Genomic DNA, 109,339 nt, shown 5'->3' on the forward strand with positions numbered 1-109,339 from the left:
AGGAAATATTCCAGAATAATTGGGTCAAGATTAGGGACCCAATTATTATTTTCCCTCCCAATTTGTCCAAAAGTTTTTCTGGGTTTTCCGTTTTGTTTTTGTTTGTTTTTTCCAGGCTTTCCCATCTTTAGCCAAGATGAATTGAAAATGAGAGCTGTTAAACTGCCAATGTTAAAATTCTCAAGCAAAAGTTTTTAAAAGTATAGGTGTGTGGACAGTCTCATTGTCAAAACATACCTTTGCAAGGTGGAACCAGATACCAATAACTGCTAAACAAGTCAATCAAAATATTGATGTGAGCCAAGAAATGGTTGAGTTCTCTGAATCAGAATATGACAATGGTATGTTTAAGCAGGAAAAAAACATTTTGAAGAGTGAAGTTTGAATCAGGAAATATTCAACTATTTATGAAATGACAATGGAAATGTTGTGGTGGACCTTTTTTGCATTTGGTCAGAATTTCAAAGTCAGAAGGTATTTTTCAGTAGATGGAAGTGCAGATGCAGAAGTTTATTATACACTATTGGTAGATTGGCTGGGAGTTCTTTTGTATAGGTTTCCTCGGCTTGTAGTAAAGCAGAGGGTACTCATGAAAATCAGAATGGAAAAGGCAGAAGTAATCTTGATTGCTTTGTACTGGTTATGCAGACTATCATACTCTTGTTAAATATCTCAGTGGAAAGGCCATATTGTCAACCAGAACAGACCTATTGAGTCATGCAAACCATCACACTCTTGTTAAATTTCTCAGTGAAAAGTCCATATTGTTAACCAGAACAGATCTATTGACTCAGCGTCCAGTTTATTACCTCAGTTCACAGTGGGCAAGTCTAATGATGTGAAAATAGAGTGGTCAGAATCAGTGATGAGTACCTTTTTAGCATCAATTCAATGTGCATGGGAGACCACTTAGAAGGCCTTGTCGAAGTGGTGTGAACAACATTCAGTGTGAATGAAAGAGGTACAGACAAGTGATACCTTGTCCTTTCTACAGAGCAGATTAAATAAAAGACTGAGGGCCAAGTCCTTGAAGAGGCAGGTAGCAACCTTGTCTTCTGTATTGTTGGTTAATGAGAAGCCTGGATCAGATAATCCTCCTGTCAAACTGTTTTTGGAGAGGAGGGTGATTTTGCAAGCCCATTCAACCATTCATAGATTCCTTACTTCAGATTTGAATTTGGTAATAAATACAAGACCATCTTTTGAGCCAATTTGTGAAGCATCGCTAAGATCAATTACTTTCAAAATGACATTCCTAGCAGTGATTACTTCAGTAAGAAAAGTGTCAGACATTGTGTCGCTTTCAGTAAACCTTATCCTATGCAGATTTGGCAGAGATAAATAGTCTTTTACTATTGCTCCATCCTTTCTTCCAAAGCCACGTTGTGCTTTTGCATCATTCCAACATTAGAACTTCAAAATTTGTCCAAATCTGACACATTCATTAGGAAAAAGGTGTTGGGGGGAGGGGTGGTGTGAAGATTTATGTTGAAAGGCCAAGATCAATTAGGTGTATAGATGCATTATTTATTTTGTTAATTCAGGAACATTGGGATTCAAGGTCACCAAAGCAATTATTTCAATATGGTTGTAAGGTTGCATTCATTTATGCTGTGATTATGCACACAAGACCGCAACAAGTGTAGGCACATTCGACAAGATTGATGCCAACTGCAATAGCATTCAGAGTGATGTCTTCCATTGAAGAAGTGTGTAAAGCCATCAATATTTATTACACGAATTTAAATTGGGTCACACGGCTTTTGAGTGAACTGTATTACAAGCAGTACTTCCAACAACCAGCGGCTACCACCACCCTTGAAGTGTTTGCATTGTGTATATCCTAATGCTCATGGATTGCTCCTTCAGCCCCCCTGAGATTGAGAGGCTAACACATACCATGAATAACCATGGTAGAAAAGCTGAAAGAGCAATCCACCCTCACTTGTAGTTGCATTTAAATACTTTTAAAAGAGAACATTCTGTCAGTTTGTATCTTTTAAAATCTTTGAGTAACTTTTAAAACTAACAGCGCGCAAGGCTACATAACAAAACGGAAAGGAAACATAACAGAGCAAACCTCAAAATGGTTTTGAACTTTGATCTCCTGTCTTGATCAGATGATATAATCCTTCAACCTTTCTAGAATGATCCTTCACAGTAGGTATTGATCTCTCATTTTCCACCTAGAGAATGCGATATTCCATTGAACATAAGATGGAATACACCACTTTTCCAGTTGCAAAATATCAGAAACCTTCAGCTGAGAAGGGATTTATTTCCATCTTCCTTTGCCTTATTCATTTCTTTGGAGATAGGGCATAAGGGGAGCCTGGACCACTAAGGTCTAGATTGTTCTGAAACCATGCTCTACGCAGGCACAGACCTATATATGCACAGATGCCTACTATACTTAGAAAATATACAGCTCTAATATCTAAGAAAGTATTCATCTTTTAGCCAGTTTAGGATCCTGCAATACTATAGACTACCTGAAGGAAGAAACCTGCTTCATTGGATACTTCTGTGAAAACTGTATTGGCCTCAAATTTTAGTCTGTGTATATTTTATATAGAATAATCTGTCTATATTTTATAAGAAATTCCATAGCTGCTTATAAATGATATTGTGCCAGTAACTTTTAGCACTGCAAGTGAAAATATTAAGTACTTAGAGCTAGCTTGTAGACAATGGAGTTTCTGGTTTATCTTAATTATACAATGGATTTTCCCCTTTCTCTCTCCCTCTCTTGCTGTAGGTCGTAGAATTCCATCAACAGATACCAACCCTCCATCTAGTGGTAAGGGCTTCAAACTTAGAAGACAGCCTTCGGTGACAAAGCGTAGCTGCTGCTGACTGATACCATATTATATCAGATTAGCTTTTATAAATTACTTGGCCTTGGAAGTTAAGGGTTTGTTTTATCTTACTGGTTTCCGAATCCTGTCTGCCTGATGTTCATAGACCCTAAAACGGACTGATCCTGGCATATTTGTACATGCTGAGGAGACGGCAATGTTTATGCTGTCAGACTGTTTGCTTGTGGACTATCTCTTGTATTCAAAGGGAATCATCTTTAATTTCTGCTTTAGCCTTGTGGGAAAGACTCCAACGTACAGATTGTAAGACCTGATATTTCATAGTTTTTTGTAAGCAAAACTTTGCTATGTTTTTGTAAGGGGGGGAGGGAAACAAGCACTTTGTGGATTTTGGTGGGAGTGGGCAAGCTTTGTGCATTCAAATGTGAACTCTGATCTTAATGCAGCTCTGCACTCCACATTTTTGTTCCTGCAAGCCTTACTGTTTTCATTTCATTGTTGTATTTCCAAAGTACAGACTGAACAACTGATTCATAGATGGCTGCAAAATAATGATATTTTAAATGACCAAATTCAACCTGTGTTGTCCCCAAATCTTAATTGCACTTTTATTATGTACTAATGGTAGTGTAGAAATACAAGGTGTCCTTTAGGGAGGAAAGAAGTTCAGAACATAGCCTTAGACAATCTTACATTGTTATGCAGAATTATTTCAAACATAAATAGACACACTTCTTAGAAACCTCTCAGTGGGGTTCTCATTAAGGTAGTAAAAATCCTAATCGAAGCTGACCAAAATTAACTTGACCACAGCTGACAGACATCAGTTGCTGTCAGTAGTTTTAGAATTAGCATGTTGGATGGGGAACATTTTTAATTGCTTAGCATGAGCAATTTTATACTCTTATTTATGAGACTAATGCCTGAAGTATTATAAATTATGTAAGTGCCATAGATTGAGAATCAATTTCCTTTTGTCTCTCCATCCCTTAATTCCATGATGGGAGTATAACAGAGTCCTAAGGTCAGGACTGTTGTGGACTCATCCTGTGAGCATGAGGCCTTGCATCAACTAGCAGCTCTAGTTAGTACAGTGCTGGAAGACACTCCTCTATCTGTCCAGTAGAGGTTGCTGCTAGTGTACCTTGAAGCTTGTGTGTGGAATAAATCACCTCTGCATGTGGAAAGCGAAACAGGGATTCGGATCCAAGGTGTGTGGCAGCGTAGAGCGTTGTCTCCTCACTCTTGGTCCTATCCTAAAGATGTTTTTTAAAAAATCTTGTTTTTAAACAGACCAGTTCTCGGCTTTGTATTGTGTTTTCATTTTATATTAAACTATAAATTAATCTTGCCCAATTATACTATTTCTCATTATTTATTTTTGTTGCAAACTGCTCATACAAAAATAGACTTGGGGCGGTGCTTACGTGTGTTTCTCTCATAAGAATATAACCACTTAATAAACTCACAATGTGTAAAGTAAGTTATAATGCTTTGATATTCACAGAAACATGTCTGTGGTGGCTTTTCCCCAAGCAGTTGCTTGGCATTTGACCATCTTAAGTAAGTGTTTTCAGCTGAGAAGGAAATTTCAAAGGATACATAGGAAATGAAACAGCTTGTGCTTCAAAAATACTAGACTGTATTATTTCAGCGCACTTCTCAACACAAATGAATTACTATAACTAAAAAGTGTGGTTGAAATTATTCAAAATAAATAGGGGTTTTTTCTTCTTCTCCCTTTTATTTCAAATCAAGGGTAAAACTTCTCTAAGGCACTCAAAGATCTAAGGTTATCTTGCCATGCATAAACAGCTGCATGCCTGGTGCTAGCAAATAATATCAAGTGGCAAATTTCTTGTTTAAAATAAACAATAGAACACAACATCTACTCAGCATGAATTGTAAACATTGTTAACAAAGACATTTGCAATGCTTTTCATGCATCTTTTAATTTGTGACATCAGTCTTCTGTGAAATTTTACTTCAAGAACTGTGTGTATACCTGTTACTTGGTCCAAAGAGTGCTTTGCTGCCAATATATATATTTAGGATTGGGAACAAAAATGTTGCCTGTTGTAGTGTTGTGACCTAGGGCAGATTGCCATCACAAGATGCTGGCACTGTAGCCCAGATTGGTTAGTGCTTTGGCCAGGTCCATCACTCTGCTTGTAACTCGGTTTTATAGCAGAAATTGGACTGAAATTAAGTATAATGAGCACAATGATAACAAACTTCCTATCAGGCATTTCCAAGGTATTTGAATCACAAATGTGCTAGATAAGCCTAAACAACATCATGGCCTCATTTCAAAGAGGTATAGTAGGCTCCAGCTTTATAGTCCCTTGCTCTTATGACAGTGTCCTATCTGTATTGCATGATGATTTCCCCTTGATATGTTGCTCTCTTTTGGAAGATTTCCTTGAGTGTAGATCAGAGGGAAAGGAAAAAATCTGCAGCCTTTGAGTGCTTGGAATAACTGTCTAGATCTCTGTTAGTTCAGATTGAGTATCCCTTATCTAAAAGGTTTAGGGTCAGAAGTGTTTCGAAATTTGGGGACAATAGGGTTTGAAATACCTGGATTTACATTACTTAAAGGGATATCTTTGAGATGGGACTCAAGTTTAAATAGGGCATCAATTTATATTTCATAAATATACCTTGTACACATTAACTGAAGAAAATTTTGTACATTTTAATTGTGTGCCTAAACTAAAGGCTGTATACATTGAGCCATTAAAAAGAAAGAGTGCCACTATCTTAGCCACCGATGTGGAGAATTTTGGAGTATTTCAGATTTTGGAATTTCAGATAAGGTGTGTTCAACCTGTATAAGTTTGGTTTTACAAAACTGACTGACAGGTTAGAGAGCCAGTGCCTAGCTGTATATATGCTTATCCAAATGGATTATTATTAACACTTTACCTAGTTCATGTGGTCTCTATCTAACCCAGTATTTGACAAATAAATATACAGTCTCCATAATTTAAAGGAAGTTTCAAACATATTGCAGTTTCATGCTTAGCAAGCAAGTCAAGCAGTGAGCTTCATTTTGTAATCTTGCACATAGCAGTCTAGTTTATTTTTGCACAGTAGCAGCGTCATGTCTGCATCATGCAGTGTGGCTTTCACAGATCAGTGGTGTCATTATGATGCCAATTAGCTCCCTTCTTTCTATAATGTATAATTAGAAGAATTTTTTTGTAAATAGAATATCTTTGTATATATCCAGTAGCATCTTTTAAAGCTGTTACTATATCCTTGCCTTCTGTTACCACATGGGTTATGCAACATAACACTTCAGCTCACAAGCTGTTGTTCTTGGCACCATTTCAAAAGCTTCTCTCGCTATCCAAGCTAGCAGGTACATTGCAAGTGTTTCAACTTGCCTTAGAGTTCACTGGACGTCCTTAATCAAATATTTGCAGAAAAATAATTTAAGCCGAAATCCTGCCAGATATCTGACAAAGGGCTTGCCTGCAATGCATTACTGCACCGCTATTGTCTGCTTATCTCAAATTACATGAATTAATAGATGATTAAGTTTCACATCTGCTCTGTAAACATTGGAGAAACGTTTCAACCTCCCGCTTACTGTGCCTAGAACTGTTTCTGGTTAAAAACAATTCATTTTGCATCACTCCATTATCTGAAATGAAATGGATCTCAAAGTAATTCTTGCTTTAGTGGTTGTCCTGCGTGGGCAATACCAGTGATCTTTGTGCCCTGCGGGTTACGGTCTCTCATCCTTTGAATGCTGAGAAGTATAAGTGTCAATACTGTCTTCTATGAGTTAAAACATAAATGGTATGTAGTATTTGCTGTTTTTTTGTGCCTTCAGTTCATTTTCTGACTTATAGAGCTTGTAAGGCAAACCTATCACAGTGGTTTGTTCAGAAAGGCCTTTGCCTTCCTCTGATTATGAGGAAGTGAGGCTTGCCCAAGGTCATCCAGTGGATTTCTATGGCTAGCAGGGATTCAAACCTGGTCTCCGAAGTTGTTGTCCAACACTCAAAACAATTACACCATACCGACTTTCAAGAACATATTGTATGACTTTCTTACTATTACCTGAATGCCAACCCACTTATCTCAGTGTAATTTGACATGCATAGCCAAAAATATAAGATATAAATTAAGAGTGGAAGATGGGGAATGAGATGTGGAACCATAGAATCATAGAGTTGGAAGAGACCTAGTGGGCCATCCAGTCCAACCCCCTGCCAAGAAGCAGGAAAATCATATTCAAAGCATCCCCGAGGCTGCATGGCCATCCAGCCTCGGCTTAAAAGCCTCCAAAGAAGAAGCCTCCACCACACTTCAGGTTAGGGAGTTCCACTGCTGAACAGCTCTCACAGTTAAAAAGTTTTTCCTAATGTTTAGGTGGAATCTCCTTTCCTGTAGTTTGAAGCCATTGCTCTGTGTTGTAGTCTCTGGAGCAACAGAAAACAAGTTTGCTCCGTCCTCCCTATGACTTCCTTCCACATATTTATACATGGCTATCATGTCTTCTCTCAGCCTTCTCTTCAGGCTAAACATGCCCAGCTCTTTAAGCTGCTCCTCATAGGGCTTGCTCTCCAGACCCTTGATCATTTTAATTGCCCTCCTCTGGACACATTCCAGCTTGACAATATCTCTCTTCAATTGTGGTGCCCAGAATTGGACACAGTATTCGAGGTGTGGTCTAACCAAGGCAGAATAGAGGGGTAGCATGACTTCCCTGGATCCAGACACTTTACTCCTTATTTATGCAGGCTAAAATCCCATTGGCTTTACAGGACAGTAATGTACAGTAAATTGCCAGTTGAAATGTCTGCCTGGGAAGAAATCAAGAGTTTGTTTTCCATCTAAGGCTGATACGATGGATTTTTACATCGGAAAAATAACATGAAAGCCTAAACCAAATTGCAAGTCTCAACTAGAGTACCAAAGCAATTGCTGAATAATAATCAACATTTGTATAGAGCTTTGTCAACTGAAGAATCTATTCTGGTTGGGACTAACAATTTAATTTAAATCTAACAGTGTAAGCCTTTGAATGTCATCTGGGTGTGAATCATACAATGGAACTTGTGAATGGTTTTTGTAGTGTTGTTGAATAAGAAAAACACAGTTTCTAACATTTCTTTTGAGTATTTCCACTTTTATTCAAAATGACACTTGGATATTGCAGCAAAAGTTGGATTTGCAGAGTCATTGTGGGAGGTTATTGTTCAATAGAGCACTTAAAATCAATGTAGATTAATTCAAAAAGCCATGCCCCTTGATATATTCTGGGCTCACAAAGCAAATAGGAATAGAGAACAGATTGTTACAAATCAAGGCCAAGACATAAAGTTGACTTGTTGGCTGGAAATGATAATTTAGTATTGGGATTTAAGAGGAGCATCTTTATGAAAAGGCACCTCTTAAATGTTTTAAAAGTTGGATATAAATATACATTTTTCTGATCAAGTATAGAAGTCATTTTTTAAAATAAAATGACAGCTGTACCTTGAAACATTGCCACATAGTTCCCTGTCCAAGCCTGGCTCTGTCAAAGATCATTCAGGTTCCTTCTCTGAATATTGGCCTTCAAAATTAAGTCACTTTCGTCATCTAGCCCTTTTAGACTATAGTCTTCCCTGAGGCTTATCTCTGAATAAACTCATAAACATGGTGCAGGAGTGATAAGGCAAAAAAATCCAAGCAATATTTTACACAATTGTTTGATAAGAAGTAAGGCCATTCCCAATTTGCAGTGTTTTGTCCAGTGGGTACAAAGAGACGAGAATGATTGGCCTTGGCCTTGAACATTTGTAAAAATGCAATATGTTTTTGAAGACCCTTGAACTAAAGGATGACTATTTGTGCCTCCAAACTGAAATTAAAATATTAAGGACAAAATATTAAATGTTTTTGCAAACTATTGATATTAAAATGTATTCTGTGGGTGGAGGCTGGAAAGCACTTTACAAAGTGCCTTTTAATGGCCTTAATGTTGATATGCAGAAGTACTAATGCTTAGAAATGCTTACAATTTGTTAAAACTGGTACATTTTCAAAGGAAACCAGTTTTCCTGTGTTGGAACTGGGTCTGTGTATTTTAGTTTAACGGTTTGGGGTATATAAGGTTAATATGCATCCTATCAAACACCATTACTACTTTGTCAAATTACATAAACAGCCTTGAGTCCCCTTCAGCTGAATGGAAGTAGAAGAGATATGTCTACCTCTTCCCTCTGTGAAAGAAGGTGTTGTTGGGATCGATCAAGATCATTCTGCATCATTTGTGTTCTGCCTTGTGTTCTTTGTATGCTCCTTCTCAACAGACTCCCTAGACAAATTGTCATTTCTGACAAGCTACCCTTAACATTGCTTTTTTTTTTGTTTGATACTAGATGTGAAGCCGGCCGTGTGAGCATCTTTTCATGTTGCACTCCAGGCATTAGATATGTTTTCAGTGCAATGCCACTGCCTTACCTAAGGCTGTTGCATTGATTCCACCTGTAGAAATTCTAGCCTCATTCTGACCTTGACTGTAGCAAACAGAAAGACCAACAGGAAACTACCCAAAGGTGATACTTGTTAAATGAAGTATTATCTTGGACTCCATGTCTTTAATGTGGATCACTGTTCCGAACAGGGCGTGTTTGAAATAAGGTCTTTTACTGGTGTGGGAGTTTGATGTGTTAAGCACTCCTGCTCTAGCTGTGTTGCTTCTTCTGATCTTTCAGATTGGTAGGATTAATTGTGATTGACACCCACACACGGTGAAACTTGAATGTATCAGATATACATTCAATACAGTGCTCAGAATCATTTTCCATGCCATTTGGAAAAATCCTAAAGCTGAGTCACCCTTTTGTTTATAATCCAAATGAGCCCTTGGCCTTTAGACTGTTACTGCATTCCCTCCCTCTCCAGTCGTTTGAGAACTCAAATCTCAGACACATTTTTGTTGCTGCATTCACTCAGAGGATTGCTGATTTGTCTCTTATCTGCAAACCTCATTTAATCTTGTGTGTGAATTAAAGCTCCAAACAATATCCCAGATATTTGAAAAATAGAAGCTATGCTATTTGGCAAAAGTGATGTGATTCAGATTCAGTCCTGATCATGAATACTATTCTGTTGCATTTGTATTAGTGATGCAAGCTTAATATAAAGAAAAAGAGATAATTGAACCAGATCGTTTGGTCTATCGGCTTTTGAAAGAACTCAGAAATCTTTTGAGAGTTGTATTACACAAAAGTAACTTTTTAAAGCTCTGTATTTAGGGAGTGACGTCCCATCTATCGAGTCATTATTAAGGAGAAGAGATATTATTTTTAGCATCTTGGGTAAGCAGATCTTTCTGTAGATAATCTTCAAATTGCTAATTTATAGCTGGCATGCTGCCATTTGAACTGTGTAACCTGTCACTCCTTGTCTACAATTTCGCTTTATAAATAGCAGCAAGCAAGGCTCAACAATATTGGAAAACATCCCAGGAAATAATATCTGAAGTCACCAGATCATGGGCTAAGAAAGGGCATTCCGAACAAACAGGTATTCTTGAACAGAAAAGAGCTCTTACTGTTGCACTTTGAAACGTGCAAAAATTGATCAAAATTCTTTATCTTTCTTCAGAGTCGCAGATGAGTACTAAATAAATGCCTGCTATTGATTTTTCTCCTCCTGTGAAATTGCCGATAGGATATACTTAATTCAGTCTCTTCCTGGATCCATATATAACTGCATTCACTTTCTTATGTTATGAGAACCATGCATCCGGAACCAAGCTACTTAACAGCTCAGCACAAAGCATTCTGAACAAAGCAGAATGATATTGATGTTTGCATTGCTTTCCTAGGTGTGTGTATGTGCATAGAGTGGTAGGCAGGAGTTATGTGCGAAATATTATGTAGACCATATTTGTACTGACAATTTTTAAATATTTCCTTTTTACATATATATGTGGAAGGAGATGCAGGGCACAGCTTGAAATATTGTTCAAGGAAATAATTCTTCTAGCTTAATGTTCGATAAAGTGACAGATTAATGAATTGCCTTTTGAAGATTTGTGTGCCTTTTAAAAATACAAAAAATTTCGCCATCCCCCAAAAATAACATTTTAAGTGTAATGAGTAAATTTAGTTGTTACAATCATTTTTATATTACTTTTTAAAGATAATGCTGAGAACAGCAATGCTATCTATCTATCTATCTATATATACACACACATACACATACACACACACACACACACACACACATACATACATGCTACCTGTAACATTGCTTTGAAGTTCTGCTGGGTAGTGTAGGCTTAATATAGGAAAGTACAGGGTTGCTGTGAGTTTTCCAGGCAGTATGGCCATGTTCCAGAAGCATTCTCTTCTGACTTTCTGCCCACATCTATGGCAGGCATCCTCAGAGGTTGTGAAGTCTGTTGGAAACTAGACAAGTGAGTCTTATATATATGTATCCAGGGTTTTTAATACCAGTATTAGAAAAACTTTAAAATTAGGACAGTAAAAAATGAGGAACACTAAAGAAAATAAAAAACGGGAATTCCTGACATGAAACAACCAGGGTCAGCTAGCAGTTCTCAACAAAGGATTCCCCCAGGCAAAAAGCAGCCAGGCTTTGAAGCTACAAGGACATTCAATGCTAATCAAGGTGGCCAAATGCTAAATTCACACTTCTACGTCTGAAGTAGCAGGTAGAGCCACTACCAAAATGGGACCTTCATTTTTCTCTCCACCAAACCCTTCCCTTCCTTCCTCATCCTCCCCAGCCATTTGCCAAAGTTTGGAGTGTATTGTTTGCTGATAACTTTTGAAGTTGGGCCAAAAGCTGCATGAAATTAGCCCGTTGTTGCTGTAAAATAAATGAGTTCCATTGTTTTTATTTCTAGTGAAGGAAGCTGATGTACTGTTCTGTGTAGCAGACAGCAACTTTATGAATAAAGTTAGGGAATTTCCAAATGAGATGGTTTCTCAGGTATCAGGAATGCATGAGTCACTAGTCCAAATGGCAATTCAGGGATTAGTGGGAATTGACATGGACTGCATTATACAAATGATAGAAGGAAGAGAGGCTTGCTGAACTTCAGGTCACTGTTCTATGACTGCTTCTTCTGATTCCAATATTGTAGCTGTGCAGTTATCTAGATGGTTGGCTGCTGTCTGGATGGAGCCTTCGAAATTTGATCTCCAGCATAAGGAAAACAGTGGCAATTTTTAAATTTTCTCTCCTCACTCTAAAACAGTGGTTCTCAACCTGTGGGTCCCCAGATGTTTTGGCCTACAAATCTCAGAAATCCCAGCCTGTTTACCAGCTGTTAGGATTTCTGGGAGTTGAAGGCCTAAACATCTGGGGACCCACAGGTTGAGAACCACTGCTATAGAAGCACACTTGCTTCAATGTGGCTTGAAATAATGTTGATGTGTGTGCTACATGAACACGCCAAAAACACAAGTGCTAACTCTGGTGAACTAAATTACACTGATTTCATAATAGTACAGTATATCCATAAATAGGCCTTTAAAAGTATTACTTGGAATCGTGCTCCATCCACTGTGGAAATAAATATTCCTGTACTGCCTACTTCAAACTGCAAGAAATTGCACCATCTATCTTTATAATTACACATGTAATTTGTAATTTTATGATGAGGAGCCCCCAGTGGCGCAGTGGGTTAAACCGCTGAGCTGCTCAGCTTGTTGACTGAAAGGTCCAGGTTCGAATCCAGGGAGTGGTGTGAGCTTCTGCTGTCAGCCTCAGCTTCTGCCAACCTAGCAGTTCGAAAAGATGCAAATGTGAGTAGATCAATAGGGCGGGAAGGTAACGGTGCTCCATGCAGTCATGCTGGCCACATGAACTTGGAGGTGTCTATGGAGGTGTCTTTGGCTTAGAAATGGAGGTGAGCACCCACAGAGTCGGACACAACTGGACTTAATGTCAGGGGAAAACTTTTACCTTTACTCATTTTAAGTTGAAGGGCAAATAAGAATAAAGCAGTTTTGTTAAGCATATGTCTTAAAATTAATTGTGATTCAAGTTCTGTTAACAGATCAGCACTGAGCCAGAAGAAGATATTTAGGAGTAAGGTAAAGGTAAAGGATTTCCCCTGACAGTACCTATTGATCTCGCATTTGCATGTTTTTGAACTGCTAGGCTGCCAGCAAATCTCCAAGGGATTTCTTTTTTGGGAATTTGGGCAAACAGTATTAAAATACAATTCCAGAAGGTCAATCACTTTAAAAAAAGAAAAATGAATTGTAAGTATATAAAGAACAAGACTTCAAACTGAGATTGCAGGCCTGTACTGAACATCAAATACAACATTTCTCAGTGCGATGCTGTCGCATTAAAATAAGTTCAACTATGGTTTTCACTAACAAAAGCTCATCAAATAATCAGGAAGTCCTTGATATTGGTGTCAGATTTTATCACAACTGGAATTCCATATTTGGTTTTTAGTACTATAGTTACTAGTAAACTGGAAAGACATCCAGAAGGGAGATAAGAAAGATGGAAAAACATCTAGGAAAGAATATTGGATTGTGTAAGTTTTGAGCATTTTCTAAGCCTAATGAGGAGTAATACATTAAAAATGCCCCGTTTCTGAAGGGAAGTTTTTGTCTCTAGAATCAAAGCAAACATCTTGATTAGAAAATCCAGGAGGCTGACACTTGTATAGAAACAAACAATGGACAACCAGGGCATGGCAACTTGAGGTCTGCAGTATGATTACATGTTTTTTAAAAATGTCAGGGGACTTATTTTTTGTGCCATACATTACACCAGGGATTTTCAAACTTTGGTCTTCCAGGTGTTTTGATTCCTCATCTGGAAGCCTCGATCACCTTGGGATTTGGGGAGCTTAGGTTCAAAACACATGACAGACCAAAGTTTGAGAGCCACTGTTTGGTCCAAAAATATTACCTCAATGGCAAAAATCAATATATTTGTGGGAAATTGTTAGTCCCACGTGTTTGTGACCGAGTTGCCTTTGGACTGAGAGGGGCGGTATATAAATATGTTAAATAAATAAATAAATATTTGGTAAGCATCTGGATTCAAATTCTCCACTATGTCTAGAATTGCCTATATTGTCAATCTGGTTCTGCAAGGACTATTGGATATTGTGCTGAAAGTCAGATTAATCCCAGTAAATCTTGCACAAGTGATTTTGCAACAGGTTGTACTCATTTTTTTTCTTTGCTTGAAAAGTAGCCTGATAGGGAATTTGTAAAACATTAACTATGATTTGCAGTGTGTATGAAAGTCTGAAGACTTTTCTGATTTTTTTTAATGTTCTTGGGCTGGTCCTAAGTCATGTGTCGTGTACATTTGCATTGTTAGTGTGTAGTGGCTAATGGTAAAGGGTTTGGGGACTATATCTAAACTCTTAGACTCACGTCATTTATACAGATTATTTGTTGTTACTCCTTTTGTAATTATGATTTTGTTAAAGAATCCTTCATGTAACATGTTTAAATGCCTTGTGTCTGTTTAGGCAGATGTATACTTATGCCATAACAATATGTTAACTCACAACCTGGATGTATTGTGCGGAATAAAATTGTCAATGTTTTAATTAAAAATGTTGTTTGTAACACATGCTTCTCAATGGGTTTTTTTTTTAGTTCCACATGCCTGAAAGTACAGTTTCTCTTTTCAGAACTGTTATATTAACATTTCCCTTGAAGGTAAAGTGAATGAACAAGCATTCCATTATTTGCGTAAAGTGTCTCTTTTCGGCTTTGTTTTTCTTTATCACAATAACTTTTCATCCATGTGTTATCTAGCTAATCCATTAAGACCCAGTCCAAATACCCTTATCAAATTAAGTGAACTACTACACAAAGGCTAGAACCACCTTCATATACAGATTCATTTGGGACATTTTCTCTTTGTTTTGTTTTGTTTGGAGTTCTCTTTCATACTTTATTGTGATATTGTACAGGTTTCGTTAGCTGCCCAGAGAACATGGCTTATGAAGTACCTACAGTATATAATAGGCCCTTGATATCCACTTGCTTCCAGCATCTCCCATAGATACCCAAAGCCTTGGAGTGTGTGTGTGTCAGGAACGACTTGAGAAACTTCCTTCTGGTGTGAGAGAATTGGCCATCTGCAAAGATGTTGCAGAAGACAGGAAAACTTGAATAAGGTAATGACACTGGGGAAAATGGAAGAAAAAAGGGAAGAGGGGCCAATCAAGGGCAAGATTGATGGATGGTATCCTTGAAGTGACTTGCTTGACCTTGAAGGAGCTGGGGGTGGCCACAGCTGACAGGGAGCTCTGGCATCGACTGGTCCATGAGGTCACAAGTCAGAAGCGACTGAATGAATAAACAACAACAAAAAATTGTCCAGGGGACATTTGGATGTTTGATGTTTTACCATCTTTGTGAGAGGCTTCTCTCATGTCCCCGCATGGGGAGCTGGAGCTGACAGAGGGAGCTCAACCTTCTCTCCCCAGATTCGAATCGCAATCCATTGATGCTCAAGTCTCATTATGTGATGATGGTATGGTAAAGGCCTTATATAAAATGGCAAAATCAAAGTACCTTATTTATTTATTTATTTTTAAAATTTCAAGCCATGGATGACTGAATTTATGGGCCAAATGTATCAATACAGCTTTAAACTTGATTGGACTGGAAGTCCCAGCAGTTCTAGTCAACATTAACCGTGAGGAATGCTTTTGGTTGGAATCCAGCAACCTCTGAATGGACACATGATTCCAACGCATCCTTAAAGTAAATCTTTTTTAGAAGTAAATATCTAACTTAATTTGAGATCCTTGTATCCTCCAAGCACTGGCTTCATCTGATGCCTGCACAGCGTTATTATAATTGCTTTTATTTTACAGCTACGCAATGCTTTAACCTTTCAGACAGAAGTCAAATGAAGCCATATAAAGATGTCTGTGATTCACAGTGTGTCAGTTGGTAGAATATGATGCTTTACGGCTGGTGCCAGCAGATGTGTTCATTACAGCCAAGTATTTTGGAACATTAGTTTCATGCTGTGATTTACTCAGTTTTATAGACCTTTAACCTACTCCATTTTGTTCTGGGTGCCTTTGCCCTGATATAGTACCATATCAGACAGGACATACCAAGTACATCCAATTCCACATACTGTTCCACGTCTTAAGCAAATACTTATGTACTTTTAGTCTAAGGCCGTAAAAAATAAATTCATTCAAGCAGATACTTAAGAAGGAAAATAGAAGGTGGCACTTTTGAGACATTTCGGAAAGCATGCAGTAAGCAATTTTACTTTGACCCATGAACATACATCACATTCATCCTAGAGATGGTGAAGGTGAGAACACTAATGCTTAAGGCCACACAAACCACACTTTGTTGAGACTAGCAACTGAGTAAGTAGATTCTATTACTGTGCATGATTTGTATATATTTTTATGTTTATAATATAATTAACAAACTCAGTGCCATCTAAGCCATTGTATTTCTAATTTGTATGCATATTTGTAAAAGTTATACAGATACCATGGACTGCTAAAAACACAAATGAAAGGATCTGAGTGCAAATCAAGCCAGAAATCTCTCTAGAAACAAAAAATTTAAAAAAAAAGACTAAACTAAGGGCATTGTCCTTTGAACATATTATGAAATGACATGACTCACTGGAAAAGATAATGCTTTGCAAAGTGGGAAAAGAAGGAAACTTACATGGTCTTGATTTTGCAAAATTAAATATGGCAGTTGATGTTTAGGGATCTTAGATGCCTCTCATTCTTTAGGTTGCTATATGTCAAAATCAATTTTATGGCAACCCCCCCCCCCCCCCAAAAAAAAAAACTAACTCTGAAAATCTTTTTTGTTTTGCTTGAAGGTGGCAGGGAGAAAAATTGAATAGGTAAAGAAATGTTGCTAACTATTACCCATCATGGCCTTCTGTAGTTATCTGTGCTAGTCCAATAGATGTTCCCATGAACCAGATATGCTTTAGAGCGTCATCAATTGAACCAATGGTTTTGCCTTAAGTTTTGCATCTGGCACCGTATTTGTAGGACGTAAATCTGAGCTAAAGGCTAATTTGAGAAAAGCTGGAGTTCAGTTAGACCCACTCAATCGATCAATGGTAAGTCCCCATTTAAGTAAATCCTGGTGTATTGTCGAAGGCTTTCATGGCTGGAATCACTGGGTTGCTGTAGGTCTTTTCTGGCTATATGGCCATATTCTAGAGCAGTGGTTCTCAACCTGTGGGTCCCCAGATGTTTTGGCCTTCAACTCCCAGAAATCCTAACAGCTGGTAAACTGGCTGGGATTTCTGGGAATTGTAAGCCAAAACACCTGGGGACCCACAGGTTGAGAACCACTGTTCTAGAGGCATTCTCTCCTAGCATTTTGCTTGCACCTATGGCAGGCATCCTCAGAGGTAGTGAGGTCCTATGAGGACCTCACTACCTCTAAATCCTGATGATTTGATATATTCTACTTGTGAGCAAAAATAAGATTCAGGCTAGAATCAGAGGCCCCCTGGGAATAAATCTGATTCCAGGATCAAGGATCATAATCTTCTGAGCCAAGCAAACTCATTTGAACTACATTTCTACACCCCTTTAGTCTTTTGCCTTCTTGTTGCTCCGGTGGATTATTCTGCTAGTTTCTGGCCTTTAGGAACTTCAGCTGCTCATTTTGGAACATGTCCAACTTATGTTTCCCAGTCTTTGCTTGCTGCATGTGAAAAGAAAGTCTTACCTGTCTTGAACCATACTACTCAACTTTTGAAATGCTATTAGCCAGACAGCTGGCTCCTCATGCATCCCAAATCCTGACCACATGGGGCTCAACCCCTAGGCAACGTTGACATACTGCAAGACTTCTGTGGATGCACAGAACGCTGTTCTTGAACTGGTCGCGATATTTCCAAGTTCTACTCTACGTGTTACTGGAACATAGTTTCCATTAGCCCTAGCCATAATAGCTAATGATAAAGAATACAAAAACAAAGGGTGAGTCACAACAACAACAAAACTTTATTTATATATCGCTCTGTCTCCCCAAAGGGACTCAGAGCGGTTTCCAAGTAACATCATCAATACATACAAAGAAAAACAGCATAAACGTAAAATTAACAAGACAATATAAGCATAAAAAATCACAATAGCACATATATATTTAAAATAATCCTGCCTGTTCAAGGCAATTTGAAAGGCCAGGCCAAGGCTAGTGCAATTTGTTAGAGGGCCCGGGAAATTAGGTAGAGTCTATGGCTGTTCATTTCCGGGGCCTAATAGGACGAAGTTATCTGGGTAATTTTATTTTACTATTTAGTGAATTTTATCTATGTTAACTGTTTTAACTGTTTGTATATTATTGTGGGCATTAAATTGTGCCATTCTGTAAACTGCCAGGAGTCACCCTTGGGCTGAGAATGTGGTATAGAGATATAGTAAATAAATAAATGGTTGAAAAAGATATGGCCATGTTCAACAGTATCTGGGGCTGAGCTAGAACTAGTCGTTCTCAAAGGCTTGTGTAAACCACCAGCTCTTCAAGCTCTTACAAAAGGAGGGGAGGGAGGGGGCCTGTCTTATTTCTCTAGGAAGGGCGTTCCACATCTAGTCTAATCCATTTTGGGTTATTTCTGCCCTAAAATCAATTTATCTGCTATTTCTCTATTCCACAAAAACCTGGTGTTTTCATTTTTACTAGATGCTTTGGCCTCTATTCTGAAAGGCTATAGTGTCTGGTACTGTAAGTAGGTGGCTTTAAAAAAACAGTATCTGTCTCAGTGGTTCATTTCCAAAATTCGTCTTGATAGCACACTTTCAGCCTTTCCTGTAACCACTTATTTATAAACACATCGATTTTATCAGGAAAACAGTGCAACGTTTCCTTGGCCTTTTTCAGTGTCATGCCAACCCCATGTGCATACCGCTTGCCAGGTCACTAAGTTGTACAAGTGTGTATGCAACTCCAAAAGTCAATATGATTATATTTCAAACATGGGAAGGAGGGGATGGAAATTTGAAAGGAGAATTTATTGAAAATCCAAACACTAAATCGAAGATCCGAAAGGAGTACACCCACAAAATCAATGAAAGCTTGGTAAATCAACATGTGTCATTGATTTAATGTCCATCCACTATAGCTGGGACTAATAATTGGATGTCAGCCAATGCTGTGGTTACAACTTGGTTATAATGCAATCTTGCAATTAACTAACAACAGTATGATCTAACTGTTCAGTTTAGACTTGTGATTTTTCATTTTTTGCAGAGAAAATCAACATATAATTGCCAAAAACAATGGGAACTGGGAATCTCAGAATGTTGGTTCCTTCTTTGAAGTTTTGATTTTCTTCTGTGCTTCTTTTGCCTCTACTTTTCTTCTGTCCTCAGCCACTGGCCAAGGGGTGTGCTGCAGGAAGGGATGATAAGGTCTTTTTGGTTGTGACACTTTTGGAAAATGGCTTTCATAGCCTTTTGGAAAAATTTGATCTTTCAGAGAAGAGCCAAACACCCATTTGAGTAGAATCTTCTCATATGGTATAGAACCAAATGTAATATGCAAAGTAGTTGGATTCAGTTTTTAGAGTGAACCTATTGTCTCCAATCTGTTAAGAAAACAGAGCATATGGCAGTGCATAAAAACAGCAAAGTTTCAGAAGTGTTTTTCAGTGCCCAAAATATATCTGCACTCCCATAAAACAACTAGCTTTATATCATGCACTCAAGAGGCAAAAATGAAGTAGGCTTTGGTAAAATAACATATTTTGTTTACTCACAACTTTATGTGTTCATCCTAACACAGCTTATCAGTCCAGTTTCAGATATGTTTACAGATGACACAAGGCATCTTTCTCACAACAGCAGGCATGTGCTTGCTGTTAGCAGTCAAAGTCTAATGGAATCTGAGCTCTGTGCTCATCTCAGAGCTGATCACATGGTCTACAGCCCTTCTCACAACCTCTCAGGAAACATAGAGCAAAATTAGCTGCATATCAGAACATACATACCAAACAGTAAGCAAACAGAATCACAGGTTAACAAATTACAAGAGAAGACTTGGAGAAGGTTGTAATTCCCAACAGGCATCCACTATGTGCAACAACATCCAAAAAAGGTAAGTGAGCAAAAAAGTAATGCACATAGAGAACAGATAGCAAGGCTGCTTGATTAAAGAAAATGAGAAAAACCCACTCACAATATTATGTTGCATTTGTGTTGCCTGAATAGATTTTTTGGTTGCTTTGTATGTGTGTGTGTTGCACTGGCATTGTATTCACAAAGACACAAAAATCATGGATGATAAAACAATATTAATTAAACAATATTAATTAAACACCTGCCACATGAGTAATATCAGGTGATCTCCACAGGACAAGTCCCAGCAATACACTACTTTTAAAAAACACAAAATTGTCTCTTATCAATAATATATATACTTGCAACACTAGAATGTGTGTGCTTTCAAGTTGCCTGTTGATTTATTATGGCCTCATGAATGTAGTTTGTTAGGAATTATGTGAACTGCAAATCCACAACTCTTCGGGACTCGAATTTTGAAACGCTTGTCACGACTCTATATGCTTAATTATTGTTTCAACCCACCCACTCATGAGAGTCTGAAATCTTATAGGTGTTGTGGTTGTAAAAAATAGCCTCTAAAAACACACAATTATATACTTCAGTAATGAGAAGACAGGAAAGCTTAGGGAAGATAATGATACTGGGGAAAATTGAAGGAAAAGAGAAGAGGGGCCGACCAAGAGGAAGATGGATGGATGTTATCCTTGAAGTTCCTAGCTTGACCTTGAAGGAGCTGAGGGTAGTCACGGCCAACAGGGAGTGACTGGACGAATAAACAACAACAAATATTTCAGTATACTTTGTGATTTGTCTGAGAATCTGCAATTCACTACCATGGTTCGCTTTTATTGAAGGGATGTGGTAGATCTGTTTCCAAACTGGTAAGCAATAATTTCAAACTTCTGAGCATGTTATTAGAAAAAATGGTGAAAAGACACTGAAATTAAACAGATGAGCAATGACATATCTCATGAAAACAAAAAAACCCGAATCATTCGGAAAATCTGGTTTTGCAACCACTCCTTTGCAACATTGGGCAGGAAAATAAATGGGTGTAACAAAACTGCCATGAGACAGAAGTAAAAATATATATGATATTTCTCCTGAACGGAACAGGAATTGGGTATTTTGGTAGCAATTGTATTTTCTATTCCATTTAGATATTATGATTTAAATCTCAAGTTCACAAATAGTTCTACCAGCCAGGGCCTGTTATTTAAAGGTGGATTTTGGGTAGAAGGATAGCTGAACAATTTTATAACAGGTTGTTGTTGTTCATTCGTTCAGTCGTCTCCGACTCTTCGTGACCTCATGGACCAGCCTACGCCAGAGCTCCCTGTCGGCCGTCACCACCCCCAGCTCCCTCAAGGTCAGTCCTGTCACTTCAAGGATGCCATCCATCCATCTTGCCCTTGGTCGGCCCCTCTTCCTTTTGCCTTCCACTTTCCCCAGCATAATTGTCTTCTCTAGGCTTTCCTGTCTCCTCATGATGTGGCCAAAGTACTTCAACTTTGTCTCTAGTATCTTTCCCTCCAGTGAGCAGTTGGGCTTTATTTCCTGGAGGATGGACTGGTTGGATCTTCTCGCAGTCCAAGGCACTCTCAGAACTTTCCTCCAACACCACAGCTCAAAAGCATCGATCTTCCTTCGCTCAGCCTTCCCTAAGGTCCAGCTCTCACATCCGTAGGTGACTACAGGGAATACCATGGCTTTGACTAGGCGGATCTTTGTTGCCAGTCTGATGTCTCTACTCTTCACTATTTTATCGAGACTGGACATTGCTCTCCTCCCAAGAAGTAAGCGTCTTCTGATTTCCTGGCTACAGTCTGCATATAACAGGTATATTGTAGCAATTTTCAGCACAATACTTTGCAGATTACTTTACAAAATAACAAAAGGGGAGGGGGGGGGCAGGTCTCTGTCCCCGATACACACAATCAATATTATGAGAGTAGGGAGAACAAAGAGGACAAAAGAAAATGAAAGTGAAAGAAGGGGATAACGTGGGATTAATGAACTAATTAAATTACACATGCCTAATAACATAAGGTCCTCAGGAGTATGTCTACTGTACAGTTGCTCAGTAGTATGTCTGCTGTATGTTAAGGATTTTCCAGAAGATGATTTATACTTCAATTCCTAAAGACTCTGACCCTTGGCAACACTGGCTGCGCTTGAGACTATTTATTTATTTATTTATTTATTTATTTCTGGTATTTCTACCCTGTCTCTTCTCTACCCCAGAAAGGGGATTCAGGACGGCTTACATTTTGGCAGCGATTTGATGCCGCTACATATAAACAATTACAATAATGCAACAACCATTAAAATGTATAAAGCATTAATTAAAAACAGTACATAAAGCATTAATTAAAACAATAAACAGTAACATCAGCTGTAACACCATTCCAGTCAATTTCCAATCAAAGTGCTAATTATGTCTGCTGTCCAAAAGCCTGGTCCCAAAACCACGATTTCAATTTCCTCCTGAAAGCCAGGAGGGATGAAGCTGATCTTATCTCATTTGGAAGCGCATTTCACAGGCACGGGGCCACAGCCAAGAAGGCCCTGTCTCCTGTCCCCACCAGGTGCATTTGCGATGTTGACAGGAGCGAGAGCAAGGCCTCCCCGGATGATCTTAAATTACGAGGTGGGGTGTAGAGGCAGATGAGTTCGGACAAGTAAGCTGGGCCAGAACTGTCTAGAGCAGGGATCCACAAACTTTTTAAACAGAGGGCCAGGTCACAGACCCTCAAACTGTTGGAGGGCCAGATTATAATTTGTAAAAAGCATGAATGAATTCCTATGCACACTGCACATTTGTAGTGCAAAACAAAACCCACTTAAAAACAATATAATAATCAAAATGAAGTACCATTTTAACAAATATAAACTTATTAGTATTTCATTGGGAAGTGTGGGCCTGCTTTTGGCTGATGAGATAGGGTTGTTGTTATTGTTGTTGTTGTTGTGTGATTTCAAGTCATTTCAGACTTAGGTTGACCCTGAGCGAGGGATGGGTAAATGACCTTGAAGGGCCATATCTGGCCCTCAGGCCATAGTTTGAGGACCTCTGATCTAGAGCTTTATAGGTCAAGACCAGCACTTTGAATTGAGCTTGGAAGTGGACCGGCAGCCAGTGGAGCTGACATAATAGGCGAGTGGTATGCTCCCTGTATGTTGCTCCAGTTAGTAATCTGGCTGCCACCCGTTGGACTAGCTGGAGTTTCCGAACCATCTTCAAAGGCAGCCCCACGTAGAGTGCATTGCAGTAATCTATCTGTGATGTAACTGGAACGTGGACAACTGTAGCCAGATCAGACTTCCCAAGGTGCGGGCACAGCTGTCGCGCAAGTTTTAACTGTGTAAAAGCTCCCCTAGCCACTGCCGAAACCTGGGGTCCCAGGCTCAGCAATGAATCCAGGATCACTCCCAAGCTTGTAAAGTATACAGTTCTTATTTGAAGGAATGCCCTAATTCTTGTGCCCACCCTGACTTCTGGGGGAGTCTATGCCTTGTGTAATTCCTGCCTACACACATTCTTCTGTAACGTTTACATCCCTGCCTATATATTTCAAGCCAAGTGTTATTCTTTTGGCAGGGGATTGGCAGGGGGTGGCTTAGAATGATTTAAAACTGACACCTCTGAGCATATTTCCTAACACTCAGTCATGTGAAAAAGGGAGCTACTAATCCTCTCATCTTTCAAGTGTAAAGATATATCATGGGATACCAAAGTTAGGACTGTCCATGTGATCATATTTCCTATTTCTATGTATGGCTGTGAAAGTGGACAGTGAAGAAAGCTGAGAAAAAGGAAGCAAATTTGGTATACGGATATTATGGATTGCCAATGCAGTTTTTTTTTTTCATGTCAGGAGTGAGTTGAGATTGTGGTGGGGTACAAATAAAGATTTTTTCAAATAATAATAATAATTTATTCTTCATTTATTCAGTCGCTTCCAACTCTTCGTGACCTCATGGACCAGCTCACGCCAGAGCTCCCTGTCAGCCATGGCCACCCCCAGCTCCTTCAAGGTCAAGCCAGTCACTTCAAGGATAACATCCATCCATCTTGCCCTTGGTCAGCCACTCTTCCTTTTTCCTTCCATTTTCCCCAGCATCACTGTCTTCTCCAAGCTTTCCTGTCTTATTACATGGCTAAGTACTTCATCTTTGCCTCTGATATCCTACCCTCCAATGAGCTGTCGGGCTTTATTTTCTTGAGTATGGACTGGTTGGATCTTCTCGTGGCACTCTCAGAATTTTCCTCCAACACCACAGTTCAAAAGTGTCAATCTTCTTTCCTTCAGCCTTCCTTATGGTCCAGCTCTCACATCCATAGGTTACTAAGGGGAATACCATTGCTTTTACTATGCGGATCTTCATTGCCAGCCTGATGTCTCTACTCTTCACTATTTTATTGAGATTTGTCATTGCTCTCCTCCCAAGAAGTAAATGTCTTCTGCAGTCTTCAGCCTGGAAATAAAAAGTCTGTCACTACCGCCATGTTTTCTCCCTCTATTTTCCAGCTATCAATCAGTCCAGTTGATATAATCTTTTATTTAAAAAAATGTTTAACTGCAACCCAGCTTTTGCACTTTCTTCTTTCACCTTGGTTAGAAGGCTCCTCAGCTCCTCCTTGCTTTTGGCCATCAAAGTGGTATCATCTGCATATCTAAGGTTGTTAATGTTTCTTCCAGCAATTTTAACTACAGCCTTGAATTCGTCAAGCCCCGCACATTTATTTATTTATTTACATTATTTCTATCCTGCCCATATCAGCCCGAAGGCGATTACACATTTGCGAGTAAGTCCCATAGAATTAAATGACATTTCCCTTCTTAGCAGAGATGTAAGGCTGCGGTTCTAAACATACTGAATAGTAGCTGTCAACCTTTGTTCATTAGATGTGTTCTGTATACAAGTTGAATAGGTTAGGTGAAAGTATACAGCCTTGACATATCCTTGTCCCGGAAAGGATCGTTACCTTGCCGTGATGCAGCAGCTTGAGCACTTAAATGATGCCACGAGTGAAACCGTGAAGGGACACCCAAGATGGAACAGTCATGGCAGAAAGGTCAGACCGAACACGATCTCTGGGGAAGGTAATGGCAACCCACCCCAGTATGCCAAGAAAACTAAATGGATCTATTATTATTATTATTATTTGAAACATAGCAAACAGAATCACTCTACTGGCTGTTGTATTTGGATCACACGTCGGACACTTCCCAAGTGTCTAAGACTGTGTGATGTGTTGGCGAATAATGCATGCAGATCTCAGTAAGGTGGCCTTCTGCAGCAGGCAGATGGTAATTTTCTCAGCCTCGATTGTGTTTAAGTGCAGGCCAAGGTCTTAAGGCACCGCACCCAATGTGCCGATCACCCCTGGGACCACCTTGACTGGCTTGTGCCAGAGTCTTTGCAGTTCGATTTTTAAATCCTCATATCATGTCAGCTTTTCCAGTTGTTTCTCTGCAATCCTGCTGTCACCTGGGATTGCGACACTGACAATCCATACTTTGTTTTTTAACACAATTGTGAGGTCAGGAGTATTATGCTCCAAAACTCTGTCTGTTTGAATCCGGAAGTCCCAGAGGAGTTTGGCGTGTTCTTTCTCTGTAACTTTTTCCGGCTTGTGATCCCACCAGTTCTTTGTCACAGGCAGATGGTATTTGTGGCAATGAATCATCTGAGCAACGGTGTTGTGCCTCTGCTTGTAGTCTGTCTGTGTGATCTTCTTGCAGCAGCTGAGGATGTGATCTATTGTTTCATCTTCTTCCTTGCAGAGTCTACATTTGGGATCTGTCGTCGACTTTTCAATTCTGGCTTTGATGGCATTTGTTCTAATGGCTTGTTCTTGGGCTGCCAGAATCAGTTCCAATTGTGAGCCACAGCCATGTTTTTTCTTTGTCAGTTTGGCTCTCAATTTTTCCCAGGAATTGTCCATAGAGAGCCTTCTTTTGCCAGTCTTCTCTTCTGCTCTGGATTGTGTTTTTATGATATTTACTCTTTGTCTTTTGCACTCAAAGCAGTTTACTACTATTGACTTCCCTCAATGTTGGTTCTTGACTGCCTTTCACATAATCTGCCAGTGCATGATTCTCTTCTTCTACCATTTGTTTCACTTGCAGAAGCCCTCTGCCTCCTGATTTTCTGGGCAGGTAAAGTCTGTCGACATCACTACACAGGTGTAATGCGTAGTGGATTGTCATGAGTTTTCTTGTTTTTCTGTCCAGATCACCCAGCTCTGCTTGTGTCCAGTTCACAATTCCAGCAGTGTATCTAATGACGGAGAAGGCCCAGGTGTTGATAGCCTTGATCATATTTCCGCCATTTAATTTGCTCTTCAAAACCTTTCTCTTTGGATATATTCTTTGCTGACCATTTTCTACATGCCCATGCTTGATAGTGTCCAACTGTAGCATGCCCAGATATTTATACATCTATTTATATTTATGTTGTTGTTCATTCGTTCAGTCGTCTCCAATTCTTCGTGACCTCATGAACCAGCCCACGCCAGAGCTCCCTGTCGGCCATCACCACCCCCAGCTCCTTCAAGGTCACTCCAGTCACTTCAAGGATGCCAGCCATCCATCTTGCCCTTGATCGGCCCCTCTTCCTTTTACCTTCCACTTTCCCCAGCATAATTGTCTTCTCTAGACTTTCCTGTCTCCTCATGATGTGGCCAAAGTACTTCAGCTTTGTCTCTAGTATCCTTCCCTCCAGTGAGCAGCCGGGCTTTATTTCCTGGAGGATGGACTGGTTGGATCTTCTCGCAGTCCAAGGCACTCTCAGCACTTTCCTCCAACACCACAGTTCAAAAGCATCGATCTTCCTTCGCTCAGCCTTCCCTAAGGTCCAGCTCTCACATCCGTAGGTTACTACAGGGAATACCATGGCTTTGACTAGGCGGATCTTTGTTGCCAGTCTGATGTCTCTACTCTTTACTATTTTATCGAGACTGGACATTGCTCTCCTCCCAAGAAGTAAGCGTCTTCTGATTTCCTGGCCACAGTCTGCATCTGCAGTAATCTCTGCACCTAGAAATACAAAGTCTGTCACGGCCTCCACATTTTCTCCCTCTATTTTCCAGTTGTCAATCATTCTTGTTGCCATAATCTTGGTTTTTTTGACGTTTAGCTGCAACCCAGTTTTTGCGCTTTCTTCTTTCACCTTGATTAGAAGGCTCCTCAGCTCCTCCTTGCTTTTGGCCATCAGAGTGGTGTCATCTGCATATCTGAGGTTGTTAATGTTTCTTCCAGCAATTTTTACCCCAGCTTTGCATTCATCCAGCCCCGCACATCGCATGATGTGTTCTGCATACAAGTTAAAAAGGTTGGGTGAGAGTATGCAGCCTTGCCGTACGCCTTTCCCAATCTTGAACCAGTCTGTTGTTCCGTGGTCAGTTCTTACTGTTGCGACTTGGTCCTTGTACAGATTCCTCAGGAGAGAGACAAGGTGGCTTGGGATGCCCATCCCACCAAGAACTTGCCACAATTTATTATGATCCACACAGTCAAAGGCTTTAGAAGAGTCAATGAAGCAGAAATAGATGTTTTTCTGAAACTCCCTGCCTTTCTCCATTATCCAGCATATATTGGCAACCTGGTCTCTCGTTCCTCTGCCTTTTCTAAACCCAGCTTGCACATCTGGTAACTCTCGCTCCATGTATTGCTGGAGTCTTCCTTGCAGGATCTTGAGCATTACCTTACTGGCATGAGAAGTAAGGGCCACTGTACGGAAGTTGGAGCAGTCTTTCGCATTTCCCTTTTTTGGTATGGGGATATAAGTTGATTTTTTCCAGTCTGATGGCCATTCTTGTGTTTTCCATATTTGCTGGCAAATGGCATGCATCACCTTGAAAGCATCATCTTTTAAGATTTTAAACAGTTCAGCTGGGATCCCGTCGTCTCCTGCTGCCTTGTTGTTAGCAATGCTTCTTAAGGCCCATTCAACCTCACTCCTCAGGATGTCTGGTTCTAATTCATTCACCACACTGTCAAAACTATCCTCGATATTATTATCCTTCCTATACAGATCTTCTGTATAATCTCGCCACCTTCTCTTGATCTCTTCAGCTTCTGTTAGGTCCCTGCCATCTTTGTTTCATTACATTTTTATTTATATAGATTATTATTATTATTATATTTTAGGTTAGCCCAGGCATGGGCACACTTGGGCCTTCCCTCCAGGTGTTTTGGACTTCAACTCCCACAATTCCTAGCCGGAATTGTGGGAATTGAAGTCCAAAATACCTAGAGGGCCCAAGTGTGCCTATGCCTGGTTATCACATCTTTAAATCACTTTTGTGATGGTTTGCTGGAGTCTCTCTATGGGGAGAAAGGCGGGTGAAAAATAAGGGCAATGAATAATTAAATAGATCCAATCAACGCGGCTTCTTCCTCCTCCTCCTGTCTTCCTGGGCAGCCTCCTTGGGGAGAAAAGGGAGGAGGTGGAGGTGGGCTTGGCTGCTTCTCCTCCTTCTCCTCCTCCTTCTCCGGAGACGTCAGCTTGCAGCTCCCCTTCGCCCCGCCTCTTTTTCCTCCTCCCTTCCTTCTCTCCTTGCTGCAGCGTCCTCCCTCCCTCCCATCCTCCTCTCCTCCTTTCCCTCCTTCCTTCCTTCCTTCTTTCCTTCCTGGGCCGGGCAACGCAGGACAGCAGCGCCTTTCCCTCTTTCCCTGGGAGCGCGCCCGGCTCAGCCTCTTTCTCTCTCCTTCCCTGCCCAAAAGAGAGAGAGTGAGAAAGAGAAGAGAAGAAGGAAAAGTCTCTCTCTTTTTCCTCCTTCCTTCCCCCCAAAAAAGAAGGGGGAAAGGGCGTCTTTCCTGCACAAAAAGGAGGGCGAAAACGCGCGCCCCTTTTGCATGCGCGCCTGTGTTCTGCTTCTCTCTCTGCGCGCGCAAAGGGGATTTACTCTTGCTTTTTTCCTATATATTATACATATATAATTAATAAAGACAGCTCTGCATATAGAGATCTTTTTTTTGGTTCCCGAGGAAGAGGAGGAGCAAAAGCAACAGCAGGAGGAAGGAACAGCAACAGCAGGAAAGGGGAGGAGGAGAAGAAACATGGCGAAAACCGAGCAGGTCCTGAGCCTGGAGCCGCAGCATGAGCTCAAATTCAAAGGTAACTTGGAGAGGGGCTGCTTCCTTCCTAACCTGAGCTGCTTCCTCGCCTTTTCCTCCTCCTTTTGGGCTTCTCCTTCGGCCGGGGGACAGCCTGGCTCCCCCTCTTGCCCCTTCCCTTGCTTCTCCCTCCCTTAAACCGAAAGATATCTGTCTAGATCGGCCAGGATATAATCCGATGCGCCGGGGTGGAGGCAGGAGAGGCAGCGGCGCGCTTTGCTGCGGTGCCAAAAAGGGCTCAGCTCCAGCGGCAGCCATTTTCCGGGGGCTCGCCCTCCTCCTCCTCCCCTCCCTCCTCCTAAAATGTCCTTAGTGGAAAAAGCACGGGGGGGACCTGAGCTACCTTTCCCTCCCTCCTTTCCCTCCTTTCCCAGCCCTCTTTCCTCTCCCTCTCTGCTTAAAGCCGCTGCGCAATCTCTCCTTCCTTTGGGTTGGTGCGGTGGCCAGGAGGGCGAGGATGGCACACAGCAGAAGCCTCCTTCTAGAGAACCAAAGCCTTGGGCCTCATCTCCACTGCCATACCACCATACCATACATTATATGGACTCTTGTGAATCTATACTCTCCATATAATGCAGTGTTTCTCAACCTGGGGGTCGGGACCCCTGGGAGAGGGTCGCAAGGGGGTGTCAGAGGGGTCGCCAAAGACCATCAGGAAACACAGTATTTTCTGTTTGTCATGGGGGTTCCCTATGGGAAGTTTGGCCCAATTCTATCATTGGTGGGGTTCAGAATTCTCTTTGGCTGTAGGTGAACTATAAATCCCAGCAAGTACAATTACCAAATGTCAAGTTATTTTCTCCAAACTCTACCAGTGTTCACATATGGGCATATTGAGTATTCATGCCAAATTTGGGCCTGATCCCATCATTGTTTGAGTCTACAGTGCTCTCTGGATGTAGCTGAACTATAACTCCAAAACTCAAGGACAATGCCCACCAAATCCTTCCAGTGTTTTCGGTTGGTTATGGGAGTTCAGTATATCAAGTTTAGTTCAATTCTATCATTGGTGGGGTTCGGAATTCTCTTTGATTGTAGGTGAACTATAAATCCCAGCAACTACAACTCCCAAATGTCACAGTCTTATTTTCCCCAAACTCCACCAGTGTCCACATTTGGGCATATTGAGTATTCGTGCCAAATTTGGTCCTGATCCATCATTGTTTGAGTCTACAGTGCTCTCTGGATGTAGGTGAACTACAACTCCCAAATGCAAGGTCAATGTTCACCAAACCCTTCCAGTATTTTCTGTTGGTCATGGGAGTTCAGTGTGTCAAGTTTGGTTCAATTCCATCGTTGATGGAGTTCAGAATGCTCTTTGATTGTAGGTGAACTATAAATCCCAGCAACTACATCTCCCATATGACAACATCAATCCCCCTTCCAATCCCACCAGTATTTAAATATGGGTGTAACGGGTATTTGTGCTCAATTTGGTTCAATGAATGGAAATACATCCCGCATATCAGATATTTACATGACGATTCATGACAGTAGCAAAATTACAGTTATGAAGTAGCTACGAAAATAATGTTATGGTTGAGGGTCACCACAACATGAGGAACTGTATTAAGGGGTTGTGACATTAGGATGGTTGAGAAACACTGCATTATATGGTCTCCTGTGAGTTTGTACTCTCCATATAATGCATCATAAACTTTGGAAAGGACCATAAGGGCCTTCCAGTCCAATCCCCCTTTCCTCTGAATCAAGGAGGTACTGTCTCTCCTTTGGGTTTGCACCTTCATCCTTCTCTTCAGTGTCTCTCCTTTGGATTTGCACCTTCATTCTTCTTTGGTGGGGAGGCAAAATCCTTCCTGGAAAAGCTCCCTTTCAGACGAAGCCTGGTTCTTTCTCCATCCCTTGTGTTTCTTGGTCTTAGTTTGTGGGCAGTCCTTTGAGGATTGAGGTGCCCAGGATCCCTTACGGTTGCAGGGTGGGTGGGTTGGGTTGCATAGGAATCTGCTGCGCTTGTGTGATGTTAGATACTATGAAGAAGCAGCCTCAGGGAAATCTTAAGGGCCTAAAATGCGTGATTATTTCCTTCATATTAAGGGGAAAACAATCAATGGACCCCAACCAAGCTATGTATTGCACAAACCATGTTTTGGTGGAGACGTGCTGCCAGGTCCATGTTATACAAGGAAAGAAGCCACCCACCCATGTTGCAATGACAATGTTTCCTGACAACTCTGTTCTCTCCCGTTGGTTGAGATAACAGGTCCAACCTCAGTTATGCTTATTTAGAAGTAAGCCCCAATATCTCCACTAAGGGTGTTTTCTACTCAAGTTTGCTAAAGGCTGCTGAAAGCATTTTGTTTGGTGCTCATTTAGGTATCTGATGGATATGGTGTCACATTATTAGACTTTCTATTTTGGCGTGGATTCTCCAAACGGAAATGGGTTAAATCCATTGGCCACTTTTTTTTCCATGTCAGGAGCGACTTGAGAAAGTTCAAGTCACTCCTGGTGTGAGAGAATTGGCCATTTGTTAGGACATTGCCCAGGGGACACCTGGATGTGTTACCATCCTTGGGAGGCTTCTCTTATGTTCTCACATGGAGAGCTGGAGCTGACAGACGAGAGCTCACCCTGTCTTGCAGATTCGAACCGTTGACATTCAAGTCAGAGAAGCACTATTTGGGGGACGGGGAAGAGTTGGTGTATTTCCATTTTTATTCTTCCAGGTTCATATTTTAACGATCCCATAATCTAGTTTTTTTATTTAAGGTAAAAAGGTAAATGAATATTTCCTTCATATTAAGGGGAAAACATATGACATTAAGTCTAGTTGAGTCCGACTCTGGGGGCGTGGAGGGTGATGCTCATCTCCATTGCTAAGCCAAAGAGTCAGCATTGTCCATAGACACCTCCAAGGTCATGTGGCCGGCATGACTGCGTGGCACACAGTTACCTTCCCGCAGAAGTGGTACTTAGTCATCTACTCACATTTGCATGTATTCAAACTGCTAGGTTGGCAGAAGCTGAGCCTAAAAGCGGGAGCTCACCCTGCTCCCCGGATTCAAACCACCAAACTTTCAGTCAGGAAGGTCAGTGGTTTAACCCACTGCATCACCAGGGCAGTAAATTTATTATTTACTGTATTGATATACCGCCTTTCTCAACCCTGGGGGGACTCAAGGCGGTTTACAACTTTCTAATGGCAAAAATTCAATGCCATCATACAGTACTCAAAGAAATCATAATAACTAATTACTACGAACTTAAAATAATTAAAACCATTAAACATAAGACATACATAAAATGTAAACATTCAGACAAAGCATAAAATAATTTTAGTATAAACATTGTTTATTGTTTGGAAATGGCATGTTCAATAAAAGTCATGTTTAGGAATTCTCTCATGTCCCCGCATGGGAAGCTGGAGCTGACAGGCGGGAGCTCACCCCGCTCCCTGGATTTGAACCGTCAACCTTTCGGTCAGCAGTCTTACTGGCACAAGGGTTAAACCCATTACACCATTTGCCAGAGTAGACCCACTTTATTGGGGGATTTAAAGAAATTCCGATGTAACAAGTCCTCATTGAGTTTCATGGATGAGTTGGAGTCAGGCCTAAGAAATCCCACAATATCCAGTGAAGTTTTCTCTTAGATAAGCCCGAATCTCAGCTGCCCTTTTGATTTTTGATGCTCCAAGCAGGAAAACAAAGCAGGCTTAATAGGAAGGAGATCCCATGGCACTTTTGTCTGGCAAGTTTTCAACCATGTTCCAGTTATTCCCTACTGCAGCTTGACAGTTATCCAGCAACCATCAGACATTGCATACATAGATTGTACTGTGGCCTGGAACATGTGGGACAGGTTTTTGCTGGTGATGCAACAGATTATGGGACCTTTGGCCCAGTGTGCAAAGTATACTGCTGGTTTTAAAAGAGAGAAAGAGAGCTTTAAAAAACAAAAACAAAACAGCATTGCTTAGACCAGAGAGGCCTGTATCTAGTCCAGTCCAAAATCCTTTACCTACCGTGGCCAACCATGTGTCTTTGGATAGACCACAAATAGGAGTAGCATTCCTTATATCTTTCAGAATTTAGTACTGAGAGGTACTTCCTCTGGTACTTTTTTTTCCATGTCAGAGGCAACTTGAGAAACTGCAAGTCGTTTCTGGTGTGAGAGAATTAGCCATCTGCAAGGACTTTGCTCAGTGGACGCCTGGATGTTTGATGTTTTACCATCCTTGTGGGAGGCTTCTCTCATGTCCCTGCATAGGGAGCAGGAGCTGACAGAGGGAGCTCAACCCGCTCTCCCCTGATTCGAACCGCTGACCTATTGGTCAGCAGTCCTGACAAGGGTTTAGCCCTTGATAGACAAGGGTTTAACCCAGGGCTCCTCAAACTACTTAAACAGAGGGCTATCTCACAGTCCCTCAAACTGTTGGAGGGCCGGATTATAATTTGAAAACAAACATGAATGAATTCCTATGCACACTGCACATATCTTATTTGTAGTGCAAAAACACTTAAAAACAATACAATAATTAAAATGAAGAACAATTTTAACAAATATAAACTTATTAGTATTTCAGTGGGAAGTGTGGGCTTGCTTTTGGCTGATGAGATAGGATTGTTGTTGTGTCCTTTCAAGTTGTTTCAGACTTAGATTGACCCTGAGCGAGGGCTGGGTAAATGACCTTGGAGGGCCGTATCCAGCCCCCGGGCCTTAGTTTGAGGACCCCTGGTTTAACCCATTGTGCCACTGGAGGCTCCTCCTCTGGTACTAGAAGTCATAAATAGCCATGGGGAGATAGACTGTAAATTGCTATGAATTGTTCTAACCAAGTGGTTCTCAATCTGTGGGTCCCCAGATGTTTTGGCCTTCAACTCCCAGAAATCCTAACAGCTGGTAAACTGGGGGTTGTTGTAGGTTTTTTCGGGCTATATGGCCATGTTCTAGAGCAGTGGTTCTCAACTTGGGGTCCCCAGATGTTCTTGGCTTTCAGCTCCCAGAAATCCTAACAGCTGATACATTGGCTGGGATTTCTGAGAGTTGTAGGACCCCAGGTTGAGAATCACTGTTCTAGAGGCATTCCCTCCTGACGTTTCGCCTGCATCTATGGCAAGCATCCTCAGAGGTAGTGACAGCTGGTAAACTGGCTGGAAATTCTGAGAGCTGTAGGCCCAAAACACCTGGGAACCCAAAGGCTGAGAACCACTGTTCTAACCCCCTTTTGGCCAAGTTGGTAGCCATCAGCACATCTTTGAAGAATTCTACTGTGAATAATCACTTATTTTTAGGTGACCTGCATCTCCCACCGTTTAGCTTTATTGGATGGCCCTGCTTTCTAGTATTAGAAAGGAGGAGGGAAAATTCCTATCTTCATTCTCCACCCCCCTGATCTTTCTTCCTTGTCTTGTTTTCTCACTATGGCTCCAAAATACATATTATTATATGTATATATATCCTATGTTGAGTCATCTTTGAGCAGGATACTACTACTCATCATAATAATAGGCAAAGCACAGCCCTCTACGTCAGTGGTTCTCAACTTGTGGGTCCCCAGATGTTTTGGCCTTCAACTCCCAGAAATCCTAACAGCTGGTAAACTGGCTGGGATTTCTGGTAGTTGTAGGCCCAAAACACCTGTGGACTCACAGGTGAGAACCTTTTTGGCCAAGTTGGTGGCCATCAGCACATCTTTGAAGAATTCTACTGTGAAGAATCACTTCTTTTTAGGTGTCCCACATCTCCTACCATTCAGCTTTATTGGATGACCCTGCTTTCTAGTATTAAAAAGGAGGAAGGAAAATTCCTACCTTGGTTCTCTACCCCACCTTCATACCTAATCTTTCTTCCTTGCCTTGTTTTCTCTCCATTGCTCCAAAATACATATTATTATTATATATTTATATCCTGTGTTGAGTCATCTTTGAGCAGGATACTACTACTACTACTACTACTAATAATAATAATAATAATAATAATAATAATAATAGGCAAAGCACAGCCCTCTAGGTCAGTGTATCTCAACCTGTGGGTCCCCAGATGTTTTGGCCTTCAACTCCCAGAAATCCTAAAACTCCCAGAAAACATAATAGCGGGTAAACGGACTGGGATTTCTGGGAGTTGTAGGCCAAAACATTTTGTGACCCACAAGTTGAGAACTACTGCTCTAGATATAACTAGACTGCACCTTCCAGCATTCGTCTCTATTCACTAATATGACCATAGAGACGAATGCTGGGAGGTGCAGTCTAGTTATATCTCTTTCTCTATTCACTAACATGACTGGAGCCCCCAGTGGCGCAGTGAGTTAAGCCCCTGTGCTGGCAGAACTGAAGACTGACAGGTCGCAGGTTCGAATCCGGGGAGAGGCGGATGAGCTCCCTCTATCAGCTCCAGCTCCTCATACGGGGACATGAGAGAAGCCTCCCACAAGGATGATAAAAACATCAAATCATCCGGGCATCCCCTGGGCAACGTCCTTGCAGACGGCCAATTCTCTCACACCAGAAGCAACTTGCAGTTTCTCAAGTCGCTCCTGACATGACAAAAAAACAACAACAAAACCTAACATGATTAGATCTGAGCGGTAATGACAGTCCAATAGCATTTGAAGGACTACACCAGGTATGGGCAAACTTCGGCCCTTCAGGTTTTTTGGACTTCAGCTCCAATAACTCCTAACAGCCTGTAGGCTGGGTTGTTGTAGGGTTTTTTCGGGCTATATGACCATGTTCTAGAGCAGTGGTTCTCAACCTGGGGTCCCCAGGTGTTTTTGACCTTCAACTCCCAGAGATTTTAACAGCTGTTAAACTGGCTGGGATTTCTGGGAGTTGTAGGCCAAAAACATCTGGGGACCCCAGGTTGAGAACCACTGTTCTAGAGGCATTCTCTCCTGGCGTTTTGCCCACATCTATGGCAAGCATCCTCAGAAGTAGTGAGGTCTCACTACTTCTGAGGATGCTTGCCATAGATGCAGGTGAAAGGTCAGGAGAGAATGCCTCTAGAACATGGCCATATAGCCCGAAAAAAACCTACAACAATTCAGTGATTCCAGCCATGAAAGCCTTCGACAATAGCCTGTAGGTTGTTAGGAATAGTGGGAGTTGAAGTCCAAAAGACCTGGAGGGCTAAAGTTTGTCCATGCTTGGGCTACACTGTGCCCATCTTTGCTTTAGAGCATTTTCCCAGTCCATTTGGATATCTCAGTAACCCTCTACTGCACTCTTTCATTTTGGCTGCCCTTCCTCTTTATGTGTTCTGGCAAAACCTGCTATTTTTAGACTGGAGTCTAAAGAGGGAGTTGCCTTGAACACATTCAGTGATTTTTTTGTGTGTATTAGGCTTATACTTGAGTAATCAAGTGTTGAGAAAGTGATAGAATTGTGCTGGACAGGGCTTCTGGTAATGTCACGTTGTCATAGTCGGCAGCAGCATCCCACCTATTTATTTACAATGGGTTGATCAGAAATATTCAGATTGCAGTGATGTTGCAGATATTGTGCTAGCAAACTTTGGTTTCAATGCTAATGCTGCATGCTTATTTGGGAGACAAATGAATTTAACATCTTATATTTTTGAGCAAAATGTGGATAAGATTATGCTGGAAGGCATGCACATATATACCCACATTTGATGGTTAGAAATAGATTTAAGAGTAGGAAAAGGTTCCAAATGGGCTCATTTATATGAGTCTGAACTAGAACCTTCTTCATCCATGGCCCCAGTGTATATGTGGGAGAGCTCTCAGTGTAACGTGAGATTATAAATAAATGTCACAAATTGAAATTGGATATATTGTCCATACATGACTCATCAGTCAGTCAATTGAAGTAAACAAGGTTTGCTCACAAGGGACCCTCGAACCCATTTGCGGATCCAGACACACCCAGCCTATCTTGGTCAGGGCTCGGTTTTCATGACAGTAAGTACACCTGAGAGTGCTGCTTTCTCTACCCTAAATTGCCATCAAGGCCTAGTGAAACCGAGAGAAGTCACTGGATGAGTTCTGGCCCTTTCTTCTATCCATTTTTCTGCCTGACCTTGACCGCAGAAATGCAATTTCCTAGGATATGAAATATTAATGTACTGGTTTTTCTGTGCTGCCATTGCTAATGCTTATTTGTGCCCATTCATGTAGCCACTTGGCCTGTTTGCTGAAACTGCCCTTCCGCTGTAACACAAGATCATGATGGATTTATTCATTTATATCCCCCCTTTCTCCTGATAATGGGACTCAATCAATAGCATTTACCATGTGAAGTACCAAGGTTTAAGCTAAAGAGAGAGTTGTTTGAAAATTTACTGATAACAACACAGTGTTTCTTTAAACCAGTGTTTCTCAACCTGGGGGTTGGGATCCCTGGGGTGGGGTCACCAAAGACCGTCAGAAAACACAGTACTTTCTGTTGGTCATGGGGGTTCTGCGTGGGTAGTTTGGCCCAATTCTATTGGGGTTCAAGGGGATCTTTGATTGTAGGTGAACTATACATCCCAGCAACTACAACTCCCAAATGTCAAGTCTATTTCCCACAAACTTCACTAGTGTTCACATCTGGGCATATTGAGTATTTGCGCCAAATTTAGTCCTGATCCATCATTGTTTAAGTCCACAGTGCTCTCTGGATGTAGGTGAACTACAACTCCAAAACTCAAGTTCAATGCCCACCAAAGCCTTCCAGTATTTTCTGTTGGTCTTGGGAGTCCTGTGTGCCAAGTTTGGTTCAATTCCACCATTGGTGGAATTTAGAATTTTCTTTGACTGTACATTGAGTTCTGTATTCAAACAGCTGTATTTTATGGAAGCTTTATCTTCTGCAGTAAGCTGCTCTAGAATAGGCCCATTAATTTGCATTTAAGCAAATTAGAGAAGATTTCCTTTATAGATACAGATGTGTGCTATATAGAAGAGTTCATATTTAACTGAATAACTGTTACACCTTTACATACAATGGAAATTTTACAATTTTTTCAAATTATTTTGTTTAAGATTAGAAGATGTTGGATGACATAAACACTAGATAAGCAAATATGGTTCCATAATATGTCAGATGTTTCCTTCATTTCATATAATATCATTTAGCTAGGGTTAAAAGAAGAAAGAAGCAAAAAGTGTCCAGTTCAGCTTCTGACCATGATCTTCCGAAGAGATCCACGAACATAACAGTTCCAAAGTAGCATTAATAATATAGTACAGGTTGAGTATCCCTTAACCAAAATGCTTGGCAGAAAGAGAGTTTTGAATTGTACCTGTCCCCCTATGTCCAAGAGATATCTTGGACATGGGACTCAAGTATAAACGGTAAATTCATTTATGTTTCTTATATATCAGTGGTTGTCAACCTTCCTAATGTCTCGACCCCTTAATACAGTTCCTCATGTTGTGGTGACCTCCAACCATAAAATTATTTTCGTAACTGTAATTTTGCTACTGTTACGAATCGTAATATAAATATCTGATATGCAGGATGTATTTTCATTCACTGGGCCAAATTTGGCATAAATACTCGATATGCCCAAATTTGAATACTGGGGGGGGGGGGCGGTTGGGGGGGGGTTGGTTTTGTCATTTGGGAGTTGTAGTTGCTGGGATTTATAGAATGTAAGCATTCCTTGGGTGTTTGGTGTTTGGGGAGGATATTGGAAGGAGTTAGGCTACATGTCCATGGCGTTCACTATAACCTGCAATGTCAGTTGAGGGAGTGCCTTTGGAGGCTTCTCAACACTTGGAACTATAGCCTGTTTGTGGAGGCCAGAGGCTATCTATGTAAGTGGACACCTCCACCACATACACACATTTTCACTTTTATTATGTGTAGAGATATTTATACCTTGCCCTTCTCACCCAGAAGGGGACTCAGAGCAGCTCACAAGTAGGCAATAATACAATCAAAGAACTCTGGATGGCCATCCAGCCTTTTTTTTTCAAAAACCTCCAGAGAAGATGACTCCACCACACTCAAGGGCTCTCAGCCTGAGATTTTTGCAAGCTCTTGCCATCCTTTCATGCTTTGTTCTGCTTTCAGAATAGCAGAGGCTGTGTTCTGCGCTGTGAGGCATTACTTAAGTGATAATGAGGTTATGACCGAATTTGTGCATTTGTATCTGTTTTGTATGCAGGGAGTGAAGGTGTTGCAAAACCAATAACACCGCTAGCATTCACTTGACATCCTAGTTTGTTTACTTTGGAGATTGTAGTTATTGAAAGAGGACAACCTCAGGCAAGGTTGAAGGCTTTTGACTTTTTTTCCAGGCAAGCAGTTATGTCAATTGTATCTGGATGTATTTCACAGATTGTTCCATAAGGAAGTATCATATCCTAATATTGAACTTTCCAATTTCTGTATATAGGTGTGTTTTACTGATCCCCACATGCTTTAGCAGACCTGCATAAGAAAAAATAAATAAATGAGAGATTTGTTGTAAACTGAGTTAAAAGTGAGTGGGAAAGCTTCCTCTATTTGATTTCAGCATGTCAAGAAGCTTGTGAAATAACAGGGGGAAATCTCAGTTTTAAAAAGGGTCAGCTTCACCTGCATGTGCCCAAAGCTTGCTTAAGGCATGTGCATAGTATCCTGTGACAGTGGATGCTTTTTTGGGGGGTTGGCTTTCTTCCAGACTGTCCATTTACTACAGACCAGCTTGCAACTATTGGTAAGTGAGGGCAGACTATTTAAAGAATTAATGGGCTCTTGACTCATTGTCATCATCCTATAAATGTTTGCAAAGTTGGTATGACCCAAGATGGGTCAGGACAGGTACACATGTTGTTAGGCGGCAGGTATTCACTAGTGTGAATAAAGTGGCGTGGAATTGTGATTATGCAAGTGAACTTTCAATTTATGTTTATGTTTTCTACTTTCTGGGTTGTCAGCCATCCAAATGTTTAACATGTAGTGTTACAGTGAATGCAAGATTTGCAAGGTCAGAATTATTGAAGTTATTGATTTGCAAATAAGATGATGACGATGGTAATGACATTTGCACACCTTCCCTATTTCTTTGGTGTTTATCTGGAATTCTTAATATGGTTGGGACAAGAGATGAATTATCTCAACTTCTATACACTGTCATGAGCTTAGAGTTGTATTATACTGTATTTTTGGCATAACTTGGCCTGTTTCAAGACCTCTTAGGATTGCAAAAGACCTATTACTGGTAAAGATGAAAAATTGTTAGCAGAGCTGCTGGCATTCACAGCATTGTCATGGTGAGTGCCTTGTTTGTATGTTTTGTGAATGCGAAACCTCCAGGAACCATAATGATCAGACCTTGCAAATTCAGGCTGTTGCTTTGTTTCCTAAGTCAGTTCATTTGTGTTGTGGTCTACTTGGTTTGCCATTTTCAGTGAGTCATATTGCTTATAAGGCAATATAGCAGTGGTTCTCAACCTGTGGGTCCCTAGATGTTTTGGCCTTCAACTCCCAGAAATCTGTAACAGCTGCTAAACTGGCTGGGATTTCTGGGATTTGTAGGCCAAAACACCTGGGGACCCACAGGTTGAGAACCACTGCATTATAGTGTTTTGAGTGTTGGATTCAGACATTGGGGCACCGGGGCTAGATTCCCCATTTGGCCATAGAAACCCATTGGGTGACCTTGTTCATGTGACATTGGAGGAAGGTAAAGGCAAACCCTCTTTGAATAAATTTTGCCAAGTAAACCCCATGACAGTCACACAAGAATAATACGTCTTGTGATGTGTCCAAAATATGATAGCCTTAGTTTAGTCATTTTGGCTTTAGTGAGAGTTCAGACTTTTTTGGCACTGTAGGAGCTACTCTTCATAAACTTCCATTACACCCCTTGTAACTTGGGATTACTTGTAAGTCAAATGCATCTCAGATCTTGTCTTTGCATAATGTTATGCAGAACATGAAAGAATGAAACATAACATGGGTAGGGAACCTCTATGCTTAGGATATTAGCTCCCACTTTCCCTTATCATTGGTCATGCTGGCTGTGCATTCCAGGAAATAATAATAAATAATAATAAAACTTTATTTATATACCATTCTATCTCCCCTAGGTGTGCAGAAGTTATTGATACTGTGTATATGTTTAACTGTTAGAATATGTTTGTGTTGGTAACAGTAGCTGAAGCTAGAGCTAACTGGTTGTATCCACAGTGGCGTTGCCAAGGAGACCAGGCAAGAGAGTGAGAAGTGGGCGGAGCCTAGCAAGAGAATGTTATCTGCGTCTTTGAAAAGAAGCAGTTCAGTTGGGAGTTAGGAGTTCGGAGTTAGCAGATGAGAGAGGAGAGTGGAGAGTGAAGAAGCAGTGTGTGTGAATAGCCAGAGGTTTCTTCAATCTAGGAAGGCTGAAGGGGGAAACCTAATTAGTTTCATTAGTCAGAGAGGACTAAGGGAAGTTTGTTTAGATCACTAGTTAGGAAAGAACTAGAGATCTAGGATTTGATCAAGAAAGGATCAAATAGGAAGGCTATTCACCTCAGGAAACATTGTTTATTAAAGTGCTTCACCACAGTAAAAGTCAATCACAAGTTGTGTCATCGAGAAGAGTGGACTGTATTGCAAACCAAGTTACATTCCAAGTTCTATAAGTTATTCCAAGTTATTTAACAGCCTGCAACCATACGCTTTGTACAAAATAAACTTATTAACTTTGAAGACCGTGTCATCTCCATTAATCTGCGTCTGGGGAACCAGTTCTCATCGGCAATACCTCACGTTGGTGGCAGTTACCTTAATTACATCCATATTCATCCACACCTGTATAATTGGTGGCAGAATTTAAGAACAGACAGTACAATTGGTGACAGAGGGTGGGTTCTTTAAAGTTAAAAACCCTATACCCTGTCTGTTGTTGGAATTGCAGCACCTTCGCAATTGGCACAATTGTACAACTGGTGCGTGCAGACTTCGGAACTCAGAGTGGTTTCCACATATGCAAAATAATACAAAAACATACAATATAAAAAAACATAGGCGTAAACTGTTAACACAACATATACATTAAAATCAATTTAAAATCAGTTAGCAAGGTAAGCTGCCGGGGCAAAGATTTCGATAAGAAGCCTGAACTATTTGGAACGGGCTGGGCCAAGGAGAAGGGGAAAAATGGTGCTGGCTGAATGCTACAGTGCAAGAATCGGTCTCAACATCTGAAAACATCTGAAAGATCAAAGCTTCCCACCTTTAGCAGTGTCAAGTTCCCTAGGCCTCCTGAAAATAAAAAACATAAGTATTACTAGTGGAAGCTCTTCCAATACAGGAAGTCCCTAAGTTACAATAGTTTTAATAATAATTTAAATGTTTATTTTAATTGTATGTTTTTAAGGCATCGAATAGTTGCCTATGTGTAATGCCGCCTTGAGTCTCCCTTGGGGTTGAGAAGGGTGGGGTATAAATATGGTAAATAAATAAATAAAATACAAACAATATAGGTTCTTTAGGTTTGTTCATAAGTTGAATTTGTATGTAAATTGGAACACGTCCATTTCTAAGAATAACTCTCTATGTGTGTGTGTGTGTAAGCTTTGGATAGCATAAGGAAGAGTTAACACCCCTGTGGTGTTTGTTTTGCTGTCTGTGCCCCTGTTCAGAAGATTTGAACTCATTTTCTCTCCCTGTGATAATTGGATTTTGAAAAAAAAATGTTTTGAAAACAAGGATTAGTGATAAAGCTTCAGTGGAGTCACTTTTTCCCCTTGATAACCCTTTCAGGAGTGAATTCCCCTTCCGGGGAGTAGATTTCTCTCATTTCGTGTTGTCTCACCCCCATTTTTAAATATGAGTCGTTTGTAAGTCAGATGTTTTTAACTTGGGGACTGCGTGTATATTATTTAATTATGGAGAGTTGATTTCCATATTGGAAATTGCCACATCTTAATTAGATAAATGTATTTATGGAAATCCTGAGCCCCTTGCCAAAGAAAGCAATATCTTGTAAGCTCTCTGTAAACATAGTAAATTATAAAAAATAAGATTGATTGGAAATTGCATGTGAGATGGAAGGTGCAGAAAGCGGAAATACAGTTGCATTTTCTAATTGTGGCCTTTTCTGGTTTTACCATACTGCAACTGCTAACACAAAAGTCACAGTGTAGTCTTACTGCACAGTTTTTTAATGGTAAGAGAAGATTCAGAACAATCAGGTACCATGGGAAAACAATGGTGTCTGGACTACCTCATCAATTGCCATGTTTGTGGCAAGGTGGTTGCACAATAAAAAGCCTTGTTTCAAAACAAGTGAATCTATCTGTGTATTGAAGGCTTTCATGGCCTCTAGAACATGGCCATATAGCCCGAAAAAACCTACAACAACCCAGAATCTATCTGTGTTTGTGTGTTCCTTTGCTTGTCAATACATGGTGTCTACATGAATTTCATAGGATTTTATTAGGCAAGGAATACTCAGAGGTGGGTTTGCCAATTCCTTATTCTCAGATACACCACTATTTATTGGCAGTCTCCTATCCAACCTCTTACCAGAATTGGCCCTGCTTAGTTTCCAAGATCACATAGGACAGTGATGGGAAACCTTTTGAGCTTGGGGTGTCAAAATTTGCCAAAAACCAGAGCATAACTTGGGTGGGGTTTCAACTTCGAGAGAGAAAAAAAATAATTTGCAATATTTATAGTTTAAATAAGAAAAATGTATATTCCAGGCTGAGTTATGGAGTGAACAATGCTCAAACGTGCAGATGTTAAATTTGTAGAGCCTTTTACAAATTTAAGGATGGAATTAGATTGGCTCTTATAAGGTGTATTTCTCTGTGTCTGCGTGTCATCAAAAATAGCCATGCGTGTGAGTGCTGACACGCGTGTCATAGGTTTACCATCATGGACATAGGATATGATGCTTCTTCAACTTTTTATGATCCTGCCAAAATGAGATTGATCGTAGGTTTGAAAAGAAGGCTGGATTAAGTTACTGCGTTTACTTATTTCGTATTAAATTACCTTATTTTTCTTTCTTCCTTTCCAACGGGAGAGTGAAACCAGAGTAAGATGAGAGTGGGCTGTGCAAACTGTGGGGATGGAGGGAGAATAAATTGAAAACCAGAGAGGGCTTGAATCTTGTTTGATTGCTAATTCATATGCTACAGCTATGACAGTAGCACTTCATCTTCTTCCTGTGTTGGTAGACAAAACATTGGAAATGGTATGGAGAGGCAGCAAGCATAGATCTCTTGTAACACTATTTTTAGCCCATTTTCTTTCCTGCATCTAAATCAGTTCAATGCGTTTTTCCAAACAGACATGGTTTACATGAGCCCATCTTTATTTTCACTGTATATTTCTTCACTCTTGTCTTATGATTCGGTTTGTATAGTTCAGTATCCAAAGACACAAAATCATACGTCTAGGCTAGGAATTTTAGTCCCACCAAACAGCCTGTTTTTGTTTTGGGTTTGTTTTCTTCCCAAATGGAGGGTGATGCTTCAGAAGTGCCTTGGGGCTTAGCAGTCCTGCCTCCTAGCTATCACTTATCACTGAGAGGAGAATTGAGCCCACAAGTTATGTCTAAAAGTGGCTACTGTTTTGCAGGGAAGGTGAGATTGACCCTCTCTGCCGCCATGCGGTTAAAGTCCATCAATTTCATAAAACTGACATGAATGTCAGCTTTTCTGGTTGCAGTGGGATCAGTCAGAGACTTGAGTGTTGGCAGTTTTTTAACAGGAGAATCGTTTAATCATAGCCTGGTCTGTCAAAATTGCTAACACTGAAGATGATTTGGAAAAGTGCTGTATTTGGTCCTGAGGACAAATGAGTTTTACTCTTCCTACTCTGTTGTTTTTATACCTTTGGGAAAATCAAACAGATAACTTCCTTTTGGATTGTGTCAGACAGCATATTTTGGGCTTAATTGAAGATGTTGGCTCAGAGATGTTAGAAATCTAGCATCTACATAATGTCTACATAACGTTCCTCCACATCCATGACAATTTGGTTCTGGAACCCCCACAAATGCCAAAAAAAAAGTGAATGATGATATCCCATATTATTAGTGGCAGCATTTATGTGAGTGTTCAGTGTATCCACATTCATGTTGCTGCCATCTTACAATGGGAAGTTAGACTTGGCCATGGTAGTTCAAGCTCTGGTTACATCCTGAATAGACTACTGCAACATACTCTACGTGGGGTTGCCTTTGAAGACTGTTCAGAAGTTCCAATTGGTCCAACGGGCAGCAGCCAGACTGCTCACTGGAGCAGGGTACAGGGAACACATGATTTTCTTGTTATGCCAGTTCCACTGGTTGCCAGTCTGCTTCCAAGCACAATTCAAAGTGTTGTCTTTAGCCTATAAAGCCCTAAATCAGTGGTTCTCAACCTGAGGTCCTCAGATGTTTTTGGCCTACAACTCCCAGAAATCCTAGCCAGTTTACCAGCTCTTAGGATTTCTGGGAGTTGAAGGCCAAAAACATCTGGGGACCCCAGGTTGAGAACCACTGCGGGTCTAAACGGTTCCGGCCCAGCTTACCTGTCCGAATGTATCTTCCTCTATGAACCATCTTGGAGGTTAAGATTATCCGGAGAGGCCCTGCTCTCGATCCCACCTCCCTTGCAGATGTGACTGGTGGGGATGAGATTCAGGGCCTTCTCGGTGGTGGCTCCTCAGCTATGGAACTCCCTCCCCAGTGAAATTAGATCAGTGCCCTCCCTCCTGGCCTTCAGAAAAAAAGTAAAAACTTGGTATGAGACTAGTAAGCAATACAAGGAATGATCAGGGATTATGTGCAATTGATATTTGACATTTGGAACGGCCATGGACCATGATTTCTGGATTATGTCATTTTAAGATTTATATTAATATATTTTTAACTCCAGGTTTCAATTGTCTAAATGTTTTTACGTTTCTATGATATAATTGATAGTTATATGTTATGGTTGCTCTATATTAGGTTTTATATATATGTGAGGCATTAAATTTTGCCATAAATATGAGTCTCCTCCCCCCCCCCCCTCTGGGTGAGAAAAGCGGTATACAAGTAAAGTAAATAAAATAAAATAATAATAAATACAGTAGTCAGTGGAAAATCGTGGATCTTGAACCCACTGATCCAGGGGGCGAAACTGTATTATTTGGGGGGGGGGGGATTAGGGTTAGGGTTAGCATATAATTCACACATGCAATCTGAAATGAAACAGTTTAGAGAAGGCTGTGTCACTTTGATTCTTGAAACACACTGTCCTTCAGCCTAGTGAATATAAGCTGGCGCAGCATTTATTTAAAGAAGATAACAGAATTATCAGGAACATTTACTGAATGTCAGAACTCATTATTGTAGCAATATTTCCATAACAATCATACCACTTATTTGGCAATTTGCTCTTTATACCATTGTTGATGCACATAGTGATTTGCAGGGAATCAAAGTGCCTTGCCTCAAGAGCCAGAAATCAATACGTTCGCATAAGGCAGTTTTCAGAAGAAAGGGAAGGAAATGGAGGCAGGGATAGACAGATTATAATATTTATATATCAGGAGAACCAGTGTGGTGTAGTGGTTTGAGCATTGGACTATGAAGGCCTGAGTTCAAATCCCTACTCACACATGGAAACTCACTGGGTGACTTTGGGAAAACGTCTCGTTCATTAGAAGGCAAAGGCTATCCAGCTCTGAGTAAATGTTGCCAAGAAAACCCCATAATAGGTCCAGATTAGGGTTTCCATAAACTGGAAATGATGTGAAGGCCCGTAACAACTACAAAAGTATTGGGATGTGTCAGAGGCACTATGGTGGGGATGGAGGTGTATTTACATTTTTATTCTTCTAGATTCATATTTTAACGATCCCATAATCTAATTTCTTTTATTGTTGGAAAATGGCATGTTCAATAAAAGATAGTCATGTTAGGAATTTCATCTTGGTGGTATCTTTCTGCAGTTAATATGATATAGAGCAATGGTTCCAAATATTGGTCCTCCAAAGGTATTTTGGATTTCACTTCCCAGAAGCTCCAGCCAACTTTTACAGTGGTCTGATAGACGCAAGATTGAGAACCAAGGTGATAGATACCTTTTTAGGGAAAATCGTAGAAAGGTATTCTCAAGCATGAAAAAGATTTTGGGCAGTAAACTAGACAGAAAATATAACCAAAACTGCCAATACCATTTTGACTACAGAGAAACATGTTGTTTCCAACATGTTAGTATGCTAGAAAGCAATGTCTAATAAGACCCCCATTTACAGTAGTGTTTTATTATAATAGATGAACCTCTCTTTTCTGAGATATCTGAATATTTACTCATGTCCAGTATATAAATTAAGGGAAAAGTGAGGTGTTCACTAGGCTTTCAGTTGCTCAAAATTCCAAGAGTCTCAAATTCTAAGATTGTGGTGGGAAAACATGAATCTGTGATACGGGTTATAATTTTATTACTTGCCATCAAGTTGACTGACTTAAGTTGAGTATGGCTCCATTTGCACTACCATATAATGCAATTTAATTGCATTGAACTGCACTACATAAGTCTGCACCAACCATATAATGCAGTTTCAGACTGCATTATATGTCAGTGTAGATGGGGCCTGTGGGCGAGAGACCTCCAAGACACCTTTTAGTAGCCTTTATCCAAAATATGTGAGACCAGAAGGGTTTGGAGGTTTTGGGAATTTGTATTGCATATAGATACATAATGAGAGTCTAAATATGAAATTCAATTGTGTCATATATACCTTATACACATAACCTGAATGTATTTTCATACAATATTTTTAGATAATTTTACTGCATGAAACAAAGTTTGGGCTCCTTGAAACATCAGAGAGATAATGTGTCACTATCTTAGTGTATTTTGGGTTTCAGAATTCCTGCTAGGGGATGTTCCACCTGTACTAACAGCCTGCTAAGATCTTGCAAACCTCTGACTTCGGTTTTCTTGCTGAAGTATGTCCACTTGTAATGATGTCTCACATTTCATAATCCTGTTGTACACCTTGAACATCTTGGGACTTTCACCTCTGAACTTAAAAGAGCAGGTAACCTCCTTTTGGCTAGAGTCCAGTTATATCTATTAGACACAGCGCTACTTATTCTTGACTTTTGTTCTTCGCTGGTAGTTGGTTCAGTGACTTCTGACAGGGAAATCCTAAATATATTTTTAAGCAGTTAAAAATATATATTTAGATATTTGTCAACATGTAAAAAGAGTTGCAGGGCAGACAGGGGTGCAAGTATAAGTACCTAAAAGTTGCATGTTATATTACAAGTGTAATCATTATTTGTGCTTGAAACTTCTTGTGCTTGCTCAGGAAGCATAATAATAATAATAATAATAATAATAATAATAATACACAAAAAGGCAAACATTCAATGCCTTGATAAGTGCAAACATATCAAAACAATACAGAATAGTGCAACAATAACGGCAGTAAACTTAAAATCAAAGAGTTAAACATTGAGATAAAAACAAAATACCAGTAATCCAATAAGATAATAAACTAAAACATGACTAAACATTAAAATATATATCCTAAAAAGCAGTTGCAGTACATTACATTAAAAATGACTAGCACAGTTGTTCATTTAAGATGTGTCATAGCAGCCATGTGGTACAAATTAGTTAGCCAGCATTCCAATGGATCAAAGCTTGTCCTAGTCCTCATCCTCTTCTTACACTAAAGTTCATAAGTACATTTTTAGACGTTTCTTAAAGGAGAGGAGTGTAGGGACCATTTTTATTTCTTTGGAGAGGGAATTCCAGAGATGGGGAGTGATCATGGAGAAGGTTCCCTCTCTCGTTCCCACCAGCTATGCTTGGGACGGGGGTGGGACCAAGAGCAGGGCCTCCTCTGTTGATTATTACAGTGCACGAGATGGTCTATATAGGGAGATGTGATTAGACAGAGTCCCTCTGAGGAGGTAGGGTGGCATATAAATAAAGTTTTATTTATGTATTTAGTTATTAGTATTAGTCTTTCGAGGCTGTGTGTCTGGATTTCATGTATTCAATGTGTTGTTCTGGAGTCAGAAACTCTGAAAAGGGGAAAGGTGAAAAGGACAGTGTGATGGCTTTAGCAGTCAGATGAAAGTACAAAGGTGCCTTGTTCCTGAAAAGCTTTGGGAATAATTATTTTCTTTTTTCTTTTCCTCTTTTTTGCTATTTACATCTGAAAATTTCATAAATAACTATTTGTTGTGTTATTTGTTAATTCATCTGTCTACATTTCATTTTAATTAGCTGATTACTGATGAGCCACCAGATATTTAAGTCATCCAATTATATTGGTTCAGCCTGTGTTTAATTTGCTGCACTGCTTAATGATAAAATTCAGGTGGTATGCCGCTGCAGAGTCTGAGCTTCCAGTTGTAGAAACAGCCAATCTTCATAGAGCAGTAGTTTTCAACCTGTGGGTCCCCAGGTGTTTTGGCCTACAACTCCAAGAAATCCCAGCCAGTTTACCATCACTTAGGATTTCTGGGAGTTGAAGGCCAAAACATATGGGGACCGACAGGTTGAGAACCACAGTTATAGAGCAACTCGCTTGCTTTTTCATGTAATTTCCAAACATAGAATCATAGAGTTGGAAGAGACCACAAGGACCATTCAATCTATCCCCATTCTGCCATGCAGGAACCCACAATGCAAGCACCCCTGATAGATGGCCATCCAGCTTCTGCTTCAAAACTCCAGAGAAGTCAGAGTTCTTCCTAATAATCAAGTGGGATCTCTTTTCCTGCAGTTTGAACCCATTGCTCCATGTCTTAGTCTCCAGAGCAGCCGAAAACAAGTTTGTTCCTCACCTGAGTGTGGCTTCCTTTTGGATATTTAAACATGGGTATCATGTCCCTTCTCAACCTTCTCTTCTCCAAGCTAAACATGCACAGCTCCATAAGCCGATCCTCATAGGGCTTTATTATTTTGGTTATTCTTGTCTAGACATATGCCAGATTTCGTGAAATTGTGGTGCCTAGAACTGGACACATTCTTGTGAGGTCTGACCAAAACAGAATAGAGTAGGACTATTTCTTTCCTTGATCTAGACCAGTAGGCTGTTAGGAATTGTGGGAGTTGAAGTTCAAAAGGCATGGACCGAAGTTTGCCCATGCCTGATCTAGACACTATGAATGCAGCCTAGTAACAGAACTGCTGGTCATGATCAGTGAAATCTTAGACAGTTTCAGTCCAGACTGTCTGAAAGACAATATCGACTCACATGAACCCACCAGAGTTTAAAGATCTGCTGCCCTAGAGACTAGGACGTGGAGCAATGGCTTCAAACTACAAGAAAGGAGATTCCATCTGAACATTAGGAAGAACTTCCTGACTGTGAGATCCACTCAGCAGTGGAACTCTCTGCCCCGTAGTGTGATGGAGGCTCCTTCTTTGGAAGCTTTTAAACAGAGGCTGGATGGCCATCTATCGGGGGTGCTTTGAATACAATTTTCCTTCTTCTTGGCAGGGGGTTGGACTGGATGGCCCATGAGGTCTCTTCCAACTCTATGATTCTATGAAAGGGTGTGGTGAGACTAGTCCTGAATAAAAAGACTTTGTAAAAAGGAGCTTCTTTGTCAGAGGCTTTGTTCACAGAGTTATGCCTGTGATAGACTTTGGGTTGATAGCTTAAGTCAAGAAAAAAAATCATCATGCTTCCAAGAAGTAGGGATGTAGTATTAACTACTAATTTTTCACCCAATAACACACTTGTAGACAAACAAAACAGCTTGAGAGAAGTATTTTTAGAAATGTGCACAAAAGTAAAGGGAATGTGCTGGCAAACTGTGTCCACCAGTAATGGTGTTTTTTCTTGTGTAATCTTGATGGCTCTTATAACTCATTATTATGTAAATGCATTAACTGCAGAATCATTTTTACATTACTGGCCTTTATAAATAGCTAATGCCGTCTTTCATAAATCGAACTGTGGAAAGCAAAGTGTTCTCACCAAATATATGGAGTATAATTTTTGCATGTTTGATGTATGTACTTATTGTCAATCTAGCACTTCAGTCTCAGCATGAATTTATGTTGCTTGCCATAGATTAGGAAAAAAGCATTTTTAAGGAGCTTTATGCAGTTCGTTCTGTCTTGAAAGTTAGCACTGTGCTGGAGGGCCATGTCTAACCCCTTGTGTTTTACTAATGGAAATGCAAAATATGTTCTGACTTGCAATTTAACTTTTATATGAGTCTTAACAGCCATTCAAGGTGATAATGTATTCTTGGGGGCTGTTTTATATGTCATACATTTCTACATCATGCTGTTCTATTTCCAATTCTTCTATCTCTACATGAAACCTTTTATATTGAGGGGGATCCTATCTGCTTACTCACTTCTTGTCATGCAAATTTGATCTCTCTCTTTGGCAGACATTGGTATCATCACAGAATAGTAATATGGTCGTGTTTAGGGTGTGTTTTTAGACTGTTAAGTAAATCTGAGTTCTTGTATCTTGGTTGTTTAGATAGTAAGGATATTTTTGTTCATGTAAACATTTTGCCAAAAAATGACATTAGATAACGCAGAGCTTTCCAAGGATTTCACGTTGGTGACACTTTTTAGACATGCATAATTTCACTTCACAACCATTCAGTTTAACTAGCAAAGTGGAGGTATTTATTTATTTATCGTGTCAGGTGCAAACCAAGCAGTTGTATTACATTAAAAACAAACAGACAGACAGACAGACAGACAGACAGACAGACAAAACACAACGTTTGCAAGCTTGGTAGTTGATTAAATGTCCTTTGACCAATAGCTGGCCACTTGGAGTGCCTCTAATGTTACTATAAGAAGGTCCTCCATTGTGCATGTAGCAGGGCTCAGGTTGCATTGCAGCAGGTGGTCTGTAATCTGCTCTTCTCCACACTCGCATGTCGTGGATTCCACTTTGTAGCCCCAACTGGAGGTTAAACCAACCTTTTATAAAAGATATGGACACATAAAATGTAATAAAGAAATATTTAGAGACACAACATAGCTTTTCATCAGTATTTATATATATATATATATATATATATATATATATATATATGATAACATACATTTCCAAGGTATGTTCCCGTGACACACCTACACACTAATGCTGACACAATAACTTGTTGCGAGACACAATTTGGAAAGCTCCTAAATAATGTTTTTGGCCCTGAGATATACCTCTGTGTGTGGGTGTGTGTACACGTGCATGCTTCTGTGACAAGTTGAAATGGTTTTTGGCAGGAAACCAGAATTCTGATGATGATTACACACAGATTTGTGAAACATGTTGTGAGAACCTGCCTACACAAGGTTGTGGTGCGGAGCCGCCATGAATCTGCTTGTCACAGAGAGATCCCTGTTCATATTTGTTGGGCTTTAAACCATGGAAGCAACATGGTGCCACAGGTAAAGATTAAACAAGAATCAAAATGTGAGGTTGCATTGTAGCATCAGGTTAGAACCTGATGGTTGGAGAAAGCCAAAAATGTATTTACCTTTCTTACTGGATGTCGATCACTTTATGATATGAATTATAGTCATACTATTCTCATATGGGACCCGTGGTGGTGCAGCAAATTAAACTGCTAAGCTGCTGAACTTAGTGACCAAAAGGTTGGTGGTTCGAATCCGGGGAGCGGGTTGAGCGCCTGTTGTTAGACCCAGTTTCTGCCAAGATAGCAGTTTGAAATCATGCAAATGTGAGTAGATCAGTAGGAAGGTAAGGTGCTCCATGCAGTCATGCTGGCCACATGACCTTGGAAGTGTCTACGGACAACGCTGGCTTTTCGGCTTAGAAATCGAGATGAACATCACGCCTCAGAGTCAGACACAACTAGACTTAATGTCAGGGGAAAGCTTTACCTTTACTATTCCCAATGAAGAAAACCCAGATTAACCAGTATTTTTTATGGAATGATGATGAGTTCCATTCTGTTCTGGTTGTTGGAAAAAATTATGAGTTCAGAATTCTTCAGCATGTACCTACCTATCTGGTTGGTGAGTCCTGGCATTGTAGTTGTTAAAAAAAGTGTTAAAATACACAGGTCTGGGCTCTCCTGATAATCATGTTTGTGTTGGTGACATAAAAAGTGACAATTTGTACGTGACAGTTTGGTGCTCATTGCTACTGGAATAATTCTCATCTTCTTTTTAGATAGTGCAGTAATGTCGACTAACCAGTACCCATTACAAAATAGTAGCTATGGGACTGAAACCAGCTGAACAGCCGGAGCCAGTTACCTATAACAAGTATTTGGAAAGAGCAGTATATACTCAGTCTACTGATCACATGTTTTAACAGCCTTTTGAGGAATGTTTTTGTTATTGTTAAGTTGTTGAACATCAGAAACAATTAATACATCTACTACAAAAAGTCCAGTAGACAAATTACCCGTAAATTCATATCTGTTTTCTTCCCACTGTTTCTTCGTTTACTTGTGACACAAACATGTGAAAATGACTAATAAATTCACTCCATTTCCTCCAGAACCACCTTGTGGTCCACCAGAAATGCTATAATGTTTTAATAAATGAATTTTCATTCGTTCTTGGTTTGTTTTGATTGGTTGTCTATTTCATCTATTTCAGAGGCTCTGATAGAAAGTTCTAGAACTTACCCTTGAACATTAATTGCGGTATCATTAATGCTGGCCCCTTCGTGGATCTGCACATTGGATATGGCAAGTTAGGAAAAGTTTGTTCCTAACGGTTTCCAGCCATCTGGAGTTAATGAGAGACCTTCTGTTGCTAATCAAAAATACTGTACTGAAAATCAAAACATATTATGAGATTATGGTTCTGATGCAGAAGTTAGGCACTTTTGAAAGTGATTTTTTGTAGGAGAAGCAACTGGACTTCTTCTTAACTTTGAGAGGTTAAGTGAGGACCATCTGGCCAGTTGTGCAGCAGTCCCACTTTCATTCCTATCAACAGTGAGAGGAGCGAGGCTGGATATGAGATGATGTGGTAGATAAAGTCAGTATGTATTTGAGAGCAGAAGAGGGTGGACAACTGTAATTTTTGAATGTATTTCCAAAGAAAACCTTCCTACTTTGACACCTCAACGGTAACAAGGCAGTGTAATAAACCCTACAACCATATAATCATGGTTTTGATATTGTACTTCAACAGGGCATTTGAAGATAGATGGAAATCCACAAAAGCCCCTGCTAAAATAAATCACATTGTTTCACAAGTACTGCTAGATCCTTTCTCCTTCCTCTTCATATGGATTGTGCTTGATCAGTAATGCGTGTCAGTTTATTTTTCCTACTAGCTGTTTTTTGAGACAAGTTGCCTATCTTTCAGTCTTCAGAAGATGAACTCTAGGATGGAAACCAAGTCTGGATTCAATTCAGACAAGAGGGTTGTGGTATGATCAGTTAGGTAGGAGGTCTTTTCAATTTGCCATCAATTTTGGGTAGTTGCCCATGTATGTTGTGAGCATGGTCACGTGGAAGACATTTTCTCACCGTAAAGGGAATGGAACAAGCCTTTTTAAAAAACTTATTAACTTATTTGTAACCTCTGTGGGTTTCCTGGAACAACTTGGTCAAGTACATGTGTTTTGTGTAAAAATTTGTCAGAAGATCCTAACATTGCTGCCATCAGTGAAACCTAGTTTAAGCATCTTGGAAACAATTAGCAGAGAATTGTTGGACTTTACTCCATTAACAGTGTGTTCCTGGTAATAGATGGGTCTTATTCAAGAGGGGAGGAATGTCAGATGGGGAGGCTGAAATGTACAGTCCTTGTAAAAACATTGTTCATAATTTCCACTTTCTGTAGGGCCTGAAAACTGGCTGTGCCAGCTCGGTGAGATCAGGGATCTTTTATAGCAACATCCTAAATGCTTTTCAAAGAAGGATTTATAGTGGAAAAAACCATGCACATTTCTTTTTAAGTGTGGCAGAATTAAAACTTAACAGACTAGGAGACACAGAGGTGCCATGTAGGTTATTTTCCTTTCCATGTTCATGTATTCCATTCAAAGGTATAAAGCAGCTTGCATACACAATGATCAGCATCATTGGTGTATGTTCTTTGGTTTTGTGTCCTCTGTGGTGGGGTTCACTCATCAATGCCTGGTCCTTGTATGCTCTTCTATTGTTCACTTTGCCTGGTTAGTTTTTAGTTGTAGTTAAATAATAAATAATAAATAAAAACTTTATTTATATTCCACTCTATCTCTCTAGGGGGGGCTCAGGGTGGACTTCTGGTCAGAACCCAATTACGGTGGTGATATGTGCCTTCAAGTTGACTTTGATGTGCGGTGGCCCTATTGTAGGACTTAGCAAGAATTATGTAGAAGTTTCCATTACCTTTCCCTAAGGCTATGAAAGTATGACTTGCCTAAGATCACCTGGTAGATTTCCATGGCAAAATTCATGTCAGTTGTGATAGGAGTGAGAATACAAACACTAACTGATGATGGACTGTCCTAGAATAGTGGGAAAATGCTTGCTGTTGTGTGGCTTCAGATCCTTCTGACTGTGTCCTTAACAACTGAGGTGAAGTGGGGAAATAGAAGACAGGGAATGTTCAGTTGTGGCTCCTCATTTGCAGGTTGTTGTTGTTGTGTGCCTTCGAGTTGTTTCCAACTTTTGGAGACCTTAAGACAGGGGTTCTCAAACGTTTTAAACAGAGGGCCAGGTCACAGTCCCTCAAACTGTTGGAGGGCCGGATTATAATTTGAAAAAAAATATATGAATGAATTCCTGTGCACACTGCACATATCTTATTTGTAGTGCAAAACACTTAAAAACAATACAGTAATTAAAATGAAAAACAATTTTAACAAATATAAACTTATTAGTATTTCAATGGGAAGTGGGCCTGCTTTTGGCTGATGAGATAGGATTATTGTTGTTGTTGTTGTGTGCTTTCAAGTAGTTTCAGACTTAGGTTGACCCTGAGTGAGGGCCGGGTAAATGACCTTGGAGGGCCGTATCTGGCCCCCGGGCCTTAGTTTGAGGACCCCTGCCCTAAGACAAGGGTCTCTTAACAAAGACCCGTGGACCAGTTTCAGCCCTCCAAGGTCATTTCCCCAGCCCTTGTTCTAAACACACACCCTGAGTCTGAAATGACTTGAAGCCATGCAACAACAACAGTCTAAATTAACTTAATTATCTCATCAGCCCACACTTCCCATTGAAATACTGGTAAACTTATATTGGTTAAAATTGATCTTTATTTTAAATATTGTATTGTGCTTTCTTTCATTCATACACACACACAACAAATAAGATATGTGCAGCATATGTAGACATTCGTTCATGGTTGTAGGTTTTAGTGATTTGACCCTTTCCCCCCTCATTTCCCAGTTCTGTGGCAAACACCATTCAACAAAGTCCCCCTATTCTTCATGGAATATTTTTGAGGAAGATGCATGTATCTGTCTCAGTGGTTCTCAACCTGTCCCCAGATGTTTTGGCCTTCAACTCCCAGAAATCCCAATATCTGGTGAACTGCCTGGGATTTCAGAGAGTTGTAGGCCAAAACAACTGGGGACCCACAGGTTGAGAACCACTGGTCTATCTGGATCTTGTATTGTCGAAGGCTTTCATGGCTGGAATCACTGGGTTCTTGTAGGTTTTTTCGGGCTATAGGGCCATGTTCTAGAGGCATTTCTCCTGACGTCAGGAGAAATGCCTCTAGAACATGGCCCTATAGCCCGAAAAAACCTACAAGAACCTATCTGGATCTTATTTATTAAATGTATGTGTTGCCCAACTGGCAAAAGCCAGTAGGCAATTTACAGTTAAAAAAACTTCTATCTTAGGTCCCTTCCACACTGCTCAATTTCCCAGGATCTGGTTTTAGATTATCTGATCATCCCAGATTATCTGGTAGTGGAGACTCGTATAATCCAGTTCAAAGCAGATAATCTGGAATCAGATCCTGGGATATAGGGCAGTGTAGAAGGGTCCTTGATGGAAAGACAGAGTGGACGTGTAATAAACGCAGAAGTCCAAGAGGAACAAAACATCAAAGTATTAGGATGCTGAGACACCCGAATGACTGTCAAGCAAACCTAATATAGTGATTTAAACGTTTCTGTCTAAGACAGTGGTTCCCAACCTGTGGTCCATGGACCGCCAGTGGTCCCCAAGAACTAAAATATGATTCACAGCCTCACTATTAACACACTGTTGCAACAAGAGTGACTGGTCTCGTGAAACCCTCTTATAGTGCCGAGGCAACAGAGATGTGTGGAGGGGAGAGGCTGAGTACACGAAAGGCATGACAAGCAAGCCTCTTGACTGCTGCTTCTCCCCTTCCCTCCCCCTGAGTGGCACATAGAAGTGGGGGCACCTTGTTATCTTTGTTTTTCGGCCTGTTACTGGGATTATTTGGGGTACTGATTCAGAAAATTGCATTGGATAGACCACATCAGCTCTAGATTATTAAATATGGTTTTCTGTGGCCGAGCAGATGGCAACTACTGGATGGCATATGCTCTGTATCAGAAACTAATGTGGTCTATCCAATGCAATTTTGTGAACCAGTACCCCAAATAACCAAACCAAATCTAAAGTTGACCAAAAACTGATTCGTAACCTTTTTCGTGCTAATGTTGGAGAGTGGTCCCTGGTCCATAAAGGTTGGGAACCACCGATCTAAGCCTATCTCAAAGAAATAGCTTCCATAAAGTTCTACAATTATTTTTCACACTTACTATTTTTTTAAAAATTGGCAGATTTTGAGTAATCAGAAGTGCTAATATTTTGCTTCCTTTCAGCAGCTTGCACTTCTGAAGATGTTTGTGGGGAAACCCTTCCTGATTCCTCTCTAAGATGATGTCCTCCTGTTTGTCTGGCTTGTTGCCATTTCAGCTTTGTGCTGGGAACGGCTAATAAGCAAGAGAAGCTACAGCAGAATGCTCCTTTCTTTGCTTTTTCCTGCCTTTGCACAGGGCTGTCTTTGAGCGCTTGTGGCAGATAAAGTTGTGAGCCACAACCAGAACTGTTAAAATCGTTGTCCTGAACAATGCCCTCCTTCTTATCTGGAGAGAATGGTACAGAACATGCCTGTAACCATTTTTGTGTGTTTCGCTCACTCTCTTCTTTGCATTGTAAGCTGTTTTCTGGGGCCTTGGAAGCCTTTGGTTGTGTGGGTTTTTGACAGGTACAAGTACAGAACTTGTAGATTTAAGAAGGAATCATCTTTGGTTCCTAGCAGAGATGAAGTATCCACAGTAAGCAGCCTCCCCTTCGGCAAGGACTGACAAATGTTGGCTAGCCTTGATAGGCTACTCATTTGGACAGGATATAGGAGTGGTTCTCAGCCTGTGGGTCCCCAGATGTTTGGGCCTTCAACTCCCATAAATCCCAACACCTGGTAAACTGGGATTTCTGGGAGTGTAGGCTAAAACACCTGGGGACCCACAGGTTGAGAACCACTGGGATATAGGAAAGAGGCAGAGCTCAGAGAAAGTTGCTTTATTGTTGTAGCTACCAGGATGCCTCAATCAACATAGTGATGAATTCTGAATGTTGGCTCAAAACTTTACATCCCCTAAAAAAGGTTCAAAATATAATGTGCAACCACAGTGTATCATTATGAGAATAAGTCAAAGTGAGTGTTTGGTTGACATGCTCTCCGCATTTCTTTGGTCACACCTGTAAAAATGGATTGGAAGTATTTTTCTGAACCTGAACAAGTTGTTCTTTAATCTCAACTATGATTAGGAATAAGCTCACTTCCAACCATGTTTTGTATTTTAGCATTTTTCACTAACAAAAATGTTTAAAGTTTTGGATAACATGTTAATTTGGAACGTTCACAACTGCATTTGAGAGGAACACTTGAATCTAGGAGGAGACTGGGCTTCCTTCGTATAATGTTGAAACAACAGAAGAGCTAGGTGCCTTCAGGCTGAAGAAGTGATTGATGTCACTTGTGAAGGTTGCATGACAGAGTCCTTACCCCATCTACAAGCCCTGAACTCCACCTGAAAGAGTGGGAAGAGCAATTGTTACACATAATAATGAGAGACTCCCACATTTCATTTCCGAATTGGAGCTTCTTCCAGAAATATCACTTCACTGTGGAAGGATGCTTCTTTACTTTGGAAAAAAGGTCTTCCAGTTAGTGCAGACACATCTTATAGGAGTTGGTTTTGTGGCTTGGTAACTCTCTAATTGTAGACCAGAGACGTCAGCTTAGATTAATATTTAGACCAGGCATGGGTAAACTTCAGCCCATCAGGTGTTTTGAACTTCAATTCCCACATCTGGGCTGTGGCGCAGCTAGTTTGTAGCCAGCTGCATTAAATCACGACTGACCAAGAGGTCATGAATTTGAAGGCAGCATAAGAATGAGGAAGTACTCCATGAAGGACTCAGTATCACAAGTGGATGGTGAAGTGGCAGCTCCCCCTGTGGCTGGAATCAAGCATGCCCTCATGAAGCCGGAAAGCTGGAATGTTAAATTGCCTCTGTCTGACTATATATGTTGTATATCTAATGGCATTGAATGTTTGCCATGTATATGAGCGTTGTAATCCACCCTGAGTCCCTTGCAGGGTGAGAAAGGTTGAATATAAATACTGTAAACAAATAAATAAATAATACTGGTTGTTAGGAATTGTGAGAGTTAAAATCCAAAACACCCGGGAGTCCGAAGTATGTCCATGCCTGGTTTAAACCCTCTACAGGCCCTGCTCCATACCCATAGTATTACCAATTTAAATGTTCTGTGAAAAAAATTGATTATATGGGGCTGTGGAGTATATAGGGCCTATGGGCTGCATTGTGTCTGCCTCCCAGTGCTGACTTATTTGCAAAGTTTTATGTTTATATTCTACATAGTGGTACACAAGGAGAAAATGAAATATATTCCAGGATTCCATGTGGATAACAAAATCTGTGGATGCTGAAGTCCCACTATATACTATGATGTAGTAAATATCCCTTATATAAAATTGCAAAAGAAACATTTGCTTTTTAGAGATCTAAATAGACAAACAAAATTTTAAGCTGTGATGGTTGAATCCACAGATATAGAACGTGAATTTGGAAGGTAGACTGAAGAATATAAGTCTATATTATGAAACGTTCTGGATCCTGTTTTGAAACAAAGGACTACATCTTAAACCCCTTTGCTTTGGTTTACATCTGCATTGTTCAGATGTCTTGCATTAAGCTGTCAGCACCACTGAGCTCCACCCTTTCTGGAAAAAACTGCAGTGTTGACTCTCCGAAAGTTGATGAGCTGATGGTCAAAATTACAAAGCTGCGACTCCAGGTTTATGCCATTTCACTGTTCTGCACTCTGGTTTTGCAAAACAACAACCTTTCTCAAATCTGTTCTTAAGGGTTTGGGCTGAAATATGCTCAGGTAGTCTTTTTTTCCCCTGCAGGTTAAGGGAATGGTGTATCTCTTAGACATTTCTTCCATTCTAAGACTGAGTATGATATTTAACTTTACTCTAGTTCCAATATTTATTTATTTATTTATTTATTTATTTACTGCATTTATATACCACTTTTCTCACCCCTCTGAGGGGACTCAAAGTGGTTTCCAATAATGGCAAAATTCAATGCTGGCATACATGTGAAAACCAAAGCATAATATTTAGACAATTACATATAACTATAAATTTAAACCATTAAACATATTAAAACATGAGGCATAAATGTTTGTGCGCTTGCTGCTGGAAGTCCAATTCTAAAAAATGTTATTCTTGTTAGAAGCCCTTGAGTCTCCTTCGGGCTGAGAAAGGCGGTATATAAATATAATGCAATACGATATAATGCTAATAATAATAAAACCCTATTATAATTATATATTTTATATTACATACAATATTACTAATAATATTACAATATAATGGAGTAGCATAATATAGTAATATATAATATTGATATTGTACTACGCTAATAATTTAATATATTGTATGTATATAATATATTGTATTGTATGTATAGGAGCCCCCGGTGGCGCAGTGGGTTAAAACCCTGTGCCTGCAGGACTGAAGACCGACAGGTCGCAGGTTTGAATCCGGGGAGAGGCGGATGAGCACCCTCTATCAGCTCCAGCTCCTCATACGGGGACATGACAGAAGCCTCCCACAAGGATGATAAAAACATCAAATCATCCGGGTGTCCCCTGGGCAACGTCCTTGCAGGCGGCCAATTCTCTCACACCAGAAGCGACTTGCAGTTTCTCAAGTTGCTCCTGACACGACAAAAAAAAATATTGTGTGTATATATCTTGTAAGCCACTCTGAGTCCCCTTCGGGTTGAGAAGGGTGGCATATAAATGTCGTTAAAATATATAAATAAATAAATAGAAAATAAAACCAATGCTTCTTTGAAATGAAGACCCGAGAAAGCAAAAGGCTCTCAGCCCTCTTAATTTCTGTGCTGGTCCCAAAGTCTGATAGTCACCAAAATGAACCAGATTATTAGTCTTGTTGGATAAATTATATTCATAGGATGAGTGAAGTCATGAATTCACATACCAAGAGGTTCTTCTGGACATTGGCTGTTTCTCATTTTTTTGAGGCCCAAACTGCACATATACCACATAAGCCATCATAGACTTTGTAAATTAGCCCTTTGCCTTAGGTGTGGTAGTGGACTCTTTACTCTTGAAACAAGGTTCAGCTGGCAGTTCAGCAGATCTTTGCATGTGGAAATGGTAAGAGGCTCCATATTGTCCTTAGCAAAATAGGTAGCAAAATACCTGTCTATGATATTGGATTCATGTTAACAGTTTACCATGGAGGTTGTTTCCACTTCTAACATCTCTTCTTTCATTTTGTATCTAAAACTGACTCACACTAAGCTTACAAAATGCTGTGAGCTCACAAATGATTTTGTTGTTCTGGGTATGTGGGGGGTGGGGAAAGATCTTCCAGCATTTACATTGTGTACTACAAGGGAAGATTATGAGTAGGGTGCTGGGCCAGTGGTGGGTGGAGATAGTGCTACAAATAGATGAATGGAACAGAATGAACCCATCTAGAGTAACAGCATTTCAGATTTGGCATCTGCACCTTTTTAATCGTGTTAGGCTTCTTTTGTTTCTCTTTCCTGTTTCAATGACGAAACTGTTGCTTAAGTTTTTAATTACAATTTCATCACATGCATTCTACTTGCGGAGTGGAACCAATTCTCCTTTCTTTTTGCTATCTTAAGTGAATTTAGTTGACATTTCTTTATAGTCTACAGGCCATAGATGCTGTCTTCAGGGAGACCTGGTTCATATATTGGTTGCTGTGGCAGTTCTTCATACCTCCAAGCTAATGTGAGCAAAATCAATGTGGCAACCAGTCATCCACCTGGTTGGAAGGTTGACATGTTATGACATATCTACCTATTCATATCTTATAACCCAGTGATTCCCAACCTTTCTTTGACCAGGAACCACTCTCCAACATTAGTACCAAAAGGGTTACAAATAAGCTTTTGGTCAACTTTAGATTTGGTTTGGTCATTTGGGATGCTGATTCACAAAATTGCATTGGATAGACCACATTAGTTTCTGATACAGAGCATATGCCATACAGTAGGCACCATCAGCTCTCCCACAGAAAACCATATTTAATAATCTAGAGCTGATGTTCTCTAAGTTTAAGGTAAAGGTTTTCTCTTGACATTAAGTCCAGTCGTGTCCAACTCTGTGGGTTGGTGCTCATCTCCATTTCTAAGCAAAAGATCTGGTGTTGTCCATAGACACCTCCAAGGTCATGTGGCCAGCATGACTGCATGTGCTCTATCCAATGCAATTTTCATAATCAGCACCCCAAATAATCCCAGGAACAGGCCTAAAAATGAACACTAAGAAATTGATTGATTGGTTGGGCTGTGTTATTATCCGTGGATTTTGTTAATGCTGGGGGGGGGGGGGAGTTGAAAAAATACAAAAAGCGGGGCACAAGATCCATAAAACCCAGCTTTCTCTCACCTCCTTGTCACAAACAAATGGCCACAAGGAAGGAGGTGTGGTGCGTGGGGCGTTGGCAACGGTGTAGTAACGGTGAGGCTGCAGACCATCTTTTAGTTCTTGTGGGTAACTGGTGGTCCACGGACCACAGGTTGGGAACCGCTGCTATAGCCTAAATCCAAGGAGAATATGGTTTAAAAAATATTTTGACATTTTGGGATTGTGACATGAGAATGACCATGGGCAGAAACTCACATTTACAAGCCAGATCATTAAAGCACACAATCTGTCTATTTTCTCCTTGAAATTATAAGCTTGTCATTTTTCAAAGGGCCATTTTCAAGGAAGAACTTCAGTCAACTTGTTTTTTTGTGTTATCTTCACTCATCATTCTTAATAATTCTTATGATTAAAAAGATGCTGATGCTGGCTCTGTTACAGAAGTCTCTAGAGATGCAAGTTGATGACTAAAACATGTCATGTACAGAGCTTAAGAAACACAAATACTGGCAAGATTCCTAATTATGGATATGAGTGAATATTGGTAGTATTGAAAAGCCATAGTTACAAAAGTGTATGATGGCTCTTTGAAGACCATATAAACCCAGAAAGATCTCTGTTAGCAGACAGACAATGAGAATTGCAATCCTAATCATGGTGTGTAGGGCCATAAGAAGCTGCCTTAGTTAGACCATTGATCTATTGAGCCCAATGTAGTCCTTGCTCTCCAGGGTTTCAGTGAGGATTGTTTCTTCATCCCCTCTCTTATTGGCCTATGATGTAGCTTCATATTTACAGGTTAAGTATTTGCAAATGTAGCTTATGTTTACTATTTTAAATAAAAATAAACTATCTTCCTTAAAAATACATGATTTCCTGTCATAGAATTTCTGAATGTTTAAATGGCACTAGTAGAGTACTATTTAATACTAGAGTATAGTCCCAAAGCAGTGGTTCTCAATGCCGCAACCCCTTCCTAATGCTGCAACCCCTTAATACAGTTCCTCATATTGTGGTGACCCCCCAACCATAAAATTATTTTCGTTGCTACTTCATAACTATAATTTTGTTACTGTTATGAATCGTAATGTAAATATCAGAGATTAAGGATGTATTTTCATTCACTAGACCATATTTGGCACAAATACCCAATACGCCCAAATTTGAATACTGGTGTGGTTGGAGGGGATTGATTTTGTCATTTGGGAGTTGTAGTTGCTGGGATTTATAGTTCGCCTACAATCAAAGAGCATTCTGAACTTTACCGACGATGGAATTGACCCAAACCTGGCACACTGGATTCCCATGACGAACAGAAAATACTAGAAAGGTTTGGTGCGCATTGACCTTGAGTTTTGGAGTTGTAGTTTTCCCAGAGAGCTCTGAGGACTCAAACAAGGATGGATCTGGACCAAACTTGGCACAAATACTCAATATGCCCAAATGTGAACACTGGTGGAGTTTGGGAAAAATAAGCTTGACGTTTGGGAATTGTAATTGCTGGGATTTATAATTCACCTACAACCAAATTGCATTTTGAACCCCACCAAGGATAGAATTGGGCCAAACTTCCCACACAGAACCCCCATGACCACAGAAAATACTATGTTTGCTGATAGTCTTTGGTGATCCCTCTGACACCCCCTCCCCAGAGGTCCCGATCTCCAGGTTGAGAAACGCTGTCTGAAAGTGTTGGAGAAACAGATGCTCACACTGACTAATTTGCCACAAGGATCATGGATGTGTTGTAAGGAGTGGAGAACTATGTTCAGACCGAAGACCATCCACTCCATCCTAGGGTCTTCCTAATGTCTCATTGCTTCTTCATGCAAGGTTTAGTGGGTTGAGATATTTCACTTAACATGAACAATAGAAAATTAGAACAGAAACATTGTTAGTCATCACCACCCTTCCTAAAAACGGCATGTAGATGCATGAACTAATAATTTCCATGAAGATTTGCGAGACAGCTTTAGATGGATTATTGTATCACTCATGTTGTCTAATACTGCAAGAGGGGTATGTTTTCTTAAGCATACTAAATTAGCTAAAGACGACACAGTTTTGGTCTTACTGGGTTGTGTCAGTTTTGTTGTGGCTTGTTAATATGAATTGCATGCTCTTTCTGCCTGCTGTCCAGCCCTAATATTTTGCTTTACACTCTGAAAATAGCTATGAATCATCTTTCTTCGTGATCATATGAAAACCGTGTGCATTTCCCTGAACTTTAGCTGAACTATAGAGCTTGGCTCTCTTCTCCCAGGACAATTATTGGTGGTGTTTGTCCTCTCCTTTGCACAGTGCACACTAATCTGTAAGAGCCTAGTGAATGGATTATTTTAGCTGATGCTTGAGTACATTACAAAGATCTAAGCTGGATATGTTCTAGGTTTTTTATGGTTGTACCATTGAGAGAATAATTGATAGACAAAAGTGGATTCTGTCACTTGTTTCAGGCTGAATGCATCCAGATCTCTAGAAAGAGAATAGTTTTAAAATTGAGGCAGGGGTTGTATATGCACAAATACTGAGTCATATCTTTTGCATCCAGCATGGGTGCATGGTCAGAGCCCTGCAGACTGCATAGGACAGAATGGTCAGAGTGCTATAGCAATCATACTAAATTAGTATTGATCATTTATTTATTTATTTCCAATATTTCTATCCTGCTCTTCTCAATCCTTGAGGGGGGACTCAGGGCGGCTTACATACCGGCCACAATTCAAAGCCTCAGTATAATACATGTTCCGTCTTCCAGGAGCTTGGTTTGCATTGCCCCTTAGTTGCATGAAATAGCATCCTTTTGCATCTCCCCCAGGGATGCTACAGTCTCAGTAGCACCCTGAAATTTAACCATTAACAGGGGCTTAAAGCCAGCCTGCAATGCCTTTTGCTGTTATTGGCTTAAAAAAGTATCTCTTTGGTCCAGAGACCGCCCTTTTTCCTGGGGATGAGATCTCCATTTTGGAGAAGCTCTCTTGCCTTCTTCAGTTTAGAAAAAGCCTCAGATGTGCTTGTGGTCAAGCTAGGCAGCTCGGGCAGGCCATTGTGAGTACTTACCCTCTTGCCTTTGAAACTGGTGCTGAGCTTAGATAGGGGAAGACCTGCTCTTTCTAATAATAGCAGCTCAGGGCTAGGGTAAAGAATCTCAGGATTTTTCTACCATTGGGGGAAGTTAACTCAGCAGCTGAAGGAAAAAAGGAAGGAAAGAACATCTACATGATTTCACAAGTTGATTGTTTGTGTTTGTAACTTCAACAAGCTGTGCCAAGTCTGCAAAGGACTTTGAGAAATAAATATTCTGTTTGATGTTCAAATCTGGAGTGGCCTCAGTTGCTGGGAATCCTAAGCTAAGTAAGGCACCCGCAGTTCACCCGGATAAAGAGAGAAGCACATCTTAGTTTTAACTTTATAGTGTCTGGGTGTGACGGCACAATACAAATATAAACACAAATAGCAACAATTTAAAACAGTAAACAAAACATTAAGTTAAAAACATGTTAAAAATATTGTCATCAACCATATAGCCAATTTCAGTCCGATTGAACATCCAAGGTGCTGTCATTCTTGCTGTTCAAAGGCCTGATTCCAGAGCCATGATTTAACCTTCTTCCTAAAAGAAAGGAGGGAAGAAGCTGACCTGATCTCGCTGGGGAGCAAGTTCCACAGGCGTGGGGCCACTGCTGAGAAGGCCCTGTCTCTTGTCCCCACCAAGCACACTTGTGAGGCTGGTAGGACCAAGAGCAGGGCCTCCCTGGACAATCTTACGCTCCCCTGGGCAGCGTCCTTGCAGACGGCCAATTCTTTCACATCAGAAGCAACTTGCATTTCTGAAGTCACTCCTGACACACACACACACACACACATCTGGATTTGTATAAAAGTGGTGGCTATTCTTTGAACTTCTTCCATTGATGTTATGTTACTTTGCCCTAGTTTCTTTAGCATATATCCTAAACAAAATCTTCTAGTTCAGTAATTCTACTGCACGCAGTTCAGATTGATATGCGACTGTAATCAAAATTGGAGCAGTGGCTCACAATTGGATTGTGATTTATTTTGGAAATAGTACATCAGTCGACTTAACTTCTCAACTGCAAACCCTTTGTTGTAGTTTTTAACATCTCTAAAAACTATATATTAGTATAAATATATGATACATTCTTGACCCTTGTGTTTTTACCACCAATACCGCAGCTTAGCTGGAACTAGGCTTCCTATGAAACAATGGGCGTGTTCCCAGCTTTTGGTTAGAAACATCTTGTTCATTGTGTTCTTCTGCAATAATTACATTTAAAATTAGATTAGGGAGATGGGCCAAAACTAACAAAATGAAGTTCAACAAGGACAAATGCAAGATACTCTACTTAGGCAGAAAAAAAATGAAATATGAAGATACAGAATGGGGGACAATGCCTGGCTCGACAGCAGTATGTGTGAAAATGATCTTGGAGTCCTCGTGGACAGGAAGGTGAACTTAGCCAACAAGGTCACATGGCAGCAAAAAAAAGGCATTGGGTTGTCGAAGGCTTTAATGGCTGGAATCACTGGGTTGCTGAAGGGTTTTTCATGCTATATGGCCATGTTTTTTTGGGGGCTATATGGCCATGTCCTACAACAAACCAAAGCCATTGGGATTTTGGCCTGCATAAATAGGAGTCTAGTGTCTAGATCCAGGGAAGTCATGCTACTCCTCTATTCTGGCTTGGTCAAACCACACCTGGAATCACACTGTGTCAAATTCTGGGTGCCACAGTTGAAGGGAGATGTTGACAAGCTGGAATGTGTCCAAAGGAGGGAGACTAAAATGATCAGGGGTCTGGAGAACAACCCTTATGAGGAGTGGCTTAAAGAGCTGGGCATGCTTAGCCTGCAGAAGAGAAGGCTGAGAGGAGACATGATGATGGCCATGTATAAATGTTTGAGGGGAAGTCATAGGGAGGTGGGAGCAGGCTAGTTTTTTGCTGTCCTGGAGACTAGGACATGGAACAGTGGCTTCAAATTACAGGAAAGGAGATTCCACTTGAACATTAGGAAGAATTTAGATAGAGCTCATGTGATTTTCTGCAGAAAGTTCAGCATTCCATTTTTGTTTTGCTGGTATTTTTATCTAGGGGAAAGAGCAATGCTAGTGTCTTACTCAGATCTGTGCTCATAACTGGGAGCACTAGCTTTATTACATCAATTGCTGTCTTTCTGTTACTGTATCTTCCAGTTATGTGACTAAGTTTCCATAAGGTTTACAACTTCTGGCCAACAAGATTGCAAAGAATTAAGCTCAGTGGTTGTGGTTCTGAGGGTTCTATGATAACCTTTGTCTGTATATCTTAAGACTAATGTATTCTAGCAAGGCGAAATCGCAATTCTGCAGGTTAAGGTCACAAGACCCAGGCTTGCTAGGATAGAATGAAAGCACATAGTTAAATGCTTTTGGGATGATTGTAAGCTGTGAAGGAAAAAACATATTTTGCCCTCATCATCTAAGCTCCTATCTCTATGCACAACACGGTAATGCAGAATATTATATTTTCTCCAGATTTGTGGATTGAATTGGAAAATGAGTGTCTACCAATAGGGTTTTGATTGCAGCCAACATAGGGTTTGCTCCACAAAAAAACTGTTGTGATGGAAAGCTATCCCCTATCCCTGATTTAGGCAATATTTTCTTAAACATCAAAATGCTGTGTGGTTACTATTTTTCATTATCACTGGAAAATGTGTACATATATCTCCATTTATTGTAAAAGTTCAGTATAAACTACTGACTACTTCTACTGCCCATTCATACATCTTTGAACTTTGGTATTAACTTCTAAAAAGTCATTTAGACATTTAATGTTTTTTAAATCCTGAGTTTACTACAAATGTCTTTCTTAGGTGCTTGCCCCAAGTCTAATGTTGTCACAGAAGTCTATACTGTTCTTAATTTTACAATTCTATGGAATTGACCCTCTCATCAACTGCCCTGCTCAGATCTAGAAAATTTAGAGTTTCCGTCATTAAGTCTATTCATCTGCAGTGCAACCTTCCTCTTTTATTTCTGCTTGTTACCTTACCAAGCATTATTGTCTTTTCTAGTGAATTATAAATTCTCGTGATATGGCCAAAGTATGACTATTTCAGTTTGATTGTTTTGGCTTTTTAGGAAGAGTTCGGGCTTGATTTGATCTTTTTGGTAGTCCACAGTATCCATAAAATTCATCTCCAGCACTTTTCAAATTAATAGATTTTCTTCCTGTTAACTTTTTTCAATGTCAAACTTTGACAACAATACATAGAAATGGAAATTCAATGGCCTAATCCAGTGGTTCTCAACCTGTGGGTCCCCAGATGTTTTGGCATTCAACTCCCAGAAATTCTGACAGCTGGTAAACTAGCCAAAACAGCTGGGGACCCACAGGTTGAGAACCACTGGCCTAGGCAATCCTAACTTTAGTATTCAATTGTATACACCTCAGGATCTTGTCTAGTTCCTTCATAGCTGCCCTAGAAGTCCTAGTCTTCTGTTATCTTGACCATAGTCACCATTTTGATCAGTGATTGAGTCAAGATACGGAATCATAATTATAGTAATAATAATAATAAGACACTTTATTTATATCCCACTTGATCTCCCGGAGGGTCTCAGAGCAGTATACAGATATATGGCAAACATTCAATGCTTTTTACACAGTGAACAACAATGACATACAATACATAGCCAAAGGTAAAGGCCTTCCCCTTTTCATCTCCGGCGTCTGGAGGCGATACTCAAGTCCAGCCATAGGGAGGTGCTGTTATTCCATTTTTCCATGTTGTGGAGCCTGTTGTCCATAGACATCTCCAATCGTGTTTTGTCGGCATGAGGTGCCCTTTTACCTTCCTGCCGTGGCAGTACTGATCCACTCACATTGATCTGTATTGATCTACTCACATTGTATGCTGTTGAACTGCTAGGTTGGCAGAAGCTAGGACTAACAGTTGAGAGCTCACCCTGACTCACAGCTTCAGACTCTGGTCAGCAGATTTCCTGCAGCAAGCGGTTTAACTTGCTGCACTATCGTGACTCTGAATTATTTCAATGTCTTCAGTGCCTTCTTTAAATTTATATAAATACGCTGCAGTCAGTATTTTTCTTAATGTTCTGTTGTAAACCTTCCTTTGCACTTTCTCTGAACTTTTGCTGGCTTCTGCTAGTAATATGGTGTCATCTGCATGACTTAAATTGTTGTTTTTCTATCCTCTGAGTCTAATCTTGCTTTACATTGTTTTTAGTAAAGAAATAAATTGCACAGACCCCCCTCCCCCTTCTGAGGTGTATCATTAACTACTCACATGAAGTGTGACTTATATATATAAAAAATTATGCTATGACTTTATTTTTTTTTATTGTCATCTCTGTTCAAAATCGTATATTGGGAAGGAGCACACAGAGTCTAGTGATTACATTAGTGAGCAGTTTGATTCTCTGTTATGGCATATTGATTTAAGATTCTCTGTTACGGCAGAGAATCTGAATATACAGCTTTAAAAATGAAATATATATTAACGTACTTGTGGAAGAGAAGAGAACCAAATAAAAAAGTTTGAAAGTGAAATCAGAATCTGTTGCTGACATGTTAGTCCCTGTAACTTCCTTCGGTTATTGACCAAGGGAGCCATTAACTCCTGACCTTTCGTGTCTGCCTATAATAGCAACATCCCGTTTGGAAGCTTCAGAATTTGCAAGCTGGGTTATAATATAGTTTGCTAAGGGGCTATTTATAACTGGTGCTAACAAGGCCTTGCATACCCTACTATTTAAAATCGGAAACTTAAGATGCCCAATACTGTACTAGAAAACATTTGTCGGAGCACTGACACAAGTGTAATAAAAGTGCTGGCCTTGCATAGTAAAGGGCATGAGCTGTGAGCCAGGACCTTAATGAGTTCAAATGTCAACACTGCCATGTATTCACTGAGTGGTCTAGGGCAAGCCATTAATGTGACTGATTTGCCCCACACATCGGTGACAAGAAAGATAATAGTGAGACCTTGGCCAAAAAGGTTTAGTAGTATTCAGGCTCCATCTATTCTCTTTCCTCCTTTAACTTTCAATGCCTCCTAAACAGTGTCAACTTTCTATTCTTATTGAATATATTCTCACTTCAATAAGATGTTTGAAACTTTTTAAAATTTTGTTTTGTTTCTTTTGGGGATTTTGCGGGTTGTTGTTGTTCATTTGTTCAGTCGCTTCCGACTCTTCGTGACCTCATGGACCAGCCCACGCCAGAGCTCCCTGTTGGCCGTCACCACCCCCAGCTCCTTCAAGGTTAAGCCAGTCACTTCAAGGCTAACATCCATCTTGCCCTTGGTCGGCCCCTCTTCCTTATTCCTTCCATTTTGCCCAGCATAATTGTCTTCTCTAAGCTTTTCCTGTCTTCTCATTATGTGGCCAAAATACTTCATCTTTGCCTTTAATATCCTTCACTCCAGTGAGCAGTTGGGCTGTATTTCCGGAAGTATGGACTAGTTGGATCTTCTGGCGGTCCAAGGCACTCTCAGAACTTTCCTCCAACACCACAGTTCAAAAGCATCTATCTTCCTTTGCTCAGTCTTCCCTATGGTCCAGCTCTCACATCCATAGGTTACTACGGGGAATACCATTGCTTTGACTATGTGGATTGCTTTGACTATGTGGATCTTCGTTGCCAGTGTAATGTCTCTACTCTTCAGTATTTTATCAAGATTGGTCATTGCCCTATGAGGAGCGGCTTAGGGAACTGGGCATGTTTAGCCTGAAGAAGAGAAGGCTGAGAGGAGATATGATGTTGTTGTTGTTCATTCGTTCAGTCGTCTCCGACTCTTCGTGACCTCATGGACCAGCCTACGCCAGAGCTCCCTGTCGGCCGTTACCACCCCCAGCTCCCTCAAGGTCAGTCCAGTCACTTCAAGGATGCCATCCATCCATCTTGCCCTTGGTCGGCCCCTCTTCCTTTTGCCTTCCACTTTCCCCAGCATAGTTGTCTTCTCTAGGCTTTCCTGTCTCCTCATGATGTGGCCAAAGTACTTCAACTTTGTCTCTAGTATCTTTCCCTCCAGTGAGCAGTCGGGCTTTATTTCCTGGAGGATGGACTGGTTGGATCTTCTCGCAGTCCAAGGCACTCTCAGAACTTTCCTCCAACACCACAGCTCAAAAGCATCGATCTTCCTTCGCTCAGCCTTCCCTAAGGTCCAGCTCTCACATCCGTAGGTGACTACAGGGAATACCATGGCTTTGACTAGGCGGATCTTTGTTGCCAGTCTGATGTCTCTACTCTTCACTATTTTATCGAGACTGGACATTGCTCTCCTCCCAAGAAGTAAGCGTCTTCTGATTTCCTGGCTACAGTCTGCATCTGCAGTAATCTTTGCACCTAGAAATACAAAGTCTGTCACGGCCTCCACGGTTTCTCCCTCTATTTTCCAGTTGTCAATCATTCTTGTTGCCATAATCTTGGTTTTTTTGACGTTTAGCTGCAACCCGGCTTTTGCGCTTTCTTCTTTCACCTTGATTAGAAGGCTCCTCAGCTCCTCCTCGCTTTCGGCCATCAGAGTGGTGTCATCTGCATATCTGAGGTTGTTAATGTTTCTTCCAGCAATTTTCACCCCAGCTTTGCATTCATCCAGCCCCGCACATTGCATGATGTGTTCTGCATACAAGTTAAAAAGGTTGGGTGAGAGGATGCAGCCTTGCCGTACGCCTTTCCCAATCTTGAACCAGTCTGTTGTTCCGTGGTCAGTTCTTACTGTTGCTACTTGGTCCTTGTACAGATTCCTCAGGAGAGAGACAAGGTGGCTTGGTATGCCCATCCCACCAAGAACTTGCCACAATTTATTATAATCCACACAGTCAAAGGCTTTAGAGTAGTCAATGAAGCAGAAGTAGATGTTTTTCTGAAACTCCCTGCCTTTCTCCATTATCCAGCGGATATTGGCAATCTGGTCTCTCGTTCCTCTGCCTTTTCTAAACCCAGCTTGAACATCTGGCAACTCTCGCTCCATGTATTGCTGGAGTCTTCCTTGCAGGATCTTGAGCATTACCTTACTGGCATGAGAAATAAGGGCCACTGTACGGAAGTTGGAGCAGTCTTTCGCATTTCCCTTTTTTGGTATGGGGATATAAGTTGATTTTTTCCAGTCTGATGGCCACTCTTGTGTTTTCCATATTTGCTGGCAAATGGCATGCATCACCTTGACAGCATCATCTTTTAAGATTTTAAACAGTTCAGCTGGGATCCCATCATCTCCTGCTGCCTTGTTGTTAGCAATGCTTCTTAAGGCCCATTCAACCTCACTCCTCAGGATGTCTGGTTCTAATTCATTCACCACACCGTCAAAGCTATCCTCGATATTATTATCCTTCCTATACAGATCTTCTGTATAGTCTCGCCACCTTCTCTTGATCTCTTCAGCTTCTGTTAGGTCCCTGCCATCTTTGTTTCTTATCATACCAATTTTTGCCTGAAATTTACCTCCAATGTTTCTAATTTTCTGGAAGAGGTCTCTTGTCCTTCCTATTCTGTTGTCTTCTTCCACTTCCATGCATTGCTTATTTAAAAATAGTTCCTTATCTCTTCTGGCTAACCTCTGGAATTGCGCATTTAACTGGGCATATCTCCCCTTCTCCCTGTTTCCTTTTGCTTTCCTCCTTTCTTGGGCTACTTCCAGTGTCTCAGCAGACAACCATTTTGCCTTCTTGGTTTTCTTTTTCTTTGGAACGTACTTTGTTGCCGCCTCCTGAACAATGTCGCGGACTTCTGTCCATAGTTCTTCTGGGACTCTGTTTACTAAATCTAGTCCTTCAAATCTGTTCTTCACTTCCACTGTATATTCGCTAGGAATGTTAGTGAGATCATATCTAACTGGTCTGTGTATTTTCCCTGATCTCTTTAGTTTTATTCTAAATTGGGCAATAAGAAGTTCGTGATCTGAGCTACAGTCAGCCCCAGGTCTTGTTTTCACCGACTGGATGGATGTCCGCCACCTTTGGCTGCAAAGGATGTAGTCAATCTGATTTCGGTGTTGACCATCTGGTGAGGTCCATGTATAAAGCCGTCTTTTAGGTTGTTGGAAGAGAGTATTCGTTATACACAGCGAGTTTTCCTGGCAGAATTTTATCAGCCTGCGTCCCGCTTCATTTTGTTCTCCCAGACCATGCTTGCCTGTGATCCCAGTTGTCATTTGACTTCCCACCTTGGCATTCCAGTCTCCTGTAATGAAAATAATGTCTCTTTTTGGTGTATTATCCAGTAGGTCCTGCAGATCCTCATAGAACTGATCTACTTCTGCTTCTTCAGCAGCTGTGGTTGGGGCGTATATTTGGATCACTGTGATGTTGAAAGGCTTTCCTTGCACTCGAATTGAGATCATTCTGTCATTTTTTGGGTTGTATCCAAGCACCGCTTTAGCGAATTTCTTATTAATTATGAAGGCTACTCCATTTCTTCGATGTTCCTCTTGTCCGCAGTAATAGATCTGGTGGTCATCTGATGTGAAGTGGCCCATTCCCGTCCATTTCAGTTCGCTGACCCCCAGAATGTCTATCTTTAGTCTTGACATCTCACCAATAACAACATCCAATTTGCCCTGGCTCATAGATCTTACATTCCAGGTTCCTATGGTGTGTTGATCTTTAGAACATCGGATTCGTCGTTCGCCTCCAGTACCGTCGGCCGCTAGCCTTCCTTTCGGCTTTGAGCTAGCTGCGTCATCACATCTGGGGCTAGTTGAACTTATCCTCTGCTCCTCCCCAGTAGCATTTTGGCCATCTTCCGACCTGGGAGTCCCATCTTCCAATGGCATACCGACATATCTCTGGTTGTACTGGTCCATTTAGTTTTCTTGGCAAGGATACTGGAGTGGTTTGCCATTGCCTTCCCCAGGGATCACGCTTGGTCTGACCTCTCTGCCACAACCGTCCCGTCTTGGGTGGCCCTTCACGGTTTCGCTCATGACATCATTGAGGTGCTCAAGCTCCAGCGCCCCGACAAGGCGGTGATCCTTTGCTGGAGGGAGATATGATAGCCATGTATAAATATGTGAGAGGAAGCCACAGGGAGGAGGGAGCAAGCTTGTTTTCTGCTTCCTTGGAGACTAGGACACGGAACAATGGCTTCAAACTACAAGAGAGGAGATTCCATCTGAACATTAGGAAGAACTTCCTGACTGTGAGAGCCGTTCAGCAGTGGAACTCTCTGCCCCGGAGTGTGGTGGAGGCTCCTTCTTTGGAAGCTTTTAAGCAGAGGCTGGATGGCCATTTGTCAGGGGTGATTTGAATGCAATATTCCTGCTTCTTGGCAGGGGGTTGGACTGGATGGCCCATGAGGTCTCTTCCAACTCTTTGATTCTATGATTCTATGATTCTATGCTCTCCTTCCAAGAATTAAGTGTCTTCTGATTTCCTGGCTGCAGTCTGCGTCTGCAGTAATCTTTGCACCTAGAAATACAAAGTCTGTCACTGCCTTCACATTTACTCCCTTTATTTGCCAGTTATCAATCATTCTTGTTGCCATAATCTTGGTTTTTTGATGTTTAGCTGCAACCCAGCTTTTGTACTTTTTTCTTTCACCTTGATTAGAAGGCTCCTCAGCTCCTCTTCGCTTTTGGCCATCAAAGTCATATCATCTGCATATCTAAGGTTGTTAATGTTTCTTCCAGCAGTTTTTACCCCAGCCTTGCATGATGTGTGGGCTTGATGAATAGAAGGCTAGGGTAAAAATTGCTGGAAGAAACTTTTGGGGGGGGGGGGGGTGTTATTAAGTTTTTGTCTTCCCCTCTTGCCGAATATCTTGGTCTTCCACTTCCCTTCCTACTATTTTGGTTAGTATATGCAGTGGCACTCATAGCCTGAACTGGAGGATGTGATGATATTTCTGCTGCAGAAACACATGTGGAAATCTACATTGTGGAGCAGGCATGGACAAACTTCGGCCCTCCAGCTCCCACAATTCCTGACAGCAGGTAAGCTGGCTGGGATTTCTGGGAGATGAAGCCCAAAACTCCTGGAGTGTCGAAGTTTGCTCATGCCTGTTGTAAAGGGTTCTTAAACATATTCTAGCTCACAGACTACAAAGGCAACAATTCAATGTCATACAGTGTTCCCTCACTACTTTTGCGGTTCACTTTTTACGGACTCTGTTTCGCAGGGTAGAGGAGAAGGAGAAGGACTTGCTTCCGTTTCTTCCTTCCCCGTGCAAGTGGGGAAGGAGGAGGGAGAAAGGGACGAGGGCTTGCGTCCCTACTTCACGGATTTTTAGTTATTGTGGGTAGTCCTGGAACGTAGCACCCGTGATAAGTGAGGTAACACTGTATATTACTACATTAATACATCCGTAAATAAACAAAAATATTAAAACCAAACCCATTAAAAGCATAGCATTATAACAAATTAAAATCTCATGATCCAAGTAGTATTCCAGGGCTGGTCTGAGCTGTCATTATATTAATTTTAATTAGTAGTTACACTACTCCTGTTACTGGTGAAAAGTCTGATCCCAGAGTGATGTTTTCAGTGTTTTCCTGAACGTCAGGAGGGATGGGGCAGATGTAATTTCACTGGGAAGGGAGTTCCATAAGTGAGGGGCTACCACTAAGAAGACCCTGTCTTGTCCCCACCAGTTGCGCTTGCAAAGGGGGTAGGACCGAGAGCAGGGCTTCCCCTAATGATCTTAACCTCTGAGGTGGGTCGGATGGAGGGAGATACATTCGGACAAGTATGCTGGGGCTTAACCCTTTAGTGCTGTGAATTATACACACACACATGCGCGCAATATTATTATTATTACTATTATTATTATTAAACTTTATTTGTACCCCGCTAGCATCTCCCGCAGGACTCGATGCGGCTTACAAAGGCCAAGGCCTCAACAAACAATACAACAATACAAAACCTAGGCAAATTAAGACAATTAAAGCAATCTAAAACAAGAAGCAAAGAACAATCCACTAAGGCACAATAAAACTGGGCCGGGCCAGAGTAAGGGTACAAGGGTTAAAAGTGCTGATGTGACAGGTGGAAATGAGGCTTATGGACAAGTGCAGTGTGTAGTGTGCAGCAGTCTTGGCTTTAATAAAGTGCTTGTGGGACATGGTAATGGAGGTTTCCTATTCGGGAAAGGCACATTGGAACAGCCAGGTCTTCAAGTTCTTTCTGAAGGCTGCCAATGTAGGGGCCTGTCTAAGATCTTTGGGGAGGGTGTTCCAGAGTCGGGGGGCCACCTGCTGTTCTGCAGGAATGACTTAGAGCAACTTTCTAAGTCACTAATATTGTGCATTATTCACTTTCTCTGCAGTGAACATGTCCTGTTCAGCGGTGATGAAAAGGTTTAGCATACAGAAAGGACTGAATGAAAAGTCATGTCTTGTCTGCTACTCTGTTACATGCAAGTTTCCTTAGTAAAATTGCATTTGTTACTGTCTTATGCTTGCAATTGACTTTAAATGTGGCAGAAATGATGGACACCAGACCTGTGGCTATCTTTTGATAGGACTCCTGCTTGGTCCAACTTGAGTGTTTAAGGTGCAGGAATGCTAATAGTGCCACCTTAAATGGCAGGCTCAAGTTTTGCTTGAGTACTGTCTTCTGTGTTTAGAACACCGCAGCAGTGCAGTCAAACACTGTGTAGCTGAGTGCTTTTCAATGGCATGTTGTGGGGTGTGGAGGACAGAGCTTAAGGGGAAAAGTCACCTGCACATAAATACTATGTCTAATAGGTGCTCCATGCTAAACAACCTGAAGTCTTGGAAAGTAAGCAAGGTCAAGTCTGGTTAGTACTTGAAAGGAGGACCAAGAAGGTTCTGTGGGCTGTATCTCAGAGGAAGCCAATAATAAGCCACCTCTGAGTATTCCTTGACTCAGAAAACTTAATATAATCCATGGGGTCACCATAAGTCAACAGGTGACTTGAAGGCATACACACAGAGGTTGCTGACAACTGGCTGAATCTCTCTAATTAGGTTCCTGCTTCCCAGCTTCTTCTCAGTTATATTTTCTCCTATTTCTGGTCACTCTTGACCTTCTGCTATAACTACCGCGTTTCTTTGATAACATGTCTTTGTACATTTGACATAAACATGTGCCTATTTTTGTTGTCTCTTTCTCTTTACCGGTATCATAACTAAACATGTCACGGATGGGATATTATGTCTATCAGGAGCCTTGGGACTCGGAGACCAATGGGGTCAGCTATCTGCTTCCCAAGTTTTAATTAAGAGAGACCTGAAATACTTTTACCACTAGAGAACCAATTAGTGGGATGGGGTTGCAAACCTGTGGATCCCTAAAAGTAAATCTGTATGTTCAGTAGGCACTCATAGCATAGGAGCCTATATCGTTTCATAAGTAGAGCATCATATATTGGAAACTTGCTGCCCTGGGGAAAGGTATTGCATCAGTTTGGTTCTTGGCAAAATATGTTAAAATAAGGCAAATATCCCATATCTGGAAATCCAAAATGCTCCAAAATTGGCTACATGTTTTCTGATGTTCAGTGTACATAACTTTGTTACACATGCCAACTTATTAAGTATATTATATACTAGCTGTCTCCTCCCATGCATTGCTGTGGCCCAGTCCATGTATATGTGTTTTGTGTGTGTATATATGTGTGTGTATTTGTATATATGTTTGATTTGTTTGTATATGTGGTTTTCTGTATGCGTTGTAATGCATTTTTGGGTTTTTGTTTTTTTGTTTTTGCTTTTTAAGTCTCTTCCATTGCATTTTTCAGTGTTTTTATGAATGATGGTCACTCATTGGCCTGATAGGTGTATTGTGTCCAAATTTGGTGTTAATTCACCCAGTGGTTTCTGAGTTATGTTAATCCCACAAACGAACACTACATTTTTATTTATATAGATTATGTTACTGTCAGACACTATATGTAAGGTGTATATGAAGCACCGGGAGCCCCCGGTGGCGCAGTGGGTTAAACCGCTGAGCTGCTGAACTTGTTGACTGAAAGGTCACCAGTTTGAATCCAAGGAGCGGCGTGAGCTCCCGCTGTCAGCCCCAGCTTCTGCCAACCAAGCAGTTCAAATACATACAGATGTGAGTAGATCAATAGGTACCGCTCTGGTGGGAAGGTAACACGCTTCATGCAGTCATGCCGGCCATGTGACCTTGGAGGTGTCTACGGACAATGCCAGCTCTTCAGCTTAGAAATGGAGATGAGCACCAACCCCCCCCCCCCCCCCCGAGTCAGACACTATTGGACTTAATGTCAGGGGAAACCCTTTACCTATATGAAGCATAAATGAGTTTTCATTTTGCAACTGAAATGGAGGACCTTCTTGCAGTAACACCAGAGGCACTCCAAGTGGTCAGCTACTGGTCAAAGGACATTTAATCAACTACCAAGCTTGCAAACTTTGTGTTTTGTCTGTCTGTCTGTTTGTTTGTTTGTTAAAAAAATGAAATGCAATTGTTTGGTCTGCCCCTGACATTATAAATATATTTTGCAACTTGGATTCTATCTCCAAAATACAATGGAAGAGACTTAAAAAGCAAAAAATATCTCATTATCTAAATGCAAATACTTAAAAATCAGAAAAATCAGAAAACCAAAACATTTCTGGACCAAGCATTTCAGAGAAGGGATACTCAGCCTGTATTGGGCAATACTCAGCCTGTATTACTTGTCAGCAACAAAGATAATTGTCTAACCTCAAGCTAGCTACTTGGGCAGAGTTTAACATAAATTGTAGGCAAGACAAAATGGAAAGCACCAGCAGTAGAGCGGAGACAAGTATACTGTCTTCAGAGGAAAAGTAGGATGATGAAGCCTATGATGTTAATATGTTATCGCTGCATGTGTACTTGGGAATAGAACGGCTAAAATAATATCCGAATTATTTGAAATTATTCTAAACAATTCTTATTTTTTTGTTCCACAGGTCCCTTTACAGATGTTGTCACTACAAACCTGAAACTTGGCAACCCTACAGACAGAAATGTCTGTTTCAAAGTGAAGACCACAGCACCACGCAGGTACTGTGTAAGGCCCAACAGTGGGATTATAGATGCCGGAACGTCAATTAATGTCTCTGGTAAGTTACTCTAATATTTTTAACAAAACCTTTGTGCCATACCTTCTTATTCTGGTTTGGAGGCTAATTCATGCACATTGGACTGAATAGATACCATAATGGCAGTAAAGACATCGTTCCAACCTATCAGTGTTTGTAGAATATTTACAATTACATAAACTATCTTTTTAAAGTAAAAAAAAAATATTTTTCAGGCATGATTATTGATGTTAGTTACATTATTCTTGTGTTTTGGGGGCCACACAAAGTTCAAAAAAAGCTGAAGAACACAATCATTTCCCTAATTTAATTTTTCGCTATGATTTCCAAGAAGTGCGCAAATAGTGAACATACATAGTGTAATGTAAATAGTATTTCAGGTGACTGAAATATATTAACCAGAAAGACAGTATTTTAATGTATGGGGAATAAATTAATATACTCACTGTGTTGTCGAAGGCTTTCATGGCCAGAATCACTGGGTTGCTGTGAGTTTTCCGGGCTATATGGCCATGTTCCAGAAGCATTCTCCTTATGTTTCACCCACATCTATGGCAGACATCATAAGAGATTGAGGGGTGTGTTGGAAACTAGACAAATGAGGTTTATATATCTGGAATGTCTAGGGTGGGAGAAAGAACTCTTGTCCGCTTGAGGCAAGAGTGAATGTTGCAAATGGTCACCTTAATTAGCATTTAGAAACTTTGCAGTTTCAAAGCCTGGCTGCCTGCTGCCTGGGGGAATCCAGGCATTCGTGTTTGGGTGCTGCATTTGGTGGTCCACCACAGACATCAGAAGAGCCACAAGACCAAGAAGAAGCCATGAGCGTAAAGACAAAGATCCTCCCAGAGGAAAAGTGTTCTTGCCATACATCAAGGGAACCACTGACCACATAGGGAAACTGATGAAGAAACACAACCCGCAAACTATCTACAGACTCACTATCTACAGACCCACTAAGAAAATCCTGCAAATGCTATATTCAGCAAAGGACAAGAGGGATCCTCTCACCTCTGCAGGAGTCTACCGTGCAGCTGTGGACAAGTCTACATAGGGTGAAACATCAGGAGAGAATGCTTCTGGAACATGGCCGTGCATCCTGGAAAACTCACAGCAACTAGACATTATTTTGTATCTCTTTCAAACTGGTGTATTATATAGATGTGAGTAATCTGTATCTGTTTTTCTCCAAAAAGTTTACAGAATATCAGTACAATATTTAAATAGTAGATTGCTGTTGTTCATGAACAATGAGAATGGGAGAATATAACTGTTTTGGTTCTGCATCACTTTTCGTTCTTACTCTGCATTAAAGCTGCAAATGTGGTCTTACCAAAGCTAAACATCTTTGTTCTGCCAGTTCAAACGGCAAAACGTAATGTGTGTTTAAATCTATGCCTATTGATTTGAATGGGCTTTAACAGTTTTTCTTTTGTCTGGATAGGGTTCCTCGTTTAATACAGACTTCTTCACTCTCTTAATTATTTTCCCTTCATTTCAAGGGCAGCGTAACTTGTACAATACCAAAAATGATGACCTTACAGCACTTCTATCAGTGTTAACAGTGCAGACTTCAAATACTAATAGAGGAGCTGGAAATAATTTAATCAGTTTGTTAATGGCTCCTTTAATGACACAGTCAGCCTTATTAGAGACACTGTTCAACTACACATATTTTAATATGCATGGGAAATGGTGCTAGTTTTTCAAAGATTTCATTAGAGATGGGATCCTTGTTTGTACTATCTAAAACTAACCGAGGGAGTTCTCTTTACATTTTACTTCATATTTAGAGGGTTTTTCTTCCATGTCAGGTTTGAAAAGTGTATCTTCAAAGCCTTAGTTTACCTGTGGGTACTACTATGAAGTGCTGCAAAATGGTTATTACAGTATTCTTTTTTTTTACATTATAAATCCAATAAATATCTAGTGTAGATTTAAAAACCTGTGAAGCAGAGCTAAAGAATTCATTGACTTTCAATTAATGTTTGACTCTAGATCAGTGTTTCTCAACCTTAGGTCTGGACACATGGAGGGGGGTCACGAGGGAGTGTCAGAGGGGTCGCCAAAGACCATCAGAAAGCACAGTATTTCCTGTTGGTCATGGGGGTTCTGTGTGGGAAGTTTGGCCCAATTCTCTCATTGGTGGGGTTCAGAATGCTCTTTGATTGTAGGTGAACTATAAATCCCAGCAACTACAACTCCCAAATGTCAAGGTCTGTTTTCCCCAAACTCCACCAGTGTTCACATTTGGGCATATTGAGTATTTATGCCAAGTTCGGTCCAGATCCATCATTATTTGAGTTCACAATGCTCTCTGGGTGTAGGTGAACTACAACTCCAAAACTCAAGGTCAGTGCCCACCAAACCATTTTTTTGTTGGTCATGGGAGTCCTATGTGCCAAGTTTGGTTCAATCCCATCGTTGGTGGAGTTCAGAATCAATTCCATCTTTAATTATAAGTTAACTATAAATCCCATCAACTACAACTCCCAGATGACAAAATCTATCCCTCCCAACCCCACCAGTATTCAAATTTGGGTGTATTGGGTATTTGTCCCAAATTTGGTCCAGTGACCACATCCTGCATGTCAGATATTTGCATTGCCATTCACAACTGTAGCAAAATTACAGTTATGAACTAGCAATAAAAATAATATTATGGTTGGGGGTCACCACAACATGAGAAACTGTATTAAAAGGTTGCGGCATTAGGAAGGTTGAGAACCACTGCTATAGATCACATGTGTCAAACTCAAGGCCTGTGAGCCACGTTCAGCCCACCATGTTACTTTATGTGGCCCTTCAGATGCTGGACTGCGACTCCTATATTCCTCATGTCTAACACTGACTAGAGCTGATGCGAGTTGTGATTTTAAAATGTTATTTAACCTTTCCCGAACCTCAGACCCACAAGTGCTGTTCGGTTGCAATTCCCATTGTTTAGTCCACATGGTAGATAATCAAGTAATGGAAGTTGTGGTTCAATAACATCTGGGTAGCCAAACTGGGCAAAAACTAAAGAGCACTGACCACTATGTAAAAATAACTATAGTTGCCTTCTGTATCCATGGCTTCTTTGCCCATGGATTCAGTGGCTCATTGGAGATGAAATTGAGTTTGATACCCCTGCTTTAGATCCTGTCAACTCTATATTGCCTAGACAGTGGTGAGGGATGTTGAAAGTGGAAGTTCCTTTACTTAGGAGGACCACAGAGTTTCTTGCCCTTGATATTAACCTTTCTTGTTGGTAACAGGGCTATTTTTCTTCTTTGATTCTCCATTTGTAAACTTCAACTCTCAAATGTCCCAACCATCATAGCAATGCTCAGGAATTCTAGGAGTTGAGGTCCAAAACACTAGGAGGATCAGTGGTAGAAAACCAATCGTCTATGTGTGACTATGTCAGGATGCTTTGTCTAGCCCAGTGGCTCTCAACCTGTGGGTCCCCAGATGTTTTGGCCTTCAACTGCCAGAAATCCTAACAGCTGGTAAACTGGCTGGGATTTGTAGGCCAAAACACCTGGGGATCCACAAGTCTAGCAGCATATGATGTCTCCTCATCTCAAGCATTTGTGTTTTAAAACAGAAGGCTTCATCTTAAGGATGTGAACATCACTAGCAAATAAAACTCTTTTTTTGGCCAGATAAATGCTTCAAGAGCAGTATGTGTGAAAAAGATCTTGGAGTCCTTGTGGACAAAAAGTTAAGCATGAATCAGCAAGTTGAACATGCGGCGGCAAAAAAAGTCAATGGAATGTTGGCCTGCATCAATAGGAGTATAATGTTTAGATCCAGGGAAGACATGCTACCCCTCTATTCCGCCTTGGTTAGACTACACCTGGAATATTGTGTCCAATTCTGGGCACCACAATTGAAGGGAGATGTTGACAAGCTGGAATGTGTCCAGAGGAGGGCGACTAAAGTGATCAATGGTCTGGAGAACAAGCCCTATGAGGAGCAGCTTGAAGAGCTGGACATGTTTAGCCTGAAGAAGAGAAGGCTGAGAGGACGGCTGAGTATAAATACGTGAGAGGAAGTCATAGGGAGAAGGGAGCAAGCTTGTTTTCTGCTGCCCTGGAGCCTAGGATGCAGAACAATGGCTTCAAACTTCAAGAAAGGAGATTCCATCTGAACATTAGGAAGAACTTCCTGACTGTGAGAGCTGTTCAGCAGTGGAACTCTCTGCCCCAGAGTGTGGTAGAGGCTCCTTCTTTGGAAGCTTTTAAACAGAGGCTGGATGGCCATCTGTCAGGGGTGCTTTGAAAGTGATTTTCCTGCTTCTTGGCAGGGGGTTGGACTGGATGGCCCATGAGGTCTCTTCCAACTCTCTGATTCTATGATTTTAACAACAAAACTGGTAGTAGTGTAAAGGGAAGCTAACACACTTGGTGGTAGGTGATGGTAGATTGCCTACTAAAGAACACCCTCCTTTGCCAAATTGAGGTATCTTGAGCACAAATTGTATGGCTAGAATATCCTTTGACCTACCACTGTGTGACAGTTTATATAGTGCAACTGATGCTTTCTATTTCTGAAAATAGAGATTGAGAGCTCCCAGAAAGCAGGATTTGAGGCCTCCCTTAACACTGTTTTGCATTTCTCTTGAAAGTGAAATGCATCTGGATATAAAACTTGCCAGCGCCCTTCAGAGTGCTTGCTCATGCGCTTCGTGCTCCTCAAAATGATGTGGCATTTGTCAGCTCTCTAAGTCTGCTGCTAATGCACTTAAACTCCATTTACCGGGCTGAAGAGAGAGGACAGAATGCTAATCAATAACGATTTAAACCAAGCAAGGAACGGCCGTAACACCCTGCTCTAGCATGACCATTTCCATCTGCTGGTGTTCACCGATTAAGTCTACTTCATAACAGCCATATTTCCCTTGTGCGCTGTGTTTTTAATCAGCTTATTTCTGACCTCTTCGTGAGCATGTGGTCTTAATTTCTTGCACAGCTTTCTATAAAACATGCTTTAATTAATACTTGTTTACTTATAGCCTGCAACCCACCCACCCTCAAGGGCTCATGGCTAAAACCAAAAAGTAAACATGGGACAGTGATGTTTCTAAATAAAAGCTGCTCTGAATGCCAGATATTTGCGACTGCCCCCTCCCTACTCTGATTTGAACCACTGCCACTAGAAGCTATCCTTGAAGAAGACTATTATTTCTTTTTTTTTTTTTTGTTTCACTAAAGGAAGTGGCTTTGGCAGAACTTCAAGAGAAGGGAATTCTGTAATTGTAGAGCAGCTACCAAGAATGCCTCTGTACGTGCCCTCATCCCATGGATTAGGATAGAAATGGATCTGACAACAGTGTTGGCTGTAGCCTTGGCAATCAAGTCACAACATACAGAGAGTGATATCGGTTACATATTTCCCTGCAGATAATAATAAGGAGTGACTCCAAGAAGAGGTCTAATGTTATTAAGGGGTTGGTTATGGAGATGCTATTGACAGTCACATGTACAGTACAGGTTGGGTATCCTTTGTCTGAAATGCTTGTGACCAGAAACATTGTGAATTTCGGCATACCCGTATTTCCATATACTGTATATACTCGAGTATAAGCCTAGTTTTTCAACCCCCTTTTTAGGCTGAAAAAGCTCCCCTCGGCTTATACTCGAGTCAAGGTTATTTATTATTTTACTTTGTTATTAGTATCATTTTATTACATGAATTATTTTAATATATTATTATTATATTTACATTATTTTACTCTATTATTATTTTATTACATTTATTATTTTACTCTATTTATTATTAGTAATATTACTTATTTACTCTTTATTACGACTCCGGCCCTGTTTACCTCTCCGAACGTATTCTCCCCTATGAACCATCAAGATTATTGAGATGGTCTGGAGAGGCCCTGCTCTCGGTCCCACCGGCCTCGCAAGCGCGTCTGGTGGGGACGAGGGACAGGGTCTTCTCGGTGGTGGCCCCTTGACTCTGGAACTCTCTCCCACTGGAGATCAGAACCGCCTCCTCTATCCTGACATTTAGGAAACAGGTGAAGACCTGGTTATGGAGACAGGCATTCGACGAGTGAGCCAACCACCCTGAGATATGGATGGAGGATGATGAGCAACGATTTTAGTGTGACGACTGACCATTATAGTTATTGATTGTAATTGCTGTTTTAATGTTTTACTGTAATATGTATTATGACGTTTTATTGATTGTATGTGATATTATGGTTGGAAACCGGTTAGAGTCCCTCAAGAGAGATGAGAAGGCCGGTATACAAAACTTTTAAATAAATAAATAAATTATTATTATTACATTTACATTATTACTGCATTTATAATTTTACTCTGTTATCACTGTTATTACATTTCCATTATTTTACTCTATTATTATTATTATTATTATTATTAATAATAATAATTATTATTATCCTGACACAAAAACACAGTATCACACAGCAAACGAGGTATATATGCTAGATTTCATTATTATTATTATTATTATTATTATTATTTTACTCTATTATTATTGGAGAGATACATAAGCACATTTACACTAAAGATTAGAATAATGATTTAATCAGAGTTGGACAGTCTTATCTTAAATTACAGTTTTATGTAAATATTCAAAAACATTTAACCTACTGATGCCTCAGTTAATGTAATTGTATTGATATCTATTTTTGTTTTGAAATTTATCAGTAACTCCTGCATTTCCCACCCTCGGCTTATACTCGATTCAATAGGTTTTCCCAGTTTTTTGTGGTAAAATTAGGTGCCTCGGCTTATATTCTGATCAGCTTATACTCGAGTATATACAGTATGTACTTAGTGAGATGGGCCCCCTGGTGATGCAGCAGGTTAAACCGCTGAGCTGCTAAACTTGCTAACCAAAAGGTTGGCAGTTCGAATCCAGGGAGCAGGGTGAGCTCCCACTGTTAGCCCCATTTCTATCAAAGTAGCTGTTCAAAAACATGCAAATGTGGAGTAGATCAATACGTATAGCTTCTGCAGGAAGATAACGTCGCTCTATGCAGTCATGCTGACCACATGACCTTGGAGGTGTCTATGGACAACACCGGCTCTTTGGTTTAGAAATGGTGATGAGCACCACCCCGCAGAGTCAGACACAACTAGACTTAATGTCAGGGAAAACCTTTACTTAGTGAGATACTTAATGATTTTAAATTCTAAGTTGCTCTTTCGTAGCTTCTGCTGCCATTTGTTCAGTCAAAAATGAACAGATTGAGAGAATGCCACAAAATGTTTAATTGCAGACATGTCCTGGGAGAAAATGTGAATCTTCATCAGTCAGAATCACAGTTAGTATAACGGTTAATATAGTAGTTAATTGTGGTTTAAATTTGGTTGGAGGAAGCAGAAAAAATTATGCTTTGCTCACAGTTTTTGTGTATTTCAAATGTAAGAGGTGGGTAGGAATCATGAAACCATTCAGATGTTGACGGTCTGGAAATCCCAGCAGAACTTCCTAGCATAGTCAAGGGCAAGGAAATTTTAGGAGTTAACAGTCCAACAACATTTGGGAAGGCATATGATTTTTACCCGCTTGTTAAATGGTTGAAATACAAATCTGTCTTGATGTTATGATGGTCAGACATCCATATGCTGTTTTGCAAGACCCCATCCTTCCTTGCCATCACTAAGTACGTTTTTATTTTTTTTACCTCCAGTTAGTTAAAGTTTTTGAAATTATTATTTTTACCTCCAGTTAGTTATACGGATGTTTAATGATTTATGTTACAATTGTTTTTAATTGCCCTATACTTGTCTCGTGATGTTTTGTATTGATGTTGTTCACCGCTTTGAGTCGCCTGAGGGCTGAGAAAAGTGGTATATAAATAAAGTAAGTAAATAAATAAATATGCTGGCAAGCAATATCCATCACAAAATTGGGTTGCTGTGAGTTTTATGGGCTGTATAGCCATGCTCCAGAAGCATTCCCTCCTGAAGTTTCACCCACATCTATGGCAGGCATCCTCAGAGGTTGTGAGGCATGTTGGAAACTTGGCAAGTGGGGTTTATATATCTGTGGAAGGAAGCAGGAAGCAGTCAGGCTTTAAAGCTGAAAGGCCATTCAATGCTAATCAGCGTGGCCAGTTTCAACAATCACATATATCTGGACATTCCACAGATATATTAACTTCACTTGCCTAGTTTATAATAATAATAGTAATAATAATAATCTTTATTTATACCCCGCTACCATCTCCCGAAGGGACTCGGTGCGGCTTACATGAGGCCGAGCCCAAAGTACATCAACAGTAAAAGCAATAAGAAAACAATCGATACAACAGTTAAAATAAATTTCATAAACAAAAGTAAACAATAGACAGTAACAATAACAACAGTAATTTAAAACCTATGGCTGGGCCAAATGTCATAATTTAAAATTTAAAAAATAATGCTGGACATGGACAAGGCAGGACACAACTGGGATAGAGTTCTCAGGTAGAGATGGGGCGCGCAGACAATCCTAAATCAAGGATAAAGTGCATTTAGGGACATATTGCTGAGGGTATTTCCTTATTCTGGGAAGACACACTGGAACAACTACGTTTTCAGACTCCTCCTAAAGACTGCCAGAGTTGGGGCATGTCTGATGTCCCTGGGGAGCGAGTTCCAGAGTCGAGGGGCCACCACTGAGAAGGCCATCTCCCTTGTCCCCACCAATCGTGCCTGTGATACAGGTGGGAGCGCGAGCAGGGCCTCTCCAGATGATTGAAGAGATTGTGTGGGTTCGTACACAGTTTTCAACAGACCTCACAACCTCTGAGGATGCCTGCCATAGAGGTGGGTAAAACTCAGGAGAGAATGCTTCTGGAACATGGCCTTACAGCCTGGAAAACTCACAGTAACCCAGTGATTCCAGCCAAGAAAGCCTTTGACATCACACCGCAGAATTATTCGAAAGCCCTGTCCCTTTTTTGCATACATCTTGGGCATAAACAGGTGAAAGTGACACCTCATTCCAGTGGAAGGTTGTCTCATCGTGTGGCATTTGTGTGAGTGACCTAGCTTGCATCTTCTGTGTCAGTATTTCCCAACATGGGGCCCTCCAGATATTTTGGGCTTTTCCAGACCATTGACAGATAGATGCTGTAATCCTAAACGTCTGGGAGGCTTGTTTTATGCGAACTAGATGCCTGTGCACGGCTATGGTTAGCACGCAGTTACAGAAATAATGCAATAAATTCATATGATAAGCGGAAAATGCAGTATGCTCATAGCTCTCTCTTCTCACCTCTGGTAAAATTATTCATACTATCTATCAGGCAGTTTTCCAGAGAGAGAGAGAAAGAAGACTGCTGTCTATTGGCCTCTGGAGTCTATTGCCTGCATGCACTTCGGATTCTTAAGAAATTGCTGGCTTACACTGTAGAGCACTGTCAGCACAACCCTGCCTGTTCTTGTGATTTGTCATGGAATTGCTGAACTCAGCCCTTTTCTCCTTTCACTGTTTCTCTCTACTGCTCTTGCTATTATTGTCTTCTCTCATGTTCCCCCCGACTTAGTGGTGGCAAGGAAGGATGGGGTCTTGCAAAACAACATCCTCTTTTGTAACATTTATGAAAACCTCAGGATTTTTCCAAACCTGCTGATACTACCCTTTTGTCTGGTAGGATGATGGTATTTTGGCTCCATATGAGATCCACACAAGGAAAATGAATTTGCTATTCATTTGTATCTGGCGAGTAGTCTGGGCTTAAGCTTTGGTTCTCAGATATGTTGATTGATATCAGTCCCAATGGCACTTGACATTTTATCATATACCTGAGTTTTCTTTTGACTAAGAAGCTTGGATCAGAGCATCATATATATTTCTCTATCAATGTTTTCCTATTCGTCTCACATTCTGCCTGAATGTTTGCTATTGGGCCCAATTCAAAGTGTTGGCTTTGGCCTATAAAGTCCTAAATGGTTCTGGCCCAGGGTTGTTGTAGGTTTTGTCGGGCTATATGGCCATGTTCTAGAGGCATTCCCTCCTGACGTTTCGCCTGCATCTATGGCAAGCATCCTCAGAGGTAGTGAGGTCTGTTGGAACTAGGAAAATGGGTTTATATATCTGTGGAAAGACCAGGGTGGGACAAAGGACTCTTGTCTGCTGGAGCTAGGTGCGAATGTTTCAACTGACCACCTTGATTAGCATTTGATAGCCTGGAAGTGCCTGGAGCAATCTTTTGTTAAGGGGTGATTAGATGTCCCTGATTGTTTTCCCTCTGCTGTTTTGCTGTTTTAATTTTAGAGTTTTTTTTAATACTGGTAGCCAGATTTTGTTCATTTTAATGGTTTCCTCCTTTCTGTTGAAATTGTCCACATGCTTGTGGATTTCAATGGCTTCTCAGTGTAGTCTGACATGGTGGTTGTGAGAGTGGTCCAGCATTTCTGTGTTCTCAAATAATATGCTGTGTCCGGGTTGGTTCATCAGGTTCTTTGCTATGGCTGACTTCTCTGGTTGAAGTAATCTGCAGTGTCTTTCATGTTCCTTGATTCGTGTTTGGGCAATGCTGCATTTGGTGGTCCCTATATAGACTTGTCCACAGCTGCATGGTATATGGTAGACTCCTGCAGAAGTGAGAGGATCCCTCTTGTCCTTTGCTCAACATAGCATTGGTTGGATTTTCTTGATGGGTCTGTAGATAGTTTGTATGTTGTGTTTCCTCATCAGCTTCCCTTTGCGGTCCGTGGTTCCCTTGATGTATGGCAACAACACTTTTCCTCTGGGTGGGTCTTTGTCTTTACTCTCGTGGCTTGTTCTTGGTCTTGCAGCTCTTCTGATGTCTGAGGTGGAGTATCAATTGGCCTGTAGAGCCCAGTTTAGGTGGTTCAGTTCATCTTGGAGGAGGTGTGGTTTGCAGATTCTTTTTGCACGGTCTGCCAAGGTTTTAATGGTGCTTCTTTTTTGACTTGGTTCTGGCCCAACTTACCTGTCTGAATGTATCTCCCCTTACGAACCACTGAGGACTTTAAGATCATCTGGGGAGGCCCTGCTCTCGGTCCTGCCTTCGTCTCAAGTACGTTTGGCGGGGACGAGAGACAGGACCTTTTCAGTGGTGGCCCCTCGGCTATGGAATGCCCCCCCCCCCCGGGAGATCAGATCTGCTCCCTCCCTCTTGACGTTTCGGAGGCAATTTAAAACGTGGCTGTTCGAGCAAGCCTTTACAAATACAGAGTAGCTAATATAGGAAATCGAATGACCTGACAATGGAACTGGACAATGCTTGATAATAATGAGACGCTGATGTGTTGTTTTTACTGCTTTGGTGATGTTTTATACTGTTTAATGTTTTATCTATATTATGTTTTATGTATACTGATTAGTTGGAAACCGCCTTGAGTCACCAATTGGCTGAGAAAGGCGGTATACAAATACAGTAAGTAAATAAATAAATGTTGTTGCACCAAGATCTAGGACTGTACCTACTGCTATTCTCCCCTCAAAGGAAAAATATCTGAAATACTTCCTCATTGCATCCTTTCAGAGACATAGGGTGAGAACGTTGCCACTTTAAGGGCCAGGACAGGTATTTCCCATTGTCAGAGAAACCCTTCTTAGTTCAAAACAAGCCAGAGGGATCAAAACATGGTGAACAGTTTTCCTCTCAGCATCCACAGCTCCCACTGGCAGACCGTATTGTGTCCACTTCTGATCTGGAGGGCCCATGTTTGTTTACTTCTTTGTAGAATAAAAGCTTACCACTTTGAACCACACTATTTGAGTTCCATTTTATTTTGAAAGCTTTGTATGGTCAAACCTGGTTAATACTTGAATAGAAGACTAAGGGGATTATCATGAATCTCCAGGTAGGGCTGGGAAACAATCCTGCTTCACAACCTGGGCAACAACTACTGCTGGTCAGCAGGCTAGATGCTACATAATATATGTAAAACAAGTTCATCTATACACCAGTTTACCTAAAGGGTGGTTCTGTAACTATTTACAGCAGTGGTGTCCAACCTTTGGTCCTCCAGGTGTTTTGGACTTCAGCTCCCAGAATTCCTAAGCATTGGATAAGCTGGACAAGCCTTCTGAGAGTTGGAGTACCAAGCAGCTGGAAAATCAAAGGTGGAGGCTCCTTCTTTGGAGGCTTTTAAACAAAGACTGGATGGCCATCTGTAAGGGGTGCTTTGAATGTGATTTTCCTGCTTCTTGGCAGGAGGTTGAACTGGATGTCCCATGAGGTCTCTTCCAATTCTATGATTGGCACTATTTCGAACAGTGGTTCCCAACCTGTAGTCCGTGGATCACCAGTGATTCACAAGAACTAAAATATGGTCCACGGCCTCATGATTACTACACCATTGCAACAAGAGTGACTGGTCTTGCAAAACCCTCTTATAGTGCCCAGGGTTATTAAATATGGCTTTCTGTGTGCAAGCAGATGGCAAATACCAGATGGCGTGTGTTCTGTATCAGAAACTAGAGCTGATGTGATCTACCCATTGCAGTTTTCTGTATAGGCACCCCAAATAACCAAACCACATCTAAAATTGAGCAAAAACTGATTCGTACTAATGGTACGTACTTTTGGTACTAATGTTGGAGAGTGTTCCCTGGTCAAAAAAGGTTGGGAACCACTGATATAGAAGTGTAAGCCAATTAAAGCTTCTGTCAGTGAAGCTCTCCTTTTTACAAACTTTTCATGCTTTTTTAGTAGTATTGGGATCAGGAAATTAATGAAGGAATGCTGGAGAAATATGGATTTCTGGTACTGAGTTGTGCCTGCCTACAATAGCCATGGTAAACCACAGCAGCCTCCCTTGCTGAATTTGAATACACAACAAAACAGAAGTGTGAGAGCAAGTAACCATGCCTCTTAACAATCCCAATAGGATGAAAAAGCATAGTCTTGAAAGTTAGGCCCTCAAAGTGGAAATCATAAGAAAAATTGTAGGCTGGTGAAAGAGAGAAAAAGGCCATCCCAAGGTACATTTTGAAAGAAGCCTTCAGGCAGTATCTAGAAATATTTAAATGCTTTGGTTGACTTAATTGAGCCAATCATTTCATTACTCACTTGCATGTGGTTAGTTTCGAATAAATCTGCTGGAGGACCTAGAGATTCCTAGAGATAGTATCTTTTTAGGAATTTCAATTTCTTCGACTGTGATCCTATGATCAGTTTCAACAACATGCTGCAAAATGCAAAGACTGATCCAAGAGAATAGTATTGTACCCAAAGTTGATGCAACCAGCTGTTGATGTTGCAAGAATGTGGTCAGAGTAAACAGGACTGCAAGATATTTTCCTGTTTCGGAAATTCTTCAGTAGTGGTCCTGTGATTAATTAGAAACACACAGCTGCTATAACAAAAACAACTAAATGGGAATATAACAGGCTAACAAATATAAAGAACCATTCAGAAATGTTTGAAAATATAAGCCATGTGTTTTCCATCATCAAAGAGCATTGAAAAATATTAGGTTGTGGGGACAGAAGAGGTTATTCTAATATCCTGTTATAAAAAGATATTGAGTCTGTGGCTGTTATACATTTTATTCATACCAAAACTGTTATCCCCTCCCTTTTAGTGTCATATTCACCATTCAGGGCAACTAAAGCAATAAAATGGTGCATTGCATTCAATTATAATAGTGAACACAATCTATTATATGTTTTAATGTGCTTTTAATTTTAATTTAGGAGCCGCCGGTGGCACAGTGGGTTAAACTTCTGTGCCAGCAAGACTGACGACTGACAGGTGGCAGGTTCGAATCCGGGGAGAGCGTGGATGAGCTCCCTCTATCAGCTCCAGCTCTCCATGCGGGGACATGAGAGAAGCCTCCCACAAAGGTGGTAAAACATCAAAACATCCAGGCGTCCCCTGGGCAACGTCCTTGCAGATGGCCAATTCTCTCACACCAGAAGCGACTTGCAGTTATTATTTATTATTAATTAAAAAATTTATATCCCAATCTTCTCACCTCCGTAGAGGGACTCAGACTGGCTTACAGCAAGGATTCAATGCTACTAATACAAGTTAAAACATCATACAACAATACAAGGTTAAAATACATATAGATAAAATACATATATACCAAATCGCCAAGGTAAAATCATGTTCAACTCAGTCCTCATATGTGGTCACTCACTTTGGTCTGTAATCAGTCTCAGCCATTATTCTGGGAATGCTACGTTCCATAACCAGGATTTCACTAGCCTCCTGAAGGACAAGAGGGAGGGGGCAGATCTAATCTCGCTCAGGAAAGAGTTCTATAGCTGAGGGGCCACCACAGAGAAGGCCCTGTCTCCTATTCCCACCAAACGCGCTTGCGAAGGTGGTGGGACTGAGAGCAGGGCCTCTCTGGAAGATCTTAATGTTCTTGATGGTTCATAGGGGAGAATACGTTCGGATAGGTAAACTGGGCCGGAACCGTTTCTCAAGTCGCTCCTGACATGACAAAAATAATAATAACTTAAGACATTGAATAGTTGCCATATGTAAAGCCACCTTGAGTCCCCTTCAGGGTAGAGAAAGGCGGGATACAAATAGACTAAAAATAAAATACAATACGAGCATGATATGCAATTTAAAATGGGAGAATTTAGCATTTAGTGAGTTAATCTCTTTGTGTTCTTAAACATTTTCAGCTCAAGAAATGTACTACCTTTGCTGAACTAGAAACTAGTCTGTTGCTGTTAGCAACAGCTTAGCAAGAGAGTTTTCACATAGTTAAAGTGAGGCTTAGCCTTATTTAGTTCACAGCTTTGTTGTCTCTAACAGCATTATTGCACATTCTTTTCTCACAACAAAATGATAAGCTGCTGTACAAAACGGTGTCAGTTTATAAATAAACAGTCTTCAAAGTCTTTTCTTTTGCCACTTGGATGCTGGCATATGGGAATTCCCCTAGCAATAGTTTTCCTTGGGGTCTGTGATTATAGGACCTGATGATACAAGCAGAAATAATAATAATAACAACAATTATAACAACAAAAACAACAGACCACACAGAGAAACCATTGAAATCCATAAACATGTGGACAATTTTAACATGAAAATGAACAAAATCTTGCTACCAGTATTAAAAAAAACTCTAAAATTACAACAGCAGAACAACAGAGAGGAAACAATCAGGGACAGCTAATCACCTCCCAACAAAAGATTCCCCCAGGCACTAACAAGCCACACCAAAAAACTGCCAGGCCATCAAATGCTAATCAAGGTGGTCAGTTGAAACATGCACACCTAGCTCCAACAGACAAGAGTTCTTTGTCCCACCCTGGTCATTCCACAGATATATAAACCCAATTTTCCTAGTTCCAACAGACCTCACTACCTCTGAGGATGCTTTTCATACATGCAGGCGAAACGTCAGGAGAGAATGCCTCTAGAACATGGCCATATAGCCCGAAAAAACCTACAACAACCCAATATAATGTTCATTTGTGGGATTAACATAACTATGCTGTGTCCAGGTTGGTTCATCAGGTGCTCTGCTATGGCTGACTTCTCTGGTTGAAGTAGTCTGCAGTGCCTTTCATGTTCCTTGATTCGTGTTTGGGCGCTGCGTCTGGTGGTCCCATGACAGACTACTTCAACCAGAGAACCTGATGAACCAACCTGGACACAGCATATTATTTGAGAACACAGAAATGCTGGACCACTCCAACAACCACCATGTCAGACTACACAGAGAAGCCACTGAAATCCACAAGCATGTGGACAATTTCAACAGAAAGGAGGAGACTATGAAAATGAGCAAAATCTGGCTACCAGCATTAAAACACTCTGAAATTACAACAGCAAAACAGCAGAGAGGAAACAATCAGGGACATCTAATCAAGGTGGTCAATTGAAACATTCACACCTAGCTCCAGCAGACAAGAGTCCTTTGTCCCACCCTGGTCATTCCACAGATATATAAACCCTTTTTCCTAGTTCCAACAGATCTCACTACCTCTGAGGATGCTTGTCATAGATGCAAGCGAAACATCAGGAGAGAATGCCTCTAGAACAGTGGTTCTCAACCTGGGGTCCCCAGATGTTTTTGGACTACAACTCCCAGAAATCCCAGCCAGTTTACCAGCTGTTAGGATTTCTGGGAGTTGAAGGCCAAAAACATCTGGGGACCCCAGGTTGAGAACCACTGCTCTAGAACATGGCCATATAGCCCGAAAAAACCTACAACAACGCAGAACTGACTTAACCTCTTTTACCACATCCTAGTTGTTCTTGTTGTATGCTTTCAAGTTGTTTTCTGACTGATGGTGGCCCTAAAACTATTGTGGGGTTTTCTTGGCATGATTTGTTCAGTAAGGAGGCTTTAACATTTCCTCCATGAGGCTGAGAGTGTGTGACATGTCCTAAGTCAGTTTCAATGGATGAGCAGGAATTCGAACCTTGGTCTCCAGAGTCATCCCAACATTCAAGCCACATCATTCTGACTCCTCACAGCACCTTGGACTTTTTTTTTTTGTTCATGTCAGGAGCGACTTGAAAAACTGCAAGTCACTTCTGGTGTGAGAGACTTGGCCATCTGCAAGGACGTTGCCCGGGTGTTTGATGTTTTACTATTCTGTGGGAGGCTTGTCTCATGTCCCCACATGGGAAGCTATTGCTGAGACAGGAGTTCACCCTGCTCGCTAGATTCGAACTGCCAACCTGTCAGTCAGCAGCCCTGCCGGCACAAGGGATTAACCCATTGTACCACCAGGGGCTCCAACCCTGGTCTATAATATAATAGTATAATATTGGAGTGATTTCCAGTTTTTATTATGTTGCCAGTGCATTATTGCTGTGATGTGCTTGAATGGCTTCTTTGGTATAGAATTACAAATGCTTTCTAAGCTTTCAAGAGGAAAAAATGTGTAAATTTTATTTCAGTAACCTTTGGATTGGTCACCTTAGTTGCCATTTATTCAAACTGCCCCAAGAAATACATTCCTGCACTATTTAATTTCACTTTTTAAAGCATGTTTCCATCTCATTAATCATATCAATCTTGCATGGCATCTAGTATTCAATAGCTATTTAGCTCTGTGGATATAGAAAGCTCAGGTACCTTTTGATGTTGATTCCTAAGTATAAAACAAAGTCCAAAATCCACAAGTAAACATTACTACTATTAAAGGGTATTGAACTGCTTGAGGGCTGGAGGCTGATTTCCCCTGCAGGCTGCACCTAACTATCTACCCAATAAAAAAAAATCTGTGATTTACTTTTTACTATATATAAATAAAATGGTGATACAAAGTTATGTGATGTCACTCCTGATTTGAAAAACCTAACGATCAAATATTGGGAGTCTGAAGACAATTGGGCACATTTTTGGTTTCAGAACAGAAATCAAACTAGAAAAAAAATAGAGGTTTGGGGGACTAATGCAGGACTTTGGGAGGATTGCATGGCTGGGATTTCAGGCCCTTTGCTTTTTTTGGCAACCACTATCATCATAGAATCAAAGAGTTGGAAGAGATCTCATGGGCCATCCAGTCCAACCCTGTGCCAAGAAGCAGGAATATTGCATTCAAATCACCCCTGACAGATGGCCATCCAGTCTCTGTTTAAAAGCTTCCAAAGAAGGAGCCTCCACCACACTCCGGGGCAGAGAGTTCCACTGCTGAACGACTCTCACAGTCAGGAAGTTCTTCCTCATGTTCAGATGGAATCTCCTTTCTTGTAGTTTGAAGCCATTGTTTCGTGTCCTAGTCTCCAGGGAAGCAGAAAACAAGCTTGCTCCCTCCTCCCTGTGGATTCCTCTCACATATTTATAATGGTATAAAATGTTTTAGTGTTACCAGATTATTTACATGTTTCATTTTTAGGGTTAGCGATGAGTACAAGTGAAGATTTGTATTTGGAAGCAAGTGATTATATTCTCATGCAGTGTTCTTGTTTTTTTCATTTCAGTGATGCTACAGCCTTTTGACTATGACCCTAATGAGAAAAGTAAACACAAGTTCATGGTTCAGTCGATGTTTACACCCAATGATACTTCAGACATGGAAGCAGTAGTGAGTATTGAAAAATGGCTTATCAAGATTATGAATTTTTTTTCTGCATGAGTCATCCTGCCATATGCCTTTAATAAAAAAGCACAACGAATTGCCTAAAGTGCAATTATGATAATAGAGTGAGACAAGGTTTACTACAAAGGATGCAGATTTTAGGATGCTAGTGAGACAGAATTTCTAGATAATGAGAATTGTGTTAGACAATCTTGATACCTTTTAACCAGCATCTTTAGTAAGAGGGCAAAACATCTCAGTGTTCATACTAAGGTTAGTTAGCACTGAGTTGTGTCTCCTACATAATAATATTCCTGTTTAACTCTATATTTGTAGCATTGCAAGATAGCATAATCTTGTCAAGATCTATGGCCTTAACAGTACTGAATTGGGTGGAGTTTTGTAAAAGGTCCTTGTAGTCAAACTGGTGCTCTCTCTAGTTGTTCCAAACTCTCAGGTGCCAGAAAATGCTATCAATACTTATGCTTAATCGCGCACTTGCTATTAGGTGGAGATATCCATGCAGTTTCTGTGGGATGCTGCTAATACTTGCATTCGCAGAGTGGTTTACCCTTGGTGGGAGCAACCAACCTGCTGTTTACAGTGTCTAAATTGCTGCTGGGGCACATTGCATACAACCCACAGGCCTAGTGTGATTGGCAAGAGCAAGCTGGTTTGGCTAATCGCACTCCCACTGCATTTTTGCTCTTTAGCACAATTCACTTTTTACAGGAACGACACTCTTGGGTAACCAGAGCAGTGTCCTATATACTCTGATCATAGGATTGAGTGCTCTATATGTGTGTGCCACTGGGTGCTTAATATTTGTCTTTAGATAGTACAGGGATCTGCAGCATTTTGAAGACTAAACTCATAATTGTTATCCCTTTGCCCTTCCCTCTTATTGTAGTTTTCCATGCCAACTGCCTCTACTGGCATTTCCTTCAGTCAACAGCATTCATCATCCTCTGCTGCTTCCTAGTTTTGGAGCTGTTTCTGCCAAGTGTAGATGTTTAGCACTTCATTGCTAAAGCTTGTCAAGTTGCCTTAGTTGCACAGCTGTGGAATAGTCCCATGCTTCCTCCCAAAGTTTAAAGCTGGATCAAAGACTGATCAACCCAGAACTATCTGGATGATCCCTTCTGACATTTTCAACATTGAGATGAAGGCCGTCTACTTGTCGCAGCCTCCAGACTCACCACAGCCTTTGTGGAGAGCAGACTTATTGGAACCTCTTAGTGGCTCCTGTGTAAGATTTTTCATAGACTATTCAGAAAACTAGGAACCTTACCTATTGATTCAGATGTACAATGCACCTTCCAGTTTCATGGGATTAGGTGTACAGCAGTGGTTAAACTGTGACCATGCACCACTTGAACAGGGACCACTCTCCAAAATTAGTACCAAAAGGGTTACAAACCAGTTTTTGGTCAACTTTAGATTTGGTTTGGTTATTTGGGGTTCCAATTCAAAAAAATTGCATTGGATAGCCCACGTCAGCACTAGCTTCTGATACAGAACATATGCAAACCAGTAGTTGCCATCTGGTCACCCACAGAAAACAATATGTAATAATCAAGATCTGATGTGGTTGTAGTAATCTTTCGTGGGTAGTCGGCTTCTCCGCTCCCAACATCCCCATTGCCTCGGCACCATAAGAGGGTTTTGAGAGATAAGTTGCTCTTGTTGCCACGTGGTTTCGAGGAAACAGTGCAGTAATAATGAGATTGCGAAACATTTTTGTGTTCTTGCAGACCACTGGTGGTCCATGGACCAGAGGTTGGGAACCACTGGTTTACAGGATCTCCATGAAATAGGGAAAAGGGGAAATTAGCACCCCCACAAACCTTTGTAACATGAGAAGACATATTTGTAGGTCCTCCAGTGTGGTTCTGTGGTCAACTTCCAATGCTGGAAAACCTATTAATGTCTAGAGACAACCAACACAACTTTATGGTCAACTTTTGGCAGAAGTGGGTCACAGAGCTGTCTGGAGGACCTAGGGATTCCTAAAAATAGCAGTCAGATCTGAAAATGATCCCACTTTCAAAAGTTAAAATGTTCAAGTACCAACTGTAGAGCTTTGGTCATTTTTGTTTAAAGAGGTGGGGAGATAAAAATCCTTTTCAGTGATACAGAGCAATTGTCCTCTGAAAATCTGAACAGATGAAATATCCCACACCAAAATGGGAGCATCTGAAATTGGGAGGGCTTGTATTACTCCTACAAAGATTGCAAGGCAACCTGTTTGAATCAGGAATATACAAGTAGTTCATCTCTGAAATATTATTTAATCCTTCAATTCTGTGTGTTCTAGTGGAAAGAAGCAAAACCCGAAGAACTCATGGATTCAAAACTTAGATGTGTGTTTGAGCTGCCAGCAGAAAACGATAAACCCGTGAGTGTCATTGTACACTTCTTGTATCTATGTACTTGGTGGAGTTATTGAAAATCCTGGACTCTTTAGCTGAATATCCATTTCTCAAACCCCTGTCTATGGTATAGCGTACAGTAGAGTCTCGCTTATCTGACATAAGCAGGCAGGCAGAACGTTGAGTAAGCTAAAATGTTGGATAATAAGGAGGGATTAATGATAAGCCTATTAAACGTCAAATTATGTTATGATTTTACAAATTAAGCACCAAAGCATCATGTTTTACAACAAATAAAAAGCAGTGCAATACACTGTAATGTTATGTAGTATTTATTGTATTTAGGAATTTAGCACCAAAACATTGCAGTGTACTGACTACCTGCTGCAATGCAACCTGAGCCCTGCTACATGCACAATGGAGAACCTTCGTGCGGCAACACCAGAGGCACTCCAAGTGGCCAGATACTGGTCAAATGACATTTAATCAACTACCAAGCTTGCAAATTTTGTGTTTTGTCTGTCTGTTTGTTTGTTTGTTTGTTTTGTTTGGTTAGAAATCTAATACAATTGTCTGGTTGCCCGACACGATAAATAAATAAAATATTGCAGTGTATTGAAACAGCTGTAGATCTGGCAATTCCTCTAGTTTGCCATCATCCTTCCAATGCTAATGCTACAGAAATCATTCAGTTACACCAAGAATGGAAAGGAAAAGTGGATAAAAAGACTTTAAAAAATGAACGTATATGCCTGGGGCTTTGTCATTTGCGGTATGACTGTAGTTTTGTTTTCAAAGGAATTGTTTTACCTGTTGCACATCACCTCTGGCACTTTGGTGGGTGGAGAGGCTATAAACAAATATTTTAATAAAATAAATAAATAATCAGATTCAATCAGCTACTGTAATTACCTTTCCTGTTTTTCAAAAGCACACTGAGGAATGCCAAGGGAGGTACTCTTTTTAAAATCCATTTAACATTCAGATAGTGTTCTCTAATCACACTAATTCCTTGTGAAGAGAACAACTCCTCTGTAAATACTCTGGAAGTGTCCTACACACCCTTCCTCTGGAATGTTTCATTCCTTATCCTTGCAATTTGAGCCATGATGCAGAGTTCCTGGGTTAATAACTAAAAATTAAGAGGTTATTCCTATTTACTGTTAAGTTGTTAATTGTTATCATTTGTAGGGATTGAAAAGGGAGAAAAACCAACCAGAATTCCCACACTTTTAATCAAGGCTCTTTGCTTTCTTAAGTGCTGTTTATAAAAGCTGTATTTTGGACTTAAAATTCCAAGAATCTCTCAACCATGTGACATGACAGTTTTCATACGCAGACATCTACAAATGCTTGTAAGAGCAAAGGCATTCCATTTTTACTGACAGTTTCTAAATACAGTCTTACTTATCCAACCTTTGTTCATCCAAAAAAAAAAAAAAAGCCAATGGGATTTTATATCCCTAAAAATTAACACACTGCTTTGGTAGATAGCTTAACATTGAGGCTGAATGTAAAATATAGGTCAGCAGGAGGACCCATAAACCCACCGCCAATCTAGCTGACTTTACTAGGATGTGTATTGGGCCTGCCATTTCCATTTTCTTTCCCTGAGTAGTAAACCAGCTGTTTTCAATTTTGTTAATATGCCATCCTTGAGTAAATTCTGCAAAGAATTGTTGTCTCCGGAGTTGTGTCACTTGGAGATGGGTACAGAAACTCTTCAGGCTACTCCCATGTTCTTGCATGCTTTTTTTAAACCCCAGAGAATTAAGCACATCTCACAACAAGAGCCAGTTTGGTAGTCATGGAGGTATTTTTGCAAACAGGTCAGGCTTTAGGGCTGGATAATAGCCAGATAATAAGCAATCAATATCATGCGGATGGCAATCCTGCACCCCTTCCTAGAATGTCAGACAGCAACCCCTTTCAGCTTGTAGCTGTGCCGGATGGGGCTGATGACAACAACTGGTGGGCCAGTCCTAAAGAAGTACCATATATACTTGGGTATAAGCAGAGTTTTTCAGCCCTTTTTTAGGCTAAAAAAGCCCCCATGGCTTATATTTGAGTCAAAGTTATTTATCGTTTTACTCTGATGTTGTTGTTGTTGTTGTTGTTGTTGTTGTTGTTGTTATTTTACTCTACCATTACTACATTTATTATTTTACTCTGTTATTACTGTTACTACATTTTCATTATTTTACTCTATTATTATCATTCTTATTACATGTTTTATTTTATTCTATTATTATTACTATTATTATTACATTTATTATTTTACTCTTATCACTCTTATTATTATTATTATTATTATTATTAAACTTTATTTGTACCCTGCTAGCATCTCCCAAAGGATTCGATGCGGCTTACACAGGCCGAGGCCTCAACAACACAACATAGCAATACAATCTAAGCAAATCAAACACTTAAAACAGAATAAAGCAAAATAAACAACAGGCACAATACACTAAGCACAATAAAACTGGGCCGGGCCGGAAGGTGGGTACAAGATTAAAAGTGCTGATGTGACAGGAGGTGTATATAGGGCTTCCAGGGCATGTGCGATGTGCAGCAATCATTGGTTCTGATAAAGTGCTTATGGGACTTGGTAGTGGAGATTTCCTAATCTGGGAAGGTGCATCGGAAAAGCCAGATCTTCAGGTTCTTTCTGAAGACAGCCAATGTAGGGGCCTGTCTGCCTTTGGGGAGGGTGTCCCAGAGTTGGGGGGCCACCACGGAAAAGGCCCTGTCTTGCGTCCCCACCAAGCGCGCTTGCGACGCCGGTGGGATCACGAGCAGGGCCTCTCCAGATGACCGAAGTGAACGCGTGGGTTCGTAGATGGAAATGCGGTCACGCAGGTAGGCTGGTCCCAAACCGTTCAGGGCCTTGTAGGTAAGCACCTGCACCTTAAATTGGGCTCGGAATATAAACGGCAGCCAGTAGAGCTCCTTGAACATTTTCATTATTTTACTCTATTATTATTACATTTATTATTTTACTCTATTATTATTGGAAGGACATGTAAGCACATTAATAATAATAACACTTTATTTGTACCCCGCTACCATCTCCCCAAGGGACTCTGTGAGGCTTACATGAGGCCGAGCCCAAATACAACAATACAAGCAATAATAACAACAATACAAGCAATTAAAATAAAAAAACATAGACAATAAAATATGCAACAATTAACAATAAGACAACACAAAATTAAAAACAGTGGGAAGACCAAATGTAAAGTTAAAATTGGAAATGATGCCGGGACATTTACATTGAAGATGGTTAGAATAATGGTTTAGTCAGAATTGGACAGTTTTATCTTAAATTACAGTTTTATGTAAATACTCAAATACATTTAACCTACAGATTCAATTAATGTAATTTTATTGGTATCTATTTTTATTTTGAAAATTGCCAGTAGCTGCTGCATTTCCCATCCTCGGCTTATACTCGAGTCAGTATGTTTTCCCAATTTTTGTGGTAAAATTGGATGCCTTGGCTTATGTTTGGGTCGGATTATACTTGAGTATATATGGTATTGCATTTCTGTCTTAAGAATTTGAGGGAATGGTCATATCTCATGGGATTAACCTTCTTAAAGCTTGAGTGTTCACCTCAGTGATGTATTCAATAGTAAGACAGGCTTTCCAGATTAATAAAATACCACTGGACATAATACCTACTTTTACAACAAGCCCATCATATTGTAATAAATTCCTGGTAGAAGTCGGAGTGCTAGAGTTTATTCTTTTAAAACTCAAATTAGGGTTGGGTTCTAAATACCTAAACAAGAGGCATGGCCTCTTGTTTGGATCTATTCGAATCACTGAGAAATTGCCTTGGGAGTTCTTTTTCACTCTGTCTCTTCTTGTCTTCTAAGTATTATTTTATCTTGAATTTTAGTAATGGCCTCTTAAGCACTGTTTCCCTTTCTATATTAGTATCCATGTTACTGTTCATTTTATTGTATTGGATGGTTAACTTAATGTTTATGTGAGGCTCACTAGTTCAATCAATCTCCTTGGAACGAACAGTTAGATGTGGTGCTATAACTTCTATTGTTATAAGCAAGTCTGAGAGCTGTGAATACAACAGTTTTAAGCCCCCATTAAAACACACTTTCTTTTCCTCTCTCAACAGCATGATGTAGAAATAAATAAAATTATATCCACAGCTGCAACAAAGACAGAATCTTCTGTAATGTCAAAATCATTAAGTTCTTCTTTGGATGACAGCGAAGTTAAGAAAGTAATGGAAGAATGTAAGAGGCTTCAGTTCGAGGTTCAGAGGTTACGAGAGGAGAATAAACAGTTGAAGGTACAGTTGGATGGAAATATATACACAGTTCTTTGGCTTTCAGTTATACATTATCTTCATGTAACTATTATATTGTATGTGTTTTAATGTAAACCACTTAGTAGTTTTATTTCTATAATCAACATAGAAGTAGTGTGGAACCGAATTGCCTTAGGGAGACAGTGGGGTTTACTCTGGGCATCTTTAAAAAGAGACTGGAAAGCCAGCTGCTGGGCATGATCTGACTGGAGATCATGCATTGAGCAGGAGTTGGTCTCAGTGGCCCATTAGGACCTTTCCAACCTTGCAGTTCTGTGATACAGTCCATTAGTCAGCTTTGATGCAATTCTGGACATTACCCGATTAGTGTTTTGACCATTTTGGGCCTTTCTAAGTGTATTTAAGCCAAAACCAGCTTGATAACCATATTTAACAAATATTAACTTATTAGTATTTCAATGGGAAGTGTGGGCCTGCTTTTGGCTGATGAGATAGGGTTGTTGTTGTTGTTGTTGTTGTTGTTGTTGTTGTGTGCTTTCAAGTCATTTCAGAAATAGATTGACCCTGAGCAAGGTCTGGGTAAATGATCTTGGAGGGCTGTATTCAGCCCTCGGGCCTTAGTTTGAGGACCCCTGCCTTAAAGTGACTGGGGACTGGCCCGTAGCCAGGATTTCGTTTCGGGGGGGGGGGGGGGCTGAATTTTTTTCAGGGGGGAGGTTGGGGGGGCTAAGTTTTGGGGAGGGGTTGAGTTTGGGTGAAAGAGGGTCTACCCTAGCAAACCTTTTGTATCATCACCCCAATACCCCCATGCATATGGGATATATTGAGTATGGTGATCAGATCATGATATGAATAAACATAACAGTTTAAATAATGCACCAGTAAGGCCTTTTCACGAACCACCATGAGAATTTCGGGGGGGGGGGGTGAAGCCTCTCAAGCCCCCCCCCCCCCCCCCCCCGGCTACATGCCTGACTGGGGATTGAGTCTTTAAAGTTTCCCATTGTAGCCAATGGGCCGAAACTCTGCCGAATGAAACGGAAAACACCCCTCCCTTTTTGGCTAACTTTCTGGTAAACCACATGAGGGATCAGATAGAAACGGATCTGAAATGGTATGCCTTTTGGCTCAAATGTACATGACTAACAGCTACTTACTATAAACAGTGCTACTCTTTCATGCACACAACCTTTTCCCAGACTGTGCTTTGAGCCAGTCATGAGAGTTGCTGTTAGAAAGAGAACCCTTGCTCTCAATCCAGATTTCTAGCACCACCAGCTCAAGTAGACCTGAGCTTCTGACAATCATCATGGCTCATTGCGGTTTGTTTCATTAACTTTCCTGCAGGAAGAAGATGGGCTGCGGATGAGGAAGGCTCCCCAGACAAACCATCCAACCTTTGCTTCGGCCGCTGCTGTGAAGGAGGAGGGCCTCAGCACTAGACTACTCGCGCTGGTGGTTTTGTTCTTTATTGTTGGCGTAATTATAGGGAAAATTGCCTTGTAGAGGCCGCATGCTGAGGATTGTAAATTGGATTGATGGATCTGCCATATCATTGGATTAAATTTATTCATAACAAAAATGTTTTAAAAAATGTATGACATCTCACAGGTCTTGCCTTTTAAATTTTTATCCCCTGCACAAATATAACATTAACATTAACATAATCTTCTAGAAAAAAAAGTTTTACAAAAAATGTTCAAGGAGCAAGCAGGAGAAGAGAGGGTGGTTATCTTGATTGTGAGCAATGAGGAAGAAATCATGTATTTAACACTAATGGTGCGTTGTTTAGAAGGAAAAAAAAGGTAAACATTTCTGGGACTTTGGTACCTATTACTGGAATTCTCTTCTTTGGAGGCAGAACAATATTCCTCCACTGTTATTTTTAGAGGGTGGCTTGGGCGGACAAGGTAGAAAGCTCTCTATAAAATAGATTAACCCATCATTCTTCTTCGTAAACGTCTGGTGAGTATGACTCAGGTCTCAGAATCTTAGCTGTGTGACTCTGACTCTCCAAACAGCTATTGATCTCTGTTGGAGCTTCAAGCATGACCCTGCCTCTCTGGGCCCTGCACCATCTGCAGGGACTGCAAACTACTCACAATGGAAGATTAGGATTTTGGGGATAAAAAGAGCAGGTTTGGTGCCCCGGAAAGGAACCAATGGCACCAGTGCTTCTAAGAAGAGCAGGTGGTGTTTCCGTGGTTGGTCCCAGCCAATCCCTGTACAGAATGGGTATAACTAAAAGCTTCTGGTAGTTTTGGAGCTTCCTTGGAGTGGGGAGCCAGAGAAATTGAAGGGAGAAATCAGTTGCATGCTTCCCTCCCTCTTGTCAATGAAATAGTGGGGGGAACCTAGTGGATAGTGGTGGGTTGGAAACATCAGGGTGCCTCTTTTCCATAGCCCAGCTTGATTCGCTTGTTGCGTTAGGGTGCTCCAAGTTGGACTGGAAATGTGGGTTCAGTATCGCCAGGCTTTGTAGGGGAAAGGAGCATTGTATCGGATCATCTTAAATGAGTTAAAATGGCTGACCTCTGCCCCATCTGTTTTCCAGTCCAGATGGCACTCTGTAAATGGGGACCATGTGCTTTTCCCACCTTATCCCATCACATTCGTTTTTGCAGCACCTTGTTCGTCCCATCCTCCAAGAGACCCTTTCCTCTTCAGCACTTGCACCCACAGCAAATTGTCACAGGCTTAGGCACACAGCAGTGTGTGTGCTTTGTGTGCGTGCGTGTGTGTTCTATATGTAACATTGTTTGCCCCTCTTCATCCATTGCAGTCTGCCAAAGCTTTTCCTGATCAGGAAATAAAGTCCTGTCAGATGTGTCTGTCTCTAGTGGGACAGGAAAACTTCTCAATAGCCCAGGTAGAGAGAAAGAAAATAAATTTCTCTCTTCACCCATCAGCTGTTTAGGGGTGCCTTTTGGGTGAAATTGTGTACAGGAGATAGCATCTCTCAGATTGCAGTTGCTAATGGAAAGGAGACGAGAATTTAGGTGCGCACGCTTGGAAGAACGTCTGGCAGCATAGAGATCTTATATACAGGAGAGTAGGCTTATACACCCAGTTTTGTGATGTCTCATGTCGTCTTCAGCTTAATGGATGATCTGGATGCTTCGAGCGTGAAGGAATATGCACAAACCGAACACAGCCCCACTGCAAGATTGAAAGGTACCGCTTGGCAGTCACCTGTGTCTCAGGTTGAATGGAAGGAGAGCTGATGCTTTGCTCTTCTCAAAGGGGACCAACCTACCATTGCTGTCGGTTCATGTAGCTGAGTTAAGACTCACATGCCCATCCATTTAATGCATATTTAACTTATTTAATGTATTTCATCTCAGTGTTTTCTTTATTGTCATGGAAAATTTGACTACTGTTATAAATGGTTAAAGCGAAAAGAGTGGGGAAAAGCACCTGTTCAAAGTTTGATGGAAAGAGCATTTCTTTTTTCTTTTTCTTGCTGTAGTGGTGATGGATTCTTCTGCCTCCTGATACTTTGGGCACCACATAATTCTCAGTTTTCATCATCTAAACATTGGGGGAAACTGCAGTCAGGAAGCTGTTTTGTATATAAAATAAGTCTATGTAGGGGAAAAATTAGTAGGAATTAGTTCTATGCTGTTAAAAATAAAATAAAAGACCAATCCTGTTTGACTATGTAGCATCTTTAAAATAATCAAATAAATCTACCCCCAAATTGAGTATTTGTCTTTGTTTGATTCTATGTTGCAGTCTTCATAAAAGAAAAAAAAGGAACTTTCCAATGTACAAGACATTTCATTTCTTAGTTTTGATAACCAGTTCTCATGTTTTTTATGTTATTTGCAACCCGTAACATTGAAATGGTTGTAAAGAAGTAAAGAAGTAGTGTTCTTTGTTTTTGAATACGTTTTGCAACATACAGGCATCCCTTTGCTGTTTTCCTCTCCGACTTAATTTTTTTATTATAACAATATCAGCTAGAACAGTGGTTTCCAACCTGTGTTGGAAAAACCAAAATATGGTCCGCAGCCTCACCATTGCTACACCGTTGTCTCGAAATCATACGGCAATGAGAGCGACTGTTCTTGTGAAATTCTCTTATTATGCCAAGGCAAGAGGGAGGTCTGCAGGGGAGAGGCTGACTACTCAGAAAACATTACTAACACCACATCAGCTCTATAGTATTAAGTACAGTTTTATGTGGGCAAGCAGATGGCGACTACTGGATGGCATATGTTCTGTATCAGAAACTAGAGTTGATGTTGTCTATCCAATGGAATTTTCTGAATCAGCACCCCAAATAACCAAACTGAATCTAAAGTTGACCAAAAACCGATTTGTAACCCCTTTGGTACTAATATTGGAGAATGGTCCCTAGTCAACAAAAGGTTGGGAACAACTGAGCTAGAATGACCACTGCCATGCCAGTAGGGGGAATTCAGAGGGAGTTGTACAAAAATCTCAATTTCCTAGTTCAGCTGTTCACTGCAGTTGCAACAAGCAGCTCTACTTTCCTATATCATTCCCATCTGCCCATCATTATCTATCAAAAGGCAAGGCTCTTAAGGTGACACTTTGGACTTACACAACATGGTATGCTGGAGTATTAAAGAAAAACTTATCCCCTGATATTTCTTTCATTCAGCACTTAAAATGTAAAGGGTACCTTAAAATGTATTACCACTCACACCTTATATCAAACAAAGACTCAGTTTTAAGATCCTGCTATCAGTGAAAGATGTGTACTCTCGATATTTCAATTACTTACTAATTATCCTAAGACTTGGTAAGTTTCTACTTGTATATGACTACCTGTTCTGTAGTCATACAAGTTATATTAGTGTCCCAGTAGTGAATTCCTTTAGAATAATGTCACAAATGTAAAGTTTCCCTTGACAGTTAGTCATCTCCGACTCTGGGGTGTGGTGCTCCTCTCCATTTCTAAGCTGAAGTGCCGGCGTTATCTGTAGATACTTCCAAGGTC

General features: G+C 40.6%; 2 protein-coding genes across 2 annotated transcripts in view; both read left to right on the top strand.

The window, feature by feature from the left end:
• Nucleotides 1-14,407, top strand: part of RAB22A (RAB22A, member RAS oncogene family) — a 35,679-nt gene extending 21,272 nt beyond the window's left edge. The window contains exon 7 of the mRNA XM_060772047.2: nt 2,759-14,407. Coding sequence (XP_060628030.1) covers nt 2,759-2,856 — 98 coding nt within the window. The 3' untranslated portion in view covers nt 2,857-14,407. The remainder of the gene's footprint in view (nt 1-2,758) is intronic.
• A 14,004-nt stretch (nt 14,408-28,411) lies between these two features.
• Nucleotides 28,412-108,074, top strand: VAPB (VAMP associated protein B and C). Its single transcript, XM_060772046.2, has 6 exons — nt 28,412-28,995; nt 79,633-79,785; nt 97,604-97,707; nt 100,019-100,099; nt 104,215-104,391; nt 105,718-108,074. Exons 1-6 carry the CDS (start codon nt 28,938-28,940, stop codon nt 105,874-105,876), a joined length of 732 nt encoding a protein of 243 aa, XP_060628029.1. The 5' UTR covers nt 28,412-28,937; the 3' UTR covers nt 105,877-108,074.
• Nucleotides 108,075-109,339: the final 1,265 nt, after the last annotated feature.

Source organism: Anolis sagrei, chromosome 4, assembly GCF_037176765.1.
Source record: "Anolis sagrei isolate rAnoSag1 chromosome 4, rAnoSag1.mat, whole genome shotgun sequence".
In the NCBI taxonomy this organism is placed as follows: Eukaryota; Metazoa; Chordata; class Lepidosauria; order Squamata; family Dactyloidae; genus Anolis; species Anolis sagrei.

What these genes read in the sequence shown, in the direction of transcription:
- VAPB (XM_060772046.2), top strand. Translation starts at nt 28,938, where the DNA reads ATGGCGAAAACCGAGCAGGTCCTGAGCCTGGAGCCGCAGCATGAGCTC. An exon ending in CAGCAGAAAACGATAAACCC is followed by an intron (nt 100,100 to 104,214) that starts GTGAGTGTCATT and finishes CTCTCTCAACAG; the next exon opens with CATGATGTAGAAATAAATAA. An exon ending in AGGAGAATAAACAGTTGAAG is followed by an intron (nt 104,392 to 105,717) that starts GTACAGTTGGAT and finishes ACTTTCCTGCAG; the next exon opens with GAAGAAGATGGGCTGCGGAT.